The following is a 114747-nucleotide window of genomic DNA, read 5'->3' on the forward strand; positions in this document are numbered from 1 at the left end:
TAATTATCATCATACGATATCCTCACGCACCAACTTTTAGTTAATCAAACCAACAAATAAACGGATAATCGCACTTCCAATTCCATCAAATTGGAGGAGAAACACCATATTACTACTCATGAATGCAAATTTTCGAGCTGCTCATTTTCTGATCAACCAAAACACAAACACCACCAGTTAAGGTGAGATTATTGTTCTTGAAATTCCACTTCACTTTATTTTTTATCATTCTTTTGTTTTTTCCCCTTTTTCTTCTGAACCAAGGTTTAACTTTAGCCTCAATAGAATCAATTGAAACTATTGAAGGTATGGAAGAATTTGCCTGAAGTTCATTTGATAGGAAATTTGAGTATTTTTGTTTGTTTTCTTTATTTGCTTAAACTTAGAGCATCTCCAATGGCGGACGTCCGGTCGGACATCCGGTCGGACGTCGCGACGGGCGACCGGGACGTCCGCCATTGTGGCGTTTAGGGTCGGATACGGACGCCCCGTGAGGACGTCGGGTGTCCTCGGACGTCGGCGCGACGGGCGGGCGGACGTCCGCCATTGAGGCGTCCAGTCGGACGTCCCGTTTTTAAATTTTTTTTTTTAAACTCTAGATATACGGCTCGTTGAATGTAATTTGTTAATTTTTCCCGTTCGTATTCTCGGTCAAATTTTATTTCCGTAAATGTAAATTGTTTTATTTGTAAATGTATGATTTTTTTTTATTGCGGGATGTCCTAGTGGGAAGGGCGATGGGAAGGGCGGATTGTACAGGGGATGTCCTAGTGACGTGGCAGTGGGATGGGAAGTCCTAGTGACGTGGCAGTGGGATGGGAAGTCCCAGTGACGTGGCAGGAGGTGTTTTTGGGATGTCCTAGTGGATGTCCTAATGGGACATCCGCCCACTAGAGATGCTCTTAGCTTTCGTTAGCCACTTTTCTATTGCTCCTTGATTTGTTTAAGGAATGGATATTTTTCACACTGATGGAATATCTAGCCAGCCACTACAGCTAATCCACTCATTTAAAGTCAATTAATTCATACAAAAACAGAAAGAAAGACTACAAAAAGCAAGTCTTCTAATATAGTATCATCCACTCTGATGTTTCTTAATTGTAGTTGTTCATCCTGTCTAGGATAAATTTGTATTTAGAAATACAGAAAGGAATCAAAAGAATTGGCAGCAGATAGTGCTGAGATGGAATTTCAAGAGGAATCGATCTGGCAATTTAAAGGGCAAACAAGACTTCCACAATTTGCAGTGCCAAAACGCTATGAGCTAACTTTAAGATTGGATTTCTCTGCTTGCACTTAACTTAGAGAATTAGAAGGAAGAAAAAACACATAATACCAATAGGTTTGAAATAAGTCAAGAAATCAAGTAAAAAAATACATAGTTGTAAACGTAAATTAATCAGAGCTAACCGCAGACCAAAAAAAAGTTTAAGAAAAGAGAAGAAAAAGTTGTGGAGAGTAGAGACACTATCTTCGGATAACATCGTGCACGCCATTAAATTATGATGTACTTGGAGGATCAAGAGCAGTGTACGTCAAGTTCCAGTACTCATCATTAATGAGTGTAGTAGTCCATTCGGATTCCTCTCTAGTAGAAGCTTGTTCTAAACCACTCTTTGTTGCTTTTGGTTTCCGTTTTTTCCTAATAGCATGTTCCAAAGCATTCTCTGGTCTCTTACTTGATTGGTATGTAACATTTCCTTTAGGTTTCAAGCCTCTGATTTGACTTTCATTGGCATTATCATTAGTTGCAACACTTGCAACATCTCCAACCTTATTTGCCTCAACTGTCACATTATTTGCCTTCCCTGCCATTCCATCAATGTTGTTTCCCATTTTCAGAAGACAATCACTAGCATAAGTATAACCATCTTCACTCTCAATTGCTTTTAATGCCAACTGCATGAATGAGTTACATAACTCTTTATATCGTTGCTTCTTTTTTGATTTTTCATCAACAATAACCCCTTCATCACAACCTCCTGTCATACCATTCTTCGCATGTTTGGTCCACCGCTTTATAATATATTCATCAGGTATTAGATCCATATTCATAAATGTTAAGACTTTTAAACTATGTGAGCATAAAATACCTGAGAGTTCAAACTTTTTACAACTGCAAGAAATAGAACCTCCAACAGAATCATATGTGACTATATGCTCTTTAGTTCGATGAAATGGCCTGACCTTATATATTCTTGAACTTTCAAGTTCATCCTCACTCTCGATCTTGCTTTCAAATGCCTTTCTCAACTCCTCATTAAATAATGCAAATATCTTATGTGTATATACGGCAACAACATGCTTTAATATTTCCAATGGAAATGTCATAGCAGGAGAACTTTGAGCATTTTTTAAATCTTTTGTTGATTCATTCTCACGGCGATCATCTATCAACCTCTAAAAATGATGGAACACCTCAACAATATTGTTTTTGTAACTTACATAATGCTTCACAACAACATTCATGCATTCACTCCGTTGAGTTGTAATGATATCTGCACAAAAAGTATTTCTTCCATAAACCAATGCCCATTTTTCCCTTAGAGAAAATATTCTTGTGATTATCTTTCAAGTCATATTTCTCTATCATTTTGTTCCATGCATCAAGGAATTCCGACTCTTCTTCATAGTCGTATATACAACGACTAAAATCAGCTGTAAATGTGTTCTTGAAACTCGAAAAAACGCTTAAGAGATGAATGGTTGCATTTTGAAAAATATGCCAAACACATAAGCAATGTAAGTTGATGGCCACTTGGAAGCTAAAGCAGCGCTCATTGCTTGGTCTTGATCTGTTAAGATGGTTTTTGGTCTCTTTCCCATCATGGCATCTTTAAATGCAGCAAACAAGCATTCAAAGGTTTCAATCGTTTCATCATACAATAATGCTGCACCAAACACATTTGTTTGTTTATGATGATTTACACCAACGAACAAGGCGATTGGACTTCCATCTCGATGTTTTCTGTATGTAGTATCAAAGCAAACGACATCACCAAAATGACCAAAATCTTGTATCATTCCACCATCTGTCCAAAATATATTTGTAATCAGATCTTCCACGTCCAACTGTATTGCATAGTAAAAGTGTGGATCTTCACTAATCATCATTTGTAAATATTGTAAAACACTTCCACTATCGTCTTGCTTGATCTCCAGAGTCCTCTTTGTTCTCAAATAATTCTTCAAATCAATATGAGTAAAACCAAGATGTTGAATTCCACCAACTTCTTTTGCCATTACATCTATGATTTTCTTTGGAGGCAATCCACAACTTTGAGCCGCATCAACTTGAGTTTGTTGAATATTAGACATTTGTCTAAAACATCTAAACATGTAAGATTTTTCCAGATCACACAATTCATGATTGTGCTCTGCAATAAACTTCACAATGCAGAACTTACCACCACATCGGCAATTGACTTTCATCATAGCCTTGCACCCACACCTAATTTCGGGACGAGGATTTTTTACTGTAACACCTTGATTGTTTGTTGTTCTAAAACCTTCTTTGCAACAACAAAAACTCATGTCCAATATATTGCCCGTAACTGGATCTTTATGAGCGGCCAATTTGCGAGTTCCAAAACCTGTTACCTTAGCATATTTCATATAAGCATCATATAATTCAACTTCTATTTCGAACTCCGGCCCTATCTTAGGAATAATGTCATCTGATTTGATTTCATCCATACCTACAAATTATTTGAGAAAAAAATAAATTAGATATCAAATACACCTTCACACGCTCATAATTTTTCATCTACTTTCAAATCAAATAACAAATTGATAGCAATAAAACTATCTTTTCTACTACTCTACGTGATCATTTAATCCATTTTCAATACATAATCTCCATATAAACTCCTTTTGAACAGTTAAATAAGTATATATATATATATATATATAGGGTTTTGATCTATGCAAAACTAGATTTAAATACAGAAACGCAGAACAATATCATAATTAGGTCACTTTTAGGTCATAATTAGGTAATTTTTAGGTCATGCTAACAAAGCATGACCTAAAACGATCTTATCATGACATTAAACCCAAATATTATAATATGACCTAAAATTGCTTAATTATGACCTTCCGTGTTTTTGGTTAATTATTGACCATTAGATCATCTAATCCTAGGGCCAAGATTTGGTCTGCATTTCTGGATTTAAACACATACTTATTTTGATCATCTCCCTATATATATATATATATATATATATATAGGGAGATGATCAAAATAAGTATGTGTTTAAATCCAGAAATGCAGACCAAATCTCAGCTCTAGGATTAGATGATCTAATGGTCAATAATTAACCAAAAACACGGAAGGTCATAATTAAGCAATTTTAGGTCATATTATAATAATATATATATTAGTATATGCATGGAACTTAACTGGAACAAATTCAAAGCAGCTCATTCCATTAAAAATTGGATAACAATTACTAGAACAAATTGAAGCAAGTTCAAATTTAATGAATTACTTACGCTTTTACTTTGAATAAATGAAAACTGGGAAATCTTCTTTATTTGAACTTGAGAATAAAAATGCAGACTCTTCGGCGCTAAGCTTTTTATGAACTTTAATGAGAATTGACTAAATTAAACCTCTAGGGTTTAAATTTTAGGTTTTATTTTGTTATTTCCTTTTTTAAAAAATACGTATATGGCAGTAAGCTATGGTATATGAAGATATGTATGATGATAACTATTCTTTTAGTCTTTTATTTTGTTAATTTAAAAATATCCACATGTCATTATTTTATTAGTGTAGTATGAAATGGTGTATTATTTGAATGAGGCGATCCGCTCCGTTCTTTTCAGTTCCATTTCTTTATTCCACGCTGACGTATTTTTTTTATTCACACATTTATTGAAAATGTCGTTATTTCTATTGTTTTTTCCTTTTCTAGTATACTACATAAAATTCTATGTCAAATATTGTACTAGGATATTAGGTGGAATATATTCAAATAATTAATATATGATGTGTTATTTTATAACAGAAAAGTTAACGGTTCCGTCAAATAAGGATTGAAATATATCGAATATAAAAGTACAAGGACTTACTAAAACGAAAAATTTGTATAAGGACCTATTGAAATAAACAATCAAACTATAAGGACTTAAGGATGTGTTTTGCCTTTAAACTACGACGATAGAGTAAATAATTGTGTATACATGTATTAAAATAGGATAATTTAATATTTCCTCCTCCCTTACTAAGTGAGACATTATTTTTCATCACGGATTTTTAAGAAAGCAGAGTTTTGCTAGTTAAGTAGAGATAATAAAGATAGATGAAAAAATAAATATAAAAAAGTAAGAAAAAGAGTGCCAAAAAAAGAAAATGACTCACTTAACTTGGACATCCAGGAAATGAATGTGAATCACATAACAAGAAACAGAGAAAGTACTTATTTCCTCTCATTTTAATGCTTACATAAAATCTATTGTCAAATACTGAGAAATAATCCATTTAAAAAGTTTCTAATTTTTCTTTTTGGTTTGTCACACTAAAGATGTCACATTTTTCATTTTTGGACAAAGTCATCTCTCGTACTAATATACTTATAACATTTCTAATATACAAAGTGTGACATCTTTTGTGGGATAGAAAAAATACAAAGTGCGACATTTTTTGTGGGACAGAAAAAATACACAATGTGTAGCAGTAAAATAATTTAACAGTTTATTATTTAGGCCAATACGGCATAAAATTATATAAATTAAAATAGAGAATAAAATAAGTATTACTCCTAAATAACTCAAAATGAAGTAAGTATGCATAAACCGCCAAATCAAATACTAGTATTATTTTTTCTGTCATGAGATAATTGAGACATTTTTTTGGATATATAGCTTAAGAAGTTGATATGTTAAAGGTTAAAATAAAGGTGATAAAAGTAGAGAATATAAAGTATGTAATAGAAAAAAAAATAAGAGTGAAGTATAAGAAATAAAAAAGATTTGATTCAATATTTAAAAAAAATATAAAAATACGACCAACTCCTTGAGACAGAGGAACTGGAACCAAATTTGGACCCAATATTTTCTGAGTCAGAATTACAAAATGGTGGCAAACGATACATTAAAAATGTTAAATGGGCTTAACCGTGTGGTCTTATTTGGCCTATATTAAACTTGTAGAAATCGAAACACTATAATATAATTTGGTATTAATCGAAAGATCTTTTCACAACCCTTTATTCGTTTTATTTAAAAGATAAGATGATTAAACAAATTCATAAACAAATTTTGAGTAGTAATTGAAATAAGTTTCGTGCCATTACAGGTGCATGTTGTGACTAACTAAAAATAGTTAAAATACTTACATGAGAGTATGGAATATTGGAATTGTTGCTGAAATGATATTTGATTATTTATGTATTATTGCTAATGCTCTAAACCCACCAACCATTAGGTCGATATTTTTGGATTCACTGTTTATATTTGATTACTTTTTAAAAAGCTTTCAGATGATGAATCGAATCGAATCGAATCGGATATTTTGAAATCGATAGTAATCAGAAATACAAAAAATATACTCCTTCCATCCCACAAAATTTGTCATATTTCACTTTATAACATTTTTTTGTAGTGGACCATGTATTCCATTAATTCATTCTCACTCACATTTTAATATAAAACTAATACTCCATCTGTCTCTGAAAATTTGTCACATTTCATTTTCTGCACTCGTTTTAGAAAAATGATGATAAATAGCTAAAGTTGAGAGAGAGTAAAAAGAGATAAAATAACATAGATAAGAATTTTCTCTACATTATTATCTCTCTTACTTTATACCATCTCTTCACATTAACTATTTATGATTATTTTTTAAAAACGAGTGCAGAAAATGAAATGTGACAAATTTTCAGGGACGAAAAGAGTATATAAAAGTAGAATTCACATTTCATTAAACTTTTTAAATTCACTTTCCATTATATTTTAAAAATCCGTCTCCGATCAAGGTGTAATAAAATTTATGGGACAAATGGAGTATATATAATAAATATTACTACCTCCGTCCCTGAAAGTTTGTCACAGTTTACCATTTCGGTCCATCCCTGAAACTTTGTCACACTTCAAACTTACTAAATATGGACATTAAATATGCCCCTCCCTATTCACTTAATTTACATGTAAATGCCATTATTCTACTCCCACCTTCACCAATTCGGTTGACTTTAATTATTCTCCCATCTTCTACAGCCACCCACTGCCTCCCTCAACCTTCAATTAAGTCCATCTTATTCCGACCGTCCGCCTCCTTCAATTAAATTCTCCCACCACAGCCTCCCTCCATTAAGCTCTCCCACCCACCACCTTCCTCCATTTGTTCTTCCTCCATTTCCCTCACCCACCCATCGCCTCCTTCATTCCACTAAAACCCTAAGTCGATGAAATCGCCTCCCTCCATCAATCTCACCTAAACCCTAAATTTGTGGGTTTGCGATGGCTGGAACTCCCGACTCATGTCCTTGTTTTTCGTCCGTCGATCTGGATGTCGTCCTAGACACGCCAGAGCATCTATGGCCCTCATACAGCCCCATCGTCGCCCCATATCATGTTGAAACCTTTACCGACATCGTTGTCCCCGAAATAGAACTTGAATTCATCGCCCCATCTGAGATATTTGAGTACTTTGGCTCTGAAAGCACATACTATGGTCCACCACCACCAGCCACCCCCTTTTATGGTCCACCACCATCAGCCACCTCCGTCGACATACCTCAAGCCCCCTATCGTTTATTCGGATTTTGAGAGGCAAATGTTTAAGATCTTGCTGCTTGGGTTTTTGGAACTAATCTAAGTATGTTCTCCCTCAAATTCCAATCTTTCGGGTGGTGCATTTGTGGGTTTGGAGGCTGTGGTTGTTGGATGGATCATGGAATGGAGGCTATGGTTGTTTGAAGGGTTTGGAGGTTGTGGGTGTGGATGGGTTTGGAGGTTGGAAGTTTGGATAGGTTTAGGGTTTCTGGTTGTTGTTTAATCTGGAGGATGTGGGTGTATGTGGGTTTGGAGGCTGTGGGTGAGAATGCTCTGGTTGTTGTTTGATCTGGAGGTTGTGGGTGTGGATGAGTTTGGCTGATGTGGGTTTGGAGGCTTTGGTTGTTGTTTTATCTAGATGTTGTGGTTGTGATATTTGTTGATGTTGAGTTGTTCCTTATGATGATTGTGTTGCTCATATTGATCTGTTCCCTGTGATGATTTTGTATGGTTTGCTTATACTGCTCTGTTCCCTATGATGATTTTCTTTTGTTGCTTGTTTTATTGTTCTGATTAATAAGCCACCCATGTTCTTAGGTTTGGAGGCTTATTTGTGAGTGATTTAACCATGCTATCTGAGGGATTAGGCTTCAAAAACATACAAATTCATGATAGAAATAGTTTCACTTTACAAGTCACCCATGTACATGGTTAGGAGGCTGTTTTGTGAGTTAAGCAGCCTTAGAAGCCACCCCTTACACAGGTTTGGAGGTTGCCCTATGATGAAATCTTTCCGAGGGATTAGGATTTTAGAAGCCACCCCTATACAGGTTTGGAGGCTTTACAAAATGACAAAAAACTGTTGATAGCATAAGCCACACCTAATTTTGAACCTTACATACCTAACTGACAAAAGTATGATTCCTAAATACTGAACTAGAAGCCTACAGCTTCAGTGATACCTGAGATGTCATAAGTTGTACTCACATCATTTTCTGGCAGTTGGAGGTATTCCACAACAGCCTTCACAATTCCTTCTTCAATCTCTAATGCCTATGGCAATGTCCCTATCCTTGTTAACCTCTCTTTATTCATGTGTGAGGTTTTGTAGTCATTTCCCCCTTCCACCTTAAGTATCTCAGTTAGACAACATTGAAGAGTAAAGAAAACATTGTGGAGTGTGTGTGCACTAAGTTCATCAAAAGAGCTATGCACATTCCTCAACAAGTCATCCACTCCCTTAGCCACTTTATCATCATGTAGATATTGGATTGCTCTGAAATATCCCAAATCCAACACATTACAATATGGGGATTGTGGTGGTTGGCACCTGATATGGAACTTGAACCCATCTGTGAAAGCAACAACCAGAAAATCTGCATCATTGTGGTTTATATGAGGCTTTGCATTGTCTTGTTGAATGAATATCTCATTGCTTATATTCTATGGCCATTTTGCCTTGATTGCTGGTATGATCTACACATATATGATCAGTTACTGTGTGATTAAGTAAGTAAGGAAAAAAAGTGTATGTACCTTTTGAATTAGGCAGTCTCTCATCACTGCCTTGTTCACTTATTGAATGGGCTTTGTCTCCATAGTCCCTCTTGGTCTGTTCTTGGATTTTCTCTTTGCTGGCTCCATAGTTGTGAATGGGAAAATGCCTATTTTCCATCAAAAAGTACTTGTCCATCTTCTGCAAAATGTGGTCTACACACAGCATACATAAACATCACCTTTGTGATGAACCACTTTGAGTTACATGCTCTATATGGCTCATTCTCATCTGGCAGAAGGTAGTATCTATCTGAAGTCTTAGTCATGTAAAACCACTTTTCATCTATGTGCACTACATTGTGCATTGTGTGATATTTTAGCTTACCATTGACTATGAGTGGTGGAACATGGCTGAGACCCCATCTCATTCTTGCTAATTTGTTTGAGCCAGAAAGTAAGGGCTTTAGAGCATTTGTGTGTAGCCTAAGATGTTGTTCTTTCACAAACCTACCAACTGTGGTCTTGCTTACATCAAGTTTTGCAGCAAGCTTGCGCGTGTTAGATCTTTCAAGGACTGAAAGTTCTCTTACCTTGGCAACATCAAGCTGGAATTTGTCTTTGTGCTCGTAGCCTCTAACTCTGTCTCTTATATTGACAGGTACTCCACTCTGAAGTTGGAGTTGGGCTTCTGCCCATATTATGTGGACTGTCCTCCGACTTACTCCAAACTCTTTTGCTGCCTTTTCAATACCTTCATATGGTACTTCTCCTGCCTGGCTCGCTTGTAGCAGACTTTGAGCTATCAGATTTTTGGTGATGCCTCCTAGCATGCGTGAGTCTCTTCCAGCAGGCTCCTCCATAGCCCAGTGATGAAATTTTTCTGAGGGCACTAGTTCTAAAAATCTCATTTTGTAGTTTTAGCTATTCCTTTTATAGATAGGTGTAGCTTGAATTTCCCTCAATTGTTGTGTATGAAATATTGTTCCCTCCATTAGTTTGAATTAATTTCCCTCCTAAGTGTAGTAGGTTGTTGGGGATTTCCCTCCCCAAAAATTCTCAAATTGTATGGATTAGGGTAACAACACCTATATTTGGAAGTGGAGTGGCCGATTTTGTTGCATGAAATCATATGACAGTGGGTATATTTAATTTTCCAGAATTGTGAGCCAATTTATTTAATCAATTTTCAGTTTTTTCGTGTAAAAATTTTAATTACATCAAAATGTGTTGTTAAGATATTAATCACACAAATAAAATGAATGTCAAAACTTTAAGCATACCCTTTACACCTCATTTAATTGCCAAGAATAAAAGAATAAAATTAATGTGGGACCCAAACTCCACTACACACCTTCATATAATACAAAGTCAAACCACCTCTTAAAACTCGTGCCGAATCAAAATGTGTCAATATTTGGGGGGCGGATGTAGTATATTATAAACCAAAGAAACATAAAATTTTTGTGTTGAACAATTTTACTAGTATTTGATTTGAATCTTGCCTGTCTTGGTATAAGATTTTTGAATTGTGGTAAATTTCCAAAATTTCTCATTTTTTAATGATAGATTTTAAGATATTTATACAATTTATCATAGTTCAAATTGTATTTGAATCAATTGGATCAGATTCAATTTTTATAGAAATTCAAATATTTGGATCATATCAGATCGAATTAAACAAAATCTGATCCAAAATTTAAATGTTCACCCCTAGTTAAAAATGGTACTTCCACATTCTTTTTGTGTATAGAAAACGCGCATAAAATGAAGGCGTGGTACAATTGACACACAATCGGTAATTTATGATTAAAAACAATTTCAGTAGTTCATGATACAAGTGTTGATTCATAAACATTTTTGCTTTTGAAACGATAAGTATTTATTAAGTATTTTCTGTAAACCTTACGCAGTTAAAAGTGTATAGACTGTGAAAATTTGATGAGATACATTAATAATTTAATACTTAGGCGGAAAATTATGGGACAAAAGCTTTTAAATTTGTAGACTGACAATTAATATTTAGATTACATTAATATAACAAGGGCATCCCATTGACTAATTGCTTAGTTAATTTATAGACTCTTTAAAGAATGAGATAATTAAATTAAGAATTTAAATGCCCTTACCTAAAATAAAAGATCTAAGAGTATCCTCAATAGTTAAGGTCAAGGCCAAGAAACTTGGTTGGGCCACAAAAAAACTTGTTCACCCTATTAGTGGACAAGATAAAGCCACAAATTAATTTTTTTTTTATTATTTATTATATTTTAATTTAACTAGAATAAAAATTATTGGACTATAATAATTATAAAAAATGCATAATTTAATAAAAAAAAATTAAAACAAATTCTTTATTGTATTATAAAAGGGAAAATTATACAATAAAAATTAGGGTGTAAAATGTGTGGAATGAGGTATTTATACAAAATTTTTGAAAATATTAAAAAAAAATTTGAAACTTGGGCGGAGCTGCGGCTCGCGCCCAAGAGCCTCGGCCAAGCCGTCTCTGCCCCCCCCTCCCGCCACGGCTCTCCTTGTCCACCACTATAGGGAGCCGCGGCCAGCCACCCCAGTTCGGGAGCCGCGACTCCCCTATTGTGGACACTGTAAAATTAATACTAATAAAAAATCCAAAAGCAAATAATGTGAAATATAATTAATAGTACTAGTACAATACTAAAAAAAAACCTGAAATTACATCCGGCAAATGGCGGTGATACGTTCCACCGCCGTAACAGAAAATAACGATAATAATAAAATAAGTGACACGTGGCAAGCAGAGGGACCAACTGCCCTTAATTAAACAATACCATATCACAGAAGATTAAGAACCTGGACACAAAAACGTCTGCATTCATTTGATCTCATGATTCTTATTTCTTGGCTTTCTCCACATCCCATTCCCATGCCTTCTCTCCACGATTCCCCAACCTTTTCCACAAAAATCCACTTGCCATTTCTCACAATCAATCCCAAAATCTAACCAAAACTGAACGAATTATTCAGCGATGGAGAAGACGAAGAACAGTAGCAGCATAACAACAAATCATGTAATCCATAAACTCCCATCCGGCGACAGTCCTTACGTCAGAGCCAAGTATTCTCAAGTATGCGGATTTTACATTTTTGGGGGCATTTTCACCTTCATATTCTGCCGCTTTACTTTATACTGTGTAATGAATTATGTGGATTTTAGATTCGGTGATGAGTACACCCTGTCGATTCGACTACATTTGTGTGTGCGAATGCGAAGTAGACTTGCAATTGTTTTGTGTGTTTCTGGTGATATGGTTGTTGTTTTTTTGTTGTATTACTCATATTTCGCCTTCTTAATTTCTGTGTGCTCTTTGTAGTACTGTTATTTATAGGAGTATATTCAATTTGAACCTTATATGAAATATTGGCTGTTTTAGTTTTAGGTGTTCATTATGCAACCTTAGCTCGCCTAATAGCTAATTTGGCTATGATTAGCTCATTATAAATGCAAAAGCAGTCTCATTTTTGCTGATTAGGAAATGTTGATGTATTTTCCTTGGGTAATAGGATCAACAAGAAGCATACATTCTCATATATTTGCTTGATCTTTTCTGATGGACTCTTTTGAAATGGATAGAGCTCTCTGGTTGGGCTTAAGTTGCTGAAGATTGATTTAGTAAACCTTTCAAACTGCTATCGTCCTTGTTTAGAATAGTTCGTAATGTTTCTGTGCCATTTATACATTTTCTACTTCACTTGGAACCTTGCAAATTTTGTGCCTGGTTGTGTGCAGATGTTGAAGTTTATGCATTTTTGGTTTTAATAGTTGCTGATTCCACTGTAATTTGTTATTATTAGATGGTTGAGAAGGACCTAGAAGGTGCCGTGGTCTTGTTCTGGGAGGCGATAAATGCTGGAGACAGAGTAGATAGCGCATTGAAAGACATGGCAGTGGTTATGAAACAACTAGATAGAGCTGAAGAAGCTATTGAAGTTATTAAGTCATTTAGAGATCGATGCTCCAAACAAGCTCAAGAATCACTGGATAATGTCCTTATTGATCTATACAAGGTATAATCATGCATTCTTAGAAAGAACCAAACATACATTGTCGATCTTCCGTTGATAAGTAGTATGTCATAGGAATCCACGTTCTAAAAAATATCCGATTTTCTTGCTAGATGTTAGCTTGTTCTTGCATTGCCTTAACCAAGCCAAAGTTTTCTGCCTTAAGTAGTGACTTTGCAAACAGTCGGTCTAATAACTTCTCGCAACATCACTGATTTTGCAGAAATGCGGTAAACTAGATGAGCAAATTGAGCTGCTGAAGCAGAAGTTGCGGATGATTTGTGAAGGAGAAGCCTTTAATGGAAAACCAACCAAAACAGCTCGTTCACATGGAAAGAAGTTTCAGGTCACTGTTAAGCAAGAGACATCCAGAATACTGGTAAACCCGCAACTTTCACTCACTACTACTACTAGCTTATGTTTTAAATGCTTCAACAGTTCTGATATATTGGTGACATATGATCGTTCACACTTTTTTAGATTGCTACTAAAGGTAAGCATATACATATGTTTTGAGCGTTGCAATCTTCTTTCCTTCTTGTATTTACTTGTATTCATCATAAAGGTCTGAATTATAATTCATTCATCTCTCACGACATTGCAGGGAAACTTAGGTTGGGCATACATGCAGCTTACGAACTATACCACAGCTGAGGTAGTCTATCGAAAAGCTCAAGAAATAGACCCCGATGCAAACAAAGCCTGCAACTTGTGCCTCTGCCTTATAAAGCAAGAAAGATATGATGAAGCAAGCACGGTTCTTGAAGAGGTAATGCTAGGCATACTTCCCGGTTCAGAAGATTCTAAATCGAGGCAGCGATCCAAAGAGCTCCTAAATGAGATTGAGGCATATAAATCTGCCAGATTTTCGTTGCCTTCTTCGGGTCTAAGTTTTGAAGATACCTTTATTGGTGGACTTAATCAGTTGATGAGCAACTGGAACCCAAATAGATCAAGAAGACTTCCCATTTTTGAAGAGATAATTTCAAATAGGGATCAATTAGCCTGTTGATCATCCCTGATTTCTATTTTGTGTGGTGATTGTATATTTGTAAACATAAAGCTTAAACTACATAAATAGATAAAAATCCCCAGTCAGCACTTTGTTTTGATCTGGTTGTATTTTGTAGCATTGTGTTTTTTGGATTTTGATAATTTTGTATACAAAAGTCATAGATGCATAATGCATTTGTAATCTGAAAGATGGATACTTTTGAACTATTTATTGTTTTCTTCATTTTTTATATTTTTTTTATTTATGCATGTTGTATGTAGACATGTAGTTGTTAAATTGACAAGTCATTTTATTTCTGTATAAGTAAAATTTAGTTTATTAATCGACACGTTTCATACAAAATGTTTTACCTTTGTTTTAATACACATTTCATATAAAAAGTTACATTAGTGTTTTAAATTAATACATTCCGTTAAATATTTTAAACACCGTTAGTTAGTTTATAATTTGTCCAACTTATCATCATAATAAAAGAATAATTAGAGATTTAATACAACTAATCACTCTAAAAAATAATAGTCAATATTAATTCTTCCAGCAATTGATCGTGGTATAAAAAAATCTTGTCCCTCAATATACTCTATTTTTTTATTGTATTCTTTATAGGACACAGTATAAAATAAGTCCATATTTCATCTTTACAAAATGACTAATTTGAGCTTCAAACAGTCAATAAGTCAATATTTAATTTTTACAAAAAAGATTCAATATCTTTTTAGTTGTATTCTCCATTGTTACATGAGAAAGTCTCGACAATAAAATGCAATTCGCTAATTGTTTAATTGTTACTTTTATATTAATGAAAAACACAATTAAAGTTCGAGCACAATTAATATCCTTTAATTATCCACAAAAACGAGCATTACAGTAATTTTTCCCGCTCCTCCATTGATCCGTTATTTCCCCCTCTTTCTCAGTCAAATAGTAATATCCATCTATGTTTCTGTTCGTCCAACCTCAGCTCTTTCTCCCTCTTGCTTGCATTTTTTGGTTTATGGGTTTTATATTTCATGTTAATATAATCTATAACAAACCCAATCAAGAAAGAGCAACAATAATCTCGCAAAATGGGTCAGCAGAAATTGATCTACAGCCTTGTGGCGAGGGGAACCTTCGTTTTGGCCGATTACACTGAATTCAAGGGGAATTTCAACACCATTGCCTCTCAGTGTCTGCAAAAGCTCTCTGCTTCAAACAACCGATTCACCTACACTTGCGATGACCACACCTTCAATTACCTCGTCGATAATGGCTTCAGTATGAACCCTGTTTTACTTTAGGCTTATTGGTGTATTTTTTGCCCAAATGTGGATGCTACTTAATGTTTTTAGCTGTGTTTGAACATTAGAATTCATATGTCTGATTGATCTGTATTTTAATCGATAAATTTGATTCAATATGAACATGATTCATTTTCTGGTTTCGTTGTTTCGCTTTCTGATCCTTTTTTTGGGCTTTAATTTTGTTTGATTAGGTTTATTGGTATTTTTTGCCCTAACGTGGATGCTAATTAGGGTTCTTAGCTGTGTTTGTGCACTAGGGTTCATATACCTAATTGAATAAGGATTTGAATTGATAGATTCATTTGGGGATGATAAGAATTCCAAATCCATTTTCAAAAAGGGAAGTCCAATTGAAAGTCTGTAAGTGAATGAAGTCAAGTTGATTAATCTTTGGAGAATTTATCTAGTGTATGCAAAGTGTGGATATGTAACTTGACTTTATTTGAAATATATGTTACTTTGAGCTTATTGAGTTGTTACTGTTGAATCTGCTGGCAGACAACTACCAATCGCCTTTCTGTAACGTATCAAGGATGATTTCACGAAGAAATATGGAGGTGGCAAAGCCTCGACTGCACGCCCCAACAGCCTGAAAAGAGAGTTTGGGTAAAGCCCCCTTTCTGTTCTTGTTTCTTCAATAATATTGTTTCCAACTCCTTTTGGTATTGTTGCAGACCTAAATTGAAGGAGCAAATGCAGTACTGCGTTGATCATCCCAAAGAAATTAGCCAGATTGCTAAAGTCCAGGCTCAGGTCTCTGAGGTGAAAGGTGTGATGATGCAAAACATTGAGAAGGTATATACTTATACAGATGCTTTTACTATTCTTGTTGCATAGTCGTGTATGTGGTTTCTAAAATGCCGTATGTGTTCCTGTATAGGTTCTTGACCGTGGAGAGAAGATCGAATTGCTTGTTGACAAGACTGATAATCTTAAATCACAGGTCAGTCTGATCATAAATCCTTATGAAACAACCCTCTAAAAATGTGGTTCAAGGTTTGCATGTTGTATACTTGTTAGACCATAAGCAGTGTGTTTTTTTGTTTCTCTTGGTTGAGATTGAGATAGTCTTAAATCATATGCTAGTTTGATACATCGTCATGAAACAACCTTCTAAAATGTTGTTCAAGATTTGCATTTGGATACTTGTTAGACTACAAGCATTGTCTATTTTTGTTGGTCTTGGTTGAGAGTTTGTTTTGCATTTCGAAATGGGGATTTGCAGGCACAGGATTTCAGGAAGCAAGGGACGAAGATGAAGAGGAATATGTGGATTGAGAACATGAAGATCAAGCTGGTGGTGTTTGGTATAGTCGCGCTTTTGGCTCTCCTGGTGGCGTTGTCCGTGTGTCCCAAATTCAAGTGTTGATTGTAGAATCGAGTATTGGCCTTTACTACATGGATGTCCTCGTACGTCCGCTGCCCACCAACATTGTTAGTGAGAGTTTTGCTTTGTATAAGTTAGCCTCTAAATTGTGTCATGTTACCCTCATGAGGTACGCAAGTGAATAGCAATTGTTGATTATAGAAAGCTTTTGGATTGTTGCTTCACACTTTCTTGTATATATACATGTATTGGATAGTGTTTTTACCACTAGATTGAAAGAATCCAAGATTAAAAGATGAAAATTTACTGATAAATCAAATTAAATTTCTAAGTCTAATTTCATTATTAATTTAAACTTTTGTAGATGAGGAATACATCAAATTATATTATTCTACGCAATAATTATAATAAAAATTAGTAATTAATATCACTTCAATAGCCATTACAAAAGTGATTACGATTTTTTGGTAAAGCATTTCAACTGCTTTTACAAAGTAATTAGGATTTTTTTTTATCGACAATTAAGTAGCAGTAGTATATTTGTATCATCTTAATGGGTCGTTTCTTACCTTTTCTCATGTTTGATTTGGAATTTTGCAGAACTGATAGGCCCAAGTTTAGAAGGCCGGCCCGCCTCTTAACTGTGGTTAGCGTATCTTCCGAAATATCAACGAAACATTTCTGGGTCACTTTTCCAAGAATGTTTAAGCCCTTGCAATCACTGAAATACACACTCACTCTAATCAAAATTATAAATTTCTGAATCTCTCTTTCATCCTCGTCGACTGCAAGTTCTTCAAACTCTTCGAGCTCGCCTCAATTCACGCCGCCGCGTATCCCGTTCAGACACACACCCCTCAATTCGCATTGTAACCGACCACGGTTAGTTCTCTCATGTAATTCGATCCCTCAATTTGTTATACACCAAATTTCTCACGCCCAATTGCGCTGTAAAAAATTTGGGCGTTAGTCCGACAAGCTTTAATTTGTGAATTTGTACGGAAGAAATCCAAAACTCCATGTGAATGACTGTGATGGAGATTGAAGTTCATTGTACAGTTGGGACTGCCAAATTGATTTTTGTGCTGTAATAGATAACTTTTGGGTGTGAGTATTTACAATTTTCAGATACTGCTACTAAATTCATAATTTTTACAACACTCTGTGGTGAATTATGAACAACAATCTTCAATTAAGCTTCAAGCTTCAACACCAGGTGAAGAGAAAAGGAGGCAGCGTTTTGGAGGCTTCAAATTTGTGGCAGAAAAAATGGTTTATATCTCTAGGGTTAAATGGAGGCAATTTTGGAAATAGAGAAATTAATTGAGGGTAGGGAGGAAATTATAGGTTACTCCACTGTTACCATACCATTAAACACATGGTATTTAACTCCAAACAAAACACCCAAAACAAACGCCTTTGCACAACTGGGAGGCCAAGAAATGGAAATTGGAAATGGAATCTCTCCCTTTTCAGCAATATCTCATAATATGGCTCCCAATTTTCAGCAACCCAATTTTTCCCCTTTCCACAAATTTGAAAGATTTTACGTGTTGGATGAACTCAAGATAGAGCCTTACTGCTTCGTCTCGATGAAGTGATTGATCATTTTAGATGGTTTTGTTCTATTGTGATTCAGAGAAAATGGGTATTCCGTGAATTGTTGCTCCATTTTGCTTGTGCCGTCTCCTTTAAAGGCATGTGTCATTTTCCTTTCTTAAAATTTTGCTTGGCTATGCAATTCATGTTGTTGCTGTTTTGTTTATTGATATGTCTCGTGCCAAGTGTTGTGTGCTAGTCAGGTTTGATTGTTATTTAATGGTCAATAAATAGAGTCTTTTAGCTTCAGCTTGCCCTTTTGTTATTTATAAAAAGCAAATTTAATTTGGTTTCTGAAGGAAGAAATCGGTTGTATGCTCGTTAGGTTTGATTTTTTTTGGCTGATTGGGTTCTCCTGTATAGGAAATTTATAATACTACCACTGTAGAAATAAATTTTTAACCATTGCAAATTATGGAAGAATGACTTCATTAGCTAAACTAAAACTGCAACAAAATCTGAGATGCTAGTTGGAAATCTATCTATTTGTGGATATTACTTGGTATTAACCTGCGAGTTCTTTCTAGAATGAGATTGTTGGCCTCAGAGCTTTCACAACATTTCCTTCATCTTAGCACAAATAAGGAAATATATAATGATTTATTACAAAATGACAAAACGTGCACTGCTGAAGCCTCATGTTTTGGCTGTAGGTGGTGCAAGTGAGGCATTAGGTTATTCAGCATCTCTTTTCTTATTCTGTTGTTGTTTGTGTTGATTCATTTCCCTCACTGAATATCTTGCACTTTAGAGCTGGTTCTTAGCTGCTTATCTGTTGCCAGAATGCCAATTGACTACATTATTGTAATGCTATTAATATTATATCTTGTTGAGATCATTTGTCTGTTTAATGTTGTGTACCATGACACTAGTTCTGTAGCAGTTTTTTTAATAATCATGGCTGCAATTGTCTGTAATTAATAGTAAATGAATGACTTCAGCTGCTAGCAGAGGATTGAGAGAAAGCTATATACTTGGGATTATAACTATTGTTGAATGACCAAATTTTATCATCTTTGTTTATGCGTTTGATGTTAGATTCTTGTGTATGGTGTAAGCTTGCATTCTTTACCAGTTGTAATAAAGTAAATCAACTTTTATGAGTCACATGTGCGCAGACATGTGTAAGTTCTGAAAAAAATACAAAAAGTTACTTTTGAAAGTTACCATTTACACCCCCGTTTTTTAAATAAATGAAAATAAATTCAAGTCTGTGCCACCCCTTATTCTTACGTTGCATTTGTCTCTTTCTCAATGTGAGAAGAAATGTTCTCATCTGTTGTACTTATACCTTTCTTCTAATGCTCACCCATTATATATGTCTCCATCTGTCTTATTTTTACTGTTTGATTCATTTGTGCAGGCCATTGAACAAGATCTTCCTGAAGTAGGAAAGAGTGCTGACTCTAGTACAAAATCAATGATACCTCCTACTTCGTCACTCCCATCAAATACTGGTACATTTTCATCTGGAGCAGCAGGCCAGGACATGGCCCATCCAGGCCCTCCATTTTTTATTCCTGAAGGAAATTCATCACATGCTGGAAATTATACTTTCAATGGAAATGTACTACCAAAGCAGACTGATCAATCACAAACAACCGTATGGCTCTCCGCCAAACTCATTTCTCCCTCTGTTTATCGCCATGTTAGATATTCCGTGGTTTGTGTCTATGTGACTTTGCTTCAACTAGCAGTATGTGCATGACTGCCGGGCAATTTAGCAACGTCCTTGATCGTTCATCACGATCTTCTTGTTTTCTCATTCTTATCCAATCCAGTCGGTGTATTTGGCAACTTGCAACTTTAATACTAATACAAAACTCTTGATTACAAGTTGGTCAATATGTGATGTTGTACTCATGTTTCTTTAAGCAGCATGCTGAAATGTTTAAGATTATATTCTCTAACCTTCTTTAAATGCGACACACTATTTATATGATACCTTTGGTTCCCTTGGCTTCAGAATGCAAGAGCTATTGGTACTGCAGAAATGGGAGCAACTACTCCTGCGTCAGCAGTTATACAGTCTGCTTCTCAGCCTCTCCCTAATGCCAGTCCTGCTGCACATTTTGCACCCTACAGTTTTAGCAATATGAATTCATGGATGCCTGCTCCAGCAACATTTCAAGTGCCCACAAGGATGGCTAAAGCTCCTGCTACCCCTGCCCCCCCTGGAATGGCTTCTAACATACTTTCTCCCTCAAGTTCAACCATTCATGCTTCGTCTCAGGATTCCATTGGATTAAGAACGTTCATGCCTGGTGCTCCTGTTCTCCCCAACCCTCCCATTCAGCATAATGCAGCTGCTATGTACCCATCTGCTCCTCCTCAGGCTGGTCCTCCTGGACCATGGCTGTCTCATCAGCAGATCAGTGGCTTTGCTAGACCATCTTTTTCACCTTATGGTGCTGCTGTTCCTGGGCCATATCCAATGGCGATACGTAGCACACCCCCACTATCTGTTTCATATCCTGATATCCAACCTCCTGGAGTTTCACCTGCAGTATCTGCAATGGGGGCTCCTGCAGCCTCCTTTTCTGCTGGTAACCAGTCATCCCATGGTTCTGGACAGGCAGAGTTACCTCCTGGAATTGGTAAAACCAGAATTCCACTTTCAAATTTCTTTGCAGCTGTACCTATTCTATTTGCGTTGACACTGCAATGGTTTTCTATGGATAACTTGGAACACTGTGAATGCAGAAACTAATGATGAAACTCCTAGTAACGAAAAACTGGATGCCTGGACAGCCCACAGGACAGAGTCTGGGATTGTGTACTATTATAATGCATTGACGAGGGAGTCTACATATGAGAAACCTTCAGGTTTTAAAGGAGAGGTACTGCAAGCATGGGATTGTCATAAAAAATAATGGTGCAGTTATTTTGTTTGTTTTTGTTGTTTATCTTTAATATGCATCATGTCTTGTACTTGCTCATTGGACAATTTGGTTCTGATATTCTTTATCCTATCTCCTAAACATGTGCTTTTTCTTATGCTCTTTAACCTCTTATATTTGACCTGCTATGGTAGGTGGTCGTGATTTTGTTTGTTTTGGTGTGTGTTGGGGGCGTAAAAACTTTCAAGTGAAAGTCACAAGTATGCTGTGATTTTTTCCCCCTCTTTCAATGCATCTATAATGCAGATAGGTAATCATGGTGAATTGATATTGTTCTACCAACTTGCTGCTGAGAGCAATGCTTGAAATCAGAAATAACTACCTTTCATGCTTAAAGATTGTTGAACACATCAGTTATTTTATTTCATTTGTTATATTTGATTGATCTCGCTCTCTCTGCATTTTTTTGTCTTACCTTGTAATCTTCCAACATTTTCTTAGTGGTTGTCCTAATTTTGTATTTATTGTTACAATGCAGTCGGATAGAGCAACTTCCCAGCCAACTCCTGTTTCATGGTGAGTTATCTGCAAAGATTGTTGGGATACTATTTAATAGCGTGACTTGTCTTCTGCTAATACTGTTGGAAGTAACAGATATGAACATTGGGTCTATGATATATAAGTGTGTGAAAGAACATATCTATAATCAACATAACAAAGTAAATCAGTGAACCGAAGTAAATTCATCACTGAAGTAATCTTCATCTAGTTCTATAAATGACCTCTAGATTTCTCGAGTTCCCAGTTAGATGTTGGTAGTAGTGATGTCTTTCTCTGTCAAAACTACTTGATATTGTCAAAGAGCACGGGAGCTTGGAGCTTGTTGTTTGCGATTTTCCTGGTGAAACTAATTTCTTTCCTAACTTATACAGTTTCTTTGTGAAGTTATGCTGATTTTTTTTTTCGTTTTTCTGACCAGGGAGAAATTATCTGGTACTGATTGGACACTTGTCACCACTAATGATGGGAAAAAATATTACTACAACACCATACATAAGGTCTGGAGCTTCTCACTGCATTTGTTTTGTTGCATCTCATAGACTGTTTTGGCGATTTGGAACTTATTTCCTTGACCTTTATTTTCTGTTTTGACTGTGATTTTAGTTAGAAAAAGATTTTCTTATATTGGTTTAGGGTAAATGACCCATATAGATTACATAAACATAGGTTACCATTGTACTAGAAATAGATATACCGAAAAGCTAAAACACATATACTTATGTGAGAAAAAACTAATCTTGTAAGACTGACCACATTTCCAGTTAAAATTGTAATCTCTAAGTCGCCAACCATTTTTGAAATGGTCTGTTTACAGTTCAGGTGTCTATTGAAACTGTAAACTACACTTCAAAGTAGCCATTTGTGTGTGTGTGTGTGTGTTTTAAATTTAGAAAGTTGAAATAGTGAGAGTTGTTCCTGTTATTGATGAATGGCGCAAATGAATTGTCAGTTGGAGGGAAATAGTGGCTGATTGCACTTTGCACAGGATACGAATGTGAAAGAAAAAAAAGAACCTGCTGGAATTTGAAAATTAGAATCCTAACTATTGGTTAACGGAGTTGGAGTTGTGACCTTTCTCATTGCCGGTCTGGTTTCAGTTCCACATCAAGTGGTGAATTGTTGGACACCTCCAAGTAACATCACCTGAGATGTATATATTTGGACTCAGTTGAAGTCCATGCAGCTGATCCGATTTAAAGTATCAAATGGCTGTTTAATTACTGTGGCATGGTCTCTAGTTTTTTGACAATATATCTATCCTTTATCTGAATTTCATATCTTGTTTCTGTCTTATGACCTGGTGGCTTGAGCAGTAGTCTGATAATTCTTACGGTTTCTGACTTAGGTAAGTAGCTGGCAAATACCTAGTGAGATAACTGAGTTGAGAAAGAAGCATGATGCTGATGCTTTGCAAGTTTCATCAGTGTCAGTGACCAATACTAATATTATAACTGAAAAAGGATCTGATCTTGTTAGTTTAAGCACACCTGCTGCTAACACAGGCGGTCGTGATGCCATAGCAGTTAGATCTTCAGGTGCATCTGCCTCATCTTCTGCACTGGATCTCATAAAAAAGAAGTTGCAAGATTCTGGAATTCCCGATTCTAGTTCCTCCCCATCTGTGTCTGGTTCAGTTGCAGTAGAACTTAATGGCTCAAAACCAATGGAGGCAACTATGAAAAATATCCAAAATGATAATAAGGATAAGAACGGGGATGGTGAATTATCCAATTCTTCTTCCGATTCTGAGGATGAAGATGGAGGCCCGACCATGGAGGACTGTCTCCTCCAGTTCAAGGTACTCTTTTTTCATGCTTATAGCCAAACTCTCTTCTCGTTCTATTTGTGGTAGTAAAATACCTTAAAACTTGTACTCCCTCCGTCCCAACTAAGTTGAGTCGTATTCTTTTTTGAGACGTCCCAACAAAGTTGAGTCATTTCCTTTTTTGGCAAAAAACAAAACATCCAATCACTCTTACTTTATTTCATCACCTACTTTACTCTCTCTTATCTCTCCTACTTTTTGTTTCCCTATCCTATTTTATTTCACTTTCATTTAATTTATTCAACACAATTTCTTAATCTCTGTGCCCAAAATTTTTGTACAAACTTAGTTGTGATGGAGGGAGTAGTTGAGATATACTCCAAACTTTTTGCTGTCCTGGCTCTTTAATCCTTATGAAGTTCTATATAGGAATGATTTGATTACACATTTCTGTGCATGTTCTCTAAGTCTATATCATATCGTTCTGTTCATTTCATATCTGCTCGTGCTTTGAACTTTCTAGGAGATGCTTAAGGAAAGGGGAGTGGCACCATTCTCAAAATGGGAGAAAGAACTTCCTAAAATAGTTTTTGATCCGCGCTTTAAGGTTTGTTGATTCTCTTTACCAATAAAGTAATTTGTCGTGGATTTTGGGTAACCTGAGATCTGAAGTTTCTTTTAATAGCTGTTTAATTTCAGTCAGCTGGTTATATACCAAGCTTTCTTCTTATTCAATGGAACCTTTTGTCTCCGTGAGAAAGTGTTTGCAATACTTTGTATTTCATGAGGGTCAATCTGCTGCAGGCCATTCCAGACCAAAGTGCACGAAGAGCTCTCTTTGAGCACTATGTCCGAACTCGTGCTGAAGAGGAACGGAAGGAAAAACGAGCAGCTCAGAAGGCTGCTTTGGAGGGTTTCAAGCAGTTACTGGAAGAAGCAAAGGAGGTTTGGTGCAATTGTCTCCTGTTAAAGTATTCTCTGTTACTTTTTGAATTTGAATTCTGGATTGGCATGTGGGAGTTAAAGGACTAAGAACAGTTTTATCACATTCAGGACATTGATCAGAATACTGATTATCAAACATTTAAGAGGAGATGGGGTGAAGATCCACGATTTCTGGCCTTGGACAGGAAAGAGAGGGAACATTTGTTAAATGAAAGGTATGATTGTCACTTCACTAATATTCAAAGTTTATAGTTTGGTAACCGTTACTCTGCTGATTTCCACTATCTGTTAGTGGACATTGTTATAATAGTCCCATGTCTTATAAGCTGTCAGCTGCAATTGATGAGAGAGAATCAGCCAACATAATTAATAAGCTTTGAAAGATACTCCATAAGATTAAAATAAGTCATTAACTTCCCTGTTGCTATCTGTGTTTTGGTGGTAAAGTGTGTATGCCTTAATTGGTCTTGGGTGTCAATCTGGTTTGAGTTGATCCCTTTGTAAAGGCACTAGTTCCTCTCTTTTCGCAATGCTGGACGAGTAGCCTGTGTACATTGCAAAAAAATTGATTTACAGCACAAGTATAAGTTGGTGAAAGAAATTGAACCTCACCTTCTGAGCCCACTGGTTTCCATGAACGGCATTTTATCTAGATATCTATGTAGATCTGCTGTTTTCTTGAGCTGTGATGTGGATATTACAAATTAAAAAAATCTTAATTACATAATAATAAAAAATATGAAAGAAAAGAATGAAATTCAAAAATCTGAAATTTAAACATCATACTCCCTCCGTCCCACTTTAGGAGTCCCATTTGAGTTTGACACGGGTTTTAAGAAATGTAAAGGAAAGTGTGTGAAAAGAGGTAGTGGAATGTGGGTCCTACTTTTATACAATATTAGTTTTATAATAAAATATGAGTGAAAAAAAGTTAGTGGAATGTGAGGCCTATTACCATTTATGGAATATTCCAACCGGGACTCCTAAAGTGGGACACCCAAAAAGTGGTCAACCGGGACTCCTAAAGTGGGATGGAGGGAGTATCTTATTATTAATTCGATGTGGGGCATGATCGTGATTTTTTTGAAACAATGTTTTTAATTTGTAAGATGTTACTATACTAACACTGATATAATATTGTGAAAATGTTATATGAGACTTCCAGATGTGATCTAGACTGCTATAGCTAACTTAGTTTCTGCCTTGCTAGGGTGTTACTTCTGAAAAGGAGTGCTCAAGAAAAAGCTCAAGCACAGCGTGCTGTAACGACATCTAATTTCAAGTCGCTGCTTAAGGATAGCGAAGACATTACGTCTACTTCCAGGTGGTCAAAGGTAGGTTTATGCTGAAAAGTGATGTTTGTTTTAGTTCCTAGTGCAGACTGGTTTTGCCAACCCAGCTTAGCGACTCAGAGATACTCATATTTCATTTGCTCTTGTAAGAGTTCTATCTTTCCATATCAGTGTTTTGGGTAAATATTGAATTATATCTTCCTCCTTCCATAATACATCTACAAATGATAAACCCTTACGTAAGTTTTTCTATGGAGTCATATGGCTGCAGTCATGCCAATGTAATGGGCATGAAAAGAGTGGCTTATGTGTTGATGCGAAAGAATTTTAGTTGGTTAAGGCCTTGGGGCTTCTTTATATTGTGCACAAATTTTGTGCAGAAGTTTTGAACAGTGTTGTGTTAAGATGTGAATATTTTCTCTGGTAGGTGAAGGATAGCTTAAGAAGTGATCCCCGATACAAGTCAGTCAAGCATGAAGACAGGGAGAAGTTATTCAATGAATACGTAGCAGAACTAAAGGCTGCTGTAGAAGAGACTGCTCAGAAGGCGAAGGCAAAACAAGACGAGGAGGTAAGACAAATGTTTGCTTCTGACCCTCAGTAATTGCTGGTTCCAGTCACATTCATTTATTTTTTTGCAAAAGATTTATATTAACTGATTCTTCTCACTAAGCAAATTATAAAAGGAATTAGCAAAAAAGTTACTATAATCTGTCACACTCGCTTTGCTCCTAATTTGGTTGATAGTCTGTCCTCGTGGAACTTAATGTGCATGTGCACCGCTTGTAGGATAAACTAAAGGAGAGAGAGAGAGCTTTGAGAAAACGAAAAGAAAGAGAAGAGCAAGAAGTTGAGAGAGTGAGGCAGAAAGCTCGCAGGAAGGAAGCTGTTGAATCATATCAAGCTCTATTGGTGGAAACAATAAAAGATCCTCAGGTAATTAATATCTGGTATCTTATTTTTAAGTACTTGGACTATAATATTCGGAACTTGAAGTATCTGCTGGTTGTACTTTAGATTATCCTGTTACTTGCATAGATATTAATATAGCCACTAAGAAAAAAAAAGCATAAATTAAATAATGTTTTCTTCTCAATCACGGCATATGCTAAACAGGCAACTGACACACTTGGCTTGTTAATCTACAGAATCAGCTAAAACTCACAAAGAAAAAAAAATTGCACACCGGTGAAATTATTTGATCTACAGATCTTGCAAAAGATTTGGCCTTCAATCCTACAATTTCATAGTAAGAAAAGATCTGAATCACCTCTTATGTGCAAACATAAAATATGTTTTGTGTCTATCCTTTGAAGAAAATCATAGACATTGTACAGCTCAAATAAATCATTATGAAAGTTTAATGGCTCTTCCTCACAATCACCAAAGATCCTACCTGTTGTTACTAGCCATGGTAGCGTTTGACAAATTTTGTGTTCACTGTTATTTAAATTGTGATTATGATTAAGCTATATTTTCGTTTATATTGAGCATATATTTCCTATAGTTAACAGAACACTACATTGAAACGTGAACTGCAGCATTTGTAATTATTATCTAAGACATATATATATATATATCCTGTCCTGTGCTCTTGATCCTCTTCTAGTTTCCTTGAACTTGATCATTCCCAATTTTTTGTATTTGTATCTAGGCATCTTGGTCAGAATCAAAGCTGAAGTTGGAGAAGGATCCTCAAGGACGTGCTGCCCACCCACATCTCGATAAATCTGATTTAGAGAAACTTTTCCGTGAACACATTAAGTCCTTGCATGAGGTAATCCTGGCTTTCCTTTGATATTACATTGTTCTCCCAAGTGCTTGTACACTTACTGCATTTCTTCGCAATTCTAGAGGTGTGCACAGGACTTCAGGGCTCTGTTGGTAGACGTCATAACTTCAGAAGGTGCATCTCAAGAAACAGAAGATGGTAAAACCATTTTAACATCTTGGTCGACAGCAAAACTACTCTTGAAGAGTGATCCGAGATATAACAAAATGCCGAGGAAAGAGAGAGAAGCCTTGTGGCGACGACATGCTGATGAGATCCTGCGGAAGCAAAAGAAAGATCAAGATCAAGTAGACAAACCTGCTGATGGAAAAAGTAAAGCTAGCATGGATTCCGGCAAGCATCCTTGGAGAACCAATGACAGAAGATAGCCGCTTCTCACGCTCGCTAAACTTTTAGCGCGCTGCATCCCCCGTCATTCCATTTACATGTGGCATTTTTGTCCAATTTGAACCTTGAAATATATGTAGCTGACATAGTTTATGTGCTACTGCACCTTGTCGAAGTAAGGAGTATATGGAAATGTGGTGTGACAGTGTAAGAATTTCGAACTTAAAATTTTGTAATGTGAAATTTTTGGTTATCTATGTGCTTACTGATGAGTTGATGTGTACCACCATCATTATTATTATAGACTTTTATTGCCATGTTTTTTATTTGAATCTTTACCATGGTTTTATAATTTGTCTCATTTCACTATATGAAGACTATCGGATGAAAGATGCACAAATATCGTGCAAGGGATGACCCGAGCCCACACCTCAAATCGGGCCCAATGCTGCTGCCGTCAGTTCCCAGTGCCCTTACATATTTCAATAAATATTCTTTTATACTCTTTTCTTTTACCCATATTTTCGTGGCTTATTTTTTTGGGAACTTTTGGCGCGAAATATTTCAGTAGCTTAATTTGATTGGAACTCAACCAAAACAAAAACTTGAGAAAGAAACATGAAGAAAGAATCGAGAGGTGGAAAATCAGAGATGAGTTTTAACAAGAATCCTCTTAGGCCATTTGGGCAACGCTCCATCACCTCTACTCCTCTCTTCCGCGCTTCCAATCGGTACGCTTCTCAACTCTAACTTTCTCAAGCATCTCCAAATTAATTTCAATTTTTCATTTTTGGATGAGATAAAAGGTCGAATGGTTGTGAGCAAAATGCGGGAATCAAAGCTCCGACAGCAAAGGGTTCGCGCATCTCGCTCTCCGATTTCCTGAACAGGAAGCTGCACCGGAGTTCTGTGCTACCAACATCAGTTGAGGTAGTTTATTCGATATTCTCCTTTCGAATTTATTAGCAAAATAGACTGATTTTTACTGATAAATCTAAGAGCTCTTTTAGGGCAACTTGTACCAAATTTATAGATTTATTAATTATTGAATATACTTTGCACTTCATACAATAATATTTTTCTGAAGGTTTTTTGTAATAGTTGTATAATCGGATGGCTTGGTTTTAGTTTGCTTGGACAATCTAGTGAATTAAAAGCCAATGGTTTGCTCGAATATCTGTTGTGGCAGGGGACAGAGATACCATCTTCATCTCCGTCAACGGATGTAAAAGGAGAAAGAGAGAAAAGTGAAGGAAGAGAAGGAAAGGGGAAGTCTCCAATTAAGGGTGCTCTTGATATCAATATTTTAAAGAACATTAAGAACGAGAGCAGTAATGATTCAGAAGTACTTGCTCAGCCAATGAAATAGAGATCATCGACATTGATGATATAGAGCCAACAGGAAAGAGAAAATGTCTGTTTGAAGGTTAGATTCTATAATAAATATAGTACATCCATGAAGCTGTTAAATATGTATCTAATTATGAATTGCTGAATTGAAGTTGTTTACATGTTGGCTTGCTAGAGTGTTTTTAATAAATTTGTGTATTAACAACTGCATTTTAAACCATAAATATATGTTACAGTTTGACTGGTTAGTTGGAGCTTCCTATTGCCCTTGGTCTCAACTCTCAAGCAGTTTTTGTAAAATCACGCATAGTACTCAATGTATTCCATTGTTTCTTCCTTGTTAATTTGTTATTGAATCATATTACAACTAATTTCATTTTAGGAAGGGTTAAAGATACAAGGGGTATTTTCTTTCTTTGCTGCTCAAAGGCAACCCTCTTTATATACAGTTTCGTCATAAAATGTACGTTTTCCATGTATCAACAAATCAATTTTAAAATTTTATTTTCTGTGTTAGATGAAGTAAGTTTGTGTATAAGCTGTTGTAGTCCATTTAGTTTAGAGCTTGTGTTGCAAGCTTCATGATATACTCACTCTGAAAGCTTCATTTCAGTTCATAAATGAATTTGAGGAGTTGTTTCATTAAGCTCATTTGTTTTACTACATAATATATAGACGTTTCCAGCCATAGCTATTCTAGCAATCCTATTTTTGATTAGGAGTAGAACCAGTAAGTATCTCTGGCACAGTAATTTATGTTTTGCATTTCAATAATTAGATCATGATGATAAGCTAACTGGTCGAAAGCGGGTGTTAATCCTTGGAGATGATTCAAAACCACGAAGAAGTTCACCAAGGAAGGTTTTCACCAATGGGGAAAGCAAACCTTTTTTTAATCATTGTGAGTTGCATTTTTTATTTAGTATCATACTTCACACCTTAGTGTAACAGATGCACCAGTGAGATGAGTTATTATGTACACTTAAGATACAATTTTCACTTGAAACAGATGATAATGGGGGTGGTTGGTGGGACGAGAATATGGCAGGCGTTGACAACGAAGAAGTTGGCTGCAATGATGTTTGGGAAGGAGTAGACTGCACCACACTCGGGGGCATTGAATGGCATTAGCAGCTGATGGTAAGACTCCTCCCTTTTGCACCTCGATTTTCTGTATGAGGAGTAGTAGTTGTTGTATTTGTAGCAGTAGCAGTAATAGTATATTTCAGACATGTTTTGAGAAACTATGCTCTTAAACTGAGTTGCTGATTTTGTATGGAAATGGTTAACTCTAGTTTCTCTCATGTATATGTATGATCCTATTCTCTTTCTTACAAGAAGAGAAAACCCCCTCATTGATATTAGTAAGAATTATATGCATTATCTCTTGAAAGTTGAAATCAACATATATGTATGTTATGCAGACTACAGTTGAGATTTTTTAAGAGTTGAATCTATGAATAGAAAATGGAACATATCAATGATTTTTTATTTGAATTTATTTCAGGAGTAAACATAATTTACACAAGAATGCCCTAACTCTAAACTTGCCAAAGCCCAATAAAGTTTCACGTGCTAACTAGTTCATAAGCAGTGAAGGAAATTAGATGTGCCCAAAAACTCAATTGATGTGGTTCTTGCTATCATCATTTCATAAAACAAGTTTACCATGGCCCTAACCTTATACTTATGGAGTACTAAATTTCATTTAAATTTCATTGAACTTGAGTCTTTGATTTACATATGCCTACACTTCAGGTATCCAAATAAAAAGGATTCAAGTTTCTCTTATTTGGGTCAATATGATTGACTATTCTGTTAGAATGGACCAATCTTATTTCATAATACTATTTTCTCCATCCACAACTAATAATCATGTTTTCCTATTATAATAATCTTCTTCTATTTTTGTTAAGTTTGTCACCCCACATTGCTCCTAATACATCTAACTTAATTACAACTTATATTATTAGGGTCCATCACTCTTTCTCTTTCTTCTACTTATTCATCTTCAACTAACAATATTTAGACTCTTTTTCTCTCTCTCCTACTTTCTGTAGCTGACCCATCAGATAATATCTAGAAGTGTTGAAAATATTGGAAGTAGTTTGTCGATTTCAATTCAATCATCCTTTTCAAGTTTTTGGTCTTGGGAGAGCTAATTAGCTGCAAAAGTTTGACCGACTACACTTATTAAATGATATCACATTCTTTTTCTTGTAGTCTAGATTTAAATTGTCTGATCTTTATGTGTAACTGTCTCATAACATTAACCTAAGTAGAAAAATCAAAGTTTCCTGGATTTGTGGTTATTGATCATTTGTGTATTTCCGTTGCTTTTTTTTTGTGTGTGGTTTGTTTTTATGCTTTTCTCTTGATGTATTTTGTGATTGTTGTTTGAACCTTCTCATTTATTTTTAAAGTTGATGTAAGATCATTTAGTTGAAGCTCTTTTCAATAATTCTAGAAGTAAAAATATCGTAAATTTTCAAAATTTGGACATAATATAATTGAACTCAAAAGGGTTAGCTAGTTCAAAAATCATATGCTTTGGTAATATTTAATCTTATTTAGTACGCAAACACGTGTTATATTCTCGTAGAATATAAGCATAACGAATAGGTTGATAATTCAATCACAATAAATTAACGAATAGGCTCGAATCTTGAATGTGGGATTTTACTAGATTGTACCAACTTTCTAATTGTAAACTTTTTCATACTCTCTAATGGGAAACATATGCAATTGACCAAGTATTAGTTGACTCTTTATATAAAAAAGTACTATTGATAACGATATAGGAGTATCATTTAGCTAATGTATTTAGATGAAGGAGAAATGTGTGCGTTTCATCATCAAATTGATCTTCATTTCTTTGACCTTAGCGCATTTCATTTGTGTCGCGTCGCTCACACTCATATTTTTATTGTTTGAATTTATTTTTTGGGACACTATTGACTACAGCGAATGATAATTGCTTTTATGATCTGAAATATGTAGGTCAAATAAATGTGTGATCCACATGAATTAAAACTTCATTGTTACTAGTTTATACGACCAATGACATAGAAATCGAAGGGAAAACCATTAAAAAAATACTCGCACTAATTTATTGAGTGTTATTCGTATTATTTGGTCTAGTTTTTCAAGAAAATACAAAATAATATTATTCACATATCTAGTAGTACTTACATTGCAATTTATATACGGATAAGCCTAAATTTATACTACATAGCTCGCATATAATTTTTGTTGTGTATTTATTTATAATAATTCAAAATGTAAAGCATTAACTAGAATTTAATTCAAGGCACACACGACATTTCAGTCCCACCTAATTTTAGAATATGGGCAGTTATTATTTGATAGTGATTGCTTGAAAAAAATATATGCATACGATAAATTAAAATTCATGAAGCAAAGATATAAAGCTTATTTCGATATTTAGTTTTCTTATTTATCTATTTTTATTTTATTTGGTAGATACCGACATTTGATGAGTTGAATCAAGTGTGACAGTGTCATATCAACTTTGTATTTTGTTTTCTATATTATTGTTTTATTAAAACATAAATACGATTCTCAAACAAGCAGTACATCCAAAGCCGTACACATTTTTGTGATTATAATTGACTTAATCATGGAACCTAAAAATAATTGGATTGATGCGTCACCACAAATTAAACCAATCATTAAAATTTTAATACACAATTACATGAGTTGATATCATATAAAATTAAGTTACTTGATGTTAAATATGTGGAGATAATTGTTTAATAGTATATATTCCAAAGAAATGAAGAAAAGTAAAGAAAAGAAAAGTAATTATTAATAGCTTAGTCACTTTAATGTTTTATAGTATTGTCGGCGAACCTTTAAAACTAACCTGCTACAAATACTCCTATTACCCTAGTCATATTACTTTACAATGTGAAAGGTATTATGACTACTAGAAAAATGTTGAAAACACCATTTAGTCATTTAGATATAACCTTTTGAAAATTGAGATAACAGAACAAGAAATTATATATTACTACTAATTGTGAATGATTGATTACGAAAATGCAATATATTGCAAGATTCTTTTCAATGTGAGTGGTCTTCGACTCAATCTATAGTATTTATTTCTCACAAATTGTTATTGTGCTATAGTTTTTCATAATGAATGGTGTAAATTGTAATAACATTAAGTGGAATGTATATTTTAATAAGTACTTCAACTTAATTAAGAACTTTTAAAATTTCAAAGAGAAATTCATAAATTGGTATTTTTGAAGTCGATAGCACCAATTATTCCTCTAAACCCAGCCAATTTGTATTTGATTAACCTGTAAATAATAATCTCATTTTTTCCTCTTATTCATCCATCAAAATTAATCACCTTCTATTTATTAAAACTTTCTGTAAAACATGTTATTTCTATATACTCCTATCATTTTATTTATAAATGATATTTAAAATTAATACTATGAAGATCCACTATTGACCATAATTAAATATTGCTAACAATGTGATTTTGAGAAATTTGCGTGTTAAAATTCGTATCACCTCCCTTGCACGTAGCACTATTAACAGCATCAAATTCCACCATTTTCATTCTTTACAATAACCCAAAAAAGAAAAGAAGAACTGAAAATCAAAATTTATTTGACAGTGCAGAGAAAACTAGTTGATCTGCGCCAACCAAAATGAGAAGTGAAAACCAAACCACCAAAATCCACAGTCAACTTTTTACATCCCTGGCTAAAATCATGCTATTTCTACCTTCCTTCCATTTTCCCCCTTTGTCTCTCCCTCTCCCTCTCCCTCTCCCTACAACTACAGAAGCCTCTCACCAGATTATATTGGTAAGTTATTTAGTAGGAGAGAGGGAGAGTTGCAGGCAGGAGGTGTTACTGTTCGTATTGATCACCACCTGGCAATTCACAAGAGCTTCATACATCCAGGTGGTGGATTCTCCTCTATTTCAAGAAACCACTCTTATTAGATTTTCCCTTATTTTAATTTTCATCAAAAAAATCTATATCCAAATCCAAATCCCCAGATTTTCGATCCCCACCCACCACCCTGCTCCTCCAACCGGAATTTCTCTGCACTCTACCGATCAAGCCTGAAACTTTTAACAAAAGAAAAAAAAAACCTGAAGAGTTCTGTTTCCTGCTGCACATTTATTGGGAGTTGGAGGTGGGTTATCTTAAAGATTGGATTTTGGGAGGATTCCACGCTAAGATTCTTCATCTTCTCCCCAAATTTTTTCAACTGGGGTTCATTTTCTATTTTACTGACCATTTCGAAGGATTGGGATCATTTGAAAAGAGAAAAAAGAAAAAAAAATCTAATCTTGAATTGGGGAAGTGAGATGGTGGGTGGAAATCTGTTTCATTACAGAAAGAATTCATGGCCACCGGAAGAATACATTAATCGATCAACTTTGCAGTTGGTAAGTTTTTTCTTGCAAAACTGTGATTTCTATATTTAGTTAGTCAGTCCAATTACGGCACTCAACTTTGAACTTAAAGATCCATGGCTTTTGTATTCTGCACTTTGCATATTGGTTATAATTTTGGCAAGTTTGAAGATATTACGATCGATGGTTACAGAAAGCACTAAAATTTGGTCTTCATTGCTATTGGTTTTCTGTTGCCTGTTATATACGTATAGAGATACACTAATTTTGTGTTTCTCTTCTTCATAATTGTTTGAAAACACCTTCATTTAAAGAATCAAAATCAAATACTATATTTGATGCTGTTTTATTTAAATATAGCAGGGAAGATTACAATGTAGATTGGTTAATCAGTGTGTTATGATAATGTCTAAAGGCATCTCCTGCAAGTTTCACCATGTATGTGCTAAGCGAGCTGATTGGGTGGAAGAAAAGAAATTGAAAATTAATGTTTAAATCAGCTTTTTTTTATTATACAGATATAACTACTACAGTATATTAATTAATTCCTCTTATGTTTGTGTTCATCTCATATTTATAATTTTCACAGTTATTTTGTATTGATTTATTGTTAAGGTGCAGATGTGTATAAGCATTTAGTAGTTGTATATAAGCATCTCAGTAATCTATTTTTTTTGTGGCAACAGTTTGATGTTGATGGTTCTGCCCCTCCCGAGCACGCATTGAGGAGAAAATTGAATAGCCATGCCAGCATTCTTAAAGAATTCAGCATCACATTTAGAGAAGCCATACAAATGGTAATCAGCACTATCTCTCATAAAATGCTTGACTCGTCATTGACACATTGTTCTCGATTATAGATTCGACTTGGAATACGACTATGGCATTACGTACGGGAAGAAGCATCCCATGGAAGAGTAAGTTCCCCATCACCCGTCCTTTTGAACATCTTGTCCCTTTTCAGCATCCTTCAATAAACGAGCTTACTTTGGTTTTCTCGTCTTGTACAGAAAGCACCCATAGACCCTTTTACTCGAGAACATTGCAAACCCTCAGCATCACAAGGTGTTCCTCTAGGTGGGATGGGGTAAGCAGTATCTATAATCTAGCACTTCTCTTTCTCGCCGACCATGTCATGGAAACTTAACGGATCCGTCTTCTATGCCCCCACAGGAGTGGTAGCATATCTAGAGGCTTCAGGGGGGAATTCAGGCATTTTCAAATACTTCCTGGTACATGCGAGACTGCACCGGTGATGGCCAATCAATTCTCTGTAAGAAACTTCTCCCCAATATATCCTTAAAGTAATTCCTGCTTATGATGAATGCACGTCTCTTTGTCAACGTGTGAGCTGTTATGAATTTTTAAAAATTATTTTTCATTACAAAGGGAAAAAATGTCTTTATCTACAGTGTGCGTTATTATTCTTATCACATCCTAATATCTTTAGTTCTACAGATCTTCATATCTCGTGATGGAGGAAACAAGAAGTATTCATCGGTTTTATCTCCTGGCCGACATGAGGGCTTAGGGTAAGCATTGTGACCGTGTAATTAGTACATTTGAGATGTGCATCATATTGAAATGTCGTTTTTAAGGTGAAACGAATTGGAGACATAATTGAACCCCTGATTACTATTTGTTTTGACAGAAAGCCAAGTGATCAAGGTATATCATCATGGGGTTGGAACTTAAATGGTCAGCATTCTACATATCATGCTCTATTCCCCAGGGCGTGGACAGTTTATGACGGTAACTTGCTACCTCAAGTGTTTTATGGCTGGTAGACGTGCCAATTTTGGTCGTTGCGTTTTTCATTCTTTCTTTTTTGTTTCAACAGGTGAACCAGACCCTGAGCTGAAAATATCCTGTAGGCAGATATCACCATTTATACCTCATAATTATCGAGAGAGCAGCCTTCCCACATCTGTATTTGTGTACACTGTATGTCAATTTTGCATTCAACATTTATCCTTCTATCTCAGCAATCATTCTGCTCATGAATAATCACTTGCTTATGTTGGTTTTTATGCCTTATATAGTTGGTGAATACCGGGAAGGAGAGGGCAAAAGTTAGCCTATGTTTTACGTGGGCGGTGAGTTGTTCATGCCCTTATAGCTGTTGTAGTTCTGGCAATATCAGTGTTCCTGAGTTTGGGTTCTTACTTGGCAACATCTTTCTCTTCATTGCAGAATTCTATTGGAGGCACCTCACATCTAACAGGGGAACACGTCAACGAGCCATTTATGTAAGTTTATTTCACAGAGTATTGTTCAACCAATCAACTTCTTGATTGTATTTTGACGTTTGTGCTTGTTTTTCCTCTTTTCTTATAGAGGTGAAGATGGAGTATCAGGCGTGCTGCTACATCACAAGCAAGTCATCTTACTTTTTTACCTAAATGTGACGGTTGGTTGGCATATTTTCTTGGATTGGGAGTGAAAATTTAGATTCTTAAATTGGAGTCAAAATTCTGGATTCTTTTCCCCCCAAATAAGAATTTTAGGTCTTAATCTAAGACAAGGTTAATTTGTTCTCCGGATGAGTTAAACTGTTAACTAAGGCAATTATTTGAGAGCAAGTTTTGAGCTAGCTACCGTTTTCTGGTGTCGAGTGTTTTAATATGTTCGTATGTCATTACTGCGTTAAAATATGGAAATGGTGCTGTCTAATATTTTGAGAGATCTCGTTGGATTTACATGTACAAGGTGTCTTCAAGTTCTTTGCTGCTGTATGTTTGGACTTATACATGACTTACTTCAGTACACCCTATGTAGATTTATATACGTGCAGTGCACATGCTGTTTTGGAATTTAACATAATGGGATTGCAATATTTATCACTTTCAGGACGGCAAAAGATAACCCTCCCGTGACTTATGCAATTGCTGCCTGTGAAACTCAAAATGTGAGTGTCTCAGTCTTGCCTTGTTTTAGCCTGAATGAAGGAAGTTGCATGACAGCAAAAGATATGTGGGACAAAATGGCACAGGTACGCTGATTTGCCACATATTACTTCGATTTTTATTTGCTTAATTCCGCTTACCTAGCACGTGGCTTATATTTAATTCACATACTTTTTATTCATCTTCATAATTTTAGCGTTGTTAGCTAATCTAGTCTGATTCTTAGGATGGCCACTTTGACCGAGAGAACTCGAACAAGGGACCTAGCATGCCGTCGTCACCTGGGGAGACCCATTGCGCTGCAGTTTCTGCTTCTACATGGGTTGAGCCTCATGGAAAGTGCACAATCGCATTTGCTGTTTCTTGGTCATCTCCTAAAGTTAAATTCTGCAAAGGGAAGTCCTACCATAGGTAATTCCGGTCGATTTTTCTGATATTTACATGTGTGCTTTGCATTTTTACTACTTTTGACTCGTCATTCTCTTTTATATTGTTCTTGACTTTTCACTTTTCTATTAAGATCAACCACGTAGTTTTCAAAAAAAATCGGATCATGTCATTGCAAATTCTTACCTGTCCTTTCTTCTTTTGTTCAAATGGGCACAGGAGGTATACTAAATACTATGGCACTTCTAAAAATGCAGCCAAGGATCTGGTCCACGACTCTCTAACAAGTGAGTGATTTCGTTACCTCTATTGTCGTTTCACCGATCAATAGAAACGCTAAGACTTCAAAGTTGTTCCCTTATTTTTCTCCCTTTTGAACTGAAGACTTCAAAGTTGTTAGAAAAGGGCACTATCCTCCACTGCACTAATCACCTTTTTGTTTGATTCTTGTTCAGAGTATATGTTGTGGGAAGAAGAAATCGAAAAATGGCAGAACCCTATTCTTAAAGATGATAAACTGCCGGAATGGTAAGCAACGGTTAACATCCTAACAACCCTTAGAGATGTGTTTGCTAAGTTTCCACCTATGAAAATGTTTGTCCGTTTTTGTTCTGTGGTCGATATCTTTTTCCTAGTGCTCGATAGAAAGGATTTTTTCTCTGGCTTGTGATTAGTCTTCAACTGAATGCAGTGCATTGTTTGCAGGTATAAATTTACTCTGTTCAATGAGCTCTATTTTCTAGTTGCCGGTGGAACAGTTTGGATTGGTATTTATTCTTCTACGTATTTTTTTTCGTGCGCGTAATGTGATATCATTTGCTTTGTTTCTGTAACTGCTTGTGCTGTTCATGCAGACTCAGGCTCACCGATGGAGGATTCAGTTGGTATCAAGTCCGTGATTACGAACAGCAAAAAATCGAAAAAGAAACATGTACGTATAGTTCACAAATCAGCTGGACTTGTAAATGAGTCCGCTGTTGAGGATTCTGAGGCCTCTGTAGATATTGATCCAAGCGGAGGTGGAGATACGGCTCTAAGAGAATCTTCAGACAAAGAAGAGTCGGGCTCTTGTGGGAGTGGTGGTGGAGGGAACTCCCTTGGGACTTCCCCTATCAAGTCGACACAGCCCGTGAACGATGATGATAATGATGTAGGGAAGTTTTTGTATTTGGAGGGCGTCGAGTATATCATGTGGTGCACGTACGACGTCCACTTCTACGCGTCATTTGCGCTTCTTGAGCTGTTTCCAAAGATCGAGCTCAGCATACAACGGGAATTCGCAAACGCCGTGCTGTTTGAGGACAGACGGAAAGTTAAGTTTTTAGCGGAGGGGAATCACGGAATCCGTAAGGTGAAAGGAGCCGTTCCTCACGATCTTGGAACTCACGACCCGTGGCACGAGATGAACGCATACAACATACATGACACGAGTAGGTGGAAAGATCTTAACCCGAAGTTTGTTCTTCAGGTGTACCGAGACTTTGCTGCAACGGGGGATCTTTCTTTTGGAGCAGAGGTCTGGCCTGCTGTCTGCGCGGCAATAGACTACATGGACCAATTTGATAGGGACAATGACGGTATGATCGAAAACGATGGGTTCCCGGATCAAACATACGATGCCTGGACCGTTCACGGCATCAGTGCTTACTGTGGTTCCTTATGGCTCGCCGCGCTTCAAGCTGCCGCGACGATGGCCGTCCAGCTAGGCGACCACGCCTTCGCCGAAAAGTGCAAGAACAAATTCATAAAGGGGAAAGCCGTATTCGAGGAGAAGTTATGGAACGGGTCGTATTTCAACTACGATAGCGGGTCTAGCAGTAACAGTAAATCCATCCAAGCCGATCAGCTCGCGGGACAATGGTACACGGCTGCATCGGGCTTGCCTGATCTTTTCAACGACCGGAAGATCCGAAGCGCGCTCCAGAAGATCCATGATTTCAACGTCATGAAAGTCCAAGGAGGAAGGATCGGGGCCGTTAACGGGATGCATCCGAGCGGTAAGGTAGATGAATCATGCATGCAATCCCGGGAAGTGTGGACGGGAGTAACATATGCCGCGGCTGCTACCATGATCCACGCCGGAATGACGGAGCAGGCTTTCACCACCGCCGAAGGCATATTCCTAGCCAGCTGGTCGGACGAGGGATACGGGTAAGTCACATAAACCCATCACATCCACACACAACATTCGCTTGTCTACGAAGATGGTCTAATCCCGTCTTTACTCGTGCAGGTATGCTTTCCAGACTCCAGAAGGCTGGACGACTGACGGCCACTTCCGTTCCCTCATATACATGAGGCCGCTCGCCATATGGGCGATGCAATGGGCTTTGTCCTCGTCGAAGACGATCAGGGAAGCCCCTGTGGTCGTGGCGATGGATAGATCGCACGTACCCTCCGATACTGCAAATCCCTCATGCAACGAGTGTGGCACGAAGAAGATAGCGAAGAAGCCGTGGTGCTTTGGCAATGCTGTATTTCACTGTTCGTGCTGACTGGCCGACATGAAACATGTACGTAGTCTCTAAACTCATCTATGAAGAGGGAGAGGGATTTGGGAGGAAGTGCAAAGATGGGAACCTAATTTTACTGCATTTGTATGACAATTGTAATTCATTCATTTTTAACAATGCAAAGTCGAATTCTAGTTCAAATTTATGCAATAATCTGTCACTTGTTACCAAGGTTATGCAAAAATGTAGTAAGGAATTAGAGTCGGAATTTTGTGCATGACTTCGGCCTTCAGAGTTTAACGGAGTCGAATGAGCAAGATTAACTTGTCATGACTCTTGAGATTGTCTACATAGATATATCATATATGCCAAGGCAATTAATTTTGCGAGGCATTTTGTGTCGGGATTCATAAATCACGCTGGTGCTTCAAGAATTCTTAAATTTGCGATGTTTCCTATCTTTTTTAGGGGATCCGACTTACCTCATAGTAATCGTCTTACTACTAAATTAATTATTTTAATTAGATTTATTATGAAAAAAAATTGAGTTATAATATGATAGATTCATAGTATATCGAGTTTATCTAATAAAAGTGAGAATAACTTCTAAAAAAGTTTTAACAAGCAGTAATAACAAATATAAATTCAATTAATACAAACAAAATTAAAATTCAAGAAATAAATAAAAATATGAAAATGTGAGAGTGATACATAAAATGAGAAAAAATGTAACTATTGAATGTGAAGTCATATTTGATAGTCTTGTTTTTTCTTTCGTATAATGTTAAATTAATAGTGGGAGTAAAATTTGAATTCTCAAATATACCGAAAATAGATTTTCATAATTTTCGAATAAAAAGGAAAGTAGACTATGCCTATATTTAGTCAGTTCAATGATTGGAGTATAAAATCAAAATACAACGGTAATTAATACAGTATCTTTTTATCCGATCGTCAATCCTCATTTACTCTTGCTTGCTTGCTTGTAAATTGTAATAATAAATCCCACAGCTCTCGGTTGGACAAATCAACAAACATCTGTCATGCCCATTTCTGTCGTCATCAAATATTCAATTTCGTCAATGAAATTCTAAACTTGCGCTTCACAAAGTTACCTTTACGCTCTGTTTTACTCTATTTAATAGTAACCCATTATTATCTGATACTTTGTTCCATTTCCTTCTCCAAGATTTGGCCCAGATCAAAATTGGACATTGTTCTTTTTTGGGAGCAAGACGAGTAAATGTGAGTCTACTGATCTGTTTCCACTTTCCAGCTTATTTATTGTTTATTTATGCAAAAAGATGTCATCTTGAAAAGACTTGCTTGAACTACAATCAAAATGTGCTTTCTTTCACTGAATGCTAGAGGAGATAGAGGTAGTTGAGTAGTTGAAGTAATCCGTTAACTGCATATTCTTCCATCAGAACCGAGTGACAGGTAATGAACTTTTCGGTGTGAGATGAGGCATTGAGGTTGATCGGAAATCAGAATATGTTTGTGGTTTGGGTTTGGTCTCATTTCTTAGTTCACTAATGGATTCTTAGTCATTCTTGATTGTGGATTGTAGTGTTGTGGAAATGACGAGGAAGATGCTTGTTGATGGGGTTCTGGATAAATCTGATGAAGGGGAGGCTCTTTATGACTTCGATTTGTTTGTCATTGGGGCAGGAAGTGGAGGAGTTCGTGCCTCGCGATTCTCTGCTCAATATGGAGCTAAGGTATTTAACATTGAGAGTGCAACTGCGAGATTCTGTTGGTGCATGTTGTGTATTCTGATAGTTCACTTTCGTGTTGAGGTCTACATACTTGGTGCAACTATATAAACTGCCTAGTGAAAGTGTGTTCTTAATCTTGTTTACATTGCTTGTTTGCGTGTAATTGTGTTCTTAATCTTGTAGCTCGGCCAAATCTGTTAAATTCTTATTTCTGCAATGGCTTTTGCACATTTGTCTGTGGTAATGTATGTCAGCTTCCATGCTTTCGATCTAAATAACTAAGAAAATAACTGATTGACAAGTGCTACAAGGGGCCGTTCTTCAAATTGGGACCTGAGATGTGTTTTGATGTTATCTACTATGTTAGTTCTTTAGTTATGGTTGAGTATTTTTTATTTAACTTTTCTATTTCCTGGTTTGGATCTTTTAAAGTTTCTTAGATATACATTGTTCACTTCTTTTTAAGATGATGAGTCCTAATAATGTGATATTTTAAAGTTTATCTTCACTCAAATACTTCCAATGCTAACAGGTTGGGATCTGTGAGCTTCCATTTCATCCTATCAGCTCTGAAGTTATTGGAGGAGTTGGCGGAACGTAAGTAACCAGAAGTAGTAGATTCATTAGGTTTCTGTGTGATGCATTTTAAATGATAGTTTTACAAAGAATATCTGCCTGAAATTCCTGTTTCACTTCCTGGTTGTCAGCCAAAACCTAAGAGAAGTCTTTTTTATGATAATATTTTGTGTAAATTATTATCCAGCCCATTGAGATTTGAGTGTAGATGGATTTGCACAATTTCTTGGAAATGATCTAGATCTAGAGTTTAGAAAGACTGCATAAAAAGAAGTTAATTTTCTGATTCCATAGAAGCTGAATAAAGGTAGATATTTGTTATGCTGTTGATATTGTGGATTGCTTACCTAGTTTTAATCATTCGGATATTTTCTATGCAACATATTGTAAATTCTCATGTTTAGTTTCGGTTTGAGTTTGGAATTTGCATTTTATTAGTTGCATTGAGAATGCTCCAGGCAAGCTTCCTGAGTTAAAAGAATAATCTTCAGTGAAAAAGATTCACAGTTTCCTGGCAATTATCTAGAAACTAGCATTACGAAGACTGCATGACTAGAAGTTATACAATTTTTTCACTTGTCACCTCAGTAATTTCTGATTCTATAGCAGCTGAATAAAGGTAGATATTTGTTATGCTGTTGATATTGAGGATTGCTTGCCTAGTTTTAATCAATTGGATCTTTTCTATACAAAAAATTGTAATTCTCATGTTTAGATTTTGAATTTGGGATTTGCACAGTATTAGTTGCATTTAGAATGCTCCAGGCAAGATTCCTGAGCTGAAATTTAGGGTAAAAATATCCACCATGGTGCTGGGAGAGTATTGATTTAAGCTATATAACTAAACTAGATAAAATAACTGATCAGAGATACTATATTGATGATAATTATAGAAGCAAATGTTGTTAGACATATAGAATTTTCTGAGCTATACGTGATAAGGCGGTTCCAAAATCTCAGCCCAGCTGCTTGTGCATGAAGGATGACATTCCTTCATAAAGTAGTGAAGTTTTGTGGATTACAAATTTACAATCCATTTACATAATTAGTTTGTCTCGTGTACATGAGCTAAAAAACTATCTGTTTGTGTTTCAGGTGTGTCATTCGTGGTTGTGTTCCCAAAAAGATTTTGTTTTATGGTGCTTCTTTTGGTTCTGAACTAGAGGTGAGTAGGAAGAGTTTTTGAGTTATCATTACAGTCAGATTTATTTTTATACAGTATATATCAATTTTCTGATCTAACATATGAAATCTTATATTAATATTGTTTGGTTCCAGATCCAATAAGGTAGTATAATTTATCAAGAATATGATCTGTTCTTGTTTCTTGACCTATTTAATAATGCATGTTTTCAATTATTCTACATCGGGCTTGCAGGATGCAAGGAATTATGGATGGGAGCTGAATGAGAAAATTGATTTTAATTGGAAAAAACACTTACACAAGAAGGTACATGAAACATACTGAATATTATTCAAACTCAATACTCAGAGAAATTGATTTCAAGCTCTACCTCATGCATTTTCTTGATCTTTTAATGATGTTGCCAGACAGAAGAAATAGTTAGATTAAATGGAACATACAAGCGATTACTTGCGAATGCCGGAGTTAAGCTATTTGAAGGAGAGGGAAGAGTTGCAGGTCCTAATGACGTTGAAGTGATTCAAATCGATGGGACAAAACTAAGGTATTCTGCAAAACATATCCTAATTTCAACTGGAAGCCGTGCTCAGCGTCCAGATATTCCAGGTCAGGTGAGTGTAACTGTTGTCATTATATATGATTAACTTCGTGCAAATCTTGACTCCAATTAATTTGATTCACTGATTCTTTTATTTGTATAGAGCAGAGACTCACTTTTACTTACTGTGTTAAGTGTAAACTTGTGCTTTGTTAGATACTACGTAGATTACTTTAGGTGATCATGACCTGTATGTTTGTGTCAGTGTCCATTTTTTCTCCCAAAATTGTTATGGCGAACTTTGCCTGTATGAACTGCTATGATGTACACCTGTATTTGTGTTTACACCAGGAATTAGCCATAACTTCAGATGAGGCGTTGAGCTTGGAAGAGTTTCCTAAGCGAGCTGTCATACTTGGTGGAGGGTAACTATCTCTGTTGCACTTTGTTTTAACACATCTATATAGGCAGCATGGAAATCGAAGTGAATGTCACTTATCTTAAATTCTGAATGCAGGTATATTGCCCTTGAATTTGCTTCAATATGGCGAGGGATGGGTGTAGATGTTGATCTGTGTTTCAGAAAAGAACTTCCTTTAAGGTGAAAGTAATTCCGTGAAATGATTTTTCTGTAGTTTCTAGCTACCTGCTGGAGCGAAACTTCTGGATATCATAGGCATAGATAATTTATTTCTTCTGTTACTTTGGCCTTACTTGGTACGATGATCTCATACTATTCTCTCCTAAAATCTTACCAGAGGTTTTGATAACGAGATGCGAGCTTTGGTTGCAAGAAATCTTGAAGCAAGGGGAATCACCATGCATCCTTGGACAACAATAACTGAGGTGCCACATCATTTTTAAATTCGACTTCCCAATTTCATCAGATCACACACTCAGCGAGAAAAGGAAGTACAATGGATGAAGTTTGCAAAGGAAACTCATGCTGGAAATAAAAAGAATCAACAAATTAATGTGTTGCATTCACTTTTTATGCTTGATATTTAAGTTAATTCTGATACTGATACTGATAATGACTTGACACAACTAATTGGTGATTCAGCTTGTTAAAACCGAAGTGGGTATAAAAATTTTCACCAGCCACGGTGAAGAAATAACTGCCGATGTTGTACTCTTTGCCACAGGTAATTTCTCGACATCAGGGCGACTTTATTTTGGTATGCCGATAGTAATATGGTTGCAGTGAACATAGTTTCTTGAAATCCTTTTATGTTGAAACGAACCTGTCCACTTGAACATGTGGGTCTGAAATTTACTCTGCTGAACAATAATATACGTATGTTTTTGGAAATGATATTTACTTTGACGTAACCTTTCCCTTCATGAGAGGCCAATGATGATTTTATACTCGTTGGCTACAGGCAGGGTCCCGAATGCTAAAAGGCTAAATCTGGAATCTGTAGGAGTTGAGCTTGATAGTTCAACTGGCGCGGTGAAGGTGAGTTGTTATCAGTCAGTCAAAATTGTAAAATTTTCACTGTATTACTGGAAAGTTCGTGATCAGAGAAAGATTTCTGACCATTATCGACTAAATATGTAATTAAATGAAATCAGCATGGTGCAATACTGTTAGGTTTGATATCCAAACCCCAACAAATACTGCATAGTAGGGCACGACTGCAGTTCCTTGTAGCCTATCAACATTCTATACTCTAAATGTTTGTCTTCCTGAATTTCAAATAATATAGAAAACTGCACGAACATAGTGTAGTTTTTCGTGTTTGATTTTCTGTAGTTCACTTAAGTTTAGATGACAGGTCGACGAATACTCCTGCACGAACATACCCAGCATATGGGCCATAGGTGATGTTACAAACAGATTGAATCTTACTCCTGTTGCCTTGATGGAAGGGACCTGTTTCGCCGTATGTTCCCTCTTTCACACTAAACTTCTGTGTGTTTCACAAATATCCATATATCATGATACTCTAATTAAATGTGTCTGATTGATAGAAAAGTTTGCTTTTTTCTTTACTGTTGTAGAAAACCGTCTTTGGTGGACAGCCTACGGCACCTGATTATGACACTGTTCCTTGTGCTGTGTTCTGGTATTGCCATCTTATAGCACAACATTTTACTTTGGATTCTTGATGTATTCCTTTATTTTGTTTCATTTGATTTCTCAAATATTTAATGTTGAACATGTTCTTATCTTACTCGACAGCATACCTCCACTGTCTTTAGTCGGCTTCAGTGAGGAACAGGCTCTAGAGAAAGCAACCGGTGACATTTTGGTTTTCACATCTACATTTAATTCAATGAAAAACACAATTTCCGGGTATGCATATGGAGAGTTCGTTCTGTATGACAGATTATTAAATATTACCTGTAAAATTTCTAAACACACGCTTCTGATGATATCTATTGTTGTTGTGCAGACGACAAGAGAAAACAATCATGAAGCTTGTCGTTGATGCAGAGACTGATAAGGTTCTTGGAGCATCCATGTGTGGGCCTGATGCTCCTGAGATCATGCAGGTACTCGAAATAATTTCCTCCTCTATCTCTATTCATCGTTATTCCTGTTTCACGCTTGTAACCTTAACACGACCCTCTCCACACAGGGAATTGCTGTCGCACTCAAGTGTGGAGCAACCAAAGCACAATTTGACAGCACGGTGAGCTCTCATCAACCTTTTTAGAAACAAAATATTAGTGTCAATCACACTTTTCATCTGCTATTTGATTCAATGCACAACTATTGCCTTGACACTAAATCTAGCTTGTTTGATTATGGATGTCTTTTTTTAACCTTGTTGGTTGAACTTTTCTACGATTTGGTTCGTCTATTTTCTTGAACTTCCAAGAAGCAGACGACTTGTGAGATATTTGCCACATTGGTTATGTATAGACTGCACGAATTCGACCATCTCAGTGCTGCTAACACTTTGTCTGTGTTGTAGATTGGCATTCACCCTTCTTCTGCAGAGGAGTTCGTGACCATGCGGTCAGTAACGAGGCGAGTTTCTCCTAGCAAGCCGAAGACTATGCAGTAGACATGGATGAATATGTGATGCTTCATAGTTGGACAAACCTTGTTTCACACCAATATTATATTTTCTGCAAGAAAATGAAGAAAAAGAAAAGTAGCAGATATATAAGTAGCTTGAATCTCATAATACATATACTACATTTTCCTTAAATTTTATGATTGTTTTGATAAGTTAGGATTCCTGGGTTAAATTTGGTGGAAAATGTGATCTGGAGAGGCTTCATGTTGGAAAATGGCATCCTCTTCAATTTGTATATTTTGCCACTTGAATCCTAAAATGAAATTTTCTTGAACTGCTCTTTGTTTTTGCCCTTCAAATTCCTAAGAATCAATGTATGACTTATTTTCGATATGACCAAAATACAAAATGGTAGTATTTTCTAGGAAACCCCCTCCAAAATACTAAGAATATAGTCTAATGTATTAATTACTTTCGAGTTGGACATAAGTCACATGATTCTTTTGTGTGTAGACTTTGAAAAGTATTTTCTAAGAATGTTATATCTCAATGAATGGACTTTTCAACTTTTGACAAACATTTAAGTAGCTGTTTTTTCTTTGGTAAAAGATGGGTTGTTGGAATGATTATTATACGCCGTTTTCCTCACTAAATATTTCAGTTATTAAATGTTATAATTGTTGTTGTACTTATTACTACTAGCTAACATAGTAGTAATTATTAACAACAAGCTGTCACTAAATATGGATTTTGATTAAAAATGTTTAGTACTACTAATTGTTATCAAGAAACCATTTTGACGTGACATCTAGCTTATCTATCTTTAATCGAAATAAGTCACATGATTCGTGAATTAAAATAATAATATTGAAATCCAATATCATAATATCCATGCCCAAGTGAAAGTAGGTAAGATTAAGACTTGCAAATTTCAGACTAAACTAGAACCAAACAACCACGTGTGTTTGACAGTTTCTTTCATTTTAGGCAAGAAAATCTCATTAGCTCTCTCTCCTTTCTCTATTTATGTGTATGTAACAAAGCAAACACATCATTCTTTCTAGTTCATCAATCATCACCAAAAGGGGTGAGAGAGAGAGAGAGTTTGATATGGAGTGGTTTGCAAGATTGCCTGAGGATTGCATATCAGAGATTCTATCATACACTTCGGCTGTGGATGCTTCGAGATCATCGGCTGTCTCAAAAGAGCTCAAATCGGTGGCACAAAACGATGTCGTTCGGGAGAGATTCTTGCCTCTTGATTATCAAGAAATCATCTCCAAAGCAGTCTGATAAGGGAAAAACTCTTATCAAGTGAAAAAGATAAAGAAAGTCGCAGAGAAACCGTGCTCTGTCGACAATAAGAAATTCTAAACGGAAAACTAAATAAAGATTAAAGACAATAATTATGATTTCATTGATTGAATGAAGAAAATAACAATAGGTCTTATTCATAATACTCCTACGAATAACCTAATTTGGTGAACAAGATAATAAAAATCATATATGAGAAAGATATGCTAAATCAATAATATATGAAATAATAGAGATATGAGATATTCTATAGATATATCCGTATCACAGTCTCTCCTCTCAAATATGCCACCAAAAAACACCTCTATTTCAGCCTCTCTGACTCCCCTATCCTCATTGATCAAGGCAGAATGGTATCATTTCATTCTCATTCCATTTTATCATATTTCAACCGTTCACGAACAATTGCCTCATATTTCATTTTCCTTTAATCCTCTATTAACTGGTTCATTTACATTTTCCTAATTTTGATAAATAAACGTTACACTAACTCGTTCTCATTCATATTTTATTCTATATAAAAGTAGGAAAAGAGTGTTTCATGGTTGGAGCAAGGGAGCTTATGATTTCTTGGAAAGGTTGTTGGGATTTCACTCCACACCCAATGTCCAGGTATATAATTTCTTAACTAAACAATCTTTAAGTGTTTCAAAGTTAATCTCTTTCGAAATAATTGAATTTATTCCTTTGTTTAAGTGTGCATTGGGCACACGTGCAAGAAGGGACTCGTCACATAAAAAAAATTCATTTTTTGTTGTTGCTTTTATTCAGATTCTCAGAGGTGGCAAAGCTGTGGATTCACATTGAAGGAAAAATAAAAACTGAAATCTTGTCCAAAAACACAATGTATGCAGCCTATTTAGTGTTCTTGCTAGAAAGCAAGGAAGGCCTAAGATCATCAAACACAGTATTAAGGTTAACTTTCGATGACAAATCAAGGAAAAATGGTATAAAAAAAGAGCGTATTCAATCGAGAGAAACTGGGAAATTAGCAAAGATGAGAGGAGATGGATGGTTGGAGATAGAAATGGGAAGGTTCTACAACTGCAGCGACGATGAAGGCGAGGTCGAGGCGTGGCTCACCGAGATCAATAGCCCATATGACAAGTCCGGACTTATCGTCCATGGTATTGAGTTTCGACCTTTATAGCACAACAACGTCAAAATATCAGCAATACATTTATTTTCCATGTCGTTTTGGTGATAAGTGGAGTAAAGTAGCCCATCAAAATTACTATATATAGTGGTCCTAATACTCTCTTTACATCAAACATGACTTTTTTCTGACCAAGTTGGGCCGATCCTCGGTTAAGCTGTAGCAAATTTGAATTGCATATACATTGTTGGGTCCGTTAAAATTTCTGCCCACAGTCGACGATCCATTCAAATATTATAGCGAACATTTGTTTGTTTCATTTGCAATTGATATCTTTAGCTTTGAATTGGGCCAACCTTGGGAGTTCTTTGTTCACATTAACAAGTGTACTTTATTAGTTTTTATTTAACCTACCTTATAAATCTATATCACATTAATGTCCCATTAATTATTAAGGTTTCATTACACATCATATTATTATTATTATTATTAGTGTTGTTGTTGTTTTTGTTATTATTGTTGTTGTTATTATTGTTGTTGTTGTTGTTATTGTTATTGTTATTTATTGTTATTATTTATTATTATTATTATTATTATTATTGAAGAGGACTTCTTTGGGCCGGCCCAATACCAATTTGTTTAACTGGATACAAGCAGAAGCCCGATTGCCATACATACATCATTTGTCATAAATATAGGAAATAGTTAAGTATATTATGGCTTAACTAATTTAAAAATAAAATGAATGCTCATTTTCCATATATGTATATATGGACGGATCAGAGAATCGTGGGAAAAAAGGCTTATATATATCATGAAAAATATTATCACATTATACAATTTATTTTAATCAAATTCAATTTCTATGTATTATGGAGTACTATACTACATCAAATAGTGATCTCAAATCTTGCAGCTTTCAGATATTCTTTCATTAAAATTTAATTCGTTCTACAAATTAAAAGGAGAAATGATATACTACCTACCTTATATGAGCATCATATATCCGTGAGTATCATGCTCGTTTAACATATGTTTAGCGTCGTGAGTTTGTTTCATACATGTAGTTTGATTCTAATACTTTAAAAAATTATTATTGATAATTTTAATTTTATAATTTTCATAAAAATCAAAGCTCGATTTTCATTTTATTCATTTATTTGAAATTATAGGGAAACGGACAAATCAAGCTTTGATTTTTATGAAAATTGTAAAATTAAAGTACCAATAATAAATTTTAATGTATTAGAATCAAACTAGTTGTATAAAATAAAACAAATTATACTAAATGTGCCTTAAACGAGCGTAGTGCTCACATAAGGTACGTAAGCGTATCATTCCTCCTATAAAAGTGAACAGCTTTTCTTTAATATGCTGGTATCATATTAATTTTGCTAAATGAAATAGGTATTCGTTTAACCACTTATTTTTTATACTACTAGCTTAATCCACACTTGAGGATTTTTAATGAAGTATAATTACTACTCATATTATTTAAGTTTGATGCAATTATTGTATAGATTTGATATTACACGAGTTCTTGATTTTTAAGAGAGAAAAAAATCTATTTAATATGTATAGACACCTAGGAGTGGGGATGTGTGCATTCAATCAAGGAGACAAGTGCTAAAATATGTCACAAGCCTAACCCCACCCATGCCTTTGATTTTGCTTTTGTTTTCACTTTCTGCATGGCTTTATTTTATATATATACATATGCGTGTATTTTATATATACACATACAATTATACAAATGTGACAGCCACGCCATACTACACAAGAAAACATTATTAAATTGTAATTTTCCAATTAATGTAAAGTCCAAGTCAAATAACACAGAGAGGGCAATGTATATAGTCCAACAATAAAAAAGTTGGTGGCTTTCTGCACACTTTTTTTCCCACTTTTTTCACCTACTTTTTCCCTGCTTTACTTTCATATTTTTCAAAACCTTGAAATATATGGATGTCATTTCACTTAATACTCTAGAAGAGGAGCGGTTTCTTTTCTTTATTTTAATCTAAACATCTAAGTCAATTTACTATACTAAAGTTGATTAATCAAGCTAAAATTATTTGCCTTTCAAAGGATAAGAGTTAAGACTACATAATTGCATTCATTCTAAGGGAAATTATTTGTCAATCAAAGGCCAAGACTACATATTAGCATTCACTGTAGATTTTAGAAAAATAAATTTCATATTAGTAATTACGATATGAAAGGGTTTTCATTAGAACACTCTCCCTATAGTAGATGCATCTCCATATGGATAATTGCAACTCCTGAGTTTGAATCCAATTAGTAGCGAAAGTTTTATATTTATTCGTTTTATTTCTTGTTCATTGATTTAATTTGTGTGTTTGTTTGTCATTTTCATATTTCACGAAAAATTTAATTATAGATAAATTAATCTAATTAGTATTTTATTCATAATTCTAAACTGATGATTTCAAAAGAATGATTTATCTATTTCCACATAGTGATAAGATAAGACATCACAAAATACGGACCATTGTTGCAGCATATATAAAATATTGCAAAACGACGACAAATAGTCGACAAAAGATATGAAACTTTGACATTCACGTTTACTTAGGTTGCCTATATTTTCGCAATTATGAAGCAAAAGATTCACTCTTTGCACAAAAATAAAATAGACGAAATGGTGAAACATCATTTCTCCATGCTTTATTATTAACCCATTTTCCCATTTCAAAACCCTTGTTCCACAACCCCCCCATCTTCGATCTTCTTAAATTGAAACTATTTCTTCAAATTTGGAGAGAGAAGCCCATTTGGTTCATGGATATTGATCTCTGGTGGAAAAGTGGGGGGTGCTGGATTTTCTCTCTCATCACATTTTCATGGCTACAAAATCATCATCATCATCATCTCAAATTGCTCCTTTTCTAATTCTTCTATTTCTCTCTCTTCCATCTTTCTTGGAGGCTTCCTCGGATTCTAAGGAAATGGTTACTCTCTCTCATGATCCCATTATGAGGAGGCTGAGTGATGAGAGAGAGACTACAGCTACTGTTTCTTCTTCCAAGAATGAAAATTTCAAGAAAAATCAAGATTTCTATGGTGCGGCTAAGCATGAGGTTCCGAGTGGTCCGAATCCGGAGTCGAACTGATGTAGGAATATTTGTGTGTCGGAATCTGGTGAAGATGCTCAGATTGTTAATTTGAAGGTAATATATAATTTCATGAGTTGTTTGGATATATAGTTTATGAAGACAGTTATGTTATTCTAGTGTTTGAATGTATTTATATGCTCGTTTTATTTGATTTTCATGTGTGCTTTTATATGAAAGGCCTATTGGTTGAGGGGATATATGGATCTTATACATTTATTAGGGTTTTAACATATGCAGTGTGTTAATAATACAATTAATAAACTATGTACTATCTAATTACCCCGATCATCATGTGAAAATTCTTTTTAAAATCGGCTGCCATATCATTGTGTATTTCGCCAGAGAAATTTGTGAAATTTGCAAACCTTGTGATTAATAATTGTGTTTTTGAAAATTGTGGGATGGGTGAGAATTTGATTATATTTGGTGATTCATTTTATTTATTACGAACCGCGCGATGCTATCTATATATGCCATATTTTCATTAATTTCATTTTTTGGGGTGTTGGAAGAATCAGAAATTCAGTGATATGCAAAAAAGTGAGAAGTGTATAGTACTTGTTAAAGTTATTTTGAGTGGATTTTTGCATTTGTCGCATAAAGAGGTGGGTTCCAACTGCTCTTATGATTTGATAATTATGACTAAGGTGAAAATTTGAATAATTGATGCTTGTCTCTCTACGTCATGGAAAAATGACATAAGCTAAATGATATGTTTGGCTAGGGATATGTTAGTATATTTTAAATTTTAAATTCAAAATTTTGAAATTATTGAATTTTTGTAATTGGCTTCTAAAATTTTGTGTTTGGTTATAAATTGTAACCGTAAATATATGGCAATTGGTTTCAACTAAGAAAATTATCTATATCAAATAATATACCACAATGTTCATATGAAAAAATATAACTACTACTAGAATTGGACCTCGTGTTGTGTACATTGGGCTGGTTCAGGGCCGTAACCTTCGGAGAATAGAACATTTGCTTTTTCCTTTTCTTTTTCTAGGAGCCTTTTCTAAATATTAGAAAATTATTACTAATGCCTTATACACATACATACACATACATACACATAGAATTTCAGTGCATATATCAACAGCTCTTTCTGGGGGGAGAGAGAATTGCAATGTGGATTGAACCCCAGTTAAACAACATTTGATTTCATGGATATCATCTACGACAAACACAACTTGTATAAGTTGTATGTAAAAATATAGCATTGACATAGTAAAATATTTCATGATGTTCATATGCAAGTGGAAACAGTTGAAACAAATACACTAATTCAAACGGCAAAGCCTTGAATTCACCGATCTTAAACATATATGCCATTTTAAACACAATGCAACCAAGCACGTGTTTGCAAATGACTAAGTTTAGTGGCCTCCGCCACCTCCGAACCCCGCGCCACCACCAAAGCCACCGCCGCCTCCAAGACCACCACCTCCACCAAAACCTCCTCCTCCCCCACCTCCAAAAGCTCCACCTCCACCAATACCACCACCACCCCCTAAGCCGCCACCCCCTCCTAATCCGCCTCCACCTCCTGCACCACCTCCACCACCGAGTCCACCACCAGCTCCACCTCCACCACCAAGTCCTCCACCTCCTCCGAGTCCACCTCCACCTCCAGCTCCTCCTCCTAGACCCCCACCATGCCCAATGCCACCTCCCAAACCCCCTCCTCCACCTGCACCACCACCAAGTCCTCCTCCTGCACCACCTCCAACTCCAGCACCTCCTCCCAAACCCCCTCCTCCACCAGCACCACCACCAAGTCCTCCACCTCCACCTGCACCACCTCCAACTCCGGCACCTCCTCCCAAACCCCCTCCTCCGCCTGCACCACCTCCAAGTCCGCCACCTCCTCCTAAACCCCCACCATGCCCAACGCCACCCCCAAGACCTCCCCCATGCCCTAATCCGCCGCCAGCGCCACCTCCCAAACCCCCTCCTCCACCCGCACCACCTCCTAAACCACCACCTCCGCCAAGCCCACCTCCTAAACCTCCACCATGACCTATCCCACCACCTAAACCCCCACCAGCACCACCCAAACCACCCCCACCACCAAGACCGCCTCCTCCTCCAAGGCCACCACCACCACCAAGACCGCCTCCTCCTCCAAGGCCACCACCACCACCAAGACCGCCTCCTCCTCCAAGACCACCACCACCACCAACGCCAACTCCAACGCCAACGCCAATACCAACACCTAACCCCCCACCGATTCCATGCTTCAACCTTCCAATCCTCCTCCCCAAAAGAGGGCCCCTAGGCAAAAACTTCTCATCCTTCAAATCACCATAAACAACACCACTTTCCACCACCAAAACCACCACCACTAAACCAACAAACAAACTCGAAAACCCTCCTCTCATTATTTTCTTACAAACCCTAATAACCACATGCATGCAAAATTGATGTATAATCCCACACTACTTATAGAAGTGGACAGGTAAAAAAATAAAAATACAAATGATGGAGATGCTGTGCACATGGTAGGTTCAGCGCTACAGCTCACAATGTATATATGAATTAAATGTGTGTAGTTTGAGAGTTATTACCCTCAACTGTCACCCTGCTCATTCTAACTCGACGTTGGTCTCAAATTTACTTCTCCAAATCATGACTTTTTGACTTTCCATCACCAATTCTAAAAGCATCCGCAATAGCGTACATCCCGGCGGACGTCCGCTATTGAGTCGAAATGGGCGGATGCGGACGTCGGCGACGGACGAGAGGTTGTCCGCGGGTTTCAGCGGACATCCGTCGGGACGTTTGTCGTGAAGTCCGCTATTGCAGTGACACGACGGACGTACTAAATTTTGATTTAAAAAAAACTCTATATATACAGCTCGTTGCAAACTCTATATATACGATTTTTTTAAAAAACTCTAACGCATGTATTATCGTCGAAAATGAAGGCCTAAAACAAAAACATATCATATCATACAGCGAGACCTCGTTCGGCTAGCGGCAAACTATACAGATTCAAGGCATAACATGTACTTTGTTTGAATCGTTTTTTGGTTTGGGATGGTTTTTTTTTGTGAACTATGTATTTTTTTAATTTAAATATGTATGCTTTTTTAAAAAAAATAAAATGGTTGCATTTTTCCCATATTCGTGTCGAAATTTTAATTCCGTAAAATTGTATATTTGTGAATTTTGATTATTGTGGATGCCCGTCGGGATGTCCGCTATTGTGAAATGGGATATCCTTATGACGTGACAGGAGGTGTTTTGGGGATGTCCCCCGGGACATCCGTTCTATTGCGTATGCTCTAAGCAATCACAGTAGTATTCATTGTAGTAATAATTTTATTTTTAGAATAATTTTCATTGAAATAGTGCTATTAATTAGTAATGGCGTGTGATACATAAACTTCTGATATGGATCCAGAGTTTGATCCAAATTCTATTTAAATTAAAAGTATTTTTATGCCATAGCTCTCAGAGGTGGACAAGAACTCCGACCAACTAGATCGAAATTAAAATTTTAATTCGAAATTTTTTATCAGATTTTGGTTCGGTTTGGCTTGTATACATTAAAATTCTCAAAATTTGAAATTTATTTTTGTATATACATATTTTAAAATGTAGATAAGATTATAAAAATAGGTTTAGGATTTTCTCGTTAATTGTTTGGATATGTTGTTTTACACTAGCACTACTTATTTTTTGTATGATCTAGAAAAATAATTTTTGAATTATCGGATTTTTAGCTATTTTTATGCAATTTGGCTTTTTTTTTTGTTCAACTTGATTTTCATGGTCCGAATTTAAAATTTTCGGATTCAAATTTTTGGTGATTCAGTCGAATTCAGATTTAGTTTTTTCAGAAAATTTCATTTTTCGACTTTGTTCCGTTTGGGCAAATATCCGGAATGGGACAACAAAGTTATTAGAGTTATTTCATTTTTTGTCTTGTTTTGGAAAAGATGATACCAATAAAAAGTTAAAGTATGACAATAATGTAGAGAATACTCTTATCTACATTATATTTTTTTTACTTTACTCGATTTTCACTTTAGTTATTTATTACTCCATTATTATTTTAAAACGAGTGCAAAAATGAAATAACTCAATTATCGTTTATGAGGTAAGTGAGTACTACCTAGCTAGCTAGTACCGTCCAGTAATGCATGGTGCTTGTAGCTAATCTACTACTGAGCTTTCACCTGTCACATGCTACATTACATTATGAGTATCTCTGATTGTAAGGCGGATAGCAACATGATTGTGATTTTATTAAAACTTTATCCATTTAAGGAAATTATTTTCATATTAATTATTAAGTGGCCATTTGCATAGGATAATTTTGAAGACATGGGCGTGAGCCAACTAATGATATTTTTCATGAAATATTGCTAAACACGTTAGGTTTAAAAAAAAAAAATTGGTTATCAAATGCTCTATGGAAATGTGTAGTTGACTACATATTTCAAATGCATTAAATGAAAAGCATTGCGCGTTGTGTATAATAAATTGAGTGATTTGATTTGAAATGGATAATATCCAAACTCGCTTCAATTATGGAAAAAATGGAAAGTCTGCCACATGCAAGAATATTGAAAGTTGGGATTAATTAGAGCAACATAGCAAATTTTTGAAAAATTATGAAAATTGGTTAAATTTTGGTTTGTTTCACAGTTTAAAAATTAGCTAAAAATCATTAAGTTTGAATTTGCTCTTAGTTATTCTATAATAGCTTTTTTTTGTAAAATTATACTTGAGATGATAGTTGAAAAATTATATACAAACGAATTAAACAATATTGTCAGGGGTGTATTAGGGTCCTTACAACTTTTTAGTGTAAACACAATACAAATCTCAGTCCATGGATCCTTATATTAGATGGTTGTGATAATATTAGTCGAGCTATATTATTAGACTAAAAATTTACATTATTAGACTAAAATGATACATTATTATCCGAACTACATTATTAGGCTAAAAATCTACATTATTAGATGATACATGACATCAATCTAACGTTAGATCACAAGATCCAATAAATTACAAGTGTTTTGAGTTTTATTTATATTTAACGTTTGAATATGAATACATCCCATATTGTAATTCATAAAGAAAGCAATACCACTTAACCGAAAAATATAAACAATAGTATATTACAAGCTAAAAGGAGAGTCAAAGTTTAATCAATCATTAAAAGTCAAAGTTTGTTTAAGTAAAGGGAGAGTCAAATGTCAGTGGATTTGCAAGCCAAATACTGTAGAATAGTATATACTCTCTTCTTTCTATTATAAATAATCAATTTTTCCTTTTAGGTTGTTTCATTATACGTAATTGATTCCTTTTTTTAAAAAAAAATATTACATTTATCTCTCTTATTTTATTCTTTATTTTTTACTTTTATTATTTTCATACTTTATTCTCTTTATTTAACTTAACAAATACTCACGCATATTCCAACTAAGTTGAGCCAAAATTTTTAGGCATAAGACTAAGAAATAGCTTTGAATGGATTAAATGAAAATAAAGTAAAATAAGACAGAAGGAAAAAGTAGGAGAGATGAGATAAAGTAAAGTAGGTGACGAAATAAAGTAATAATGATTAGATGTTTTGTTTTTTTATCAAAAAAGAATATGACTCAACTTTATAGGGATGATCTAAAAAGAAATACGACTCAACTTAGTTGAGACGGAGGTAATATCATTTCTTAAATATTGTGCCTAAAAGAAACTCTTCATGATGCAAGAAATAGTTATTATCAGTGGTGAAATTTTAAAATAACAAAGTATAATTTGAATTAGCTTTGCATCTATCGAAAGCTACAATTAAATAGGCTAGGTACACAAACATTAAATATCAATAAAAGTCTTGGTTGGCGTAGGCAAACTTTTTATTGGTACTAAATTTTGGTGGAATATATAATATACTCCTACAATCATAATTTAAAACATCAACGGCAATCCTAGGAGAAAATATGCTTTACGAATTCTTCTTTTCCACTTCCTTTACTTTGGTCACGAATATGCAAATGTAAAAATTAAAAATTAAAATAAGTGTATATGCATAAAAAGAAAGTAATAACATTCATTTAATGTAGTTAATTATGTACTTATGTGTATTATTAAATCTCTCATTTATTAATTTAGTTACATTATGAATCTAAGTTTGAGCTTTTAACAAGTTTCCACTAACCATTATTAATTACCTTAAAAAATGGGTAAAGATAAATTTACAAAAATTGTATGTACAAAATACCCTTCAAATTTAAATAGGATAAGACTAATTTAATTTGATTTTGGAAGCATCATTAATTACATATATCTATGGCTAATTTAACCCTATTTGTAATTGTAGGAGATTATAAAATTTTTCTTATTAATTTATATTGTTTATAAAATACTACTATGTAATTGAATTTATTATTAAAAATATTCACCTTTATTAAAATACTTACAATAAAATTTTAGATAGAATAATCATTCATAGTATTTTAATGAAATAGTTTTTTATTCCTTTTATTTAAAATATTTATAATAAAATTTTAGATAGAACAATCATTCATAGAAAAAAGTTGGGCAAAATACTCTTTTATTTGAAAATTCTCTTTTATTATGTCATATATATTTTTTAAACCATTAGTATTTTACTATTAATTTCAGGTTTTAATTTCGCAAGTATTAGTACATATTGGTTTATCTTCAAAACGGAAAAATTATTAGTTTACAAGTATAAGAAAAAAACATGCCATTTAAATTTCTTTAATATTATATTTCTTTGTATAATTTGTTTTATCTTTTACTAAGAATTTTTTTGCTAGAGTCTACTATTTTTTTATTTTATATAGAGTAATATATATACATTGATAATATTTTAATATGATAATTTTACCTAAGTAAGAAACTATAATCATTGAATGATATTATGTGGATATGTGACATTACTATAAATATTATTAGTAATATAATACAGGTCTCGATGATGGCAAATTGTTGGGTTCAAGCACATATAATGCAATCTTCAATGTATAGCATAAATTGATAGGATCATGAAAAATTAAAATTATATGATAAATTACTATATTTTCAATATTTTAATTACTGAATTATTTTATTATTAATTTCATTATTAGTAGTGCATTAAAAAATATCATAATAGGGATAGTCCGATGATGGCAACATATGGGCACCCAACATGTAACATATCCTTCTGTATGTATAAGTATAACTACCAGATATATTAATACACTATGTTGAAATTATATAATAAAACCCTGTAAATTTTAGACTTGTATTATAAAATTATTTTATAATTAATATTTTGTTATAGTTTATAGTGCATCAAATGATAATATAAGAGGTAATTGGATGATAGAAGGTCGTCGCACTCAACGTCCACCTATGTCAGTGACACATTTTTCAAGTGTATTACTAATTAATTAATATTTTCAAAACATATACTTAGATAATTACATCTTCATTCATTTAATTTCAACAATAGTATGAATAATCATGTATTGATCTTTCTTTGTATATTTCTTCATGTGCTATTATACATAAAATACTTGAAATAACAAGCTTCAAATTATATTCCAAGTCACAAAAATTAAAGCAGTTGAAAGAAATAAAATCAAATACAATGTACGTGAAAGATCCAAATTTAAAATTATATAAATTAATTAATTTTTAGAATATAAGGATAATTTGAATAAATTTATGAAAAATTAGTTTATACTCCTTAATTGTTTTGGGGATTAAAAAATGTTAAGTGGTTGACGGAAAGGGAAGAAATTTAGTGTACTAGCAAAATTAATATACAAATAATTTTATAATATAATTTATTATTATATTATTTTTAAATTTTAATTTAATTATTAATATATTCACTATCTTTTTTTTATTTTTGTTCTCTTTTTACTTCTTTTAACTTGTCTCCGTATTTTTTTTGTTAGAGCTAGAAAAAATATGATGTTAAAATATTTGTTTGAATTTCTGAAATTAAAATAATTTTGTTTAAATTTCTGAAAATAAAACATATAGTATTTGTTAGAAAAAAAATATAAGTATTTTCCTTTTGACTTTTAGTTGAAAGTATTATTATTCTTTCTTTAATTAATATGAAGGGTTATAATGTAAAATTAAAGTACAATTAAAATAGGTAAGTTCCTTAATTTTTGTATACGATAGAAAATGACAAAAATACCCTCCTTTTGTATATACAATTTTGTTAATTTATCACTACTCTTAAAAAATATTGTCCCAATTAATAGAAGATATGTAGGTGCATTGAGTAAGAATAAAGTTAGTCCTTAATAAAGTTTGTACTGCAATATAGTATTTGTCACAGTAGACTTTAATGACTTAACAATTAATTAGCTTTGAATTTTTGTGGACTTTATCGAATTGTTTGGTGGTTGGCATTCATGAACATTAATTGCAATTTCCTAAGGGTTCCATTATTTAGGGGATTGTCACATGCATACCTACAGATGACATGGCAATGCTCCATATATGGTGCCACTTTTTTACAAACATTTTGGACTTTTTAGTTTCATTCATTTCGATTTTATAGAGAGACAATAAACAACTAAATCCTAAAAGTTGATCATATTATAGAAAGAAAAAAAAACTTGTTTTACTGAAACGACATTATATTGTTTGAGCACCACCAAATTAAAAGACATCATTTTATACATTGATGACTTAATTAAATGAGAAAATTTGTAATTCCATGATTTAATATTCGGTAATTAATTAATTGAGAACATGTTTAATTCAAACATTAATTATAAGACTAGACAAAATTTGATCAAATTTTGTGGTCTATAATCCCTCTTATCAAGTATACTTAACCCGTTTTAGCTTTATCACATATAAGATGTAACTAGAAATTTTATTTGATGAACTCATTCCAATGGCATTTTCACGTGTATTGATCTAATAATAACTCCATAGGTAGGAATATAATTACTGAAGACAATTTTCAATGGATATCTATATAAGTTAAGTCAAATAATACAAGGAGAACTTTTTTTTATGAATTGATCTTATTCCATTCCAATTCCTTCTCAATACCTTTCAAGAAAAATAAAATATCGAATTCGATGGATCCCAAATTGACTGGTTAGTGTAAGATGTGGGGGTATTAAGCTCTAAAGCAGGTAGGATAGGAATATATATTAAAAACATTGATATCAGTTACAAATTTATTTCAAACAATATTTTGTAGTAAAGGAGAGAATTGATATAATCATCTTGAGAAGTTGAATAGTAAAACCCCGAAAGCCAATCCCAATATTCCAAGTGAAAGCAGAAAATGAATAAACTTAGTTGACTCCTCCGGCTTGACGCCGGAATCTTTGGCCACCACCACCGGTGGCGAATCCACAACTTCAACTTTTGTGGTGGAGTCCGCCTCGCCAACGTAAAATTCGTCCAACATTAATCTTGCAGCGCTGCCGTGCCCTACATCTTCGAATTCTTGACTTGCGTCCCTACCTACAAAAATAACAATATTTTTTTTATCTCATTTTGCTTATTTATGATAAGTAAACAAGGGTTAATTTATATATTGTCGCACGACTCGTACCTGCCTGTCCCAGCATGACTTCGTCACCGCCGGGATGCTCGTCTAAGTAGCTTGTAACATTATAGACCTGCATTTAATTTTCAACATTGGAATAATGCATATACAACCAAACTTATAAATAATATTATTCTTTTGTATAAGTAGAGATGTCAAAACAAGTCTGTTCTAACTTGGCATAAGCTTACCCAGCCCAAATCGCTCATTCAGCCCATGGGCTTCATAAATACTGAATCAATAAAAATTAAGAGATCATGTTGCTGTAAATTTCACTAAAATAAATGTATTTTAAGATTTCCATGTAACAAAGTTTAGTGAACCAAACAAATTGACCCCATGCTGCCATAATCATAGATATATTTTCTTTTAGAATATTATGCTAGTACACAATAATTGTACATTATAGTATTTTTTTTCTAAAGTACAAAAACTATTCCCAAACTTTCTAACTATATAATACACAGAAAATTAGGCCCACCTCTAATTTCCACTTAAACAAAGTCTATACCAAAATATAAGGTTTTACACTTTTACTGGGTACTCCAGTTGACTTCTGCTCAGTTCAGGCAGGAGTCTAATTTCAGCTTCCCCTTTGATTTTATTGTAAATATTTAAAATGTTTTGGAATATTGGGCTCATAAGAAATATTTTATTGATGAAAGCATCAATTGACAAACTTCAGTTTTTTTGTGGTGCCTATCTACTGGCTATGGATTTTGGCTTCGATGGATATTGGGAATATAGTTTTTCCTTACAAATAGTAGAATGTATCCAAACTCTTTTTTTGGTAACAAATTAAATTTATTCACCGAACCGAAATAAGCTTTGATGTAATTAAAAAATAGAAACAATTAATTTCAAAAGAAGCAGAGAAAAAGAAAGAAAAAAAGATATGATTACCTTTCCATTGATTATAACCCAGCAATCATCAGAAGTTTTGTGGGCAGAGACATCTGAATAAGTGAATACTTTGCTCTCTATACCAATTTTCTTTCTTGAACTTTAAGTAAAACTAAAGAGAGTTTAAGCAATTATTGGTTGTTAAATGAGACATGTATGTCTTTATATATAGGCATAGTGATATTAAGTATTCCGAGATGCTACAAATATGAGAATCATATAATAAGATACATAATTAGGTTTTTGACAGGGATGATACCATATTTTATCATTAACTTAGGTGGAGTTTTCAAGCTTGTCAATTTTTTGTTTGTTTCAATAATTACATTGTTTTATAGAAAGAGTCCTTTAAATCACCTGTCGCTTTAGCAATCGAAGCATGGGGTCATTATTGGAACGTGTTAAGGACCTAATTCCTTAACGTCGATTTCCACGCAAAATCAAGAAACGAGATGTCGTCGTTTGTCGAGCACCCAACGTTGGGTCGTGACTTGGACGACAAAAAATTGCAGCTGAGCGCGAGAAGTTCTCGTCGGCAGCTTGATGGTATGTTTCTTGATGCAAAAGCAATTGAGCCAAAGTATATTATTTCATTGATGTTGATCGAATGATACAAAGGCTCTATTTATGCTAAAACCCTAGGGTTGGTTCGACCTAATCCTAATACGTTCGGGAAAGAACCAACAAAGAAAACCCAAACGGGGCTTATAAATCACCCGACTCAATAATAATAAAAATATCATCCAAACATAAAGAATTAAAACAAAAAATTAAAATTACGCAAAAGTAAATTAATAACTAATAAGTCGTTGCTAACGACTTTAACACGCGAACTTTCTCGGCGGTTTGAGCCGATCCCTCGGCCTCAACTTCCTCTCTGACGCTGCTGTCGTGCGTGGTGAATGTTGCGAGGCCGCGCTCTCCACGTCCCTGGCCGCCTCCGTGCTCTCGACTTCCGTCTCGATGTCCTCGGCGGTGATCGGGTCGCTCGTATCAGAACGTTTTCCAAATATTGGATTAAACTTTTAATTTTGATCAAATTTGCTCATTGATTAATATGCAATTAATATTATGTTTTGTGATAAGTTATAGTAGTACACTTTTTATAGGTCATCACATATTGGCTTATACATTACCACTAGATCAACTCATACAACCTATTTTCCTTTTTTGATTATGAAGCTTATCATCCATGGAAAAATGTTTGTATATAGTATTATTTAACAATTAAACTAAAAGTAATTATAAATTTTTATGGAAGCAACATGGGCTGAAAAAAGTTAATAAAAGCAACTATTAGTATATTTTACTTTTGCTCATAAAATTCAAATAAACTTTAAATTCATGTATTTGTTCGCAACTTTCAAAGTTAACGTGTGCAAAATCATAATACACTCCAAATTCAAGTATTTAAGTGTAGAATAACAAATTCCATATATATATATTGACCATTAGATCATCTAATCCTATGGCCAAGATTTGGTCTGCATTTCTGGATTTAAACACATACTTATTTTGATCATCTCCCTATATATATATATATAAAAGTATTATATTTTTCCCCTTTTATAAAAAAAACTCTTTCCTTTCTAGCCCATTTCTTAAAACTAGAAATTTCTTATATTAGAAAACTTCTTTTATCTCTAAAGGGGTGAGACTCCTTTTTCACTAAAACATTTTTTCTTTTTATTTTAACCAATTTTGCATTAAACATGTGTCGTTTCAAAAGTTCATATTTTTAAGAAACAAAGAGAGTATAAGTAAAACGATGTCGTTTTGATAAACAATGATGTAAATTGTTTCCATATATTTAATGAAATGATGTGTAAATTGTCATATTCGATATTCAATTTGTGATAAAATTGTTAAGTTCGAGTAATTATTGACATATTTAAAAGTTCGTTTTGATGGTTATGATTTTAATTAAAGGAAGTCGAAAATTGGGCCTTGCCGAATACAACCGGCCCAAATATCTTACCATTACCTTCACTACTATAAAGGCCCAAAGCAGGTAATTCAAGAATGCAACACGAATTTAATTTCAGTTTGATTGTGTGTTTTCGCCTTTGAATCAATCAATCGCATCTCAAGGAAAACCCTCAACCCCAAATCCCAGTCGATCGAAAGCCCTAATTCTGCGCAATGGCTACGACGGTGAGCTGCGCCGGTGGGCTACTGGCTATGCTGAACGAGAGCCACCCCGCTCTCAAGATACACGCGCTCACCCATCTCAATACCTTTGTCAACTACTTCTGGCCGGAGATCTCCACCTCTGTCCCAATCATGTATTCTCCTTTTTCTTTCCTATTCTCATCTGATTGCATCAATTAGGTCTTCTCTCTCTTGATTTGTTCTTGTTGTTTTCACATTGTCGAGAATTTCGGTTGTGTTTGTCGAGTTGATTTGAAAATTGGGACGTTTGTTGTGATCCTTTTTAGTGAAGTTATGTTCTTTAAGGCATGGTGGTCGGCGTATTTGATTTTCTGATGGGATATGCTTGAATTTCTGATTATTATAATCCTTGAATTCTAGAAATAGCATCAATTAGAGGGAATTCAGTGAGCTGAGCTACAACTTTTTGATTGGTTTAGTTTTGGACATTAGGTCTGATAGACTTCCAAAGTTAAATAGATGGTATTGGTAACCTAACCAACAGCATAGGTAGCAACACAAACTTAAGTTAGCTTCATGAAACTAAATAAGCAACTGCATCCATATAATGACTAGACATAAACCGGCATGTCCTATCTGTTACCTTTGTATTTACTGATGAGTATTTGCCATTTGGGATCTTTAGTCACTTATTAATACCTGATATTTAAACAAGATTTGGTTGGGTTTGAGTTTGTCTTGGAATTCAGTTTTGATCAAGTCAGTATATGCATATTCTTGACTTGTAATAAGTGAGTTAATGATATGATCTAATATCACTGCAGCGAAAGTTTATATGAAGATGAAGAATTCGAACAAAGGCATCTGGCTGCCTTGCTTGTTTCCAAGGTATAATATTTCATCTTTTGGTTTCAATATGGTTACACTTATAGCCGTTTTCCTCTGTGTTTGGTTTTAGAAATTACACTTTTTAGGTGAAGTGTTGTTTGACGCATGATAAATTGTTCCCTCTTTTAATTTCTTATGTCTTCTTTCACAAAGTACATATGTTTCTCCCACCAGGTTTTCTATTATCTTGGTGAACTTAATGACTCACTATCATATGCTCTGGGAGCCGATCACCAGTTTGATGTGTCAGAGGATTCTGACTATGTTCATACTCTTCTCGGTAAGAAGTTAATTTTCAATGTTTTCCTTTGATATTATGTGATAATCACTATTTCACTTAAACTCTTGCTTTTTTTATCTTCTTGTTTCCCTCAGCTAAAGCAATTGATGAATATGCTAGTCTGAAGACTAAAGCTGCTGAGGCAAATTTTGAATCAGAAGCAATTGACCCTAGACTGGAGGCAATTGTGGAGAGAATGCTAGATAAGTACGTCAATTGACATCTTCATGTTACTAACAATAGTTATGTGGTTTCAATTTATAACTTTGTATTGCCATTGCTTACCTTTTTTACAGATGTATTGCGGATGGAAAATACCAACAAGCTATAGGAGTTGCTATTGAATGCAGACGATTGGATAAGCTTGAGGAAGCGGTTATAAAGAGTGACAATGTTCATTCTACTATCAATTACTGCATTGATGTCTCTCATAACTTTATATATAGAAGAGAGTATCGCCTTGAGGTGAATTTTTTTGAGCCCATTGGATAGTTATGTTTGTAGCCAAAATTCTTGTGATATGTTAATGGCTGAAATTTTTAGCACTTATGGAAGCTATAAAAATGACATTCATGTTCTTCAACTTAAACAGGTGTTCCGACTTTTGGTCAAGATATATCAACAATTGCCCTCACCTGACTACTTGAGCATGTGCCAGCGCCTAATGTTTTTGGATGTGCCCGAAGGTGTAGCAAGCATATTGGAGAAACTCCTAAGATCTGAAAATGCAGATGATGCACTATTGGCATATCAAATAGCATTTGATCTAGTGGAGAATGAACACCAAGCCTTCCTTTTGAAGGTACGAGATCAGCTCCCTAATGCCAAGGAGTTGCAGCCTTCAGAGTCAAAGCCGTCCGAGTCTGCACAGCCAAATGCTGTGACAGACGCTGATGCTGCAACTGCAGCTGGCAGTAATGCTGTTGTATCAGAGGAGGTTCAGATGACAGATGTGACTCAAGCAGATGATAGTGCAACATGTTCCGATCCACGTGAAGCTGCTTATGATGAGAGATTAATGAAAATGAGAGGAATTTTGTCTGGAGAGACTTGCATACAGTTGACTTTGCAGTTTTTACATGGCCATAACAAGTAGGCATTTCTCTAATTTGTTCTTAGCCTTGGATTTTTTCTGACATGGTAAAAATGAAGTGGTCAAATAAACATTGGATTTGTTCTCTGTTTTCAGATCAGATCTTCTCATTCTTAAGACGATAAAGCAATCTGTTGAAATGAGAAATAGTGTTTGCCACAGTGCAACTATATATGCCAATGCTCTTATGCATGCTGGAACAACTGTAGACACGTTTCTTCGCGAAAATCTGGTATGTTCCCATTGGATGAGTCTGAGTTATATAAATATTTCCCATAAGTCATAAATCATAATCATATATCTATGTACTATTTATTCTCATAATACTCCATACTAATTGTGTGTCAGGACTGGCTGAGTAGGGCAACAAATTGGGCTAAGTTTAGTGCTACTGCAGGACTTGGGGTTATCCACAGAGGTCATTTGCAGCAAGGAAGATCGCTAATGGCACCTTACTTACCACAAGGTGGGGCTGGTAGTGGTGGTAGCCCTTATTCTGAAGGTGGTGCTTTGTATGCTCTTGGTTTAATCCATGCAAATCACGGGGAGGGCATTAAACAGTTTCTCAGAGAGAGTTTGCGTAGTACTAATGTTGAGGTTTGTACTTTGATCTTTTCAAGTGATATTATACTCTTGTTTTTATATGATTCCATTAATCACCAGTAGCTAGTATCTAAATGCTGGAATGTGACAAATGGTGCAGGTTATTCAGCATGGTGCCTGCCTCGGTCTTGGTCTGGCGGCTTTAGGCACGGCAGATGATGAAATTTTTGATGAGATTAAAAATGTTTTATACACAGACAGTGCTGTTGCGGGTGAAGCTGCTGGTATAAGTATGGGTTTATTGATGGTTGGAACTGCTAGCGAGAAAGCTGGAGAAATGCTTGCTTATGCTCATGAGACGCAGCATGAGAAGATTATTAGGTAATTAATGATTTTCCATTCAAGGATAATAAACATATTACTGCATGTCATGTTTTGTTCATCAGTTTTATTTTTCATTCCGTCTTTTTGGCAGGGGTTTGGCATTGGGTATCGCACTTACTGTCTACGGGAGAGAGGAAGAAGCAGATACTCTGATTGAGCAAATGACTAGAGATCAAGACCCTATCTTGCGCTATGGTGGAATGTATGCTCTGGCATTAGCATACAGGGGAACAGCAAACAATAAGGCCATACGTCAACTGCTGCACTTTGCCGTATCAGACGTCAGTGATGATGTCAGAAGAACTGCTGTACTTGCCCTAGGATTTGTTCTATATTCTGATCCTGAACAGGTTGGTACCTTCTTTGGTGTTCCTTCTGCCAATCTGTTGTTTACTTGTTTTGACATTTATACTTAAAAGAGTATTAACTTTTGCTCGAAAATCAAGTGAGAAAATTGTGTTTATGGGATGCTAAACTTATCCATCTTGCTTCATCTTATATCTAAGTGCTAGGCAAGGGTTCTTCCCTATCATGATTAATTATTGATTTATGTACTTACTCAAAATGCAGACTCCTCGAATTGTTTCACTGCTATCAGAGTCCTACAACCCACATGTTCGTTATGGTGCTGCACTAGCTGTTGGAATTTCTTGTGCAGGTACTGGCCTTAGCGAGGCCATATCATTGCTAGAGCCTTTGACATCAGATGTCGTTGATTTTGTCCGCCAAGGTGCTTTAATTGCAATGGCAATGGTGATGGTACAAACCAGTGAAGCCAGTGATTCCCGTGTTGGTCAGTTCAGGTATTATTCTGGCTATACTAGTATACTTAACTTATCTTCATGCCTTCACCATATCCATTAGTATTATTTAAGCTTACATTGTCTTTTATTCATAGGCGACAATTGGAGAAAATAATCCTTGACAAACATGAAGACACAATGAGCAAGATGGGTGCAATTTTAGCGTCTGGAATTCTTGATGCTGGTGGAAGGAATGTGACCATCAAGTTGCTTTCAAAGTCGAAGCATGATAAAATCACGGCAGTTGTTGGGCTGGCTGTATTCAGTCAGTTTTGGTACTGGTACCCACTTATATATTTCATTAGTCTGGCGTTTTCACCAACTGCATTGATTGGTTTGAACAATGACCTGAAAGTGCCGAAGTTTGAGTTCCTATCACATGCAAAGCCATCATTGTTTGAGTACCCAAAGCCTACGACTGTACCTACCACTACTTCAGCTGCTAAGCTACCTACGGCAGTTTTATCAACATCAGCTCGAGCCAAGGCCAGGGCTAGTAAGAAAGATGCGGAGAAAGCAAATGCTGAAAAGGCCGATCCAAGTTCCGGAAAGGGTAAAGCAAGTGAGAAAGATGGCGACTCTATGCAGGTAATGTGCTTTCTTTCCTTACCTTAACTTTGGTATATGGATGATGCATGTGGTGATATCATCTGCACCTATTTTTTGTATGCATATGCATATATATATAATGGTTGCCATGAGAGTTTGTAACAGGGTGAATCACCCGAAATTCTTCTCTACCCCATATGGATCTCGCTCAAGTTCTTGATATGGGAAACATGTGAAGTTGCTGACTTTGAGCTTTTCTGTGTCTTATGTTGCCAGATTGATAGTGCCGCAGAAAAGAAGGCTGAACCTGAGCCATCATATGAAATCTTGACCAACCCGGCTAGAGTGATTCCTGCCCAAGAAAAATTCATCAAGTTTCTTATAGACAGTAGATATGTGCCAGTGAAGTCAGCACCCTCAGGCTTTGTTCTGCTAAAAGACCTTCGCCCAAGTGAACCTGAGGCATTAGCTTTGACTGATTCACTCTCATCCACAGCACCAAATGCTACTGGTGCACCTGCCACCGGTCAGCAGGGCTCTGCCTCGTCAATGGCAGTTGATGACGAGCCTGCACCGCCACAAGCATTTGAATATACATCATAGGTTCGAATGCTCCATTTCTTTTCTCCAAGATTCTGCAGATAAATCCCAACAGATGGCCTGAAAATCAGTTAATCTTATGTCAATGTTGGCTTTATCTGGTGCTCGTGCTTCCACCCCGCTCAATCATGTTTATTTGCTACGTTACATATAAAGCGGGGAAATAGGGAACTGTAGAAAAGTACATTAGCCATGGGCCGAAGTCGAACGCATAATTTCTCTACAGATGTATGGGTTGCAGGAGAGACTTGGGCTGTTTAATTTGGTCATTGGATTAACTTGGCTGTAATATTATTTTCACTTCTACATGAACTGGATCTTAGGATTTCTTTCATCGATTGAGCAATTTTTATCTCTGGCATGTTGTCATGGTTTTTGCCATTGCCATTATATTGAGACACGGTTTAATCTTTGCTTGTTTCTATACTGATGCAGCCATTATCATGCAATTGCTCATGACCTGTTTCTTGATTTTCATTTGTAGTACTAAATAAATGAAATAGTGACCAACAATTCGGAAGAACTCCAAAATTATGCGGCATCGAGCACAAGACTGGGATGAATCTTTTGAAATGAATATCTATATTGATCTGCACGCCACAAAGTAATAACAAAAATAGTACTACTACTAATTGATCTGCACAGAGGCTTAGCCCTCGAGAGATAACTAAAACAGGTAAATGATCTGCACACACCCGTAGCCCCCATGTCTTAGAAAAAAAACTAGTAATTGATTTTAATTTGAGGGATACAGTATTATATAGAGTGACATTGACATACAAGGCTTTACAATTGAGAATGGCCTCCTCAATCCTCCAATCTTCTTCAATATTCTGTGGATTGAAGACGATGAGCAACACTGAGAAATTATCATCCCCTTGCCTGATAATACCGTCATCCTGCGAAGCCGGGTATAATAAGTTGTACAACCTGGCAGAGAAGAAGGCGGTGAGCATCGACAAGGCACAAGGTGGGCGGGTGAAACATGTGGGATGTTCCCACGGAGTGAGTAGCGAGTCCCAATTTTGTCTGACTTTTGTTGTCATGGAAAGGTGTAGTTTCTCTGCCTCAGTTTGGTAGTAAGGGCTCTTTATTACTCCTAATTTATTTTCTAAGCGCAGTAGTGAAAAATTCACACCATAAAAGTTGAAAATCAAACAACAGTAATTAAGCCTATGGTATATACTTAGCAAATAAATTGCTAGTGGCAACCACAGAAGCTACCGCACTTACCCTTTCATAGCTTATTTTGCATTTTAGCGACAATGATTTTATTAGTATTCTCATAATCATGTTGTTTAAGAATGAATTTGATATGACTCATGAATACAAAGTGGTTGAAATATTTGCTCCCCATGATCACTTCTCTTGTCTTATCTTCCTCTAGGTAGAAATTACACCATTCATGACTTTTCATCTTATTGTCATAGATTTACAACTACTTACTTTATAAAACTATGCCAAAATTTTGTATAGGTTACAAGTGTTACAGAGTGTAATTTACCTGATAGTGACAATTCTTATATGCTCACTTTCTTGGTGATGGATGCATTGTGAAGTTAGCACCAACCCTTGACTAGTAGTTATCTGCAACTACCTAAATAGTGCTCCCATTTTCAAAAAGTAAATTACACTATCCATTGAAGTATTTGACACTGTGATCATATTAAATACCAAAAGAATGCCAGTCCCAACCTGATAACTCTTGATTAGAGCGAATCATACTCGATCAAGAATATCAAGATCCATTATTATTAGTGAAGTTATGTGGAAGCACTATTCATTACTATTATTGTTCGAGCTGATTTGGTTAAGTTGTTAATGATTATGATTATGTGTAAAAACTTGGTTTTGGGGCTATGTAAGCTTCCCTTCTCGAATCACTTTTATAGTAGTTCCAAATAATTAAGCATCCTTAGATGTAAAGTCTTGCATACCAATGGTTTAACTCTTTTTATTTGTTGCATGTAAAATAAAAATGAAAAGTACTCCATCCATCATTCATTAGATATTTTATAGTATTTGGTTTCTTCATGAGTTATAAAAAAATTGTCTGAGTATATTATGATTTGGAGAGTAGTAGTGTTTGTAGAATATGGACCTCATATTTTAGTTGCTCGTATGCAAAATTAAAATTTGATGAAAGTTTAAGAATTTAGAGACAATTACTCCTAAATAAAAAGTTTGCAACTATTTTATCATGAAGTTGTAATATTGGCCACTTTTCATTTTCAATAACAAAACTTAAGCTTGATCACTTTTCAATAACAGATTTTATCTTCATAATTCATAGTATATGAAATTCATTATGGACGGAGGAGCGGTTTTAGTTATATGATAGGGACACATACGACCATGTTTCACCTTATGTACTCCATCCGTCCCGGACTACTCGCACATTTCCTTTTCGGCACGGAGATTAAGGAATGAGTGTATAGCAAAGTCAACAATTGCTGCTGTAGGTGATAATTTTTACTAAAAATGGAAAGAGTGTAAATAACTTGGGACGCTCAGAAAGGAAATAAGTGCAAGTAGTCCGGGACGGAGGGAGTATAATTTATGTGATGTCACATCGAAGTCAATAATGATATTATCTTCTAAAAAACAGTTACTTGTCTGACTACACTTTTAGCCCAATAGTAGAAATCTCAACCACGCCAAAATTACAAAATCTCTCACTACTCGCAATACAATCTTCATAATATTGCAAGATAATCACCACAATCATATTTCACACTTTACGCAAATAATTTCATCTCAAATTCACCCAATATATAAAGTACAACCTCCCAATGCAGTCGACAAAGTCAAAGCAATGAAAGCGCAAAACGCGGTGGCTCTCTTCCTCATAAGCTGCGCGGTGTACATCACGCTCCTGACGTGGAAGCAGCACCTCTCCTTCGCGGGCCGGGTCTACGACGTCCGCATCATCAACGGCTTCACCAGCAACTCGTCGCTGGCGTTGGTGGTGTGGTGCTCGGCAGCGGACGGGCGAGACATAGGCGGGAGGGCCCTCCAAGAGCGCGACGACTACAGCTGGAGCGTCAGAGTGGCCCCGCTGTGGAGCTCGGCTCGATTCGTGTGCACGCTTAAGTGGGACGCGAGGAGGCGGAAGTTTGAGGCGTTCCGGGCCAGCCGGGACGTGTTTAGGTGCGGGCGCCGCGGAGGGCAATGCCTTTGGCTGGTGAAAGAGGATGGGTTTTACTTCAGCAATGATGGGGTTGGATGGATCAAAGATTTTGCATGGGTGTAAGCAAATAGTATAACCTTTTCTCTTTTTTTTTTGAGATGAATCTAAATGAATAAGAGGTTTGGGCTTCTTTTTTGTTTATGCATAATGGTGTTATTATGAACTTGTTAGTAAATAAAAATAAGTATTTAATTTTGTGTTTGTTTTGTAGTAGTTCGTGAAGGATGATAGATTTTGCTTTTTAAGAATATTCAATTAATTCACTTAGCACCGTTTTCTTACTTCACATGCCCAAAAAATGTATCGCTTTACTCGGGATAAAAATAGTAGTAATATTATTAAAAATTATAATTATAATATGAAGTTATAAAAAATTTTAAAAAATTTGGAGAGAATAGATCTTCGACCCATGTGTATAGCTCTAACACCCTCCTCTTAGCCTCCCCTCTACACAAACACATCGAGATTAAAGAAGATTTGTGGTAAGTTGGCCAACATGATATATGTAGATAAGATGGTTATCCCCTAATGTGTTTGATCCGTACGACAATACCTTTATGTCAATTTCTCCCCCTATCTCCCAACATCTATATATTTAAATTATTATATTAATTATCAACAAATAAATAATTATGTTCTTATGTTCTTAAGTCTTCATGACTTCCACTAATATACTTCTGTCCTTTTGCACGTGGGGGTGCATGACTTCCACTAATATACTCGTATAGTCATATGTATATATTTGTGCTTGTAGCTTAACCATATGGGACAACCACTTCCACTTATTTCAATTTTGTTTGAAAAAGAAGCACTTTGTCTTTGAGAAATTTGATAAGAAGATTTTCATTTAATCAGAATTTCAGAAGTCATGGATAAAAATATGGAATCATGCATAGTCAATTCATGTTGAAATAAATGAGGCGGAACCGCGGAAGCATACTTGTGGGAAAAAAAATTTGGAATCATAAACATTAAACACATTCAATCACATATATTCTCTTTATTCAAAATTTTGAAATATAAATTAATGAAATAATGATTTTTTACTACATATTTTCTTCACATGACACATCTCATTAATTTATAACTCTAATACCTTTGATTTATATAAATTGATTTCTTTCTTTCTTGAATAGGCCCTACTTGATCATTTCATTCAATCACACATTCTCTTCATTCCAACATTAAACACATTAATTCTCATAGAAAAGATCACAAATTCGTTGGAAAGAGTGTAAAGTAAGAGCGAGAATAATTTAGTTTAGACTTTCTTCATATTATTCTATCTTACTCTGTCCTCCCTCTACTTTAACTATTGATTATGTATTATTTTTACAAAACGAGTGCAGAAAAGAAGTGTGACAAACTTTCAGGGACGGAAGGAGTACTATATTATTGATGTTTGTCAGTTAAACGGCATTGTTTTTTATGAAATAGACTACATAGTTTAACTCACTAAATTAATCGTATGATTCTCCGGCAATATCAGATATATAAATTCACCAATATCTCCTTTTATCTTCCAACATCTACCTGTAAATTCTTATTCCTTTCAATGATCAACAAATAAATAATACAATATGTTATTAATTCTAAGTCTATATATAGGACTTCTCTAGTGCATGACTTTCACTAATATACACGTATACTCATATTTGTGCTTGTACCTTAACCAAATGGTACAAGTGTACAACCATTCCACTTATTCATTTAAAAAAACACTTCTCTTTATGGATAAAAAATATTAAACTGATAAGGTGATGATTCACGTGCAATTCATGCTGAATATAAAACGACAAGGGAAGTGGAAACATACTTTATGCAATAAATTCATAGTACTTCCAAATATTAATACTCCATACAAATGTGGATTTTGATTCAGAATTGACCTTACAAATGTGGATTTTGGGTTAATACTTAATACAGAATTTTGGTATTCGGTTACTAGCTATATGTGATCTTTAATTCTTCCCTAGCATTGATTAACATTTATGTCCAAAATCTAAACCGATCACAAAAAGCCACAACATTTAAATTTATTGCTAGATTAAATATTAGCATCTGCATAAAAAGAGGTTCATATATATATGAGCGATGAAGTCAAGAAAGAAATATTAGCATCTTAGGCCATCGGGCGTGCCATCGTCCGCCCCATTGCGGATGGCCTAAGATGGCATTGGCAGCAGCAATAGCAGTAGTGTTAGTAGCAGTCTCAGTCTCCCATTTGGCAACCCCTTTAACGCTGTTCGACGCCGTCGTTTCACTGAACAACAACTCAAACGAGACACTAGTCGCCGGGTGACGCTCCAACGGCGCCTTCATCGGCACCTTCACCATCCCATCTCTCGCAACCAAAGATTTCCGAACAAATGTTCTGGTGAAGGAGAGAAGCGTGGTGACATGCTCGCTCAAGCTGGACAAGTATTTCAGTGGGAGCTATGATTTGTTTGATTGGGGAAGAGACAAGAAGAGGTGTGCAAATAGGGTTTGTCAATGGACCATTGATCAGTCCGGGATCTATTTGTTAATCAATAATAAATATGAGTGGCAGTTTGGCTGGCCATAGAGATTTAGATATTGTTCATTTCATGTATTGAATAAAATAATGCATCACACACTAATTAGTCTCTTATTTACAAAATATCATTCGGCATCGTAATATTAACTTAAATCGATACATCAATTATGTTAAACTATACTATAATATTCCAACAAATTAAGATTATCTAATGTAAAAGATTTATTTTATGCACCCACAACTATAATTCATACTACAAAAAAACATGATTCTTCCTCTACTTTTTGGATTTAAACTAGGGCGGGTACTCGATACACGGTTAACCGAGAACCGACATGAATAGTGTCGATTCTCGTTTAACAAAGAGTCGAGAATTATGGTATTGATTTGACTTCGGCTATATATGTCGTTGAGTGATTTGTTCCATTCTCAATTTAATCGAGAACAGCAGAAAAGTCAATTGTTTATTCTTTCTCCTACCTTCCATTTCTCCACTTTAACTATTTATTACAATCATTTTTATAAACAAGTGCAGAAAAGTCAACGAGACTTCTAATGTGGGATGGGACGGGAAGAAGTATTATATTTTGTAAATAGGGTTTGTAAATGGCACGTTAATCAGTCGGGCATCTATTTGTTCGTCAATAATCATTTTGAGTATACGTTTAGTCGGCCATAGACAAGGATGGATTTAGAGGTTTGGTGGTTGGACTTTGATACGCTATTATTTAGTTAGATAAATTAGGGATTTCCATATTTTTTACATACATATCATTAGCCCCTTCCCAATTAATATTTTTTTTATAATTTTAGTTATATAACATTATGGTTTTGTTGGTATTTTGTGTAAAAATGTAGTGCAAAAGCCCCTATCTAAATAACAAAATATAGAAAAATTATTATCTCATATAAAATTTAGAATATATAGACTCTACTATAATAATTTTCTGTGTCCGCCCTCATTAAGTTATTATTAGTATTGTAAATAGGGCTATTGTTATCTTTGGGAATAATGAATGAAATCACATTTATTTGCCTTATTTTGTCTATTTCTTTTGCTGCAAAATACTTATCTCTCGATTGATCGACGAGGCTTTGTTTCCTCGACAATCGGAGGGCAATTCGTGGTATGCGTGCTGCTAGCTATTCGTCAATCTCGTCCAACCTCGTTAGACTCCATGGATGGAGGGTGAGAATGTAATGAGAGCGTCAATTGTTAAGGGTAAATCCCTTAACAAGAAGGTCAAACAAAGAAAGGAAGTCGCGGGAAAACAAGTCCCGTCAATCAACCGATAATTAGGAATTGCGGGAATGAAAAGCGCGTAAAAGGAAAATAAGAAAATTTTATATTTCTTGAATGACTCAAATGAATAACAATGTCCCTATTTATAATGCTAGATTCTAACTTAATGAACATGAAATAATCCTAGTCATATATGAAAAGATATGGTAATTCATTAATTGACTAAATAATAGATATATATGAGATATTATTGAAGATATGCTCGTTTCAAAGTTTTTGTTTCTAATTCTACTTTATACTACTAGTATTCTATTTATTCGGTTGTATTGTCAAATGAATCACAAAAGGTGGTTAAATTCATGTTAGTCTCACTTTTCGAAAACCGAGTTGCAAACCATGGAGTTTGTCGTTTTCCGTCTTTTACTTACTAAATTGTCCATTAAAACTCGTGTTGTCCACAAATGAATTTTGGTGAAGTTATGTATGAAAGATTATATTGTCGTGAAAAGCTTAGAATACTGGTCTAGTTCGTAATTTTGAAAAATAATCTATTCGCAAAGCTGTTTATTTGTGAATAATCAACCTCGTTTAATTGCAACGGTGATATTGGATATAATTCCACCAAACAAATTTCTAATGTGATAATTACAAATATATTTAAATTTTATGATTTTTTCAAAATGTAGGACGTAAAAGAATTTGAACAAATTTCATGTTAAAGAAAGTTCATAAAAAATGGCTCACCAAATATTTGGTAACGAAATTTCAAGAAAATATCACATCAAATCTCGTCAATGGTGAATATTGGTGATTATTTTTAGAAAGGCGCACGCGTAAATTCATATGCATGGATATATCACCCCTTATAAAAATTATAAAAAATATTAATTTTAATCGCGAACTTGACACCACACTTCTGTCCTCTAATTAATTAAATTAGTGAAAATTTCCCTATAATTGATCATGAACCTTCCCTTTAAATAGTGAAAGTTGGTCAAATTTTAATCAGTTTCATAAAAATATAAGAGATATGCATGGGCGGACCTAAGTGAGGAGGGGAGGGGCTTAAGCCCTCATTGATATTATTTTTAAAATCTTTTTCTATTAATTTTAAAAAAAAATTATTAAGATTTAGTGTAAATTATTATGTAAAAGCTCCTACAAATGATCTAATTTATTCAAAAGTATACTTTAGAATAAAATTTAGAAATTTCAGCCCTTATGGATAAATATTTCTACTTCCGCCCCTGGAGATATGTGTGAATTGTGATATTTAAAATGACACGCATTTTTCTGTAATAAGTAATTTGTGCGTTTGTTTTTTACCACCACAAATTTTGAGCTATGTTTCAAAAGTATTTGTATTAGCCTTTGTATCCTCTTTGTAACATTTTTTAATTTCTTTCACATTTGTTCTCTCCAATTCTTATTTGGACAAAATGAAATCGAACTCCAATAAAAAATTTCTATTTCCGATGTGGGACGAGATTTAATTGAGTCTACGAATAGCTACACAAGGTATAAGATTTTACACTTCCATAATTTTATTTACCAACAAAGTCTTCAAAATTAATTATCTCTACATAACCCGTACGTGATTACATAATATCCCAATCTTTGACGCTTTAGAATTTATCAATTTAATTCCAGACTTTTTAATTATTTTAAAGTCTAGTCTCAGGCAATATATAGATTTTTGAAACTAAAAAAAATGAGAATTTAGAGAGAAAAAAATCACATATAAAATTTAGATTTATTTGCGATTACAAAAATTAAAATCACTTATATGTGACTATACAGTTGATGTTTGACAGTTAAACTGACACCGTTTATTTTAAATAGATCATACTTATTGGATCTATGTATATGTAGAAATTCACCTATTTCTCCTCATATCTCCCAACATCTCTACCTATACATTTAAATTCTTATTAATTATCAACAAATAAATAAATACAATAAATGTTCTTAATTCTAAGTCTAAAGGCCTTTGCTTATAGACTTTTGTCCCCTTGCACATTGTGGAGCATGACTTCCAGTCTTCCAATATTATTGTCACGACCACATCTCCGTAGTACTAGTGAGTGTAGCTATTTCGCAACTGAAAAATACTCTCATTAATCATGAAGTAAACATAAGAGCAATAAATCAACTCGAGGTAATAGTTTCAAAGACGAATGGGTACATAGTCAAAAGAAAATCAGAGTATCAAGGCTAAACTCATAAATTCCTAGAACATAGTTCTATTGCAGCGGAAGACTTCAAGACAAAATAGTATGTATGAAGACATACTACTTTTGGCTACCTAACTACTTATTAATAGCCATTTCCCAACACCTTCGCCTCCTCGTTCATCTTCAACCTGCACGTTAGAAAAGAACATGCAAGACTGAGTACTTGATATACTCAGTGGACATAGTGCCAAAATATAAGTTCCATAAATTTTCAGCCACAGTTGAGTGAACACGGGGTTTTATTTAAAAGGCCCGAGTCTCTAAATTTCCTTTGATTTAATAAAATTTGATTGCGCAATCACATGAACATAGATACCATATCTGAACGTATGTGAACCGGGAATGTGGCCACATTCCACGACGGTCACTGGACCGGCCAACTCGAAAGTTAGCCCACGATCCCCATATGTGTACACTAGTCCGAGTAGGGTTTGCAGCCTTACTGAGACCCGAATTCGATTAAACATAATTGGCATAGCCAAGCAGGTAGGTCATCATAAAAGCAAAACATGGCATGACAAGCATGTTTAGAAAAGATTCGCATATTCAAACCAAAATAACGTTTTGAAAAGAAATCCCACCTCAGAGCTTAATTACTTAATTGAAAGTTCCTCGACTTGGTCTTACTTGAAGTGCGACGCCGTCCCTTTAGAAAATAAAGTATACTTAAATTAGGTTTTAAGAAGCCAAATAAACTTAACATGAATGCATCCTAAGTGCATGATCATTTAATTCTTTTTCTTATTTCATAGAAAGGCCTTTGATCATTAATTAAATCATGCAATTTAATTTTAGGTGGAGGTCAACAGATTATTCATTTAACAAAAGAGCATTACCTCCTATGTAATTTATTTAAGCGTTAAAATAATCTGATGTCTATCCATTGTTTTCGGAATTTATTACCGTACCATTTCTTAACATTAATTAACCGCGCACTAAACCAAAGTTCGCGAATTACATTTATCATCGTTGAATTAAATTAGCGGTCCATCAATTATTCAATCAGACAAAAGAAGATTAGGAGGCCCATGATTTAAAAGAATTAAGTTGGAACGGCCCATCTATTTTACAAATTCAAACCCATTATTCCTTCTTCTTCTTCTTTAATTTAATTAATAGCCCAACGTCAATCTTATTCCTCTGGCCCAAAAATAATTATGAGGAGTGGCCCAATTTAAAGAAAAAAAAAGAGACTCCCCTCCCCCCCGAAGTCGTCTTCGCCCCCCGTCGGCCATTGCTCCGGTCGGCGCCGCCTCCGCGCTGCTGGAGCTCACTTCTGTCGTCACCGCCACTGCTCCACGGCTAGTCGCCGCCTCGCTGGCTGTTCGGCTTGAGGCGCTGCGGCTCGCCGCCGCCGCCTCTGTCCCGTGCTGTCTCCACCATTGGTCAGCACCACCCGCCGCTGCCCCTCGACTCGCCACTGGTTCGCGGGCGGTACAGATAGGACGGCGCGGTCAGCTGCCGCCGCTGGTCTTCTACCGACGGCGAGATTCCCACCGTTGGCTCTCCTCCGCAAGTGCCGAGCAGCCCTCGCGGCCTTGCTGATACAGCCCCACTTCTCAATTGGAACAAGATAAGTTCTTTTTTCAATTCTCTATTCTACATTTAAATCCTTTTCGAAGCTACTTGGTGATTTCTTAGTCCATTAGAGAAGTTGGGAGAAAGGCAGATTTAGCAAAATCTGGGTTTTAGGCCTAAAGTTGTTAACTTATTTCTTTATGGTAGAACATGAAGAAGGGAGTGATTATTGATATTACTTAGCATGTCGATAGGGGCCTTTAAGTTCTAAAGCTTCTACATGATGCAAAAAAGGAAAGGCTTGGGGTGGAGAGCATGGTTACCTGCTGTGGAGCTATGAAGAAGGTGTGGACGAACTCCCCCTTTGCTGCTTAGTTCTTGGTCCTCACAAAACAGAAATATGCTGAATTTTTGATGTGGTGGAAGGGGAAACTTGATGTATGTGGAGGAGTTCTTATAGGCAAAGGTTGGTGTACTTTGGGAGAATTAATGGGCTGCCTATACTCTTGTTTTCATGGTCTCCCTTTGTTCTTGTACCTCCTCACTTTTAATTAAGGAATTTTGGTGTTATGCTTATGGGAAGTACTTCTTAATTTATGGTAATTGTTTGATGGTGGCAGATGGTACCAGGAGGAAGTGCAGGTTTGACTGCACAAGGGGAATATGCAGGCTCGACTTGCTCATTAAGGTAAGTCTTTAGTCTCTTGTTGGAATTGAGGTGTTGTTCTTTCTCTCCTAATAGAAGTCCCCTTTAATTTCTCTTGTCCCTTTAGCAACAAATGCTTGTTTTACTTGCAGGAGGAAGCTGCAAGTCTCGGCTGCCACCTTGTTGTCAGCCTTGGGCTTGGAGGACATAGAGGCCTGAAGTACAACTATTATGAGATTTTGTTTTTCTTAAACTCTTTGGCCCATCCAAGAGTATTTGTAATAGTAATATCCCATATTCTTTTCTTCCATTCATGTAAGACGATCATGCAAGTTAAAGTATTATTCGAGAAATATGCGAACACTTTCGTTTGGGGAGAACAACTTCATATCCTTGTACAACGTTCATTTTATTTCATAACATAGATTTAATTGTTTTAGTTCGTTCGACTATTACTTTAACTTTAGTTTTGCGAACTAACAACATTAAGTACCAACAAAGGGGCAATGAGTTCCATTTAACTCAACGAAACAAGAGAGCAATAAATCTCTAGTTCGACATTAAAGATAACGAAAAAAAAATATAATAAAAGGGGCGGGTATTACAAATATAGACGTATAGTCCTATTTCAAATTTTGTGCTAGTATCTTAACCAAATGGTTCAGCCACTTCCACTTTCAATTTTGTTTTAAAAAACACGTTTCTTTGTCTTTGAGAAAATAGATTTACATTTTCATGTGATCAGAATTTATGGAAAAAAATATTACAGTAAAATGATAAAGTGATGATTCTCGTGCAATTCATGCTGAATATCAACCATGCATGAAAGTGGAAACATATTTTATGCAATTAGTCGAATCGTCGAGTGATCGGTTCTGTTCTCGGTTTAACTGAGAATCGATCGTAATAACCAATTAACCGCATTTTAATCAAGCCCAAATATTAAAACTACTATTTATCGTAATAACCAATTAAACACATTCTTATTAAAAAAATAACAAATCCAATGATCTGATATATCTTTCCCCATCCAAAATATATCGTAAACTCTAGCTCTAGTAAATATATCCTGATCATCAATCTTTCATTAATTCTTCCCTTTGATTAACATTTATGTCAAAAAACCCACAACATTTTAATTCTACTCAAACCCTTGCTATAGATTATCTCTATAAAAAGAGGAATTAATATAATTGATGGCCTCAACAAACAAACAAATATGAAGAACCCAATTAACATGGCATTGGCAGCAGCAATAACACTGTTAGTGGCAGTCTCTCTCCCCCATTTGGCATCCTCGTTAACGTTGTTCGATGCCGGCGTTATTCTGGACAACAATTCAGACGAAACCCTAATCGCCAGCTGCCGTTCCAACGGCGCCTTCATCGGCACCTTCACCATCCCATCTCTCGGCACTGCAGACTTCCGAACAAATGTTCTGGTGAAGCAGAGAAGCGTGGCGACGTGTTCGCTGAAGCTCGGGAAGTTGCAAGGGAGTTTCGATGTGTTTGATTGGGGGAGAGATAAGAGGAGGTGTGAAAATAGGGTTTGCAGATGGAGCATTGTTCAGTCAGGGCTGTATTTGCTCGTCACTAATAAGTATGAGTTTGTGTTTAGTTGGCCATAGTTGCTCATTTCTTGTGGAGGCTTATTTATTAAATCAAATAATGTGTCACACTTACACTTTTTAATGTTATATTCAGGTTCATCTATTTTGTTCATGAAAGATGATCAAATTCTCTAATTTGGTCGAAATTTGGTTTGCACTACAATTTTAAAAGCTAGAGAGAAAAAAATTCATATAAAAATTTAGATTTATTTGCAATTACAAAAAATTTCCAATCACTTATTTGTGACTATACTGTTGATGTTTGTCAATTAAACTGACACCGGTTTTTTTATTAATAGATCATACTGTTGTTTAACTTATTGGATCTATGTATAGATTTAAATTCTTATTAATTATCAACAAATAAAAAAATATGTTCTCAATTCCACTAATATAGATGTATAGTCATATTTGTGCTTGTACCTTAACCAAATGTTACAACCACTTCCACTTATTTCAAAATTGTTTGAAAAAACACTTTTTCTTGAGATTTGATTTTGTGAATGGAGAAAAAGATTAATTAATCGTGTATCACGGGATTCTCTGCAATCACTTCTGATTGTGCTTGATTTCTTTCCAACATATTTACTCAAACCCTTGCTATATAATTGATGGCATCAACAAACAAATATCAAGAAAGCAATTAACATGGCATTGGCAGCACAGCTTATAACAGTGTTAGTGGCAGTCTCTCTCACCCACTTGGCATCCTCGTTAACGTTGTTCGACGCCGAAGTTTCTCTGGCCAACGTCTCGAACGAAACCCTAATCGCCAGCTGCCGTTCCAACGGCCGCCGCGACATCGGCACCTTCACCATCCCATCTCTCGGCTCCAAAGACTTCCGAACCGATGTTCTGGTGAATCAGAGAAGCGTGGCGACATGTTCGATGAAACTGGGGAGGTTAAGTGGGAGTTTCGATGTGTTTGACTGGGGGAGAGACAAGAACAGGTGTGCAGATAGGGTTTGTAGTTGGAGAGTTTTTCAATCCGGCCTCTTTTTGTTGATCAATAATAAAGATTACTCGCTTGTCTTTAGTTGGCCATAAACAACTAAACAAGGATGGATTTTTTGAATTATATCAAATAATTAATGCGTCACACTTTTTATTAAATTATTCTGTTCGACAAATGAAAATGGTCAAATTCTTGTTCGTCTAGTACATTTCAAAAACTGAATTATCATTTGCCATTTTCTATCTTTTACTTACCAAACTGCGCATTAAAAACTTGTGACAAGGGGAGTATGTCTTAACAATATCATTTCTAACGTGCAGTGTAATGCTATCTTAGAATGTTGTCAAAATTTTGTTTTAGTTTCTAATTTTAACAAACAGTTGTAAAAATCATAAAGTTTGAATCTATTAGCAAAACCGTTTCGCGATATCATTTATGATTCCATAAAAAATACTATTTAGATGGAATTATCAGTGTTTGACAATTGATCAAAAAAAGGTTCATTAAACTGGGTCACCAAACATGAAGGCGGCGTCGACTAAAACCTTGTTAATAAAATTCTTCCCAAATTATTAGTACCTATGTAAGAAGGGAATCTAAGTTTATCCAATCAAATAAGCAGAATGTACACAACTAATTCTGCATCAGCAGATGAATCAGAAGTGTATAATTACTACTGCTAGTTTACTACCACTAATTCCTTCAATTGAAAATTTACATTAATTTCTATGATAATTAGTTAAATATCAGGAGAAAAAAAAAACTCTTTCTGTAAAAACTTCATTAGATTAGGGAGAAAAATAGTGACACTCACGAGGCGTTCTCCTCCGGAGAAGTAGTGTAATCCGGAGACGAAGCTGCAGCGTGCCCATCTCGCTCGTTTGACCCGATCAGCATGATCACGACCTCCCTCATCGATGGCCGGTCAAACGGGGACATGCTCGTGCAGAGAAGCGCGATTTTCAGCACGGTGATCATGTGGTTTGCAGTGATCGCGTCTTTGAGATCCAGACGAGGATCTAGTATCTCCGGTGACAGAGAATGGCTTCGGATATAACTCCGCACCCATGACACTAGATCGCCCCCTTCCTCGAGGGGCTGCACCGGAGTTTTACCCGTCAGCAGCTCTAGGAGAACAACTCCGTAGCTGTATATATCACATTTCTCCGTAACCTTCATAGTGTACGCGTATTCTGCAACCGACACGAGTACATATTCGTTAAAAAATGCACAAACAAACAGCACCAATTATAGACATAATGTGATTGCATAATCATATTATACACTTCTTGGCCTAATCATAATATGATTTCATAATCAAAATGCACAAAGAAACAGAAACCTTATTTATAATATGATTGCATAATCAAAATGCACAAACAAACAGTAATCTCACCGGGGGCTATGTAGCCGTATGATCCAGCAACCGCGGACATTGACTTGGACTGAGGCATGTCGATAACTTTGGCCAAGCCGAAATCCCCAACGTGGGCCTCAAACTTTTCATCAAGAAGTATGTTATTGGACTTGATGTCACGGTGGATGATCCGAGGCCTGCAATCGTGATGCAAGTAAGCCAGCCCTTCGCCAGCCCCTAGAGCGATCGTGAACCTTGTTTGCCAGTCCAGGTGGCAAAACGACCCGTGGAGCAGTTCGCCTAAGCTGCCCCTCACCATGTACTCGTAGAGAAGCAGATTGGAGCCTTGGTGATAGCAGAAGCCATACAGCTTCACAATGTTCCGATGCCTAATCTTCCCAAGCGTCGAAATCTCAGCTCGGAAGCTTTTCTCGATGTTGTTCCCCTCTCTATTCGAGGCCAGCTTCTTCACTGCAATCACCTGAGCAGAGTGCAGGACCGCCTTGTAAACCGTCCCAACCGCCCCCTTCCCGATCACAAACGTCTCGTGGAAGTTGTTGGTGGCCTCGACCAGGTCCTGGAACGTGAACCCTTCCTTGGGAGAGAAGTATATATCTGATTCCACGGATTGCACATCCTTACCCTGAGAAGTCAGGGCCTTATCAACGGGATGGAACCTCATCGCATATAAAATAGCTGCAATCAGAACAAGCGAGACTCCGCCTATCACTGCAGCAACGATGGTGATGATCTTCCCTCGAGGAGCATCCATGCTTCCCACGGGAGGAGGATTTATGTCATTAGGAGTCGAACCAGTGCAATTGCCGAGAGGCCCTCCACAGAGTCCTCTGTTTCCAGCAAAGCTAGTGACACTCATGTTCTGAAACACCTGAACGGATGGCAACGGCCCGGACAGATCATTGTTCGAGAAGTTGCATCCGAGTAGGCTAGAGAGATTCGCGAACGTGCTTGGGATCTCACCGCTCAATCTATTGTTGTTGAGTAGTAAATATTCCAACAAGATGAGATTCCCAAGCTCGGGTGGGATTGGCCCGGACAAGTTGTTGTAACTCAGATTCATCGCGATCTGTAAGCTAGCAAGGTTGCCTAACTCATTAGGTATGCTACCAGAGAGGAAATTTACACCCATTTGCAGCTCAGTCAAGTGAGAGAGGTTCCCTAGTTCGGCCGGAATGCTTCCTGAAAACATATTCTCGGATAAGATGAGGCGTTCGAGCTGAGAGAGCATCCCCAGCTCTCTCGGTATGGTGCCAATGAAGTTGTTCCCACTGAGATCAAGCTTCAGCAGAGCCTTGCATTTGAGTATCTCTCGTGGCATCTGTCCGGTGAAGAAGTTGGACGAGACGTTGAACACTGCAAGCTGGGAAAGATTGCCTATCTCATTAGGCAGATCAACACTGAAGTAATTGCCCGAGAGGTCAAGCCTCTGCAGCTTCTGACAGCTTCCTATCCCTTGAGGGATAGGCCCGCTGAACTTATTTTGAGCAAGATCAACAGCAGAGAGGTTCGCTAATCTGCATATATCGGAAGGGAAGCTCCCGGACAGCCTGTTCCCACTAACACGAAGCTGCACCAACGAGGTACAGTTGATGACACCAGATGGAATGTTCCCATACAAGTCATTGGCCTCAAAGTTGAGCAGTATCAGATTTGAATGCTGGCAAACGTGAGGCGGGATTCTACCAGTGAGGTAATTATCCGAGAAATCAACCACCCAAAGCCGGCTATACAGGCCAAGACGCGGAGGTATGGTGCCACTCAAGTTGTTATCAAAGAGCTGCAGCTGGCTCATCCGAGGCAGGTACTGGAAGCCGTATGGTATAGGGCCGGTTAGGTTGTTGATTGACAAGTCCAGCTTCGTGAGATTCCTCAATATGCTGAGCTCGGGTGGGATCACGCCCGTGAGCTCATTTTGAAACAAGTAGAGCAAATACAGACTCTTTATATGAGTTAACTCAACTGGAATCCCACCAGAGAGAAAATTCTCAGAAAAATCGATTTCTAAGCCAAAACTGAGGTTCCCAATCTCCCTTGGAATACTTCCATTCAAACTGTTTCTGTAAAGATACAACCTAGTAAGATACTTGATGTTGCCAAGCTTAGGAGGAATCTCTCCCCCGAGCATGTTCTGATACAAGGCGAGCGTCTCAAGGCTCGTGCAGTTCCCAAGCTCATTTGGGATCAACCCTGTGAACTGATTATCCCATAAAATGAGATCAGTGAGTTTCTGCAGCAACCCGAGCTCTTTAGGCAGCTCGCCTCCGATTTGGTTCTGTGCAAGACCAAGAACTATTAGACTCTCACAGTAGCCTATCTCAGCAGGCAAGCTCTCAGATAACGCGTTCTGCCCTGCACGAAACACTCTCAGGTTCTTGAGATTGCCAAAGGAACGAGGCACAGGGCCGGTGAGGTTGTTCGTGTAGGCAACAAACTGTTCAAGGGAGGTTAGTTTGCCAAACTCATCTGGAATAGGACCAGATAACATGTTATTGCACAAATTCAGGTATACCAAATGGGATAACCTGCCTAACTCAGGTGGGATTTCACCATCGAGCTGATTATCGTTCAAGTTGAGGACTTCTAAAGTGGAGCAGTTTGCAATCTCTTTAGGAATCCTGCCCCTAAATCCATTGAAGGACAGATCAAGAACAGTGAGATAAACCAAGTTGCCAATCCAAGAGCTCAGGGTCCCGGAGAGATTCCGGTAGCTGAGATCAAGAGACCAAACGACCGGATTGGAATCCGTTGTGCAGTTCACACCGTGCCAACTACAGGGGGTTTGATCATTTGGATTCCAACTTTGGAGGAAATTGAAGGGATCAATGATGCTTTTCTTCAATTCTAGGAGGTTGATTCCATCCTCACTCAAAGCATTTGAAGGCAAAACCAGTATCAGTAAGGCCATTGAAATAGCTATGAATCCCCACAAAAGGCCTCTTCTTGAATTGAACATCTCTTCTAGGCACAACAAGAAAAATTATTTCTTGATTCTCTTCTACAAGTATTTTCCCCAAATTTGAAATATAGAAGCCCTAACTTCTACCAATCATAATCAGATAGTTGCATTCAGATGAAGGGTTTCTCAAAAGCCATTGAGAAAGTTGCATTCAGATGAAGATGATTGGCAGCCTGCAAGTCAAGAATCCCATCACAATAATGAAATCATAAGAAACTACTACACACACATAATATATATATATATATATATATATATATATATATATATATATATATATATATATATATATATCAAATGATCCAAGAAGATACAAACCTTTAGTTCCATGAAAGCTTCCAGCACAGCTCAAGTAATGCCTTGGGAAGAACACAGAACAAAACTCATCTAAAACCATAAAAAAAACGAACTTTACAAAAATTCAAACTCCTTTTCCAAGAATGGTTGGAAAATTCAAATTCACAAGAGATGTCAGAGCATCAAAGAATCCAATGCAATGAATCAAATCTGTTTTACTTAGTATTTTACTAAATGATGAATTGCTTGAGAAGCACAATACCAAACAAAAGCTTTGAGCTTTTTTATTTATTTTTGCAAAAGAGGTTTCTACAAATGGAAAATAACAGCCAAAGATACATTTGCCATTCCCTTCACTGAAACGCTAATGGCCGACAAAGCATGCTTTTCCCTCTCTCTCTATAGCTATATATGTACACACACTCATATGTCTTTCTCTTTGTTTCTTGCTGTTCTTGAATGTGTAAGAATATGTACGTACAAGATTTCTTTTGTTTTGGCTCTCTCTTTCAACAAGATTTTATTTTTCTGAAAGCCCTCTCCTTTCTCCCCACCCTCTCTAAAAAGGGGCTTTTCAAGTGCAAAAGGGACTTTTTTGGATGGAATGAAATACATGAAAAGTGCATTTTTATTATTTTTATGATGAACTAAGTTTTTTTTTATTTTGAAGAAATTTTGTTGGTATATCCGGGATTGGGATTGCTGGAGGAATGGGTAGGTAAGCCGGTGATGTGAAATTTTTTATTCAAAGCCTTACAAAGTGATCAATGCACTGTCATTTTTTAAATATAGTTTCTCATTTTTTATTTCATTCAAGACTTTTTCTTTTCTTGTTACGAATTTCGACGAGTCAACATAAATTTTGATTAGAATGGATTAGTTTTTTTTATGATTGATCGAAGTTAGTATAAAATTAGATATGAGTATGTATGTAGATTTGATTTGATTTAATTTTATATAAGAATATATTCTTTTTGTATTTTAATTTTTTTTTAAATCGTGAAAAAGTCCATGGTAAGTATATATATAGATATAGACACACACAATATTAGTATTAAAATTCATATCTTTTCCTTTTATATTCATGGTTATTTTCAAAAAACAATTTGCTGAGTAATCCCTTTATTGTTCATTCTCCTTGATTTTTCAGTTTATTGTTTTCATATTACTCTATCTTGTCCTTAGGGGTTTGAACATTTCTTTTAGGTACGGTATTTAAAAAATAATATTTAGATAATTAACATGAGATAAAATAAAATATGTAAAATAGATAATTGAGAATATAAATACAAAAAGAATAAAATACAAAAAATTAAGTATTTTAATTTTTATTATAAAAAAATGGCTCTACCTTCCAAAATGAGATTTGAATCAATTATAATTTTAATAGGGAAGTAGTCTACGAGTATATGGTTAATAAAATAGTTTATCTTGTTTAGAAAATCATCAATCTCTATTATCATCTTCATGTGTCCCATGTATTCATGAGCACAGCAATGATGCAATGGTACATTTATATAGGCGTGGAAACATCCTCCACCGACAAATGAATATTTATTTATTAATAATAACAGTCAACCTAAATATTTTTATTCTAAACTTCGAATATTTATTATCAATAAATATAAGAATAATGTAAAATGGTTGAATTATGTCAACGTATTGGAATTTAAAATACATCAAATGGTATTATATCACTGTCAAAACTTATCCATATAAGAATAATTAAACGGTGAATCTCCTTGTATATTTTATAAAGGCGATTTCATTATCAATCTCCAATGCCTAATTATTTTCTTAATTTCCATAAATGGAGTATTAAATTAAAAAGTATTTCTCTTCATTAATATACTTCAATAACTTTGTTCTCCCTTTAAATTCTAAACAAAGCTTAGAAAATTTTGTGTCATAACCATGGGGGAGTTATTTTTTTATTAAATAAAATAAGTACAAAATTAAGAGCATCCACAACGGTGGACGGCGGCCCCGCGTCCGTCCGTGCCAGCGGCGAGGACGCATACCGCCGCCGCTGCGCTCGCGCCGTGCCAGCGAGCAGGCGACGTGGTGGCTTACGATTGGGCAACGGCATAGCCGTTGCCTTTGAATTATTATTTTTTTATTTTAAAATTCAATTTTTAATTATATAAAATGATAAAAAAATAAAAAAATATATTTTCGAAATTCCAAAAATATGGCCGTTTTTTTCCCGTTTTTTCTGAATTTTATTGATTTTTTTTTTATTTTTTTCCCCCAAAATCATCTATAAATACACACATTCATCATCCATTTATCACATCAAATCATCTCTCATTCATCATTCTCATACAAACTATCAACACATTCATCCCTCACTCAAAACCTCAAATGGATTTCACCCATATTATGGCGGAAGCGGAGCGCGAAGAATAAGAATACTACGAACAACATCGTGCCGCTTACGAAGCATACGTCGCGGCGAATACCCCCGCTCCTCACTAAAAACCTCAAATGGATTTCACCAATATTATTTGTCATTTGTAATATTATTTAGGTTTTTTTAATGAATTTTAGTATTATTGAAATATTTTTGTTTAATTGAATTTTAAATTAATTGTGCTCGTCCTTGCGGAAGAGCACAGCTGTGTGTGTTGTGCTCTTGCCAGAGAGCAGGCAGAAAAAGTGGGGCCGTGCCTACAACCGTGCCGTTGGCAAGAGCACGGTTGTGGATGCTCTAATGTGCATTGCAAGGCGGTCAAGTTGGCAAATTTTGTGTAGCCTTGTAATTAATTACCACAAAATCTTACTTTCATATTCAAATTACACTTGATAGTCTAGTTATGTAGAGGTGGGACCCACATAGTATAAGTTTAAGAGAGGGACCCACCAATTTGAAGTGAAGGAGATATGGGTAGATGATTTGGCATCCTACTTACTTTATGTCCAAAGCAATGATTCATTCCTAGAGTCTCCATACTTATTATTTCAGTGTTGAAACCAATAGCAAACTCACATTTTTAATCTTCCTTAAATTATTGCCATCTAAGTTAGTTAATCTCACTAATTTAAGGATAGTTTTTACATTTTACACTTCAAAAAGTACTTCCCAATAATTTTTTTTCTAATTTAATGGTTTTGTACTTCTAATTATTCACTAATAGTATGGATTTTGCGAGTTTGCGGTTCTGAGCTAGACTTATGGTCACATATTTTGCGTATGTAAATATTTAAAGTCCCAAAGTTACACTCAAAACATGAATTATCAACACGTAGAATTCCACTAGCTTCCGTGTGGGATGATAGAATAACTCCTTTACTTAGTTTGCTTCATTAAACAAAAAAGTTGATTATAGCATCATCAAAATATATGTATAAGCTGTCTTAAGTCTTAACATCTAGACAAAGTTTGTATATGCGCCCCCAGGGCAAATTTTGAAGACCATATAAAAAATGGAGATTGGATTTTAAGTTTTATTAAGAAGAAGAGTGTTGCTATTATTCTAGAAAACATTAAGAACATTGTCGAGTGGTGCAGCATGGAACGCTTTTGTATTTTTAAAAATTATCATACTGATGTAGTTTAGAGTTATAGTTTAATTGTTATTTACCTTTGTCCTTTTTTTCGCTTGTAGTTTGGACATTTTCATTCACCTTATAATTGTTGTGAAATCTATGTTTCTTCTGTGTATACATTGAGTTTGTTGTTTTTCTATGTTTTAAACTATGGTTATATTGCTATTTTGCTGGTCATTTCCGTGTTCGAGCATTTGTACAACATTAAATGGGCGATACTCGCATTAATTATAAGCATGGTTTGAGAAATACAATCTCAATGCATGCAAAATATTACTAACACTCAGGCCTTCAATTTTTTTAATTAATTTTGGGAATTTGAATGCCTTTAATCCAAAAAGAAGAATTTGGAAGTAGAAGGACATTAATGTCAATTGTCACATCATGACTAGACTAACACTACATGCAAATATTGAGATGGTGAAACAGAATAGGGTCCACCTCCCATTACTTGTTGCTTCTCCCAATGATGATTCTTCCTTTTGTTGGTTTTGGTTCATCGCCACTAACCACATATTTTAATTAATTACTTATCTCTAAACCCACGTTAGAGCATCCGCAGCGGTGAGAAATTGACGTCCGTCCGTCTATACCAGTGGAACGGCACCCGCTGTTCGCCGCTGCGCTCTCGCCGTTGGCACAGCGCTGCTCGATGCATCGAGCACGCCCGTGCCAGCGAGCAGCTGACGTGGCGCATTCTAATTGGCCAACGGATTTGTCCGTTGGAAATTCAAATTTTTTTAAAATCGAAAATAATACAAAAAAATCTAATTTTTTTTCAGATTCCCAAAAATATGGCCGTTTTATTACCATTTTTTTTGAATTTTTTTTGAAGTTTTTAATATTTTTTATTCTCAAAATCATCTATAAATACACACATTTATCATCTATTTTTTTATTGAGCTGCAAGAAGACCTAATCAAACACATTTGGGCGAAATTCGACTACGAGTAGTGAGTTTTTTTAATTTTTAGGATTTTAATTATGTAATTTTTAATTTTTAGGATTTTAATTATGTAATTTTTATTTTTTTTAATTTGTAATATTATTCTGGTTATTTTTAATGCATTTTAATATTGTGTAAATGTTTTTATTTAAATTGAATAATAGAATGATAGGACCCTTGAGCTCGTCTTTACAGAAGAGCACGGATGTGGGTGTTGTGCTCTTGCCTAAGAGCAGAGAATAAAGTGGGTCCGGACCCACATCTGTGCTCGTTTGTAAGAGTACGGATAGGCATGCTCTTACACCTATCATCCATGGATCAAATTATTAGACGGCTCTTTTAAATATCATCCATTTCTTTATTTAGCTAACAAACATGTGCCATGTGAAAAATTTATTTCTTTTGGAGATAGATTAGAGATTGGCTTAGGCTAATTGTTTTCCAATTAATTCATTTGAGTGAAAGTTTAGTTATTCTTTAAGAGCATCCATAATGGGGCATCCTATAGTCCGCCTATATCTATAGGGCGCTCTATGCTTCGCTACATTATCATTCTATCCTCTTACCCTTCCACCTGCAGTGGGACGCCCTAAAGTCCGCCCTATAGTTTTCACTACTGTTTTGTTAATTAATTTTATGTTTTCAAATATGTCATGCAAAATAAGAATAAAAAAAAGCACTATGGTTTTAAGGCAAATCCTACATTACTTAATTAAAAAAAGTTACAAGAGTTAGAAATAAAAAAATAAGTTTACTACAGATATAAAGCGCATACTCTACATCATTCTCAACTTACGGCGCAAATCATCGATCATCCACTTGAGGTATTCGCCTTCGCCCGGGTCCTCACACTGCCTGAGGGCGTGGTGAGTGTCCAACAACGTCCTCCGTTTGGCGGCCGCCACCAACTCCGCGTAGGCATGTCCCGCAGCGAAGTCGGGGCAGGAGTCAGGGTCGCTATCGGGGTCGGGGCCGGGGCCGGGGCCTGTGAGAATGTCGCATTCGCCTTGCCCTTGTTCTTGGCAGTCTTGTTGCTAATAGGGCTCCGGGAGGACATCGGTGTGCCCGAACTCTCATCCTCGTACATCGGCAGGTTGAGGTCCATCGGAGGGGCGCTGCTGTCGATGCTAGTATAATCACCGGTTGCGGTGTTTTTCGTCCTCTTCGACGCAGTCGATATGGGCAGAATCCCTCCTTGGAACTCCTGCTTGTCCTTCACGATCAGCCAGGAGGAGTAGTGTTTGAACTCGTCGTACAATGAAATGTACAACGCAAACGCTCTATCGCTCACACCAGTCAAACTCTCGCCGCTGCCCTGCTCCCTCAAACACTTCTCGTACTCCGCCGAGAACAAATTGAGTTGCTTCTTCATCTGATCCCAGTGCTTGCGGAGCTGCTCCCTATGGTGCTTGTAGGCGGCCGTCGGCTTGGCCTCGTTGTAGCGCTCAGTGATGCGCTCCTAGTACGTGATTTGCTTTTGGTTGTTGGCAAACATCGGGTCCTCTAAAATATCAACCCAACACTTCGTCAGGAGAATGTTTTCTTCCTGGCTGTAGTTCGTCCTCCCTGGGGCGAATTCTTCATTCTTCTCCGGAGGAGGCAACTTCTGGGCTCTTTGCCTGTTCATCTTCTTCTTAGGGGCGGAGCCCGAGGCAGCGATGGCGGCGGCGGCGGCGGCGGCGGAGGCAGTGGGAGACGGCTCCATGTCTGACAGCCCGTACGAATCCGTGCTGAAATCTGGATCGTACTGGGTATTGGAGTCTGAAGTTCCAATGTTGGGCCTGCCTTTCGACTCTAATGTCGAATGACTAGACTCAGGAGTAAGCAAGTGTGCACATTTGAGAATTAATGCAAGGCTCGGTCCAGACACAACGCTCCTTAAATCCACTGGATCACTGGATCCAGGAACTCAAGAGAACTACAGTGTTTTTGTCGTTGGACACACTCGACTCCCCTTCAAAAATAAATCCCTCAACCCGAATACTATGAATTAGTATAGGGAAGTGGGGTCGATCCCACAGAGATGGATTCGCAGGGTAGTGCTAAGAGACTATGGAAACATACGGCTGCTGCCACGCAAAGGGGTTGAGATTTTAACTACCACTAGATCTAGGCAAGAAATGTAAACGCTAGACCTAGGACACAGAAAACTTACTGGAATCAGACATCAAATCCGAAAGACACAATCACTTCCTTGACTGAGTAAATAACTAACTGATTGAGACTAGGCAGAAAGAATAAAACAGCGGGGAACATGATTCCAAATATAGCAAGTACGGTAAAAAGCCGCAGAAAACATATCAGCTCCAGCTAGCTTCGCATGCAAAGTTCCTAACAGATTCAGAAATGCAAATGCAGAAAACATAGCATACTCCCAGATTCGAACAGAATATAGAAATTGAGATGCCGGAAACTTGCTACGAATCGGAAATAAACCAGATCTACGTAAACTAGGCGGAATGAAATGAAAACACGTAAGCTAGGCATGAAATTTAAACACTCCTGCTCAGAATCACGTCGGACGCTTAATCCACTCCGGATCCAAGCAATCCAAACTCAACAATCAACTAAATCAACTCCATAACTCCGATTCTAACAGATCTGCTCCGATCACCGCCAAATTCAATCAATCAAGAACAATCTGCAAACAAATCACAAACTCCAGCAAAACCTAACCTCCGATTCATCCAAAAACAGAACCATTCTTCAGATCCAAACGAAAAATATCAGCAAATAATCAGAAACCAACTGCAAAAAAAAAATAAACAACTCCGACAATCCAACTTGAAATCAAGCGAACTCAACCAGCAAACCAGAAATGAACACAATAGACATAAGCGAAAGTAAAAATCCGGAATTAAACATGAAATATTGGTTAACAAAAGAAAACCGAGCTTCGAACAGCGAAGCTCGGCGGAATCAGTGTAAATAGCAACGGAAATGTAAATTGTTTCTTCGCCCTTGAACTAGGACGGTGTTACAACCCTCGAACCACTCTCGGAAAGCTAAAACGTGAACCCCAGCCAAGTGCTAACTGGAATCTCTCGCGAATTGGAGTCAAGTGTGTGGAAAGGTGAATCGAGCAAGGGGCTGTTAGTGAGGCCTCCACCCGAGAAGGTCCCTCCAGCCTGCATGCTTCTCCCTTTTATAGATGCGGACATAGCCTTCTAGAGTTTTCGTAGAAATCCCTATTCTACCCTTCAACTCCGAGGCTTCCTCCGTCTAGCAATTTTCTTCCAATTGTTCACCCTTTCGCCAGTTTCCTAGGACCATGCAAACGTCCTCTTCTTTTCCTGGATCTGGCGAAAAACTTCACATACCTGACTTAATTCAATGCGTTAGACCCAGTAATTTCATGAAATGAACCCCTAGACCGATGCATGAAATTAGCCTTATCAGAGTCGAAGGGCCGGTATTCGTCAGGGTCTGTACCCAGCCACCGTGCAGCACCACCTAACATTGAAAATCCGTCGGGACTATTCGGATTTGAGAAATCACCGGGATTCATTATAAATTGAAATAGAGAGAATGAGATGAAAGAGTGAATGGAAGAGTGAAAGGAACAAATAGAAGTGTGGTGTGTATATATAAATTTTTACGAATTAAAATTTTTTAAAAAAAAAGAAAAACGTGTTGCATCGTCCGGGTGACCCGCAGTGGGGCGGACGATACCGCGGACGATGCGTGTTCCGACGCCATCATCCTCGGACGATGCATCGGGCATCGTCCGCAGAGCTACAATGGCGGACGATAGCCCGCCCGATGCATTGGTGCTCTAAAAAATTGGATGTTGGTATGCTTTTGTGCAGTAAAATTCGAGTATTCGCATTCTGAGTAATTAATTTATTAGAATGGGAAAATGGTTACAATGAGGGAAAAAATAGGTTGGAATGATATGCTATATATATTGATTATTGAGCGTAGAATTAACAAAAATATACGAGAGTAATTTAAAATAGCAAATATACCCCATTTAGATGTTGGCTAAAGTTAAATTTGAAAGTAAGTGATATTAATTATATTTGGCTTTAAATTTAAAAAAAAGTGAAAGATGAATTTCATGAAACTTTTAGAATTCATCACTTCATACTTTTCTTACTCTATATATATATATTAACATTGTTGTTGAAGATTGACCTAAATACTGTAAACTTAAAGACTGAAGTATTATATTTTATAGAATTACTTTCAAATGTTCAGCATTTCAGATTATGAGAAGATTGCACTGAGAGTTAGATTTGCATTTAAAGATTAAATAAACTCAGTTAACTTAATTTAATTAGGGTGACATTAAAAGAGGTTCAACTGGTAATATGAAATTTAGCATAGAAAATAGAACTCGTGGCACAGGTTGGCCGTTGTCTAGACTGTCAACTTATTCAGAGCATTCACATCTATGCTCTTTGGCAAGAGCATGTATGTGGCTTGTACCCACTTTTATTAATTTTTTACTCTATGCTCTTCCCTAAGAGCACAACACTTACATCAATGCTCTTCCGCAAGGACATGATCAAGGGTCACACCATTCTATTATTAAATTTAAATAAAAATATTTCCGCAATATTAAAATGCATTAAAAATACCCGGAATACTATTACAAATTACAAAAAAATTAAAAATTACATAATTAAAATCCTAAAAATTAAAAATTACATAATTAAATTCATAAAATTTTAAAAACCCACTACTCGTGGCCGAATTTCGCCCAAATGTGTTTGATTAGGTCTTCTTGTAGTTCAATGTGGGTTCTGGTATCGCGCATTATGTGTCTTGTTTCGATCCTCTCGCCCACCGTCGTATGCACACCTCGGCGTGGGGAGACCTCGCAGTTGAGGTTCCGGCTTCATCCTCGTCGTAAAAGTTAGCCGTCATCGGTCCTTCGTAAGCTATAATCACGTTGTGCAAGATAATACACGTGTACATGGTGTCAGCGATATTCTTAATGTACCACAGCCGAGACGGGGGCCTTCACAATGTTGAATCGGACTTGAACGGCCCCAAAAGCTCTTTCGACGTCTTTCCGAGCAGACTCTTGACGCTGCGCAAAAAAAACCCGTCTCGGGTCTTGCGGATTGCTGAACGTTTTCACGAAAGTCGGCCACCTTGGGTAGATACCATCGGCGAGATAGTAACTCATGTGGTATGCATTTCCGTTGATGGTGAAGTAATCACCGATGCTACACCATTCAAAACATCATTGAAGAGTGTTGAAGAATAGAGCACGTTCAAATCGTTGTTGGATCCGGCAACACCGAAATATGCATGCCAAATCCATAGACGGTAGTCGGCGACCGCTTCAAGGATAAGCGTTGGGCCGCCGCCTTTGTGGCCGCTTAAGTATTGCCCCCTCCAAGCAGTCGGACAATTCTTCCACTTCCAATGCATGCAGTCAATGCTGCCAAGCATACCGGAAAAACCGTGGACTGTTTCGTGAAGATGAAGCAACCGTTGACAATCTTCGGTGGTGGGTGCCCGAATGAATTCCTCACCGAAAGCAGAACGATTGTCGTCGCAAAAATTTTTGAGGCATAGGATTCCAGTTGACTCACCCACATGCAAATACTCGTCGAAGAGGTCAGTTGTTTGCCCAGTAGCAAGTTGTCAGATGGCACAAGTACACTTCTGCAACATCGAGAGACTTTACCGACCAGTTGCGTCTCTACGTGATTGAAAGTATTCAACACGGGTGGACAATGTGTTGACAATACGCATAAACAACCGTTTAAAAATGCGAAAACGGCACCGAAAGTAATCTTCCGAAAACCGGGGCTGGTCAGGAAAATAGTCGGCAACGAGCCTTTCGTTGGCTCCCTTCCGGTCACGAGGGATGTAGCGACGAATTGATCTAGTTGGTCGAGGAGGAGGGGCGGGGGTAGTGGCGGCGACATAGGCTTCATAGGCTACACGATATTGTTCATAGTATTCTTGGTCTTCGCGCTCTGCTTCCGCAATGATATCGGTGAAATCCATTTTTGAATTTTTTAGAGAGGGTTTGAGTGAGAGAGGAAGATATAGATGAGTTGTATGAAAAAATATGAATGAGAGATAATTTGATGTGAAAAATGGAAGATGAATGTGTGTATTTATACATGATTTTGAGATTTAAAAAAATTATTAAAAAAATCAAAAAAATTTCAAAAAACAGTAATAAAACGGCTATATTTTTAGGAAAATGAAAAAATATTTTTTTAATTTTGTGTATTATTTTCGATTTAAAAAAAATCCAACGGATAATCCGTTGGCGAATAGAAACGCGCCACGTCGCCTGCTCAGCAGCACGGACGAGCTCGATGCATCGAGCAGCGCCGTGCCAGCGGTGAGAGCGCAGCGGCGGATAGCGCGTTGCCGCGCCAGCGGCACGGACTGCGTCCGTCCCAGTGAGCACCGCTGCTGATACTCTCAATAGTCAACTAAAAATTATATTAATATCTTAATTTATTTTAATAAATCCCAAGACCAGTAATTACTAATTAGCGTGTCAGAGGCTGTCTATTGATTAATTCTTTGAATTAAGAAAATTTAATATACTACTAATTAAATAATACTAGTATGATTATAAGTTACGAATATTCATACTTAAGTAGACCTTTTCTTGGTCTCTATTGTTTTCAAGTCCAATTGTAAAACTAGTGGCATCTATTTTATATACTCCATGTTTTAAATTATTTTCATAATACTAAGTGATTTTTTTCTCTTGATGTCTTAATTATTCTCTCACTTCCATCAATTATAGTTCCTTCTCTCACGGTGGAAATATAAATAATTAATGCTTTAAGTCAATATTTAGAATATCCACTTCCTACCGTTCCAATAGGATTTTAATTTAGAAAATATAATAGCTAAGTCCAATATATTAATCAATAAATAGGTAGCAAATTATTTAAGCCCAATGAAATAGAAATTACTGAAGCTCATTTTGAGTATAGTCATAATCAATAAATTGAGAGGACGTGAATTGTAACTAAAAATGTTAACAAGACTATAAAGATAAATTTTCTAGTGGTATTGGTATTTGCATAATTTAGATATACTCCCCAGGCCCAAAACCAATCAAAACCCCAAACCGTAGACTAAATAGCTCAAAAAAAAAAGATTAATACTATTAGAATCAAATACTAATCACAATTGTTATTTTAATCCGTGCATAATTCTTAGAGCTGAAGCATTTGAATATATTTATTTTTATTGGGAATTAATCTAAAATTGACCATTAAGTCTTATGGATCGATCAAAAGAAATCTATGACTAGGAAATGGAGTATTAAATTGGAGCTGAAATCCGCATATGAGTACCTAAATTTACTCGATCTGTTTGAGGAAAATAATTTTATTTATAGTAACGGGTTTTAATTTGCAATTTGTAATTTTATTTATAGTACCTGAGTTCTATTCCTAACAAATGCCCCTTGTATATCTTTTTTCCTATTGCTCCTTCATTTGTTTATTCAAATCTTTTGTATATCTTTTTTCCTCCTTCATTTGTTTATTCAAATCTTTTGTGTTTTTTTCCTTCTTACTGTTCCTTATTTTGTTTATTCAAATCTTTTTCTCTTTTTTATATGGACCCTAAAATAGAAACCCATTTAATGCACACATCTTTTGTTTATTAAATCTCATGCATTTCTATATTTTCATTCTTTTTTATATTCTAATGCATTTGAAATCTACACTATTCGCATATATATTTATATTTTCTATTTTTTCAAATCTTTAAAAGCATTTTTTACACCTGCATCATTTAAGTTTTTTAAAAATATTTTAATGCATTTGAAACCTATACAATTCACACATATATTTATTCTTTCTGTTTTCAAATCTTTAAAAGATATTTTTCGTTATCTTGATTATTTTAGCTTTTAAAAAATATTATAATGTATTTTAGTTGCATATCGTTTAGTCACAACATATAGTAATAATTTTTTTATCTTTCCAATCTCTTCTTATGCACATATCTATAATGTTTTTAATAATTAAAATAACATAATCAATTATGATTGAGAAAACAAATTAAAGAAAATAAAAGGAATCGATTAGATTTTGAAGCTTCAAAGTGTTATAATTATTTATCGTACCCCAAACAGAAAATCCTTGATCCGCCACTACACTATTTTACCTTGTAAAAGGAATGCAACTTTACATTGAATCATTAGTTGTCGTACACGGTTTCAAATTTAAAAACAGAATGAAGTTTTTATCTCTTCAAGGATTGGCATGCTTGCAAAGGAAAAAAGGTTTGCTTAAAATAAACTTCGGCTAATAAAGGTCACATGCATCCAACTAATTTAAAGGAAATGTTGTATCTATTCCTCGTTAAATAAATTTGCTTTAAATAAATAGGTTTCCAGTTTCGAATTTTAGATTTGATAGGAAAATTATAATTCATGTACATAAAAATTTAACAATAGTAAGACGAAGCAATATTTAGGGCATATTTCAAAATCAGTTTTATACTAAGAACCAAATCTATACTGTGTACTACTATTTAGATGTCAAATCAACTTTTCCAGCCAGAGACTAAACATAACAATGTGTATGCCACAAAATAGATCAATTTTAAGCCGGAGAACTTCCTCCGTCCTCGATTAATTGTCACTCTTTGACCGGGCACGAGTTTTAAGAAATGTAAAGAAAAGTTAGTTGAAAAAATTAGTGGAATGTGAGACCCACTTTTTTATATGATTTTATAATAAAATGTGAGTGAAGTGAGTTAGTGGAACGTGAGACCTACTTACCATTTATGGTTGTTGGGGTACAAACCCATCCCACATCGGATGAGTAGGGGAAGTTGGAAGGTGTATATAATTCCTGTCCAACCCCAATTAGTTTGAGGCCTTTTGGGAGTGACCCAAAAACAAATCCGTGCGGGCTTGACCCAAAGCGGACAATATCAAACTAATGTTGCAGTCGACGAAGCGGACAATATCATACTAATGTGGAGTTCGGGTGTGCACCACCGGGACCCAACAGTGGTATCAGAGCCCTGGTTCATGGGCTGGGCCTGTGTGGCTCGGGGTTCGGTGGTTGCGCTTGCAAGTTCTCCGATGTCTCTGCGTGAGCTCGACCAAGACTTGTGGTGACATGGTGACCTGTAACATGGGGGCACAAACATGTGGTCTTGGTCTGGTAGTCTTGGTTTGAGGGGAGGATTGTGGTGAAGCAAACCATATCCCACATCGGAGAATGAGCAAGAGTTGCAAGCATATAAATGGGTTACCCCAACTCCATTAGTATGAGGCCTTTTGGGAAGTATCCCAAGAGCAAAACCGTGAGGGCTTTGCCCAAAACGGACAATATCATACTAATGTGGAGTTCGGGTGTGCACCACCGATACCCAACAGTGGTATCAGAGCCCAGGTGGCTATGGGTTGTGTCTGGATGAGCCCCGGTTAGGGTCGGGCCCTGAAGGACTCAAAGCTAGAGTCGGGCCCAGGATGACCCAGGGGCCAGGGCTGGAATGACCCATGTTCGTGTCGACTGCGTTCCCGATGTGGTCTCGGTTTGAGGGGAGGTTTGTTGGGGTATAAACCCATCCCACATCGAATGAGTAGGGGAAGTTGGAAGGTGTATATAATTCCTGTCCAACCCCAATTAGTTTGAGGCCTTTTGGGAGTGACCCAAAAACAAATCCGTGCGGGCTTGACCCAAAGCGGACAATATCAAACTAATGTTGCAGTCGACGATCCTAACAATGATAAAAATAAAGTGTGACAATTATTGAGGGACGAACCGAAATGAAAATGCGTGACAATTAATGAGGGACAAGGGAGTACTATTTATGGTTCAATCTCTTACTTTAAAAAATAATCAAATTTGATATTTTGACAGCTCTACAATCTGCAGTCCACGACCCACTTTGATCATCGGCAACAAAGGATCCAGTTGTGTGTACATGATCGGGAGGGTGGTGAATTTGGAATCCTAAATTATATTGAATCTCGGATAATATTTAAAGTCACATTAGATCCAATTTTAATTAGTGTAGTTAGTCAAACTGTATTGATTTGAATTTAGTTAGTGAAATAGAATTGATCAAGTCCAAAGTGATAGCTATCTTTTGATACAATTTTCATGTCCAGTCAAAAAATTCACATGGGAAAATAGATTTCTTTCTTACCACCTTATAAGAAAATTATGTATGAAACGAACTTAATATATGATATCTCATGCTTTGGCGGTAGAGATTCAAATCAAGAAAATGTAGTAAAATAAGCGGAGATATTAAATAGAAGGATTAATTTGTACGTGAAAAGACCTTATTTACATTGTGCAGTTGACTGTAGTACAGATGGTAGATTTTATTTAATAAGTTCATTTGAATCTACTCAACTAATATCGATGATCGAGTACTATTCATTTAATTTATTTTTTATGTTCACATATGGATTTACATTTACTCAATCTGCATTTTGCTGCGGATGTGTGGATAAAGGGCGCCTCCACTCAAAATTACTCAAGATAAATTAAATAAATGGTACTAAGTACTAACGTATGTTTTGATAAATAGGAATACACTAAGATCTGTTCGGTTCGGTTTTTTTCTCATCTTCACACGATTTAGATTCAATATGCGTCATAATTATACATCTTATCTTCGCCTATATGACTAATTTCATTATAGATCAAATATAGTTTGACTTATTTCATACTGTAACTCAATACTCTATTATCTGTCTAACGTAAAAAGTGTCACCAGAGTAATAAACTCAGCCTAAAATCGTGATAATAATAATTTGTGTTGGTTAGGAAATTTGAATTGTTGGGACTTTCTAAAATTGTAATACTAACAAATCATAAAAATTTACTCAACAAATTAAAGCTTGTTGGTTGTGAGTCTTGTGACAAAATAAAATATCGTGGCACCCTTTAACTCTGTTTTATGCTGTTCATATTTATAAATTTATAAAGAAACAGAAACTGTAAAGAAAAAAAAGAATCCAAAGCTTCACAAGAACAAGAAAGATGGAGAGAAAAATGAGATGAATCTTATTGAATCTGAATTGGAATGCATCGTTGATTACACTCTAACATGTGCCCTTATTTTTAGCTAAGAAGAATTAAAACTAGTCATCAACTAACTTGTTGATCTAACGGTCACAATGAAATCTATCAACTATACAAATCTACGGACAGGATTAAACTCTCATTTAAAACCTTCCCTCAATTCTCTAAGTGTTGGGCTGAGTTGAACAAGTTGGGCTGCACCTTGCTCAAGTAGCTCCAACCCCAATCTGCAAGAAAATCAATCTCCTGCACAGCTCCACCTTCTCTCTCGACAAAGCTTTGGTTAACATATCATCAATATCTACTTTGAACACCTTAGGGGTGTGCATTCGGGTTTCGGTTCGGTTTTTTGTCAAAACCGAACCAAAACCGAAAAACCGAATTTAGGTCAAAATCCAAACCGAACCGAACCCGAAAAACCGAAAAACCGAAACCGAAAAACCGAAAACTGAACTTAAAAAACCGAAAAAAACCGAACAAAACCGAAAAAACTGAAAAACACGAAAAAATAAATATAATATTAATATATATATATATATGTGTGTGTAATTTATTTTATTTTATATATACTAATAGAATATTTATATATAATATAAAATTAATAATACATACAATATATATAATATAGTAGAATTTATTAAAAGAATATACTATATATTATATATAATATAATATATTAAATTAATAGAATATATATATATATATATATAATTCGGTTATTCGGTTTTTCGGTTTTTTTCTTCACCCGAACCGAACTGAACCGAAAAACCGAAATTTTTGTATTTTCAAAACCGAACCAAACCGAAAAACCGAAATAACCGAACCGAATTTCAAAATTTCGGTTTGGTTCGGTTCGGATATTCGGTTTCCGGTTTTTTTGCTCACCCCTAGAACACCTCCACCTCACCCTCTTCTATCTTCTCTCTGATGAAGTGCAAACGAACATCTATATGCTTGCTTCGTTCATGGAAGACCTGATGTTTTGCAAGGCATATAGCACTGCTATTGTAACAACCAATAGCTATAGACTTCTGTACAACCCCAAGTTCAGCAGCTAGCCCCTTTACCTAAAAACTCTCTTTGACTGCTGCTGTCAAGGCAAGATATTTTGCCTCTGTTGTTGACAATGCAACTACATTTTGAAGACTTGACTTCCAACTAATTGCAGATCCAAACATAGTAAACACATACCCTGATTGAGATCTCCTGTTATCCACATTACCAGCAAAGTCTGAATCAGAAAAAACCAACAGAGCTTCTCCATTCCAGCTGCTACCTCCTCCATACAATATTCCCAGATTTGCAGCTCCTTTCATGTATCTCAGCAGCCACTTGAGAGCTGCCCAGTGTTCTTTTCCATGATCAGACATAAACCTGCTAGTCAAACTCACAACATGAGCAATTTCCGGCCTTGTACAAATCATGGCATACATCACACTGCCTATGATGTTGGCATATGGAATGAGTTCCATTTCCTTTCTTTCCTTCTCATTCTTTGGTTTTTGATCCACAGACAATTTAAAATGTTGTGCCAATGGTGTAGTTGTTTCTCTAAGGTTATCAACTTTGAACATCTTCAACATTCTCAGTATATAGTCAGACTGACCCAGCCAGATGCTTCCAATTTTTCTGTCTCTGACTATATTCATCCCAAGGATTTTCCTTGCAGGTCCAAGGTCTTTCATGTCAAAGCCTAACCTCAGATCATCCTTTACTTATTGCACTTCCTTCATACTAGATCCAGCCACAAGCATATCATCTACATATAGCAACAAGTAAGCCACTGGCACTCCACTTTTTTCTTGAAGTAGACACATGAGTCATACTTGGATCTAGTGAAGTCACATTTCAGCATATATGCATTGAACTTCTTATGCCACTGTCTACTGGCTTGCTTCAACCCATAAATGCTATTATTCAGCTTGCAAACTTTTATTTCCTCTCTAGGTTTAGCAAAGCCTTCAGGCTGCACCATGTATATGGTATCCTCCAGATCCCCATTCAAAAATGTTGTTTTGACATATAGCTGTTCAAGTTCCCAGTTTTTATTTGCCACAACTGACATCAGCATCCTAATAGAGCTATGCTTTACAACAGGTGAGATAAGGCATATCATTCTCCAAGAACATCACATCTCTACTAATTAGAATCTTGTGATTGTCAGGCTCTATACACCAGAGCCTTATAACCTTTCACCTCCCTTTGATATCCCAGCATTACACACATCAATGCCCTGGGATCCAATTTCCCTTGCTTGACATGAGCAAAGGCCTTACAGTCAAAGATATTTAATAGAGGATGATGGATCACTTATTCATCAAGTGTACTGCAGTAGAAACAGCCTCCCCCCAGAATTTCTTTCCTAAACCAAAAGAGAAAAGCATGCATCTAACTCTTTCAACTATAGTTCTGTTAGCTATTTCTGCCAACCCATTTTGTTGGGGATTCAAGGGAACTTTCCTGTGTCTTTTGATTTCCCTTTGTTTACAGAAGTTATCAAACTCTTTAGACAAATACTCAAGCCCATTATCAGTCCTTAGGCACTTCACCTTACAACCTTTCTCCAATTCCACTTCCACTTCAGTACACCACTCCTTAAACCTACCATAAGCTTCTGATTTTTCTTTCAGAATATAAATCCAAGTTTTCCTCGAATAATCATCAATCAAAGACATGTAATATCTACCTCCTCCTACGATACTCACTGAGGCAGGCCCCTATAGATCACTATGTATATACTCTACATGTGAAGTAGAATTATGCTTACCTGTGGGGTATGAGAGCTTATTTGCTTTCCCTCGGATGCAATCTTGGCATGGATGTATTTCTTGTGTTTCATCAGCAGAGATAACTTGCTTCTTCACTAATTCCTTCACACTGCCCATTGCTGGATGGCCATGCCTCTCATGCCACAGCTTCATGCTGGCTGATTTCACTAGGTTCAGCTCATCCTTTTGAATCTTAATGACAGATGCATAAAGATAGTAAAGGCTTCCTCTTCTCTCAGCTGCCATGACCACACTATCTCCCTTTTTCACCAACATCCTCCCACCAAAAGAAAATAAACAACAACCTTTTAATTCTAATGGCCCTAGTGATATCAAATTTGTTTTAACTTCTGGAATTAATAGACATCATGGAGCACCTTTACTGATTGATCTTGTATCTTTAATCTGATAGATCCAACTCCTTTGAAACTACATATCTGATTGTTCCCCAAAGTGACTGTACCAGAAGCATCATTTATGTGCTCAAACCAATCCAGATAGGGACATATGTGGAAGCTACAACCACTGTCCATGATCCAAGAAGCCCTATCTATTGTTTCCATCACGTTCAAGGCCTCTGCTGCTTCATTTGATTCTACACAGTCAGAAGTATTTGCACCTTGATTTCCAGATGTTGCTTGTTTTTTCTTCCAACTAAAACAATTCTTCTTGAGGTGACCGGGTTTCTTGCACCAGAAACACACCCTGTTCTCCTTTTGATCATTTGCAGGCGCTTTAGGACAATCATACTTCTTCTTGAACCCTTTTTTTCCCTTGAACCCCTTTATGTTCAAGCTTTCTAACGCAGGGTCCCCAATTCTTGGATCGCTGTTTCTAGCACCAGTAGCCTGCAGCTCCTTTGCTCTGAGTGCGGTCTGAACCTCCAAGAACTTGATGATTCATTCTCTCCCGTACATTATTGCATCACGTAGGTGATCATAGGATCTTGGCAGAGCATTTAGGAGAAGTATTGCCTTATCTTCATCGCCTATCGAAACATCGATGTTTTCAAGATCATCTTCAAGCTGATCACTCCTCTATCCTCCGAGAATTTGTATGAATAGAGCCTTTGCTTCATACACAGACGATTGGTGAGAGATTTTGTCAAATATAACTCTCCAACTTTACAAGAATTCTAGTCGTTGTTGTTTCTTTGGCTACCTTCCTTAGCACTTTATCGCCTAGGCACAGAACCACGACACTATGAGCCTTCGCCATGATCTCAGCTCGTTTCGACAGAGCCTTCTCATCAAGATCTGCCGCGGCGACTTCCTTCTCCGATTCAAGCACCGTCGATTGCCCTTATTGTATGAGCATCGCGCGCATCTTCATCCGCCATAGACCGAAGTCATTCTTCTCGATGAACTTCTCCGCCTCGAGCCTCGCAGCCATCCTTCTCCGTGAATTCGATTCCAAACCAGAAAACCACAATCTACTCCAATTGCTCGCCTTCCCACAGACGGCGCCAATTTGTAAAGAAAAAACAGAATCGAAAGTTTCACAAGAACACGAAAGATGGAGAGAAAAATGAGAGGAATCTTATTGAATCTGAATGGAATGCTTCGTTGATTACACCCTAACATGAGCCTTTATTTTTAGCTAAGAAGAATTAAAACTAGTCATCAACTAACTTGTTGATCTAACGGTCAAAATGAAATCTACCAACTATACAAATCTACGGACATGATTAAACTCTCATTTAAAATCTTCCCTCAATTTTCTAAGTGGCTGAGTTGATCAAGTTGGGCTGCATTCAGCATACTCCACATAAATGACTCATATATGTTATTCAAGATTCAAGATTTTGCAATTTTTAGTAATTCAAAATTTATCGATAATTTGCACTAATTTGCTTGCAAGCGGTAACGTTCAATTGTGCATTCTTCGAGTGGCACAAGAAAATGACTCGAACGCAATCCCATTATTTATTATCCGTGATTTTCGCAAAGTAAACAATTCACTATTATTATAAAACTAAAAAAGCAAAGATAAAAAATAAAAATAAAGCTAAAGTTACGGTGACACAAAAACGAGCCAAATTAAAACGTGAATCTCTTTCGTTATCAATTTATTTATAGGAAAAAAGTAACTATCATATCACGGAGAGAAAATTAAAAAAGAAGTGATTGTGACAAAATTTGCTGGAAAGGCATCTGATTTGTATCTGTAAAAGTTGAAATCCAAGTCACTGAAAATGAATGCACATATTGCCCAACTATTCTTGCCTTTTTATTTAACCAAGATTCATGTTTGTAATGGGAAAAAAGAAAAAAAATGAAGAATAACCATGTTAAACAAACAGAAACTCTACCAAATTTCTCAGCCGTTTTGTGAGTAGCAATTTGGTTATCTCCTTTTTTTTCTCTTAAAAAATGACTAATAATGGTTCATCATCTACTACCCAGTTCTCTCCTTGTTTGTTAGGATGTATTTTCTCTACCCCATTGCAGCGAGCTTCGTAGAGCACGTGAGTCTCGAGTTGTAGAAAAAGATGAGCAATAATGGTTCGTCATTTACCCGATTCTCTCCTTGTTTGCCGTCGTGCATTTTCAGTGCCCCGTTGCAACAATCTTCGTAGAGCACAAGAGTCTCGAGTCTTTGCAAGCGTTCTTAACAAGGTGAGCGTGTTTGGAACACATTGTACACAGACCAAATCCAGAAACACAAACAAGATAAGAATATCAACAATTTCACAATATGAAATCAAAGCTATATTCAAGAAACAAGACACAAATGCAACAGCAACATCAACCTCAGTAAACCAACTTGTTCCCCTGTTTAGCCATTTTCATCCAAAAAAAACACCAAAACTGGCTAAAGAATATTCATAGAAAGAAAAAAAAAACTAATATGGCTTGCCTAACCATCTAGTTCATTAAAATCATTACAACAAGACCTCAAACAAATTTCATAAAAAACAGAAGCTAACACTAATCTAACTAAGTCTAAATAAATAAACAAAAATAAGGCAAGGTAAAAAAAAAGGAAGCCCAAATGCAGCAACACTGTAATGAAAAACTAGCCAACACTATCATCCTAGCCTATATCCACAAGCTACATTCACTTCCACTCCATCTCCATCTCCATCTCCATCTCCATCTCCATCCACAACTGGCACATGCTTCTGCTTCCTCATCTCCACCACCTTCCGGTGCGAATTTGAGTGCAGCACGCTTGAGAAAGTCGGGCTGCTCGCAGGGCGATACTCAGGCAGCAAGCGCCCCGACTTGTACCTTACCCCGCATGCATTGCAAAGAGTCTTCGGCCCCATGGGGCCCGCCCGCCACTGGGGCGTCTTCTCGGCCTGGCAATGCAGGCACCTCCTCCCCATCCCACCGGCCGGGGAAGGCGCCAACACAAAGGATGAAACGACTTCCTTCTTGGTCTTGATGCTGACTGGATTCAACCACAGTAACTGCTGCTGGCTTGGGAGGTTGCCGTATCCAGTCCGTCTCCTTCTACGTTTGCTCCGGGCACGAACCGGGTAGTTCGTGGGGACCTTGAGGCTGTTGCAGCAGCTGGCGACGGAGCCGGAGCTAGCGTTGCTGTGGCTGCTGCTGCTGCTGCTATTCTCAAGAACGGAAATGGGGCTCTGGTGGCTCATCACGAGCTCCGGATTGTCTGCCAAAATGCCGAAGCAAGTCTCCACCGAGGGGAAAGCGTCCTTGTTCGATAACCATTCCAACTCCTCCTCCTCCACGAATTCCTGAATCCATCATCAATTCTACTTCAATCAATTGATATCATTTCAAATTCGAAAGTATATTCCAAAGACAATGAGAGAGGACAAAAAATGTAGGGGGAATAATTTCAGAGGGGCAAAAATGTCTTTTAGTATGTAAGAAAAAAAATTAATTAATATGAATTGAATTGATTTGCTAGGGCCAATGGAAGCATATGCCCACAATTGTCACAAATTCGTGAAAACGACTCATTTTTAGCATTTAAAATTTTACAGCTCATTCACGTCGTGATGGACGATGCTGCATTGACAAAGACGGATAAATTAATTTCTCGAATTCCGAAAATACCCCTAGGGTTTCTAAGTCGGTCAGGCAAACTCGGTAAATTCACATACTCAGGCAAAACCCGACACCCACGACGAGTCGACCCGGCCACTTACCCCCAGCTAATCCGAGTCAACTCAGAATCTCTGCCCGAGTCACCCACCTCGGTTCTACCGATTCTGTACGAAAAACACCCCGACTCGGCCGAGTCACGGCCGGGAGACTAGTCACAGACATAGCAAGGTGGAACTTACAGGAAAGGGGCCGGGGAGCGGCCCACGGCCCAAACCGGCCGCCGCTTTCGGAGCTTTCAAGGCGGAGGCGCCTTTGAAAATGGTATGGCTCTCTTCTTCGCCTTCGAGGTTGAAGTTCAAAAAGTCGTCGGTAAAACACGCGCCAGCAGGGTCTAAAATCTCCATGGATTAATTCGTTGTCCGTTCAAAATTTGGTATGCGAAATGAGAGAGAGGGGAAGAAGGAGAGAGAAGACTCTCTTTTTCCTCTTTCTTTTTTCTTTTATTGGAAGTGATATAATTATCGAAGGGTCTTGAATTCAACGACGCAATATTTCTTTTCTCTTTTTTTCGCTCTTTTGATTTTCGAATTTTGATTTTGGTTATTGTACGCAATCCGAGTAATTATACATTTATACTTTGCTTTACGCGTATTATATTTATTTCACTGCTTCAATACTGGTGGGGCCTAAGATTTTTCTATTTTTCAAAAATCTGGGTAATTACAAATTAGGGATGAATTCTGATTTAGGTAGAGAGAGATTAGAACCATGAGATTGTCATTTGTTTTTTGTTTTTGTTTTTTTTGGAAAAACGAGTGAATTGTGATAAAGAGCCCATACTATAGTAAGCAATCTCTGAATTATCTTTTGCATTTTTTAGAATTAATCGTGGTCAATGACTCGAATCCTATTAATATACAATTAATATGAGGATAAGTATTTTAACAATACAGCTGGTCCACACAATTAACCGTGGGCGAGATTATATAGTATAGAGAATTTCGGGTAAATGTATCAGGGTTTCAGAAATGAGGGCTACAAGGTCAGGCGTTGGTTTTGCAAACACGTCATTGAACCAATGAACACGTGCTACGTGGCTAGTCAACTTCGAATTTCATATTCATTGATTGCCCGGGAGTCCACGTGGCAGTGAATAAAACCTGCCCAAATATATGTAATAACGTAGCTCTACTTTCTATGCTGTAATATATAGTTATAATGAGTTGACTAATACTACGCATGCTATATTATCTATTTCTAATTTTCTTTTCGAGAGGATAAACATATCAAAATATTAATATTGTGTGAATTTGTAATAAGATGTTCATAGTGTATTCAATGATTGTTTAATGTCATTATTGCAAATTATTCATATATTTTATAATATATTGTATTTTTATAAAATCTCTAATATAATTTCCTCCTTAAGTAGATTATCGAAATTTTACTTTTTAAGATTAATTTTGTTGAAATAAATGATAACAAATTTAAATATCATAAACAGAAATATTTTGATATTATCTAAATCAAAATGTTATATACGAGCATATTCTTGTGTAGTAGAATATCTAGACAATTCTAATAAAAATTATCTGCATATGTATATTACTATGTAATAAAATATTCAACTTTTTATATAGAAAAATTAATATATATAGAAAATTTGAACATAGAATAATGGGGGTGCACCATGGTGACACCATAGATAGATTAACATCATACCACCAATGGGATCCGTTAGATATCTTATATGGACGCTTAGGATTAAATTTAGAGAATAGAGTTCTTCTATGGACGGTTAGGATTAAATTTTGAGAATAGAGTTCGGATTGCAGTATAACGTATTGGAAATTGTTGGCGTGGGTATTTTTGTCATATCCGATGCTTAAGATGAAAGATAGTCAGAGAATAAACATAAATATTTTCTACTTTGCACTGCAATATTTGAAGCATTGGACTGCAATTATCATAGAATAACACTGCGATCTGGTAAGGTAAAAAACTATTATAAGTATTGCACCCATTAAGAAAAGGTTACTGGCTATTTCAGCGTTAATTCCTCATGCACGAGCCATGCAGAAAACATTTCATCTAAACCAAACGGGTATAATGCACCGATACAAATCACTAACTAACTGGCCTTACCTAGGAAACCAAACACACCCTAATAATACAAAATTTACTTTTGATATAAACAACAATGTGAACAAATTGTTTTCTGTGTGTACTTAAAGTAAACATAACCATTGCTAAATGATGTGAAGTATATATATCAATACAGTAAAAATTGAAATTACTATTGTAATTACATCATTTTCACTTATATTTAGTTTTCAGCATAGCACCGAACACCGCTTTGACAATTTGTGTCTTTTATAATGTCATATGAGATCGGCCAAAATTAAATTAACATTGTTGTCGTTAAATACACGTGAACTAGTCTCTCAACCATCTTTTTAAAAGTGTAGTTCTTCAATGAATATGCCTAACCTCCATATAATTTTCAACATCTTATCCGCATCAATTCTAATTTGAACGAAAATAGATCCAGATTTTAAATTACACAGGTTATTTAATTAATTTTATTAAAAATCATATTTATAATAAAAAAGCATTTAATAATATATACCCTCTGTTGAAAGGAGTTCACCCATTTTGAAATTTCGCGGTGGGATCCACAAATGCACGTTATGTGGGTCCCATGCACGTTTCAAGCCTTCAACCACTATTCATAAGAAACATGTGCTGCTCACGTGCAACGGCGGATATAAGCGATGCTTTTAAATAACGTCTTAAATTAATTAATTGCCAAAACGGAGAAGAAATTAAATATCCGAAATAATGGCATCTATTATTGACACATGTGAGACACGTAGGCTAACCAATCAGATGCTACCTCACAAATCACAATAATATTTAATATTTCTATACTTTTTTTTGTATATTAATTTTGTAAGATCATATACTATGAAATATAAGTAGTATAAGAAGTAGTGCGCATAGAGGTTGATTGCAATCAATAAAAAAATTGGATTAAAGTATATGTGGTGTGTCAAGGTCATACACCAATGAAATATCTCAATATTTAATTATGATTAATATATTTGATTTCCAAAACGGGGTAGTGAAGAAGATGCAATATCTTCTGTAGATATTGTGGTTATTTGTGTTTTTGTGGATGGAAAATACTAAGGTCAAAT

At 36.0% G+C, this 114747-nt stretch overlaps 15 protein-coding genes and 1 pseudogene across 18 annotated transcripts; 10 read left to right on the forward strand and 6 right to left on the reverse strand.

Annotated features, from left to right (window-relative positions):
* Window positions 1–2691: 2691 nt before the first annotated feature.
* Window positions 2692–3696, reverse strand: LOC121807938 (protein FAR1-RELATED SEQUENCE 5-like). The gene has a single exon (XM_042208269.1). The coding sequence runs from the start codon at window positions 3694–3696 to the stop codon at window positions 2692–2694; it is 1005 nt and encodes a 334-aa protein (XP_042064203.1).
* A 5076-nt stretch (window positions 3697–8772) lies between these two features.
* Window positions 8773–10076, reverse strand: LOC121807943. Its single transcript, XM_042208278.1, has 3 exons — window positions 9482–10076; window positions 9256–9429; window positions 8773–9095 (listed from the first exon to the last, which is right to left on the reverse strand). Exons 1-3 carry the CDS (start codon window positions 10074–10076, stop codon window positions 8773–8775), a joined length of 1092 nt encoding a protein of 363 aa, XP_042064212.1.
* A 2013-nt stretch (window positions 10077–12089) lies between these two features.
* LOC121806339 (protein SULFUR DEFICIENCY-INDUCED 2-like) lies at window positions 12090–14481 on the forward strand. The gene is made up of 4 exons (XM_042206338.1): window positions 12090–12323; window positions 13051–13263; window positions 13484–13639; window positions 13865–14481. The coding sequence occupies exons 1-4, from the start codon at window positions 12225–12227 to the stop codon at window positions 14270–14272; spliced, it is 876 nt and encodes a 291-aa protein (XP_042062272.1). The 5' UTR covers window positions 12090–12224; the 3' UTR covers window positions 14273–14481.
* Window positions 14482–15183: 702 nt separating this feature from the next.
* LOC121806809 lies at window positions 15184–17199 on the forward strand (annotated as a pseudogene).
* Window positions 17200–17590: 391 nt separating this feature from the next.
* On the forward strand, window positions 17591–28278 carry LOC121808247 (pre-mRNA-processing protein 40C-like). 2 transcript variants are annotated; one of them, XM_042208642.1, is made up of 16 exons: window positions 17591–17767; window positions 18525–18582; window positions 19848–20087; window positions 20451–21081; window positions 21188–21324; window positions 21863–21900; window positions 22304–22382; window positions 23231–23683; window positions 24174–24257; window positions 24455–24595; window positions 24704–24810; window positions 25806–25929; window positions 26315–26458; window positions 26677–26823; window positions 27542–27664; window positions 27742–28278. In XM_042208642.1, exons 3-16 carry the CDS (start codon window positions 19905–19907, stop codon window positions 28045–28047), a joined length of 2697 nt encoding a protein of 898 aa, XP_042064576.1. In that variant the 5' UTR covers window positions 17591–17767; window positions 18525–18582; window positions 19848–19904; the 3' UTR covers window positions 28048–28278. The 2 variants fall into 2 exon arrangements, with proteins under 2 accessions (XP_042064576.1, XP_042064575.1); XM_042208641.1 differs by lacking the exon at window positions 18525–18582.
* A 295-nt stretch (window positions 28279–28573) lies between these two features.
* On the forward strand, window positions 28574–30645 carry LOC121808248. 2 transcript variants are annotated; one of them, XR_006052161.1, is made up of 5 exons: window positions 28574–28737; window positions 28813–28936; window positions 29196–29432; window positions 30135–30257; window positions 30366–30645. XR_006052161.1 is itself a non-coding variant. In XM_042208643.1 (3 exons), the coding sequence occupies exons 1-3, from the start codon at window positions 28625–28627 to the stop codon at window positions 29373–29375; spliced, it is 417 nt and encodes a 138-aa protein (XP_042064577.1). In that variant the 5' UTR covers window positions 28576–28624; the 3' UTR covers window positions 29376–29561. The 2 variants fall into 2 exon arrangements, 1 of the variants encoding a protein (XP_042064577.1); XM_042208643.1 differs by lacking the exons at window positions 30135–30257; window positions 30366–30645 and having other exon boundaries at window positions 28576–28737; window positions 29196–29561.
* Window positions 30646–34099: 3454 nt separating this feature from the next.
* Window positions 34100–40710, forward strand: LOC121808237 (non-lysosomal glucosylceramidase-like). The gene is made up of 18 exons (XM_042208628.1): window positions 34100–34796; window positions 35450–35560; window positions 35624–35680; window positions 35774–35850; window positions 35937–36036; window positions 36222–36295; window positions 36415–36515; window positions 36604–36707; window positions 36806–36859; window positions 36957–37012; window positions 37101–37139; window positions 37614–37755; window positions 37896–38080; window positions 38276–38343; window positions 38512–38584; window positions 38762–38823; window positions 38911–40207; window positions 40290–40710. Exons 1-18 carry the CDS (start codon window positions 34716–34718, stop codon window positions 40549–40551), a joined length of 2943 nt encoding a protein of 980 aa, XP_042064562.1. The 5' UTR covers window positions 34100–34715; the 3' UTR covers window positions 40552–40710.
* A 758-nt stretch (window positions 40711–41468) lies between these two features.
* On the forward strand, window positions 41469–47791 carry LOC121806417 (glutathione reductase, chloroplastic-like). 2 transcript variants are annotated; one of them, XM_042206441.1, is made up of 17 exons: window positions 41469–41754; window positions 42080–42230; window positions 42760–42824; window positions 43899–43968; window positions 44182–44253; window positions 44355–44558; window positions 44837–44910; window positions 45003–45086; window positions 45244–45331; window positions 45549–45630; window positions 45868–45944; window positions 46264–46371; window positions 46490–46554; window positions 46671–46784; window positions 46885–46984; window positions 47071–47124; window positions 47410–47791. In XM_042206441.1, exons 2-17 carry the CDS (start codon window positions 42090–42092, stop codon window positions 47500–47502), a joined length of 1491 nt encoding a protein of 496 aa, XP_042062375.1. In that variant the 5' UTR covers window positions 41469–41754; window positions 42080–42089; the 3' UTR covers window positions 47503–47791. The 2 variants fall into 2 exon arrangements, with proteins under 2 accessions (XP_042062375.1, XP_042062376.1); XM_042206442.1 differs by lacking the exon at window positions 41469–41754 and adding an exon at window positions 41817–41949.
* Window positions 47792–48541: 750 nt separating this feature from the next.
* Window positions 48542–50154, forward strand: LOC121807944 (F-box protein PP2-B11-like). The gene is made up of 4 exons (XM_042208279.1): window positions 48542–48744; window positions 49005–49178; window positions 49307–49383; window positions 49543–50154. Exons 1-4 carry the CDS (start codon window positions 48568–48570, stop codon window positions 49919–49921), a joined length of 807 nt encoding a protein of 268 aa, XP_042064213.1. The 5' UTR covers window positions 48542–48567; the 3' UTR covers window positions 49922–50154.
* Window positions 50155–54380: 4226 nt separating this feature from the next.
* Window positions 54381–55385, reverse strand: LOC121807945 (glycine-rich cell wall structural protein-like). The gene is made up of 3 exons (XM_042208280.1): window positions 55172–55385; window positions 54632–55036; window positions 54381–54550 (listed from the first exon to the last, which is right to left on the reverse strand). The coding sequence occupies exons 1-3, from the start codon at window positions 55383–55385 to the stop codon at window positions 54381–54383; spliced, it is 789 nt and encodes a 262-aa protein (XP_042064214.1).
* A 6740-nt stretch (window positions 55386–62125) lies between these two features.
* LOC121807946 (cytochrome b5-like) lies at window positions 62126–63847 on the reverse strand. The gene is made up of 4 exons (XM_042208281.1): window positions 63824–63847; window positions 63467–63556; window positions 62570–62636; window positions 62126–62478 (listed from the first exon to the last, which is right to left on the reverse strand). Exons 1-4 carry the CDS (start codon window positions 63845–63847, stop codon window positions 62231–62233), a joined length of 429 nt encoding a protein of 142 aa, XP_042064215.1. The 3' UTR covers window positions 62126–62230.
* Window positions 63848–65506: 1659 nt separating this feature from the next.
* LOC121808465 (26S proteasome non-ATPase regulatory subunit 1 homolog A-like) lies at window positions 65507–71128 on the forward strand. Its single transcript, XM_042208975.1, has 13 exons — window positions 65507–65751; window positions 66403–66466; window positions 66641–66746; window positions 66842–66953; window positions 67043–67211; window positions 67339–67838; window positions 67936–68071; window positions 68188–68436; window positions 68543–68763; window positions 68858–69116; window positions 69337–69569; window positions 69665–70157; window positions 70395–71128. Exons 1-13 carry the CDS (start codon window positions 65609–65611, stop codon window positions 70719–70721), a joined length of 3012 nt encoding a protein of 1003 aa, XP_042064909.1. The 5' UTR covers window positions 65507–65608; the 3' UTR covers window positions 70722–71128.
* Window positions 71129–73411: 2283 nt separating this feature from the next.
* LOC121807563 (S-protein homolog 24-like) lies at window positions 73412–74038 on the forward strand. The gene has a single exon (XM_042207827.1). It carries the CDS (start codon window positions 73534–73536, stop codon window positions 73969–73971), a length of 438 nt encoding a protein of 145 aa, XP_042063761.1. The 5' UTR covers window positions 73412–73533; the 3' UTR covers window positions 73972–74038.
* Window positions 74039–81112: 7074 nt separating this feature from the next.
* On the forward strand, window positions 81113–82492 carry LOC121807948. Its single transcript, XM_042208285.1, has 3 exons — window positions 81113–81887; window positions 82042–82109; window positions 82220–82492. Exons 1-3 carry the CDS (start codon window positions 81836–81838, stop codon window positions 82490–82492), a joined length of 393 nt encoding a protein of 130 aa, XP_042064219.1. The 5' UTR covers window positions 81113–81835.
* Window positions 82493–85167: 2675 nt separating this feature from the next.
* Window positions 85168–89727, reverse strand: LOC121806646 (probable leucine-rich repeat receptor-like protein kinase At5g63930). Its single transcript, XM_042206763.1, has 3 exons — window positions 89284–89727; window positions 86028–89138; window positions 85168–85824 (listed from the first exon to the last, which is right to left on the reverse strand). The coding sequence occupies exons 2-3, from the start codon at window positions 88960–88962 to the stop codon at window positions 85442–85444; spliced, it is 3318 nt and encodes a 1105-aa protein (XP_042062697.1). The 5' UTR covers window positions 88963–89138; window positions 89284–89727; the 3' UTR covers window positions 85168–85441.
* Window positions 89728–110282: 20555 nt separating this feature from the next.
* On the reverse strand, window positions 110283–112147 carry LOC121809534 (GATA transcription factor 1-like). The gene is made up of 2 exons (XM_042210228.1): window positions 111787–112147; window positions 110283–111231 (listed from the first exon to the last, which is right to left on the reverse strand). The coding sequence occupies exons 1-2, from the start codon at window positions 111949–111951 to the stop codon at window positions 110557–110559; spliced, it is 840 nt and encodes a 279-aa protein (XP_042066162.1). The 5' UTR covers window positions 111952–112147; the 3' UTR covers window positions 110283–110556.
* Window positions 112148–114747: the final 2600 nt, after the last annotated feature.

This window comes from Salvia splendens, chromosome 6 (genome assembly GCF_004379255.2).
Source record: "Salvia splendens isolate huo1 chromosome 6, SspV2, whole genome shotgun sequence".
NCBI lineage: Eukaryota > Viridiplantae > Streptophyta > Magnoliopsida > Lamiales > Lamiaceae > Salvia > Salvia splendens.

Excerpts from the sequence above, each read along its gene's own strand:
- LOC121807938 (XM_042208269.1), bottom strand. The coding sequence starts at position 3,696 with ATGGATGAAATCAAATCAGATGACATTATTCCTAAGATAGGGCCGGAG.
- LOC121807943 (XM_042208278.1), bottom strand. The coding sequence starts at position 10,076 with ATGGAGGAGCCTGCTGGAAGAGACTCACGCATGCTAGGAGGCATCACC. Across the intron at positions 9,430-9,481 it reads GAATGAGCCATATAGAGCAT|ACCACATTTTGCAGAAGATG; the intron begins GTAACTCAAAGT and ends TGCTGTGTGTAG. Across the intron at positions 9,096-9,255 it reads GAGACTGCCTAATTCAAAAG|ATTTTCTGGTTGTTGCTTTC; the intron begins GTACATACACTT and ends ACAATGATGCAG.
- LOC121806339 (XM_042206338.1), top strand. The coding sequence starts at position 12,225 with ATGGAGAAGACGAAGAACAGTAGCAGCATAACAACAAATCATGTAATC. Across the intron at positions 12,324-13,050 it reads TCAGAGCCAAGTATTCTCAA|ATGGTTGAGAAGGACCTAGA; the intron begins GTATGCGGATTT and ends TGTTATTATTAG. Across the intron at positions 13,640-13,864 it reads AAGAGACATCCAGAATACTG|GGAAACTTAGGTTGGGCATA; the intron begins GTAAACCCGCAA and ends ACGACATTGCAG.
- LOC121808247 (XM_042208642.1), top strand. The coding sequence starts at position 19,905 with ATGATACCTCCTACTTCGTCACTCCCATCAAATACTGGTACATTTTCA. Across the intron at positions 24,596-24,703 it reads TACTGGAAGAAGCAAAGGAG|GACATTGATCAGAATACTGA; the intron begins GTTTGGTGCAAT and ends TATCACATTCAG. Across the intron at positions 26,459-26,676 it reads AGGCAAAACAAGACGAGGAG|GATAAACTAAAGGAGAGAGA; the intron begins GTAAGACAAATG and ends CACCGCTTGTAG.
- LOC121808248 (XM_042208643.1), top strand. The coding sequence starts at position 28,625 with ATGAAGAAAGAATCGAGAGGTGGAAAATCAGAGATGAGTTTTAACAAG. Across the intron at positions 28,738-28,812 it reads CTCTTCCGCGCTTCCAATCG|GTCGAATGGTTGTGAGCAAA; the intron begins GTACGCTTCTCA and ends ATGAGATAAAAG. Across the intron at positions 28,937-29,195 it reads TGCTACCAACATCAGTTGAG|GGGACAGAGATACCATCTTC; the intron begins GTAGTTTATTCG and ends CTGTTGTGGCAG.
- LOC121808237 (XM_042208628.1), top strand. The coding sequence starts at position 34,716 with ATGGTGGGTGGAAATCTGTTTCATTACAGAAAGAATTCATGGCCACCG. Across the intron at positions 35,851-35,936 it reads GTTCCTCTAGGTGGGATGGG|GAGTGGTAGCATATCTAGAG; the intron begins GTAAGCAGTATC and ends ATGCCCCCACAG. Across the intron at positions 36,296-36,414 it reads GGCCGACATGAGGGCTTAGG|AAAGCCAAGTGATCAAGGTA; the intron begins GTAAGCATTGTG and ends TTGTTTTGACAG.
- LOC121806417 (XM_042206441.1), top strand. The coding sequence starts at position 42,090 with ATGACGAGGAAGATGCTTGTTGATGGGGTTCTGGATAAATCTGATGAA. Across the intron at positions 45,631-45,867 it reads TGTTGTACTCTTTGCCACAG|GCAGGGTCCCGAATGCTAAA; the intron begins GTAATTTCTCGA and ends CGTTGGCTACAG. Across the intron at positions 46,985-47,070 it reads ATGCTCCTGAGATCATGCAG|GGAATTGCTGTCGCACTCAA; the intron begins GTACTCGAAATA and ends CTCTCCACACAG.
- LOC121807944 (XM_042208279.1), top strand. The coding sequence starts at position 48,568 with ATGGAGTGGTTTGCAAGATTGCCTGAGGATTGCATATCAGAGATTCTA. Across the intron at positions 49,179-49,306 it reads TCAACCGTTCACGAACAATT|TGTTTCATGGTTGGAGCAAG; the intron begins GCCTCATATTTC and ends GTAGGAAAAGAG. Across the intron at positions 49,384-49,542 it reads ACTCCACACCCAATGTCCAG|ATTCTCAGAGGTGGCAAAGC; the intron begins GTATATAATTTC and ends GCTTTTATTCAG.
- LOC121807945 (XM_042208280.1), bottom strand. The coding sequence starts at position 55,385 with ATGAGAGGAGGGTTTTCGAGTTTGTTTGTTGGTTTAGTGGTGGTGGTT. Across the intron at positions 55,037-55,171 it reads TGGCGTTGGTGGTGGTGGTG|GTGGTGGGATAGGTCATGGT; the intron begins GTCTTGGAGGAG and ends GTGGGGGTTTAG. Across the intron at positions 54,551-54,631 it reads TCTAGGAGGAGGAGCTGGAG|GAGGTGGAGGCGGATTAGGA; the intron begins GTGGAGGTGGAC and ends GAGGTGGTGCAG.
- LOC121807946 (XM_042208281.1), bottom strand. The coding sequence starts at position 63,847 with ATGCTTCGATTGCTAAAGCGACAG. Across the intron at positions 63,557-63,823 it reads TTCGATTGCTAAAGCGACAG|AAAATTGGTATAGAGAGCAA; the intron begins GTGATTTAAAGG and ends AGTTCAAGAAAG. Across the intron at positions 62,637-63,466 it reads GGGTTATAATCAATGGAAAG|GTCTATAATGTTACAAGCTA; the intron begins GTAATCATATCT and ends AATTAAATGCAG.
- LOC121808465 (XM_042208975.1), top strand. The coding sequence starts at position 65,609 with ATGGCTACGACGGTGAGCTGCGCCGGTGGGCTACTGGCTATGCTGAAC. Across the intron at positions 69,117-69,336 it reads TATATTCTGATCCTGAACAG|ACTCCTCGAATTGTTTCACT; the intron begins GTTGGTACCTTC and ends CTCAAAATGCAG. Across the intron at positions 69,570-69,664 it reads TCCCGTGTTGGTCAGTTCAG|GCGACAATTGGAGAAAATAA; the intron begins GTATTATTCTGG and ends TTTTATTCATAG.
- LOC121807563 (XM_042207827.1), top strand. The coding sequence starts at position 73,534 with ATGAAAGCGCAAAACGCGGTGGCTCTCTTCCTCATAAGCTGCGCGGTG.
- LOC121807948 (XM_042208285.1), top strand. The coding sequence starts at position 81,836 with ATGTGGTGGAAGGGGAAACTTGATGTATGTGGAGGAGTTCTTATAGGC. Across the intron at positions 81,888-82,041 it reads AGGAGTTCTTATAGGCAAAG|ATGGTACCAGGAGGAAGTGC; the intron begins GTTGGTGTACTT and ends TGATGGTGGCAG. Across the intron at positions 82,110-82,219 it reads GGCTCGACTTGCTCATTAAG|GAGGAAGCTGCAAGTCTCGG; the intron begins GTAAGTCTTTAG and ends TTTTACTTGCAG.
- LOC121806646 (XM_042206763.1), bottom strand. The coding sequence starts at position 88,962 with ATGTTCAATTCAAGAAGAGGCCTTTTGTGGGGATTCATAGCTATTTCA. Across the intron at positions 85,825-86,027 it reads ATACGGCTACATAGCCCCCG|AATACGCGTACACTATGAAG; the intron begins GTGAGATTACTG and ends TGTCGGTTGCAG.
- LOC121809534 (XM_042210228.1), bottom strand. The coding sequence starts at position 111,951 with ATGGAGATTTTAGACCCTGCTGGCGCGTGTTTTACCGACGACTTTTTG. Across the intron at positions 111,232-111,786 it reads CGCTCCCCGGCCCCTTTCCT|GAATTCGTGGAGGAGGAGGA; the intron begins GTAAGTTCCACC and ends TGATGGATTCAG.